The 131,655-nt window shown below is 31.7% G+C and overlaps 4 protein-coding genes across 9 annotated transcripts in view; 2 read left to right on the top strand and 2 right to left on the bottom strand.

Moving 5' to 3' along the window:
- The window catches only part of LOC111620576 (cdc42 homolog), an 8,676-nt gene extending 2,507 nt beyond the window's left edge, over positions 1-6,169 (top strand). Inside the window, exons 2-4 of the mRNA XM_023362526.1 lie at positions 1,873-2,055; positions 3,232-3,429; positions 6,086-6,169. Coding sequence (XP_023218294.1) covers positions 1,873-2,055; positions 3,232-3,429; positions 6,086-6,169 — 465 coding nt within the window. The remainder of the gene's footprint in view (positions 1-1,872; positions 2,056-3,231; positions 3,430-6,085) is intronic.
- A 3,837-nt stretch (positions 6,170-10,006) lies between these two features.
- On the top strand, positions 10,007-72,624 carry LOC111620583 (sodium/hydrogen exchanger 3-like). Of its 2 annotated transcripts, XM_023362535.1 has the most exons (13): positions 10,007-10,300; positions 12,357-12,828; positions 61,322-61,782; positions 62,734-62,990; positions 63,064-63,281; positions 63,359-63,561; positions 63,633-63,722; positions 63,797-63,870; positions 64,673-64,888; positions 64,959-65,142; positions 65,210-65,429; positions 68,273-68,455; positions 71,601-72,624. In XM_023362535.1, the coding sequence occupies exons 2-13, from the start codon at positions 12,555-12,557 to the stop codon at positions 72,035-72,037; spliced, it is 2,817 nt and encodes a 938-aa protein (XP_023218303.1). In that variant the 5' UTR covers positions 10,007-10,300; positions 12,357-12,554; the 3' UTR covers positions 72,038-72,624. The 2 variants fall into 2 exon arrangements, with proteins under 2 accessions (XP_023218303.1, XP_023218304.1); XM_023362536.1 differs by lacking the exon at positions 12,357-12,828 and having other exon boundaries at positions 10,008-10,300; positions 71,601-72,622.
- A 5,666-nt stretch (positions 72,625-78,290) lies between these two features.
- Positions 78,291-91,309, bottom strand: LOC111620573. 3 transcript variants are annotated; one of them, XM_023362520.1, is made up of 6 exons: positions 91,269-91,309; positions 87,303-87,490; positions 83,096-83,139; positions 79,103-79,435; positions 78,733-78,794; positions 78,291-78,572 (listed from the first exon to the last, which is right to left on the bottom strand). In XM_023362520.1, the coding sequence occupies exons 1-6, from the start codon at positions 91,292-91,294 to the stop codon at positions 78,398-78,400; spliced, it is 828 nt and encodes a 275-aa protein (XP_023218288.1). In that variant the 5' UTR covers positions 91,295-91,309; the 3' UTR covers positions 78,291-78,397. The 3 variants fall into 3 exon arrangements, with proteins under 3 accessions (XP_023218288.1, XP_023218290.1, XP_023218291.1); XM_023362522.1 differs by having other exon boundaries at positions 91,167-91,286; XM_023362523.1 differs by lacking the exon at positions 91,269-91,309 and adding an exon at positions 90,860-91,084.
- Positions 91,310-99,177: 7,868 nt separating this feature from the next.
- Positions 99,178-122,319, bottom strand: LOC111620581 (SCY1-like protein 2). 3 transcript variants are annotated; one of them, XM_023362531.1, is made up of 17 exons: positions 122,164-122,319; positions 117,937-118,084; positions 117,338-117,484; positions 116,086-116,301; positions 115,270-115,434; positions 115,079-115,204; positions 114,826-115,002; positions 110,796-110,918; positions 110,599-110,712; positions 109,007-109,157; positions 103,321-103,439; positions 101,558-101,661; positions 101,351-101,481; positions 101,043-101,257; positions 100,340-100,396; positions 100,103-100,255; positions 99,178-100,032 (listed from the first exon to the last, which is right to left on the bottom strand). In XM_023362531.1, the coding sequence occupies exons 1-17, from the start codon at positions 122,196-122,198 to the stop codon at positions 100,012-100,014; spliced, it is 2,202 nt and encodes a 733-aa protein (XP_023218299.1). In that variant the 5' UTR covers positions 122,199-122,319; the 3' UTR covers positions 99,178-100,011. The 3 variants fall into 3 exon arrangements, with proteins under 3 accessions (XP_023218299.1, XP_023218300.1, XP_023218301.1); XM_023362532.1 differs by having other exon boundaries at positions 109,007-109,139; XM_023362533.1 differs by having other exon boundaries at positions 109,007-109,139; positions 115,270-115,386.
- Between the last annotated feature and the right edge of the window lie 9,336 nt (positions 122,320-131,655).

Genomic DNA, 131,655 nt, shown 5'->3' with positions numbered 1-131,655 from the left:
CCCCCTATAACACTGTTGATTATTCCGTTTTATATGAATTCCATGTTGTACGAGTCACTTAGATTTTACAAATACATGTGCCGGGTTGTGAATGGCTCACGTATTTGTAAAATCTAAGTGACTCGTACAACATGGAATTCATATAAAACGGAATAATCAACAGTGTTATAGGGGGTCGACTGTATATAGTTTTGTTCAGAAAGTATACGCTTTCACATCAATTTGATGTATTGTTTTCAATTTTACCATAAATAAGTTTAAAAATGACATCAAATTGACGTAAAAATGTACACTTTCTGGGCGAAACGAACAAACCTATGTATGTACTGTACAAGACACATACTTTTCAGGGATAGCGATATACACGATACTACTTAATGTGGCCCCATTTTGAAGGTATAAAATCCGAAACAGTGTGTTCAACGGCCGGCCGTAATTGATTCTCTATCCAAACAAAAACATCTGAGACATAAAAAATAATAATACAAGTAAAATTGTTATGGATACCGCTTCGAAGCGCAATTTACTTGACAATTTTTTAACATCTCCCTGACGGTTCTCACACGCTGGCTGCAAAATTTGCAACATGTCCTAGACCTAGATAAACCACACTTTTTAACTGTCCCATAACCGAAATTTATACATATTAAGATCCGCAAAATGAGGTGGCCAGAAACTGCTGTATTCATCGTCTGATATATGGAAACGTTCTGTTTAACACAAAATGGTTGACTGAAGGAATTGTCGCTGTTGCAATTGGGGTACGAAAAAAGTGTTAAGCATCTCTCACTATCTATGGGCCATTGGGACTAGCTTCTTTGAACAAAAATGGACGAAGGATAATGTGGTTGTGAATTCACATCCAACTATAACTTTAGATGAGTGCAGTTGAAATCTACTGTAAAACATGAAATGCGACAATCATAGGTATTTACTGTTCCACAAGGCGTTTCATGTGTTTTGTCGACTCACAGGGTCTTCATGCCCGCCACATCAGAAGTGGTCAAATGGATAAAACCACTAAACAGTGGTAGTTCGTCGCAGGTTTACGCCTTGACAACTGGCTAGTCACAAGGAGTTTCTGGGGTTTTCTTCAAGTGTGTTAGACCTACATAAGGACTAGTTTCCCATAGAAAGTCCTCCCGGAGCATCCTCCCTTGGCAGCTTGTTCAAAGTTGCGTTACCTCATATCATGAATCTAATCCAGACCATGACTATGATACTTCCACTTTCATTCTGCAAAGAAAGTCAATTGAAAGATCAGTCGTCTTTTTCTGTCAGAGGTAAGCAATTGCTGCTTATGGCTGATCTTACATGGGCAATAATGCTCCAACTTTATTAGTATCTTTCACGCTGCATCATAGGATACACTTAACATTGCACATGCACTACTTGAACCTCCAACAATACTCATTGACTGTTCAACAACAGTCAATGGGTATTATCTTGATAGGGTTAAACTCCTAGACATCTAGTTTCTCGAATTCAGTGATCATTCTTCGAAGAGTTTGTGGAGTCAATGGTCCTTGACTGCGAAATTTCCGAAGCGTAACTGCAGCATTGTCATTGTTTTCATTGGGTTGCAATTTTCAAAATTTGTAAATCGTAGACCTAAAAATTCCCACTGTCGTCTGTCTGGTGTCAGGCTTTGAAATCGAACCATCTTTAGTTCGATTTAGAAAAACTGAAGAAAACCTCGAAATTCACAAAAACAATGTTGTAAACGTTGTTTTTATGAATTTCAATTTCACTAATTAATCGGCATTCAAGTCTTCTTTCACTCTTTTAAACAAAAGATGTAATTGCCAGTTTACAAATGTCTATTTTTAATTGACTTCAGCATTTTCTTAACGAATTAATTAATCTTTTCAGCCATTTGAAAACTATACAATGAAAATAATGGTCGATGGCAAGTCATTTAAGTTGGATTTATTTGACACAGATGGAAAAGAATGCTATGATATGATAAGGACCTTAAGTTATCCTGAAACAGATATTGTTTTGATCTGTTTTTCTGTTGTTTCTCCTTCATCTTTTGAAAATGTGAGAATAAAAGTAAGTATTTTTGGAATTAAACATTATCTGCCAAATGTATTTTAAAGAAATTACTAAAATTCTGTAAGGGAAATAATAAAATAATGTTTAAAAAGCTACTTTCTCGTTTTTATAGTGTTTAATTAATATTTGGATAAAAGATCGCCATATAAATATATTAAAATTATCACTCTTTATAAATGATAATTGGTAATTGAAACCCGAGATTAAAATATTTTTCCACTATAAATTCTATTTATTGTATAGCTTATTTATTATATAACATGCCAACAATATATTATATCTGGAAACGGTGTATACGAAGATCAAAATTTTACAATTGTTTTGATTCTCGTATGTGACCCAAAAAATTTTTTAAAAAAACGAAGAAAAATTTCGCGGATTTGTATGTGTGGGAATCTATTTAGTTTAATATCTCAGGATGGGGTAATGATTAAGATATGAAATTTGTTATGGTAGATTATGTATAAGGGGTATTGATGCTGTTAAACTTTGGTGGTTAAAAGTCGAGGGAATGAGGAGATAGAGGATGGTCACGTGTCATAACTCGAGTGGGGTCGGACTTAATTAATGAAGATTTTACTTGTTATTAGCATATACAATTTTGTTTCTTTTAAAAAAAGATTGTCTCTCCTCTCAAAATTAAGTCTTTTTCCATTTTATAACGCCTACCAGTGGCCCAGGGGATAAAACCACTGAACGCTTAGTTGGTCGTAGGGTTCGCGCCTCACCACCTGGATTTTTCCGGGTTTTCTTTACGTCAGTAACACCTGAATAGAGGTCAGCTTCCCATGAAGGATCTCCCGGAGGCATTCCCCCTCGGCAGTTCGCCCATGTGTCGCGTTGCCTTAATCTAATAAAACCTACCTACCCATTTTCTAATAATTAATAATATAAAAGTTATTTTTTAAATTAAATCAAATAACAGCCGGGAAAGTTACACAACTCATTGCTATATTTCTTAAAAATAATAAAATATACTGCAGCAGCCTTTATTGCACTGTTTATTAGTTTCCAAAAAACAAGAGCATATTAAAGATTACATTTATCTCACTTTATCTTCATAGCTTTATTTAATAAACAAGTAAATCATATTTTAATAAAATTTTTAAATAAAGCTACAATTATTATTATAAAATTATATGTTTACAAATAACTTATAAATTTTAATTACAGTGGCTTCCGGAAGTCACTCATCACTGTCAGAAGACACCATTCCTATTGATAGGGACAAAGATCGATCTCCGAGATGATGCTGCTACCATAGAAAAGTTAGATAAAAATAAACAGAAGCCAATAACTATTGAACAAGGAGAGAAATTAGCTGAAGAACTAAAGGCAGTGAAATATATTGAATGTTCTGCATGGACTCAGGTAATCTTGAAATTTCACAATTAATTAAAGAATTGTGTAAAACTTAGAAGCATTTTCAACTGTCTTGAAAGATAATTACAGTAATAAGATCAGGCATCAAAATGTTTATAATATTTCCTTGAATTACAATAGACCCCCCTATAACACTGTTGATAATTCCGTGTTATATGAATTCCATGTTGTACGAGTCGTTTAGATTTTACAAATACGTGTGCCTGGCTGTGAACGGCTCACGTATTTGTAAAATCTAAGTGACTCATACAACATGGAAATCATATAACACGGAATTATCAACAGTGTTATAGGGGGGTCTACTGGTATTTTAGTCTATCATCAGCACATCAAATAGAACGATACACACAAAAAAAAAAAAAAAATTTCAAATGTAAATATTCAAATTACCAATTGTATAATTTGATATTCTATTTTCGTGTATTTTTATGCTCGTTTTATTCGGACTGCTGATGCTGTATTATCAATAAAATAGTCTGAAAACATTTGTAAAATGAAAAACATTAACAAACTATGAACTATATTCACAGTTTATTAGTTAATCCCTCACTCAATTATCCTTAATGTCAGTAATCCGGCACTCTCGGAAAAGTTGGCATATTCTTGTAATAATCTGGCATGCCTCGAATCTAAATTTGTTTAACATTGTACGCTAATACAAAATGTACGCAGTGCCTGTAATATTCGAATCGTAGGTGCCGATTTAACAAACTTTTACTATAATAGAATAATTTATAATCGTTAATTTGTATATAAGTTGATAATACAATCATCTAATCAGAGGCGGCCTTAGGGGGTGGCGAGCAGGGCAATCGCCCGGGGCCTCGCTCTTGCAGGGGTCTCGCGCAACAACCCGAATAGAAAAAAGTTGATATTTAAAACTTTTTATTTTATCCTTAGCTATTAGTTATAACAATAAAATTAATTTGATTAATTCATAGTACAGTATATATTATTAATAAGTGTCTAAATAAAATTTCTCATTTAGATTTATTCAATCTCACATTCGTATAAAAAGTAAGATTAATTTAACGATATCAAAATTAATTAATTTATCAGTGAATAATAATATTTTTTGTAATTTGACTGTAAAACATATTTGAAAAATTTATTACTATTTGAATCCTGCGCCTCGCGCTTAGAAAACTCACTTGAACGCGCTGTTTTGTTACTTTCGTGATTCATGGTGTTTACGATTTATGCTCGGGTTATCCCCGTGTTTCATTTCGTTTGTCAATTCTTGTCACCTGACGCTTATTTTGCTAGCAGCTGTATGCGCTACATAATCGTTTGTATGGCACATATCTTTCAGTGGGTAAATAAACATTAAATGATATTAAGTTTTAGTGAATCTTACATTATTAACAGTACNCGTCCCTCGTGGCTTCATGACCAAACCCATTATGAGCATGGAAGAAAGCCTTGCGTGCATCACTCACGCAACGCGACACTCGAATGGTTAAGGATAAGGGATTTTTTTTGGACCTGAATGCTTAGCTGAATGTCGTTGCGTGATGCCGGTAGAAAATTTGAGTCGGGTAGTTCAAAAAAGGAAACGACCTATCAAAAGAAAGCAGGTAGAAGAAAATCTACGTGGACCTTTATATAAATATATGAAAAGTGATGGTCAAGAAATCTCTAGAAACCCTTCATTGACTGAAAGTGGCACATTACTGCACTGTAACCCTAACCTAGCTGAAATTATTCTTTCAACATCGTCATGGGTGCCGCTGCCACCTAGTAATATTAACGAGGATAATGAGTCAACATCATCATTGTCTCTTATGCCACTGCCGCTGTCAACCCTATCCAGCCAAGAATACGTATCTGAGTCTATGTCTACATTCATGACTGGCAGAATTGAAAATCTGAATCCTCAAAATGACCCAGGTTTGTGGCCATTAACAATTACTGATGTAGACCAAACTGAGATTGTATTAAAAGGTCCAATCCGGGTTAATTTTTTCCCTGCAAATGATAATGGATGGCGATTCAGCGAATATCATTACAGTAAAATATTAGCTAATGGTGAAAAACTTGACAAGTGCTGGATGATTTATTCACAAACAAAGGATGCCGTTTACTGCTTTCCGTGTCGAACGTTCGGACTAGAAAATACAAGAATTGGATCCAATGAAGGAGTGTGTGATTAAAAACACTTGGATGATTACCTAAAGTCTCATGAATCTAGCTGACTGCACAAGATTGTATGTTGAAATGGTTCATTTTAAATCCAGTGTATATTTTTTAAGGCATTTATCATCATTAATAATTTGTTGTCGTAGACCGGATGGCCTAGCGGTCAAGATGGCAGCCTACCGCTCTGGAAGACACAGGATCGAATCCGAATGGGTCAAGGATTCCTTAGGACATTTTCGGGGGGGTCCGTTCGCATATGTCGGGTCCAGTCTTTCACCACCCTGTCGCCGGATTGTGTGCCTGGCCGAACTCTAATGGGCCTGCTATACTCTTATAGCAGGACCATTAGGGTTTGCTCTCTTAGTGTCCACAGAGTGGAAAGAGTAAAAAAATAATAATAATTTGTCGTCTTTATGTTTGTTAACTTTTATAAATCTTCTAATATAATATTTTAAAACTCTAAATTTATTCATTTATAACTTTTGCATTTCTTGTCAATCATCAGAAATACCTACTTTCAATTCACATACTTTGCACAAAAGAGAAGGGCCTCGCAAAGATCTGCCGCCCGGAGCCTCGCAATGGTTAAGGCAGCCGCTGTTGATTATATAGTATTTTTCTTAAATAAGATTGAACTGGGGCCTACTGTAGACCTGTTCACGCCATATAACCCAGCAACATTAGGCATCTTTTGCCCACTCTCTCTACCTTTGCTATTATACTCTCACCTTTCGAAAAGAAAAACAGACGCAAAACTTAACGAGTGCCCGCCCGACAGTCTCGGGAATACACAAAAGAATTGTTTTGTCAGAAAAATAAAAGGCTGGAATTACAAGGAAGTATTTCAAAGTTCGGAGGAATACTATCCGATCGGTATATACCAGCTTGAGCGTCGATGTCGAAAAGTTTCGAATTGTTGCCGGAAGAGAATGGAAGACCAATCGGTATTCATTATTTTACGCCGCTTCTTGTGTTTGTTCTCTGGGGTGTTCGTTTTCCGATCACGTTTTCGTTGTCCGAACATAAAAATCTTTCGCGAAAGTGTTCGTTAACCGATCACCCACTGTATTGCACTTGTATTAATTAAATTTAAAATATTATAGTTTAATTACATTTAAAGTTCGTAAGAGTGATCAAATATAGAATAAATACGGTAATTGATTATTTCAATATAAATTTCACCTAACTAAAGATCTGTCCTTGCAAAAATCCAAAAATGTCCAGATTATCAAAGTTCTGCAATAAAAATTTCATCAATCAGCTCACATCGTCCGTCTGCAAAACCTTGACTTTATGGACTGTTCATTATTGTTGTTATTTATGTGGCAGAAAAACCTGATATCTCTTATTTAAATTTTCAAATCCAGTTAAAAGTTGTAATAACTCTATATTACTTAGTAGCAGGCTTTAAATGTAAATAACATTAAACAAACATCATAAAATTCTATTCCACGTAAATTTTGCATATAGTGAACCTTCAGTGAAATTTATTGCTAAGGTTTCTTTGAAATTCTAATTTGACATTTATTTTATAACCGATTTCAAAGAACAATATTAATTTTAAGCTGAAATTAACATGAAAATAATATTATTGAAAATGTTTTTTCGAAGTTTCAATATCTGTTAGTCTGATGGGAGAAAGAAAGAAAAAAAAAAAAACGAATTATCCTCTACATCATATAGCACGAGTTGAAGTGCAAATTAGAGAGCCTATAATAAGTGTGTGACCATATAAAGAATACTTTTGTATTGACAGTTGGTGATCACGTAACCTTAAGCTGCCATTATTCTTCCAAACGTATTAGCGAGATCAGAACGAAAGTTTCATGGATAAATTTTATCGTCTCTACGTTCGTTGTCTGCAAACAAATTAAAATTAAAAATTATGTTTAGAGAAAAAACAATGTAAAGCGGAAGGTAAAAGAACAGTTCGCTATAATTATGCAGAACAATAATGTAAATTTAAATACGGGAACGTTAGGAAATTTTTGTAAACTATATCAGGGTATTTCACCAACATTGCCTAATCGTGGTATTTGTAAATCCAGCGATTAGACTAATACCGAGATTACTGACGCGAGGATTTCACCAACAAATTTTAGCGAAGGATTAGTAAATCCCGAGATATTAAGAACAGGATTAGTGAATCCGATAATCTCGACACCAGCGTTACTAAAAAATTTTCTTACACGTTACTCGATTGGATATTTCGGAAAGACGTAATACGCGCTTAGATACAAACATNATTTCATCCGGCACCTCAGAAATGTTGACTATGAAAGGATTGCAAATCAGTTTCCGAATACCTTTGTCCTTGCAGTCAGGAAATAGTGATTAAATTCATTTTTCAAGCTTTGCAAATGGAATGTAATGTTCTTTTGTATTTGTCCTTTAATCTCGGCACACTGTCAATCAATAATTGGGTTCAATGTATCAAACGCAGAAAAATTCTCTCTTTCGACTTTGCTGATCCATAGGTCGATTTTAGCGATAAACGCACTGATTTTATCTTCAAATGCAAATTTATTGCTAGTGCCTTCCAATTTCATATTTCCTGACCACACACAATACCCCAGCCCAGTCCACTATCGGCTCTCACCTTACATATCGCGCATTGTCATCAACTCGTCGTCATTTATTTAATAATTTTGGGATAACTTCACGGACCACTTCGGGTGCTTTCAGGAACCACCAGTGATCCATGGACCACAGGTTAAGAACCACAGTACTAGTGAGATATTTTAATAACACTGAAACATATAGTGCCACCTCTAGTTAAAAATAATAATTATTTGAATCGAAATTAATTTTAATTAATTCACATAATAGGCGTATAAAAATTACTGTATACCAAGGGTTCCCAAACTTTTTTAAGCATCCACCCCCTACAACTTTGTCTTTTCTTTCTTATTTATATACTCCTCTCCACACCAGATGCACTAAAAGGGGAATGCTTCCCGGCAGGTATTCCCAGGTGTACCTTCTATTAAACTATTAAAGGGACACTTACCCCAGATTTTCAAGGTAAAAAGTTCCAATTTGAGAAATCAAGATAATTTCTAAAAAAACCAGCACGTTTCACACTAATTTTTTTTATTGTAAATAGAAAAGAAATACAATCAAACCTCAGTTTCCGAACTACTCACTTTTCGAACAAATCGATTTACAGTTTGAAAATATAAGTTAACAATCGTCCGTAAAACTACACCCGGGTCATTTATTTATTAATCAATTATCAAATCTTAGATACAGTAAATATCCCTTTATACCTGTTATAAATATTCTACTATGATTTAAAAATATCGTATTTAATTGGCAAATTTTTGTTGACACTTCTGTGTATTGTTTAACGTAATTTTAATTTGTGACATCGAGTTGTATGACTTTCCAGGAAATAAATTAAGTCGTAGAAACGGGAATCTAAAGTAATTATTTATAGTCGGTGCGATGAAAGAGTACACTTGATCAGTACCTATTTTAGGGGAGATGAGCGACAGGATGAAGGTAGTAAGAATATAGCATTCACATGATTTTTGATGAGGTAATAAGGATGTTAGCCATTAATAATATAATTTATATAAAGAAAAATATACATTTTCTACTTCACAACTGGGTGTATAAGTAGATAACATCATTCTTTATTCAGGAATACCTTACACACCCGAATAGAGTGGTGTTAAAGATGCCCAGTGTCTACTTATACACTCAGTTGTGAAGTAAAGAATAATTAAAAGAAGACACGGTTTCGGAATAAGTCAAAAATATACATTTTATTAAATCTAAAATACGGGTAGAGTATTAATAAATTAAACAGAGAATCTCTGCAAATATTCTTTTATATCCCCATGGAAAAGAATATTTGCAGAGATTCTCTGTTTGATTTACTAATACAGTACTCTACCACCCATTTGGAAGAGGATATTTTTCCGTGTATTGGACGTTGATCATTGATAGTTTTGTCACGAGTAATTTATACTCCTATTTAATTCATATAAAAAGAATCTACAACTATTAATAATTTTACTATATAACTAGTGAAGTATTTATCTTTACTTTTAAGAAGATTTATTTTTCTAAAATACAAGAAAATATGTATCTTACAAGTATAATATCTAGCCATTTATTCGTATTCTAGCGATATTAAATTCCTTATTAAATTTAAAACAGAGTCCAATGTAAAAATCTTGGACCATGTGTTTGTTGGAAGACCTACAAACACATGGTTTCCGCCATCTTTTCTTTACGATACTGACTGGTGAGATAACGCTTTGAAGGCACTTCGGTGGCATTATCCAGCATGTAATTATAATAATCTCCTGAATCCTTTCGTCATTTTTAAGTACTTTTAGCGTAAATTTATTGGGGAACTATTTATTTATTTGGCATCTAATTTGCATAGTGTGTACGTTTCGCGTGATCTGTTTGATTGTGGGAGTGAATAGTCAAACAGCTGTTGTCTGGGCGAATTTCATACGACACATTATGATGATTTCATAGTCTAATTTGATGCGAATAAAAATTGGTGGACCTGGAAAGGTTGTAGAAATCGACTAGACTGTTGTGAGCAATGTTGGATCGTAAGAGGAAGAATGTACAGTACACTGGTGTGTTAAGAATGCGAAAAATGTTTTCTACGATGGAAAAGGATGAAGTTACGAATCATCTGAACCATGTTCTTTACCGAAGAAATTGAAGATAAAGAATTAGAAATATGAGCACAGTGAGTGAAAGACTTTTTTTCTTTAAATGTCGGTGTTGTAAGTAGCTGCGCCGATCGCCATCTTGTTTGTGGATGAGGCGTTTACAAACAAGATGGCCACCGTAAGAACTACCTAAATGCAATTTTACCGAATAACCCGTGTATGAATAATAGCGTTTCTGATGGTATTATTAATACAGATAATAGTAAAAATATTTTTATGTCGACAGGGAACCTTTAAAGATAAAAGAAATGCAAAAAAATTCGGGGTTTTTTATGTATGTTTGTATGTGTGAGGAAGGGCATGATTTCGGGTACAAATCTAGGACAGAATGGCTCGAATGGGGCTTTAACAGAGCTGTAGATCATATCGATAAGAACAAAGAAGTCAAAGGAACCATGCCCTTCCGACCCTTTAAGTTTGACAGGTCCTGAGAATGTACAGTACACTGTAAGGAATTTTTTGAAATCCCCCCAGGTGAGAGGGAGAGGTTAATTAATGAAACTTTGTTAACTGCTAAATTGTAATAAATTACTTAATTAAAACGAGACGATTAGATATAAACTATTATCAATGGCATAATTGTTCGAAATTAGCAAAGCATAAAAGTTTTTAAGGTACACATTCCCGAACAATGAATGTTATTGGCATATAATTGGCATCATTAATTTCTTAGCAATAAGTTTCCAACCAAACAAAAGTTTTGAAATTTCACAAAGTGCTAATATTTTCCATTTAATTCCGCTTCAAAAAATTAAACGAAAAGTGAATTTTAATTTCTAGATTATGAGGTGTTAATGATACATTTCCCCCCTTTGCAAATATATAATTGAAATCGGCTCGATATGTCATTTAAACACGTTTAAAATATAATAAAACCAACGTAATTTCTTCACAATTTATAATTTAAGAGATTTATTTTAAAAGATTTATATTTTTATGTATTTATTATAGTATAATACACGTACTATACACGCAATACACAAGACGAAGACAAACCTCGTATAACATAAACCACACATACAACACACAAATACCCACTCACACAGCAAGAAGATAATGTAAAATTTCATTTTAAACCTTTATTTATTTTAAAATAGACTTTTTAAAATGATAAAATTACAAGTGTAGAGGTGATAAAATGAGATATTTTTAGACAAAACATCAACCCTTTATGTACTGTATTTTGACAAGTAGAACGAAAACTATTATTGTAATCATATCAATGTAAACTGTATATTGGAACATAATACTAGATACACCGAAATATATTATTATTTAATATAAAACAGGTGACGGAATTGTTAACAAAATTGTTTCTCCAGATCAAAACAGAAGAGGAAACTAATAAAAGAAGTTTTTGCTTAATTAATTCGGTTTTTAAAGGCTAAGTATCAATTCGTATATTTAGTAGGAATATCTATAAGTATACGAGTGTACTTGGCCTTCTTATAGAGCTTATTCAACCATTAAAAATGTCATGTAGAATTACGTTTTCCACTTGTCCAAAATTATCTAGTGTGAGCCACCACTACTCACAGAAGACTGTAAACAATAGCTGATCCAAAAATCTTTACGGGGGGAATCTGTAAATGGGAAACGATATGACCTTACCCGACTTTAATGGAGAAAATACTTAGAAAGGGGGTGAGTTGCATTTTGCATACCCCCTAAACATACCAATAACTATATTGGGTGTAGTGGTCTCCCCGATTAGTGAATGTCGAACAATTCAGGAGACGTCTAATTGAAAAGTGGTGTATATTTAAATAGGTATATAATTACGTCACTTCAGTCTGCAAAACACTTGTAACAGACTGTAAAACACTTGTAAAAATTGGCTTTATTTTACATTCTGTGTGTTTTTTATGCTATTAATTCTTGTCGTTTATTGAATAGAATAAGAGGAGCATAAAAAATAATGTAAAAAGTTTCCTATTTAACGCTATTGTATTCGGTAGAAAGCAGGAATGTTTATAACACTGCTTTAATTGTTTCTTGATAAATTATTTAAATAATTGGATCGTATTTTAATTCGTTTAATTCGTTATATTTATTCATTATTTGCGGGATTAGTGAGGTGAAGAACGAATGAAACACGGGGAGACGTGAAGAAAGTTTTATAACCATCGATCGTCACTCTTCTATGACGTCGCATCACCTAACCAATAAGAAGGCGGTCGTGTTTGACATCACATCCAATAGTACCAGCTGGGGTGAATGAAATAAACGTCGACAGTGTTTACGCCAGCAGAACATGAGTAAGAACCGAGGATGATGTTTCGAATGTGTTTATTCATCTGGCTGCTAACAACCGTAACCGTTAAGGGAGAGGACGAAAGAAATACGGAAAAAACGGTGACGAAAACTTCCGAAAGGCCCGTTATCAATACGATAACGTACGCGGACAATAACGAGGATAGAAAGTACGAATCTTCTGCCTCCGGTAATCAGCACCGCTTTCAAGTAACCACCGTCGACTTTCCACACGTCTCCACCCCTTTCATCATTTCCCTATGGATAGTCATTGCCGGTCTTGCCAAAATAGGTAAGCTTTTTTTGTTTTTCTCTAGACACTTCCCCCCTTGTACAGTAATTTTTCGTCACCGTCGGATCGAACGAGAGCGACGATGACCCGAAAACAATCCGCGCGACCTTGCCTTAGAAAATAAGCGTTACGAAAGAAACAAAAAAAAACCCGAGGAAAAAAATCGGTTTAGGTAGGGTTAAACAGGTTTTATTCCACTTTAAAACGGCCCGAGTTATGAGCATAACTTGTTTATACTCTAATATTATAACGATAATGGCCGTCACTTCTTATGCAGAAACGTATTATTGTATCGATCGTCTTGAGGGGGGATGTAACGTGTACTTTCGTCTCCGGTGACCATCCACGTGCGTGATGCTTCACGGTCACGCTACAGTCTTAGGTGACAGGGTGCATTAAAGTCAAAAGTCTCCAGTGTTTTACTCGAGAAATCGGAAAAGTTCCGACGTGTTTACCCTCTCGAATTAACTCGAATTACCTTCTTTTTAGAAGGAAAAATTTCTATCCTCCTACTACAATAGAAAGTGCATGCAAATTTACGTGATGACGATTTATTATTATTAGTATTTGCGCTCGTTACTATCGGTTACGCTCGACGAGATCTTCGAAAAGAAAAGTCTTCCCCCTCCCCCCTTTTTTTTTTACGTATTGAAATTATTGGAGGTAAAATTTCTACTCGAAAAGCGAGGAATTTCTAAGGGGGTGGAAGGATGTCTTCCGGTGTTTCTTCCTCTTAAGAACTTTCTAAAAGTTAAAAGTGGCTTATGTAAATTTAAACTGGGTTAGTTTCGAACGAAAATTGAGTTTCTGGAGTGTTAAAACTAGATTAATCGTTTCTATTTTTGATGTATTCCGTGCTGTAGCATGCCACATTCGATACATACAGAACTACGGGGCGCGTAAGTGGAATTATGCCACTAAAATTCGGGGGGAAAAAAAAGAATTCCCGTACGAAACAAAATAAATGACGAAAAATTATATCCCCCGCCATAACACAATTTATCAAATGGAAAAAGAAAAAAAGGCGAAACGAGTTTTTCGTGTCCTTATTTCTCGAAATATGCGAGTTAAGTAAAGCATTCGCATAGTTTAAATTGGAGTGCAAAAGGGGGGAGAAAATATAGGTGTAGTAAACTACATTGTTTATTTTGTCAACCGTCTTTAATATTGATATTTTAAAACTCGAATTGGATAATTGCTATTTCGATTTCTTTAACGTGTAATCCTGTTGCGAAAATGTCGATCGTAGTTGTTACCGTATCTAATATTATATTATTTTAATTATTCGGTTGCACGCCCGAACCAAATTAGATGCTATATCCGGATAAAAATGTCCTTTGCGCAATTAGTTTAATTGCCCAACGAAGAATTATTAAATGGCCATCGCCGTTCTAATTGTCTGAGTAGTATTTAAATTTAGTTTTTCAACCCCCCGACCTTCTCGTAACCCCGCTCTTGATCGGTAAAAGGTTATCGTCGGGCGAATTTTTTATCTTAATTTTTAGTAAACAAGCATCTTCTTTTCTTTAAAGCTTAATAAATATATAATTTAAGACGTAAAATCTATAAAATTTACATAAAAGTAACCGGTTCTTCTCGTAAGTTGAGCTTATAGTTACGTAAAACACTAGCCTAATGTTTATCGATTGTTTACGTAATTTTAATTGTTACCGAGTAACGATTGATTACGATTTATGCAATAGTTTGTCTGCTTGTTATAATTAATAGAGTTATTAGAATGAGGGAGAGACGTATACTGACTTAAAGTGCATCGGTTTCCTGTACGTTGCGGACAAAGCCTATTTATATGCATTTGTGTTCACTCGGCACGATCCGGCTGTTCAAACTTTGAAAAACGTATGTTTTATTTAATTAGTTTGTCGTATCGGCCGACGACAATAGCTTCCGTTTATCAAATCCCATCCACCTTAGGTCAAACGGTTATCTCTCGATAAATAATTCAAACGTGTCCCTAGTTAGACAGTCGATCGAACTCCTTTATTCTTCTATAGAATAAACGCTTTCGCTCCACTAATAAACCGGAACTTTTTAAACTTTCGATTGTAAAAAACCGGATTAACCTAATTTTAAATTTATGACGAGTTAGAGGGGAAAAATGGCCATTTTTCTACACTTTTAGAACCGTTTTTGTAATCAATAAGGAACGTTTTTGTGCGTAGAATCTCGAGTGTATCCTTCCTGTTTTCTTCTCCTTAAAAGTTAAAAGGCTTTAGTCAGCGTGCTATTTAAATTATTGAGTAAATAGCCAAGTTTCTTTTTACATAACCTAAATAATTTTAACGAAATAGCTGGAGAAAAAAAAGGAAAAAAAAAAAAAAACACTAGAAAGCTCATTTTCTTCCATTCCCTCCTCAACTTTGTAGGCCATAATACTGGAAGAATTAACCGTACTGTCGACTCTTTTGACAGAGAAATTACAAGAGAAGCCGAATTAGATCTACTTTTTTTACATCTTTCGAAATCAACAGTTAAATATGCTAATTGTCCGGTTACAAATTCGTAATTATCGTTTACAATTATTCATAATATGAAAAAAAAAAACAACAAAGTCGATCTCTTTACTCAATATTTTATTTTATTGATTAAACGTGAAAATTGCGTAATTTCGAAGGAAAAAAATATATATATATTTCGGTAAGTCACTCGAGCGATGCTAATTAAGCGTTGAATGACTAGAAAACGTGACATTTCGGTCGGATCGACCGCAGGAAAATAAAGGAAAATAAACATCTCCGGTCGATTGTTGTCTCGCCTCTGTCGAAAACAATAAATCAGTAAGGTGCATTAATTAATTACGTGCTTACCTTTTTAGAAATCGATGGCCTCTTCTAAACGAGTAATAAATGCCACTCTTCCAGTCCACTGTTTTAATAAATAATACCAATTTTAGTATGGAATTGTTCACGACGTCTTCGTTTTCCTGTAGAGGACGAGGGAAATTCTGTTAATTTTATCGTCTTTTCCGACCTTTTTTCTTACTAAAATCTGTTCTAAATTGTGCCTGTATGCTTTCCCTCCCTAAAAAATAAGCTGAGGGTGGCTTAGATGCTAGAAAAATCGAGTTTTTAAAGGGATAATTTTAAAAATATTGACAACTAGAAGGCAATACCTCATATTAGAGTGTGTGTGTGTGTTAGAATTGTGGTTAAGGAGGAATACGTTTGTTTAGAAATTATTGTATTGTACGCGGGTTGTGTGTGTCTAAAAGACAAGGAGGATTATATGCCGATATTAAACTGCAATTACAAAACTAGTGCCTGTGAAGAAATAAGTTGTTCTATTAACGAGGGATATAAGACGAAGCGTGTTATGCAAAGATATTTTATTTCGATGTTCTTCGGGATATAAATACAACAAAAAAATATACTTATTTCGTTTTCTTCTAACCTTCAATGAAAGGAAGTTAAAGGGGAAAAATATCCAAGAACTTTTTTTTTTTTTACTCGTTAGTGCCTATTTATTTAAGAATTTCGAAATGTAGATAATGGCAAAATATTTTTATTCACACAAATTTTCGTAAATGGTACAATTACGAGACGTATTTCACGAATAAGCCAATTATTTGATCTGTGGAAATTAACCAGTTACGTAGTTTTTACGCAGGAAATACAGAAAAAACTCCCCCAAATTTTTCTACGTGTATGGATGTTCGTGTATGGAGGGGGGACAGGATTTTGTTCACCCGATTCGAAGCTTAATAACTCCCGTGCCTTTCGTCGAAAATTTCTGAAATTTTGCAGTGTGGTTGGCGTATTAGGGGCATCGTTGCTATTAAATTTTGGTGGTTAAAGGACGAGGGGGTGGGAGATAAACAAGGAGTAACCTCTCGTATCTCGAATAGAGTCAGACTTAGTTAGCATTTGCAATTTTTCTCGTCTCTACGCTGAAAATTAAGCTTCTTTTTTTTTCATTTTATAATAATAAAATCTCATAACAGATGACGCCATATGTAATTTTTACTTTTTTGCCGGGAAAGTTATACAACTCTGCTGGATTTTTTTTTTTTTAATATTCGGATCTCAGAGATGTGGTTCTGTATTATAAAGGGTCACTTAAACGATTGTATTGAATAGCTTAAAAAGATGTAAAGATTATTTTACTGCATTCAGATTTAAATGTTATCTTCTCGATGGCTATCTTTCTCATTGTTTTCATCGTTGAACGTATTCTTCTTTCGGAAACGATACTAAAAATATTTGTTTCTACACGCTCTGATTGATAATTAGATCTGTCGACCCTCGTGACTCTCTACCACTATTAAGCACGTGAAATTGACGAAAAGTACTATTGACTCTATCTGTATCTTGCCCTATGCACTACATTTACTTAATGTCTTTCTTAAACACGAGGACTTTTCTTAAGAGGAAGTGGGACGAATGACCCAACGTTCCAGAATTGGGGACGAAGATAAGTTTATTCTTTCTTTCCACGTGGGGTTTGAAAACAAATTACTCGAATAGAAATATTAATTACGGAAAAAATCGTGACTTTTCTTTTATAATTATATGTACTGTACTTTACATCTTCGATTCTCTTGTCTCGATTGAAGGGAAAGTGGCGCAATCGTTCATTTGTGATGCACCTTACGTCCCGTCATCTTATGCATTACACAGCTTTTTTTAAATCCCTACGTTAGACCTAATTCTTGACGCTTTAATGAATTTCATAACAAATAATTTCCTCTTTAACAAAGTGAAAAGGGCAATTAAACGTGATTAATTATCCGATTTTAACGCGGTGATGGAAGAATGGGCAAATCTTTTCGTTGTGCTTCGAGTGAGGTTGCTGCTAAAAAAAACACTCGGTTTTAGATAATTCCTAAGAGAACAAAGGACCTTTTTCTATGAGAAACATTCGATTCTGTGTTCCTAAAACGAAATTACAAATGCTGTCATTTGTCACTCCTATAAAAAGTTTACTATTTGAATAGGTCTACGATCGACAGTGGTCCATTTTATCTGTTTGGCTCAGTGATTTTCTATTTTTTTTCTTTTTTGCTGCGGACTAGTGAATTTTACGTCACATACCTCAGTCTATTATAATACTATTATATACAGTATTAATTAATTAATTTTTAATAAAGAACCTTTTAATTTAGAGCCCTAACAACAAAAATTCTTACCCCCATATTTATTAATTTAGAAGTTGTTTCGTGAGAAGAGAGAGAGAGAATTTGGAAGAGCAAAATTCTTGTTTGAAAGTTTCGCAAAATAGGTTACGTTATTAATATTTAAATATTTAGGAATTAATCAATCTACTTTCGTAAGGTAAAGTCATTTCGATTTTATTAGAAATCAGAGTTAACTTTAGAGTATATTGAAGTTTATTGATAAGAAATTGACAATTGAAGTGTGTGTTAAAACAGGGCTTTATCACGTAGGGTTTGAAAAATGGTCTTATTGATCCTCCAATGATAAGATGTGTTAGTTATCCTTTACTGCCTAAGATAGAGCCTTACGTTGAGCCTCACGTTTACGTCTTCTCTGTGATAGCACCTTTATAGAGGATTCCAACATCTGTTACAAATTAAAATTACGAAAAAAACTTACAAAATATTAAAGTAGAATTTATAAAATACATCGTTTCCAAACGAATTATTTCAGTAATTTGCGCAATATAAAATTCATTTCCGAGTATTTCAACTAACGGTATTAAAAGAAATCTTTTTTTTTTTCAAAGGCTGCTTTAACTCGTGGGCATACCCTGTCACGACCGGAGGCCTCACCCTCTTAGGGCCTTACCCGTTATTAATATTTTTCTTTTATATTAATACCTGTATAATTTCTGTAAAGGAATTAGGTCGGGACCACAAATTTGCATAAAACTGCCCCGTTGTTTTCTAGTGAGATATGTAAATTATCTCGATAAACAAGAAACAAATATGTTCTTTTATAAAAAGTATAAATAGTTGTTACTATGCTGAGCCTAAAAAAGGTATGCGAGGACGAAGGCCCCCGACAGGTTGCAAGTGTGGGCCCCCTCTACGAAAGCCATCAGAATAAGCCTATACGAATACAATCGATAGAAACGTGTTTTAATTTATATTATTTATATTTATACCGAGGAAGATGCATCACGAGAGGACTTTCTATGGGAAACTGGCCCTATTAGATGTTACACGCGAAGAAAATCCGGAAAACTCCACACGTGGCCAGCCAGTTGGAAAGGTGCGAACCCGCGACTAACTACCGGTGTTCGGTGGTTTTAATCATTCGCCCACTTGTGGGTTCCATTCCGTTCTGAAGAAGGACTAACTGGAAACATTAGTTAGGCCACACTCCTTAATTATACGTAGATTAATTTCTTTTTAGTTTAAAGTGATGAAAAATTCTTTTAAAATAAAAGCAGGTGAGTACAGGAGGTACCGTACTGTGTAATGTATAAAAAGAGATGATTTGAGTATTAGAAATTACAAAAATGTAGAAGAGTTATAGTTCTGTATTCATCGTTGAAACAATTCTAAGTGTAAAACTCGTTGAAGTGACTATTAGATTTGATGTGTTTTCGTACAAAAGCCTGTTATCCTCCATACAATATTAGTACAGTTTTAAGGAAGGTAAACCTACAACACTGAACTGATTCCCGCTTTAAATGTTCTCATAATTCGTAACGGAGAAGGAAAGAAATAGCCTTTTACAATAGTTGTGAGATTGATTTCGATGGTAACTCGACAGGACCAATAAAAATTCCTCATCTGACCTTGACCCGCGTCGTGTCAGCATCGGACACGTGAACTAGAAAGTTGAAATGGGTGGAGCTCGTCCTACTTTTCTAACGCTCGTATCAGGTATTTGCGCAAACCGAACGTCGATTATGTTCAAGACAATGAAAAGGAAAATATTCAAATATTTAACATTTACATAGAGAAAGACTATGTGAAGGGTGATTATTAATTATAGAATTTCTGTTTGACACTCGCTCCATTGCTTTACTTCGTTTAAGTAAGGTTTTATTTTCTTAAATTTCTATATACAAGCAGTTATAATGTTCTAAATATAGGATGACGTATTATATAAGCTTAGTTACGTGTAATTTCATTGTTTACGAGCACACTAGAGCAATAATTCGTGTATAAACAATGCCCTTTCTTGCGAGTTATTTCCAAGAAGATCAAGAACCCTTCGGTTGGATCACGTGAGTAAGAAAAGAGCAAAATTGAAAATCCAAACTCGTTATTCTTGTCGGGAGAATCCGTTCCATCTTCTCCAAGTAAAATGAGACTAACGATATCTCCGTGAGATCTTCAGTTAACCCAATTTCCTTCCTTCACGAATAAGGACCTATGCGAAGTCCGTGGTGTGGGATGTCACTGAAATTACACGCCATGGCGGTCACGTTAATTATTCATATTCTAAATATATATATGTGGGAACGATATTCGTTGGGCCGTTACTAGAACAGAGTGCAAAATGGGTGAACGACCACGTAAGACCTCTCTCTCTCTGCAAAGTTAGAAGTTACTCGGGTCCGTGCGGTATATGCTTAACGCTAATTCGTTGCATGCCGTAACCGATGATAAACTAGCTAATTCAGTCATGAATTTGACGTCTGGTAATTGAGTAAGAGAGAGAGGATTAATTGAGGAATGATAGCGACAGCACGTTCCTTCTCTTTCATCCCTCCACGACGCCCCGGGTTAAGATTAATTCGATAGAAATAAACGTATTAACTACATCAGATGGAGTGTAGACAATTAGAGAAATGTTAAATTTTAAATCTGTAAAGTTCTGCGATAAGCTGTAAAAATTAACAAAGCGTTTCGATCGTTTATGAAATTGAAAATGACTCAGCAAATGGCGAATTAATTGCACCACAACGAACTGTGGTACATGTTTCGGTGCATAATAATCTTCGAAGGAGCTGTCAACACAGACTTTTGTTCGGTCTCTGATCATCTTCTATTGTTTATGAAATATTTACACTATAATTAACTCTAATCATGACGTAACTTACTTTAATATTACTCTTTCCTTCAGGCTAGCTGTAGAAGTTTCTCCATCCGGATTCTTCATCCTAATTGTTTTTTTTTTTTATATACTTCTTCCATTTAAAATTCCCTTAAAATATTAAAAATATACGATGAAAATTAACAGAATTTCACGAAGAATTGTACATTAAGCACTTTAAATTCTTTTAAAGTATTGGAAGTTTTGTATCGACGAGTAGAAATGCTGCATTATTTATTAACTTTTGGAATGAAATAATTGAATTATTTAGCATTTCTAAGAATTCCTTGTTCTGTTGATAATTAATTGTAACTTAAATAAATAATTTATATCGATTGGAAATTTCCTATTTTCCTTATAATTCCCTAAATGATGAATGAAGTGACTCACTGGATTTGTCTATAGAAAATCACTTTTGTCACGTTTAAAATAGTTTGTGGCATTGTATAACACCGTCATTAATTACACTATTGATTAATTTTTATGTCAGATTTTACGTAATTATGCAATTTAACCTTGTCTAGTGTATTATTTCTTACGAATTGTCTTAAGTTTCCTGGAGAAACACGTGAATATGCAAATTTAGTTTGTCACGTTTCGGTTATATTTGGGAATTCGCCCATCCTATACGTACGAAATATGTAAAAGAATTCGAGTTTAAGTGACAAGTTCAAGTTTTCTTCACGAAATGACCTTCTACGTGATGTTTTTCCTTGTTGAAGATTTCCACTTTAGTAAGAATATAATAATTTTCTCTCGCTTTTATCGAACGAGGAAAACGCTTCTGTTGTTTTTCCTTTGCATTTTTTCTTTCTTTCTTTCTTTCTTAATTAAAAATTTTAAATTATTAGTTAAATTTATTTCATTTAATTGTATGTAAAAATGAAATTGGGATTAAATTTGAAATGAGAAATTATGAAGTTTGGATGAAGTCCTTATAGAAAAAAGTCCTGCAGCGAGTTGCATAACTTTCTCGGCAAAAAAGTTAAAATTGTATACGGCGCCATCTGTTACGAGATTATATTTTAAAATCTTTTATATAATTAAAGCTTAATTTTTAGGGTGGAGGCCAGTTTACAAGAGAGACTATAAATGTTCGTAACGAGTAAAATCCGACCCCTCTCGAGATACGACACGTCACTTCCTCTATCTAACCACCCCTTCGACTTTTAACCACCAAAATTTAATAGCATCAATACATCTAATAGGCACATCTCTCTGCAAAATTTCACAGATTTTCGATTAAAGATACAGGAGTTATTAAGCTTCAAACTGTATCATCCTACGTACCGTACATACAGAAAAAGTCCCCAATATTTTTTGCATTTCTGGACGTTTCAAGGTCCCACGAGTCCAAAAAATGTAGAAATCTTAGGGGTCATTTTTTGTCCGATTACCTTACTTTACCCGTGTTTATTTAGCCTATAACTGTGGAGAAAGTAAAATCGTGAAGCAATAAAGTCGAACTATTTTGATCGTTAACGATAAGGACAAGTTGAAGAACATCCCATAAAACTATTAATAATTTCGCACGCATTATTCTAATGAAATATTCTATTTTTAGGGAAAGTTTGTTAGAAAGTTAATGAATAGTCGAGTTTACTTTTTTTTAATTCGATCGTTTAGAATTTATATATATTTTTTCGTGTTGTAATGTCCTTACCTAATTTTCCAAGAATAAACAATTACGCAAGTCTTTTGTTGTTCGATTTATACAATTCTTTTAATTAATTTTACATAATACACTTACACGGGTAATTATTTTTATTTGCGAAAAAATATGTCGATTAGAGTTAAAAAAAATTAATTTAAAATCGATTTAAGGAAGGAAAGAGCGATACGAATAGGATCAGCCGTAAGAATTATAGGACCACTGACAATTAGTTTATGGTCCCATGGTATGAAGAATTCTGGTTCAATGGTCATTTGTAGAGCTCTACAAAGTTGATTTTTGTTAAGTTATATATTTAAATATTCTATATTTCTATATGGAATAATTGAAAATATGTTTGTAATCGACCAGGCCCTTAAGTTCTATCCAGTTCGATCCTCTACAGATGCTCGTTATTATATCATAACAATGGATTGCAGAATTGATGGGACCAGGCAACTCAACACACGGGAGGATTTCCTTTGAAAATCTGGCCCCTATTTAGGTGTTTGATACGTGAAGAAAACCCGGAAACCTCCACGTGGCCAGCCTTTTGTTTAGATCCTTTTTTTTAGGTTATGAAACCGTTTAAATTTTCAAAAATGCCATCCTGATTTAAAATTTCGATTTTTCTCGGATATCCAATTAAAACCGTCGGTTCTAGTACGAAAATAGATAAAACGATTGCAATAAAATAAATGTAGACATATCGGAAAGTTCACTTTTAAGATACTTTTATTATTAATTAGATAGAAAGCAGCCGGTACAGAAATAAGAGATTAATAGAACATTAGTCTATCAGTGAGATACTCGTATTGGCAGACATCCAGAGAACACCTCTGTAAAAAGTTCAAACAATTTCGGTTCGATTTGTTAAAGAAACATCTGCCTCTACCTTTATGTGTAACTAACTTTGCATTTCTTGTATCTGAAATGATGTTTTATCTACGTTTTGGGTAGGTTTTTTAGTTAAAAACTTATGATGAAATAGCCAATGTTTTGTCTGAGTAAATGCGTTTAATATTTTATGCTGAATCAAAAAAGTTAATTGTAACATTTTTCGTAATTTGAAATTTAACGTTAGTTGATATCTATGTAAATATAAAGAGACAACTTTGCCTTATTTTGTAAAATTTTAGTTCCTTAACACTGTTTTCTTGAAAATCCGTTTCGTTCTTGTACTTTGCTGCCTCCGCTTTAACTTCTTGTACAGCACTTCTGCTGTCTCCGCTTTAACTTCTTATACTTCTGCTGCCTCCGCTTTAACTTCTTATACTTCTGCTGCCTCCGCTCTGATGATCCTACATTTTTATGTTATATTTAAAGGCTTCTGCTGCCTCCGCTTTAACTTCTTGTACAGCACTTCTGCTGCCTCCGCTTTAACTTCTTATACTTCTGCTGCCTCCGCTTTAACTTCTTGTACAGCACTTCTGCTGTCTCCGCTTTAACTTCTTATACTTCTGCTGCCTCCGCTTTAATTCTTACCCCCATATTTATTAATTTAGAAGTTGTTTCGTGAGAAGAGAGAGAGAGAATTTGGAAGAGCAAAATTCTTGTTTGAAAGTTTCGCAAAATAGGTTACGTTATTAATATTTAAATATTTAGGAATTAATCAATCTACTTTCGTAAGGTAAAGTCATTTCGATTTTATTAGAAATCAGAGTTAACTTTAGAGTATATTGAAGTTTATTGATAAGAAATTGACAATTGAAGTGTGTGTTAAAACAGGGCTTTATCACGTAGGGTTTGAAAAATGGTCTTATTGATCCTCCAATGATAAGATGTGTTAGTTATCCTTTACTGCCTAAGATAGAGCCTTACGTTGAGCCTCACGTTTACGTCTTCTCTGTGATAGCACCTTTATAGAGGATTCCAACATCTGTTACAAATTAAAATTACGAAAAAAACTTACAAAATATTAAAGTAGAATTTATAAAATACATCGTTTCCAAACGAATTATTTCAGTAATTTGCGCAATATAAAATTCATTTCCGAGTATTTCAACTAACGGTATTAAAAGAAATCTTTTTTTTTTTCAAAGGCTGCTTTAACTCGTGGGCATACCCTGTCACGACCGGAGGCCTCACCCTCTTAGGGCCTTACCCGTTATTAATATTTTTCTTTTATATTAATACCTGTATAATTTCTGTAAAGGAATTAGGTCGGGACCACAAATTTGCATAAAACTGCCCCGTTGTTTTCTAGTGAGATATGTAAATTATCTCGATAAACAAGAAACAAATATGTTCTTTTATAAAAAGTATAAATAGTTGTTACTATGCTGAGCCTAAAAAAGGTATGCGAGGACGAAGGCCCCCGACAGGTTGCAAGTGTGGGCCCCCTCTACGAAAGCCATCAGAATAAGCCTATACGAATACAATCGATAGAAACGTGTTTTAATTTATATTATTTATATTTATACCGAGGAAGATGCATCACGAGAGGACTTTCTATGGGAAACTGGCCCTATTAGATGTTACACGCGAAGAAAATCCGGAAAACTCCACACGTGGCCAGCCAGTTGGAAAGGTGCGAACCCGCGACTAACTACCGGTGTTCGGTGGTTTTAATCATTCGCCCACTTGTGGGTTCCATTCCGTTCTGAAGAAGGACTAACTGGAAACATTAGTTAGGCCACACTCCTTAATTATACGTAGATTAATTTCTTTTTAGTTTAAAGTGATGAAAAATTCTTTTAAAATAAAAGCAGGTGAGTACAGGAGGTACCGTACTGTGTAATGTATAAAAAGAGATGATTTGAGTATTAGAAATTACAAAAATGTAGAAGAGTTATAGTTCTGTATTCATCGTTGAAACAATTCTAAGTGTAAAACTCGTTGAAGTGACTATTAGATTTGATGTGTTTTCGTACAAAAGCCTGTTATCCTCCATACAATATTAGTACAGTTTTAAGGAAGGTAAACCTACAACACTGAACTGATTCCCGCTTTAAATGTTCTCATAATTCGTAACGGAGAAGGAAAGAAATAGCCTTTTACAATAGTTGTGAGATTGATTTCGATGGTAACTCGACAGGACCAATAAAAATTCCTCATCTGACCTTGACCCGCGTCGTGTCAGCATCGGACACGTGAACTAGAAAGTTGAAATGGGTGGAGCTCGTCCTACTTTTCTAACGCTCGTATCAGGTATTTGCGCAAACCGAACGTCGATTATGTTCAAGACAATGAAAAGGAAAATATTCAAATATTTAACATTTACATAGAGAAAGACTATGTGAAGGGTGATTATTAATTATAGAATTTCTGTTTGACACTCGCTCCATTGCTTTACTTCGTTTAAGTAAGGTTTTATTTTCTTAAATTTCTATATACAAGCAGTTATAATGTTCTAAATATAGGATGACGTATTATATAAGCTTAGTTACGTGTAATTTCATTGTTTACGAGCACACTAGAGCAATAATTCGTGTATAAACAATGCCCTTTCTTGCGAGTTATTTCCAAGAAGATCAAGAACCCTTCGGTTGGATCACGTGAGTAAGAAAAGAGCAAAATTGAAAATCCAAACTCGTTATTCTTGTCGGGAGAATCCGTTCCATCTTCTCCAAGTAAAATGAGACTAACGATATCTCCGTGAGATCTTCAGTTAACCCAATTTCCTTCCTTCACGAATAAGGACCTATGCGAAGTCCGTGGTGTGGGATGTCACTGAAATTACACGCCATGGCGGTCACGTTAATTATTCATATTCTAAATATATATATGTGGGAACGATATTCGTTGGGCCGTTACTAGAACAGAGTGCAAAATGGGTGAACGACCACGTAAGACCTCTCTCTCTCTGCAAAGTTAGAAGTTACTCGGGTCCGTGCGGTATATGCTTAACGCTAATTCGTTGCATGCCGTAACCGATGATAAACTAGCTAATTCAGTCATGAATTTGACGTCTGGTAATTGAGTAAGAGAGAGAGGATTAATTGAGGAATGATAGCGACAGCACGTTCCTTCTCTTTCATACCTCCACGACGCCCCGGGTTAAGATCAATTCGATAGAAATAAACGTATTAACTACATCAGATGGAGTGTAGACAATTAGAGAAATGTTAAATTGTAAATCTGTAAAGTTCTGCGATAAGCTGTAAAAATTAACAAAGCGTTTCGATCGTTTATGAAATTGAAAATGACTCAGCAAATGGCGAATTAATTGCACCACAACGAACTGTGGTACATGTTTCGGTGCATAATAATCTTCGAAGGAGCTGTCAACACAGACTTTTGTTCGGTCTCTGATCATCTTCTATTGTTTATGAAATATTTACTCTATAATTAACTCTAATCATGACGTAACTTACTTTAATATTACTCTTTCCTTCAGGCTAGCTGTAGAAGTTTCTCCATCCGGATTCTTCATCCTAATTGTTTTTTTTTTTTTTATATACTTCTTCCATTTAAAATTCCTTTAAAATATTTAAAATATACGATGAAAATTAACAGAATTTCACGAAGAATTGTACATTAAGCACTTTAAATTCTTTTAAAGTATTGGAAGTTTTGTATCGACGAGTAGAAATGCTGCATTATTTATTAACTTTTGGAATGAAATAATTGAATTATTTAGCATTTCTAAGAATTCCTTGTTCTGTTGATAATTAATTGTAACTTAAATAAATAATTTATATCGATTGGAAATTTCCTATTTTCCTTATAATTCCCTAAATGATGAATGAAGTGACTCACTGGATTTGTCTATAGAAAATCACTTTTGTCACGTTTAAAATAGTTTGTGGCATTGTATAACACCGTCATTAATTACACTATTGATTAATTTTTATGTCAGATTTTACGTAATTATGCAATTTAACCTTGTCTAGTGTATTATTTCTTACGAATTGTCTTAAGTTTCCTGGAGAAACACGTGAATATGCAAATTTAGTTTGTCACGTTTCGGTTATATTTGGGAATTCGCCCATCCTATACGTACGAAATATGTAAAAGAATTCGAGTTTAAGTGACAAGTTCAAGTTTTCTTCACGAAATGACCTTCTACGTGATGTTTTTCCTTGTTGAAGATTTCCACTTTAGTAAGAATATAATAATTTTCTCTCGCTTTTATCGAACGAGGAAAACGCTTCTGTTGTTTTTCCTTTGCATTTTTTCTTTCTTTCTTTCTTTCTTAATTAAAAATTTAAATTATTAGTTAAATTTATTTCATTTAATTGTATGTAAAAATGAAATTGGGATTAAATTGAAATGAGAAATTATGAAGTTTGGATAAAGTCCTTATAGAAAAGAAAAAAAGTCCTGCAACGAGTTGCATAACTTTCTCGGCAAAAAAGTTAAAATTGTATGCGGCGCCATCTGTTACGAGATTATATTTTAAAATCTTTTATATAATTAAAGGTTAATTTTTAGGGTGGAGGCCAGTTTACAAGAGAGACTATAAATGTTCGTAACGAGTAAAATCCGACCCCTCTCGAGATACGACACGTCACTTCCTCTATCTAACCACCCCTTCGACTTTTAACCACCAAAATTTAATAGCATCAATACATCTAATAGGCACATCTCTCTGCAAAATTTCACAGATTTTCGATTAAAGATACAGGAGTTATTAAGCTTCAAACTGTATCATCCTACGTACCGTACATACAGAAAAAGTCCCCAATATTTTTTGCATTTCTGGACGTTTCAAGGTCCCACGAGTCCAAAAAATGTAGAAATCTTAGGGGTCATTTTTTGTCCGATTACCTTACTTTACCCGTGTTTATTTAGCCTATAACTGTGGAGAAAGTAAAATCGTGAAGCAATAAAGTCGAACTATTTTGATCGTTAACGATAAGGACAAGTTGAAGAACATCCCATAAAACTATTAATAATTTCGCACGCATTATTCTAATGAAATATTCTATTTTTAGGGAAAGTTTGTTAGAAAGTTAATGAATAGTCGAGTTTTTTTTTTTTTAATTCGATCGTTTAGAATTTATATATATTTTTTCNTCATTTTCTTTCCTGATTTAATTGGCACGAGTGTTTATGTAAAATAATAATAACGATTTAAATGTAAGTTTTAACGAAAAACGACTTTAAAATTTCGTAAAATAACGATTTATTTTGCTTATTTTTACAATACTTGCGGAAAAAAAAATTAGCGATAGTCTCCGCCTCCAATCATGTGAGAAAACAAAGGTGTTGTTCTCTATAAAAGGAACCCTATTGTTTTCACAATTGTAAAAATATCCGCGTATTTATTTGTTTTTATTTCGTCTGATAAGAATAATAATTCGTGTCCTGTTAACTTAAAACGAGCTGCTGGTTTATTTTTTCTACTCACCCTGTTTACAAAATACTAACGAGCTCGATAGTTTAACGCTAAATATTACAATATATAGGCCTAAGTACAGTTTTTAACAGTTCATGTGTATTTTTAGCTATCAAATTTACGGAAATATTGTAAAAAAAAAAACATTATATTACAATAAAAACATTATTTAAGGGGTTTAAAAATTAAATTTCTTGTAAATTAATACACGGTGGCCCAAAATTTGGTTAACTATCGGTAAGGATAAATGGTAAAGGGAAAATGCCTTGTTTAAACTCAGTTACGAGTGTAGTTGGAAGTACAGAAACAAAACACGGTTAAGTGACTTTTGAGCCATCCTGTATATTTGAGATGGTGGTGTTAGCGTGTTCGTAGAGAAAATAGCTTATAATATATGTATATTTGTGTACAAGATTAGTCAGCGGTCGGTACAAGAGGAAAGGAATGTCGAGGGAGGACATCTGTGTGATCGAGATAAACAAACAATGATCGAACAGATTTTGTATACCTACTGTATACGAACCATATGAAAAAAATACAGGTATTGACTGTTTTCTAACTGTGTACTTAGTTTTGGTCCACCCTGTATATCACGTAACTTCCGCTTACATACCGTTGTGCATCGGCTCCGTCGGATAACATTTTTCCTGTTTCCAAGTTGTGGTTGGATAAAGTTTTGGTGGATCCGTCTTGAGTGTTTTCTTAGTTTCTATACAGTTCTAGTCGAATTCTTTCCTATTATCAGTCTAATTGTTTCTTTTGTCCTCTGGTTTCCACAAAAGATTCGCTCTGTCTTGGAGTACTTCTCGTAAAACTCGCCCACTCCTTAGGAACCATGACAACAGAACCCGAAATAAAGAAATTTTTTGTCGATTGATGGGGCTTTAAACTCATTGCTTCTGCAGTTAAAGATAATTTTATAAGGTTTACATTCCGAGAATAGTTCTATTCGAAATATTTAGTTTAAGGAATATCTTTTAGGAAACTTATACAGTACAAATCTCGTGTAGATATTGGCATAGGATCCTATTAGTATCCAGTTTATACCTGTACTTTCTGAAGCCCGAAAAGTATCCACCATTCAATACTGGTAGTTGGTCGCGGGTTCGCACCTCTTCTTTCCATAAAAAGTCCTCTTGGGAGGCATTCCTTCTTATCATATATTTCATATATTGCGTTGCCTCATCCCATTAAACCACATCAAACTGAGGCCCGAAAGCTAAAGGCCTTAAGGTTACGTTGCCTTAAGGTTAATCATCACTATTTAAATATAGCGTAACTTTTAAAAACATAAATTTCAAGTTTTTTAAATAAGGATACACGTGAAAGTTAACCATGCTATTACCTTTCTGTAACCGTGTGTATTAGAAAACTAGTGATTGAATAGAAGGTTCTAAAACAAAAAGCTCGCACCTTTAGTCACAAAGAATTACGATACGAGACGTAAAAGAATCGTGACGAAAGCGTGAGGTGATACAAACTTGTTTCTAACAAACTCGTACCACGTGACACCCTCTACACGTTCGTGTTATCACACCAGAATACAGATGTAGAATGCCTCTGGCACGAATCTGTATCTTGTATCTCCGTTAAGCTTTTATTAATGCAGTAAAGAGAAAATTATCGTTACAGAATAACCAGCAACGAAGGAAAAAAACCTGTTTGTTACGTCTTATCGGTTTCAGTTTTTTTTCTCGTACGTAAAGGGCAATCACTTTGCTGAAATCTGAGAGAAACAAGTAATTCCCCGAAGATAAGACTACAGAGAGAGCTCATACTTTAAATTAAATATGAATATGCCGTGCTTAATAGGTGCATTTTCCATAAGTGTATTAACATTTCGCTATATACAAGGGATAACGTTATGTTATACTCGAAACGTTTACGAAGAACTCATGCATTATTTATCACCCATCAATTTAATGGTGACAGTGATTTTCACTGGAATTGCCACTTATTAATTTGTTTAATTATTTATACGTTTGAATTATTCATTTTAAAACAAAAAAAAGAAATCAGGAAATTAAAGGAGTTAACGGTGTAATTCCTTTCTGAAAAATGTTAACTTCCTACTAAACAGTGTAACCGACAGGCCATTAAGGAGTCAATAAGAGTCGATACCTTAATGGTCTGTGGTATACTATTGTTAATTTTCTAGCAGCGATTTTTTCAGAAAATAATCTGAGACTTGGAAAAAAAAAATAAAAAATCCAGGCAACTGAATCGGGTATGATTTTTCCCAGAAGAAAATGCGAAACCAGAACGTGTCATAGAAGTTTAAATCTGTTTCGGTTGGTTAATAATCGTTTCGGTTCGGGAGTTCTGCGGCTGTGTAAACATTTCTCGAGACTACTGTCAAGAAAAATACCTAAAAACTAATCCCAGAAGTAATTTTTAAGTGTAATTCGAATTGGGCATTTCGATAGAAGAAAATATCTTTGAACGGAATCATCAGTCTTTCTGCGCTTTGAACACCACAGAAAACTGTAAGCACTATCAATATCATATAATTTAGTGGGGTTTTTTTTTTGCCATTTTTAGAAAGGCTCTTTGAAATGACATTAATTATGAAGTAAAATATAGTGCCATATGCATACACTCGTCTAAAGAATACTTGAGAACCCATCTTTTCTTTGTTTTACCTTGAGGAAAAGGGTGTTTCTCTTACAATATCTGTTTAATTTCCATATATAAGTCACTAGTTTAACAGTTAAAGATTTTAGTGAGTATTCCATTGTTTTTTTTCACTGTTTAAACACTGTAACTGTAATTTATGTTACACGGTTACGGCTAATGAAACTATGAGTAATCGACCATAATGCGTTAAAGATGGATGGGAATACTCGGATTACACTCTTCGCTCTGAGGATTTGGAATCTTCTATTATTTGAGTAAACAGAATATATATTCGATTTCCTAGTGTTAATAACTAGCAAAGAGATCGGAAAGAAAATTCGTTATGACGAAAGCTACTTAAGAAATATTGATTAGGAATTACGGCAATGGAAAATTATTTTACAAATAAATAATTAAATGGGCTATTCAGTGCGTAAAGCTGAAAATTGTTTATTTAACACTTTNCTTCTGCTGCCTCCGCTTTAACTTCTTATACTTCTGCTGCCTCCGCTTTAACTTCTTGTACAGCACTTCTGCTGCCTCTGCTTTAATTTCTCACACTATTTCGACAGTAGACGCATGTAGCCTTTGTGAATCGGATGTATACAGTACGTGCCTAGATAGTACATATTGTATGCGTACAGATAATTTGTGTGTCGATTTCGTGCAAGAATGTGTTCAATTAAGGTTTTTGCACAGTTTTTAAACAATCGTAATGCAGTAGTCGCAGTAGAAGTAGTCGTGCCCTGTAGGGTTTTCAGACTGATTAATTAAAGAGCGTGTGTAAACAAATAGGAAGCAGACAGACAGTGTGAGCTAGTACGAAGTGTACAGCAATGTCTGAGAAAATATAAAAATGTTCGTTAATCCGTCACTATTGTCTCGTGGACTTCGTGATATCTTTTATTTAATTTTATATAATACAAAGCTTTTTCCACAACATTTAGTACTGAACAATGTTCAGGATCTCATATTCCGGGTATACACAAGAGTATATTTGTGCGTATCTGAGGGTCGTTTAAAAGTGCAAGACTAGAAGATAAACCAGCAACGAGTTGCCTAATTATTCCGGAAAAAATTTAAAGTTGCGCGTGGCTCCATCTGTTATGCGATTTTAATAAAACTTTACCAAATAACATGTTCGGTACCGTGCGAATCCGGTTTACACAGGTTTTACAGTAAATATAATTAGGCCTTAGTTGGGTCTTATAATAAGGAAATTTAGAATTACTGTAGTTGATATCGAAACAATTCGTTATAGTTATTATGAGGGGAAAAACGGGAGAACTCAAGTAGTATACGTGATTCACGGCGTATAAGCATATAAAAGCTTTTATTATGAATAAATATCGTAAAATGTTTAAAGCGGATACGCCTACTAACGGATATGTGTCTTTAGACAATTATATGAAATTATGCCGACGATATCCTTTTAAAATCCACAAAGAAATGTTAATTTATTTATATTTTTCCTCGAAGTGCACACAGTAAAACCTGTTCACGGCGAACCCGAAACCTGCCAAACCGGTACTGTGCGATTCCGGCTTAAGCAGGTTTTATTGTAAATTCTAATTTTCCATTTAAACCGAAGTATAGCATGCTCGGGTGTTAAGCGTGGAAATTAACTAGAAGTTTGGTATGAACTTTGAACTTTTCTATCATTCATTCCATTATATATTAGAAAAAGAAACATATCCTGGTTATACAGTATGGCCCAAAAGTCAGAAGACTGTGTGTTAAGCCGGTTCCGAAAGTACTGTACCCGTATACCTGAATAGGGGCGCCTGTTCGGTTGTACAGGTGTACTTGTGTACCTGGTTTGAAAGATATACACTAGATTAGTTTCATCGAACTAAAATTAAAACTAAGACTTAAATATTTGAATAAGACGACAAATTAGTCTTTACAATGGTTAACTGTGTTTTGGGCCACCCTGTTGATTATTTTTTTTCATTAATTTCGAGTGTTATAAAAGTGTTATGAAGTTTACTTACGTAAGTAAACAAAGGAAAGTTTTTCTATCGAGTTTTCATCTTCGTTCAACAGAAAAGGAAGAAGTTTCCTTATTCCTTTTGCTTGTTCTAAAAAACTTGTTTTCTAGGAAATGGCAGGAAACGAGCTTCTAGAAGTTTTCGGTCGAATATCCGTAATCGATCACTCGTTCTGAATGTTTTAAAACTGATCAATCGGATCGATTTTTTTTTTTCGATCTTTCCTAATTGCTCAGCTGATAAACTTAAGAAAACAGACCCCCTATAACACTGTTGATTATTCTGTTTTATATGAATTCCATGTTGTACGAGTCACTTAGATTTAACAAATACGTGTGCCAGGCTGTAAATGGCTCACGTATTTGTAAAATCTAAGTGACTCGTACAACATGGAATTCATATAAAACAGAATAATCAACAGTGTTATAGGGGGGTCGACTTTGTATAACTTAATTCGCTCGATCGACCGATCAGTTTTTTATATAAATTCAATCGAAAAATAAATAATTGAAACGAATATTTTTCTAATGTTGGCGCTTGCTTCAAGTTTTCAATTTCTCTAAAGAAGTGGATGAATACAATGGAATTCCGACTTTTTGGTAACATCGGATAGATCGGTGTAGATCCTGCTTCTTGAAGGAGAAATTGCAGGAAAAATAGGAAGAGAAAGAACTAGGTGACGTCGAGGGAGAGAGCTCTTACATTGTTCTTTGCGACCTGTGAAAATTAAGTTGCTCTTACCAAATCATGGGCAGAATGAGCGTGCAACTGACGATTCCTCGCGTTTAGATGAGTTCTGAGGGATGCTCGCGGTTGATGCTCGATCCTCGGCCACTTAAAAAAAGGCCCCACGTGTATATTTTAACATAAAACACAACAGTTTCGTCCAGGGTTGGTGGGCAGCACGTTACTTTCGTAGCCCACGTGTTACTTAGCACATTACTTTCCTTAATACTTTGATGGAGGAGAGAAAAAATTATCGGTTTTTTTTTTATATTTTAAGACCTAAAATAAATAAATTTTTGTTTGTTAATTTCGATTTTTCATAAGAATACAAAATGTCCGCTTCACAGGATACGAATTTAATTAATATGCATTTTTGATAATGTTTTCCAATCTAATCTTTGTGTAAAAAAATTAATAACGAAGTAATTAAAATATTGCAAATTCATATTTTTAATGAAGGATGACACACGAATATGTAATTTATTAATAGTTCTGTGACACAGTTTTAAAATTTATCATTAATTTATACTATTTAAACGATAAATTATTTAAATAATTATAATCTTATGATCGATTATTGATTATTCTTTACGAGAATCGAGATTATTTTCGATTGAAAAATAGTTTAAGGGGTTTTAAAAAGGGGTTAGGTGAATTTCTGTGTAATGAAAGAAATAATACGGTTCACGTTGGATATAATTAGATAAGGATTATTATTATTATTATTATTATAGTCGACAGAGCGTTAGAATAGGCAAGAAAGAAGACAAATTATTTGTTAATTTAAACAGTTTGTAAGTTTACAAGCAATTTGTCATTGAAATTGGTTGGTTGATTGATTGACGCCCACCAGTTACCGGGTCGCGGGTTCGAGTCCCACCAACAGGCTGTCTACGTGGAGTTTTCTCGGTGTTATTCACGTTAGTAACACCTAAAGTTGTCTCGTAAAGCATTCCCCCCTTAGCAGATCGGCCACGTGTAACCAAATAAACCAAACCAATTGAGCATTTTTATGTAGCTTAAAAAATTTATATATGCATTAGAAATATTATAAGAAGATTAATTTTTTATAAACATCCTTCAATTTATATATTTTTAGCTTATTTCCATGTTATCTTCTTCTAGAATTCCTACTTAAGGCACTATCCGTGTTCTGTACCAGAGCATTCCAGGAATATTTCGTTAATTTCTGGAGGGAAGTGAATTTAAATAACGTGCACCACGAAACGATGGTATAAATTATATTAATAACACAAGAAATATTTTACAAATTCATTGTTACTTCATTTAACAAAAGTTATAGGTATTAATTAAAATTGTACCTTTTCCCCCCCTACTTTTCAACAAAAGATACAAGAGGGTTCTTTATACCTCCTTTACAACATAGAACCATACAGAATCTACACAATAAATCTTTAAATATATATATAATATAATAAAATGTATTCGTCATTTTAAATTATTAGAATTTATATTTGTTCTCTTGTAAAAGCAAAATAAATTTTTCATATTTATTCATTCACGCGAGTCACGGCTTATTTATAATCATCCTTTCAATGGCCTTCATTATTCTTCTACGGTCGACTTACTGTCAAATATAAACACTACCGTTACTCAAATTAGCTGTGGCTTGCCCCCGTGCATAATACTTTTCCTTTAAGAATAGAGTCGTGTCGATCATCTAACACCTTTCTGGGGAGGGGGAATTTTAGAATTGAAGAAATAACACGAGTTACATAGGAAGTTCGTATACATTCATAGGGGCTAAGGTTTCCATATCTGGTCTCGTCTTTCACCTATCTAACTCCATTCTCGAGATTAAGGAAAGACAGACAGACAGATTGTCTTTTTAAATTGCATCCCAATTAAGTCTAAACGACAAAAGCATCGCCTCCAACCAGCCTTAAGCACCAACCTTCGACACCAAACAGCTAATGAAAGTTTCTAATTACAAAGTTACGCTTCTGTACGGCAGTTTAACAGTGTTTTAACCGTAACTTAACTTAATTGTCGATTATTCGGAGCGGTCAACAACCATGTCACGGTCGTCCAGAAATATTTAAGTTTTCAGTGTTTATAATGACGTTTCCTGCTTCCATTTTAGTCTTAGAATCTTGGCAAATTTAAGATTGAAATTCTTTGCATATTTTTATTTAGTTAATTTTACTTGTAGATCCGGAATTAATTGAATTTCCTTATGCTGTTCATTAACTAATTGGAAAGCGTGAACGATAATGAAATGGGAGGTTATTTAAAGACTTCTATAAACAGAATTATCGGCTTTTTCAAAATGAATTGTCACACTTAATAAGTATTGACCCTATATGTGTGTCTATATATATATACACAGCGGAAATACAATGAAGTATTGGGTGTGTGTGGGGGGTATATATATAAATATACACGCACAGTATGTAAGGTACTGTTTTTCTTTGTTAATATATTAAATGTTGTTGTATCTATATGGCAACGCAGCTTACGAGGGGGTACATCTCCCCATAGGACTATCTATGAGAAACTGACCCATATTTAGATGTTACTAACGTGAAGAAAATACGGAAAACTGCACGTAGCCAGCCCTTGGACGAGGCGCGAACCCGCGACCACTGATGATCCTACATTTTTATGTTATATTTAAAGGGTTCTATACGTGTATTACACGATTTAAATATTAAAATAATTTGGAAACTAGTGAAGAAAATCTTCGTTCTCTAGTATAACAAAAACACTCGAGACAAATATTAATTTGATACTGTTTAAATAATCTTAATTCTAACCGAATTAAAACCGAATCAAACCAATAGAGCCTACATAAAATATTAAACCAGTAAGTTAAATTAAGCTAAAATATTAATATTCAAGCATTAATTAAGTTCGAAAATAATAATTCCTGTGGATGATGAATAGTCGACATTCATCATTATTCTTGTGGAATTTGAATATTTTAACGAGAAACGGACACGTGTCTTGAAGGCCGACATCTCTAACGAAGTATTGTACTTGCCGAGTGACATCTCATTCTTTCATATTATAGTTTTATTTTAAATTAGAGTTTTTAAATATATATATTTATTGCAATTATTCGCCGTTTCTTTCGAATTAACAAGGCATAGTAAATTATTCAAGTAAAGCATGGCATATAAGTCATTATCTCGAAATAAATTACAATTTTTTTCCCTTTTGCTTTTTACAGAATGAATAATGATAAAAAGTTTTTTTCCCCCCATCTTATCTTATGTGCTGATAATTAATATTCTATATTTGGTTAAATGTAACTATAAATATTTCGTGAAATTTAATGTAGAGTAGTAATTTTGCCTGTAATCGTTTGTATTCAGTAAAGTTCAAAGGTTAAATGGTTCTAGGGGGAAGCCTTTCTGTGCTCCTATTTAGGCGTTAATCTGCAGCATATTAGTTAATTACTAGTTAGGCTATGCCCAGAAAATAACGGGCAAAATACTTATTGGGCCCTATAGCAAATTATATTATATTAAAGTAAACGAAATAATATATATATATAGTATAGAGGCCCTACTTCCTCGGGGTGTATTCGCTTCTTTTGCACCTCACTGGTATAGCACACTAGGTAATTGCTGCCATCCACTAACCGATTACTAGTTAACTAGTAGGCTATTCGGTCATTCACAATTACCCCAATTACGGGAAGGTCCGACCCTGGATGGGGTCGAACGGCGTACGTGAAGTTCAGGAAACGTTGGTAGTTTAATAATAATATTTTATAATGTAAAATAATTGTTAGAGAATAAATTATTTTTTCCCCTTCAATTCTGTTCGAAATTTTTTTTTATTTTTTGTTTTGATACAGTTATTGTTTACTCACTCGGATTAACCGGAATTTGCTATACAAATATTCAATAGAACGTTTAGAAAATGCTCGGTCCACTGCCAACGAATAGACGAACATTTACGATTTATCAAAGTGAATCGGATCGTCACGCTAAATTATCGAATATATTCAAAATATTGGGAAATTCAAAATAAATAAAGTATTATTTTAACCATAGAACTTCCGCATTTACTTTAGATCCAATGTATAAGTTGGGGTCGTGCACACACCCATCGTTGGCCAAGTGGATAAAACCACTGAACACTGATAGTTGATTGCGGGATCTCACCCGGCCAAGTAGAGTTTTTCGGGTTTCCTTCACGTTTGTTACACCTAAATAGGGCCAGTTTCTTATAGAAAATATCGGAGAGGCATCCCCTCGGCAGATCGTTCACGTGTCGAAGTTGCCATAAAGAATCGAACCAAACCACTAAGGCTGGATGACCAGGAATTTTTTTCGTGGGCGGTCGATCCCGAGGTCCCCTTCCTCACCACCCGGCCGCCCTATCGTGGGTCTGGCCGAATGCACTACTATAGATGTGGAAAAAAGGCCCTCTTAGTACCTACAGAAGAAGGGGGCTCTAACAGGGCTTTTACATCGGGACAACTTTACATTATTTTTTGGATGTGATCTCTAGGGCCTCTCGGAAGTCGAGAGAGTGATGCGGGCCACTTATTTTTACGAGGCCTCAATGCGCTAACAAAGAAAGAAAAATATAATAGAATGAATTCTTTGTAAAAAAAAAATTATTTTTGGATCCAGTAATTGGGCCAAATGGCTCTGTTAACTCCTCTGTGATAGAGCTCGCCTATGTAGAATGTAATACCGAAATATCAATCTATTTATAATTATACGTAATTAAAATAGCATTTTTCTAGTTAACAATTAAGCAAATTAAGTATTTATTCCCAGAATCTTTAAAATTACAACACGGGAAAGGATTAAAATACAAAGTTAAAAACATTGTTTCCAACAATTATATAACATATAAATAGTTATTTCAGGAATTTTTTTTATAGGTGATAATTTCCCTTCTGATACAGGATACATTTTTTTTTCCTGGTCATATTTTAAGTATGTAAACTCCCATTATTCAAAATGGTAAGGACAATTCTCTTGGTATAGTGACGTGGAAAACTTCATTACATTAAATGACAAAGGAAAAACATCCGTGATCATCAGTGTCTAGTGGATAAAAACCACTGATGTCGTGGGTTCGATCCTGGCAGAATAGCTGACGTTTTCCAAGTTTTCTTCACGTTGGTAACGCCCAGTTTCTCATAGAAAGCCAACCCCCGGGAGGCATCTCTCGCGGCACATTACCGTATACAAACAGAAATGTCGGTACAGTCGACCTCCCCCTATAACACTGTTGATTTTTCCGTTTTATATGAATTCCTTGTTATACGAGTCACATTTTACAAATACGTGAGCCGTTCACAGCCCAGCTCACGTATTTGTAAAATCTAAGTGACTCCTACAACATGGAATTCATATAAGACGGAAAAATCAACAGTGTTATAGGGGGGTCGACTGTATTATTGTTTCCTCTGTACTCATTACTTTAAAGCCTTACTCGTGATATAGATTTAATTACAAGACAGGCAGAGGGCGAGTCGAAAGAGACAGTTATGACAGGAGCGTTGTACAGGAAAGAAAATAAATAAATATAACTGATTATCATTTTCTTTCCTGATTTAATTGGCACGAGTGTTTATGTAAAATAATAATAACGATTTAAATGTAAGTTTTAACGAAAAACGACTTTAAAATTTCGTAAAATAACGATTTATTTTGCTTATTTTTACAATACTTGCGGAAAAAAAAATTAGCGATAGTCTCCGCCTCCAATCATGTGAGAAAACAAAGGTGTTGTTCTCTATAAAAGGAACCCTATTGTTTTCACAATTGTAAAAATATCCGCGTATTTATTTGTTTTTATTTCGTCTGATAAGAATAATAATTCGTGTCCTGTTAACTTAAAACGAGCTGCTGGTTTTTTTTTTCTACTCACCCTGTTTACAAAATACTAACGAGCTCGATAGTTTAACGCTAAATATTACAATATATAGGCCTAAGTACAGTTTTTAACAGTTCATGTGTATTTTTAGCTATCAAATTTACGGAAATATTGTAAAAAAAAAAACATTATATTACAATAAAAACATTATTTAAGGGGTTTAAAAATTAAATTTCTTGTAAATTAATACACGGTGGCCCAAAATTTGGTTAACTATCGGTAAGGATAAATGGTAAAGGGAAAATGCCTTGTTTAAACTCAGTTACGAGTGTAGTTGGAAGTACAGAAACAAAACACGGTTAAGTGACTTTTGAGCCATCCTGTATATTTGAGATGGTGGTGTTAGCGTGTTCGTAGAGAAAATAGCTTATAATATATGTATATTTGTGTACAAGATTAGTCAGCGGTCGGTACAAGAGGAAAGGAATGTCGAGGGAGGACATCTGTGTGATCGAGATAAACAAACAATGATCGAACAGATTTTGTATACCTACTGTATACGAACCATATGAAAAAAATACAGGTATTGACTGTTTTCTAACTGTGTACTTAGTTTTGGTCCACCCTGTATATCACGTAACTTCCGCTTACATACCGTTGTGCATCGGCTCCGTCGGATAACATTTTTCCTGTTTCCAAGTTGTGGTTGGATAAAGTTTTGGTGGATCCGTCTTGAGTGTTTTCTTAGTTTCTATACAGTTCTAGTCGAATTCTTTCCTATTATCAGTCTAATTGTTTCTTTTGTCCTCTGGTTTCCACAAAAGATTCGCTCTGTCTTGGAGTACTTCTCGTAAAACTCGCCCACTCCTTAGGAACCATGACAACAGAACCCGAAATAAAGAAATTTTTTGTCGATTGATGGGGCTTTAAACTCATTGCTTCTGCAGTTAAAGATAATTTTATAAGGTTTACATTCCGAGAATAGTTCTATTCGAAATATTTAGTTTAAGGAATATCTTTTAGGAAACTTATACAGTACAAATCTCGTGTAGATATTGGCATAGGATCCTATTAGTATCCAGTTTATACCTGTACTTTCTGAAGCCCGAAAAGTATCCACCATTCAATACTGGTAGTTGGTCGCGGGTTCGCACCTCTTCTTTCCATAAAAAGTCCTCTTGGGAGGCATTCCTTCTTATCATATATTTCATATATTGCGTTGCCTCATCCCATTAAACCACATCAAACTGAGGCCCGAAAGCTAAAGGCCTTAAGGTTACGTTGCCTTAAGGTTAATCATCACTATTTAAATATAGCGTAACTTTTAAAAACATAAATTTCAAGTTTTTTAAATAAGGATACACGTGAAAGTTAACCATGCTATTACCTTTCTGTAACCGTGTGTATTAGAAAACTAGTGATTGAATAGAAGGTTCTAAAACAAAAAGCTCGCACCTTTAGTCACAAAGAATTACGATACGAGACGTAAAAGAATCGTGACGAAAGCGTGAGGTGATACAAACTTGTTTCTAACAAACTCGTACCACGTGACACCCTCTACACGTTCGTGTTATCACACCAGAATACAGATGTAGAATGCCTCTGGCACGAATCTGTATCTTGTATCTCCGTTAAGCTTTTATTAATGCAGTAAAGAGAAAATTATCGTTACAGAATAACCAGCAACGAAGGAAAAAAACCTGTTTGTTACGTCTTATCGGTTTCAGTTTTTTTTCTCGTACGTAAAGGGCAATCACTTTGCTGAAATCTGAGAGAAACAAGTAATTCCCCGAAGATAAGACTACAGAGAGAGCTCATACTTTAAATTAAATATGAATATGCCGTGCTTAATAGGTGCATTTTCCATAAGTGTATTAACATTTCGCTATATACAAGGGATAACGTTATGTTATACTCGAAACGTTTACGAAGAACTCATGCATTATTTATCACCCATCAATTTAATGGTGACAGTGATTTTCACTGGAATTGCCACTTATTAATTTGTTTAATTATTTATACGTTTGAATTATTCATTTTAAAACAAAAAAAAGAAATCAGGAAATTAAAGGAGTTAACGGTGTAATTCCTTTCTGAAAAATGTTAACTTCCTACTAAACAGTGTAACCGACAGGCCATTAAGGAGTCAATAAGAGTCGATACCTTAATGGTCTGTGGTATACTATTGTTAATTTTCTAGCAGCGATTTTTTCAGAAAATAATCTGAGACTTGGAAAAAAAAAATAAAAAATCCAGGCAACTGAATCGGGTATGATTTTTCCCAGAAGAAAATGCGAAACCAGAACGTGTCATAGAAGTTTAAATCTGTTTCGGTTGGTTAATAATCGTTTCGGTTCGGGAGTTCTGCGGCTGTGTAAACATTTCTCGAGACTACTGTCAAGAAAAATACCTAAAAACTAATCCCAGAAGTAATTTTTAAGTGTAATTCGAATTGGGCATTTCGATAGAAGAAAATATCTTTGAACGGAATCATCAGTCTTTCTGCGCTTTGAACACCACAGAAAACTGTAAGCACTATCAATATCATATAATTTAGTGGGGTTTTTTTTTTGCCATTTTTAGAAAGGCTCTTTGAAATGACATTAATTATGAAGTAAAATATAGTGCCATATGCATACACTCGTCTAAAGAATACTTGAGAACCCATCTTTTCTTTGTTTTGCCTTGAGGAAAAGGGTGTTTCTCTTACAATATCTGTTTAATTTCCATATATAAGTCACTAGTTTAACAGTTAAAGATTTTAGTGAGTATTCCATTGTTTTTTTTCACTGTTTAAACACTGTAACTGTAATTTATGTTACACGGTTACGGCTAATGAAACTATGAGTAATCGACCATAATGCGTTAAAGATGGATGGGAATACTCGGATTACACTCTTCGCTCTGAGGATTTGGAATCTTCTATTATTTGAGTAAACAGAATATATATTCGATTTCCTAGTGTTAATAACTAGCAAAGAGATCGGAAAGAAAATTCGTTATGACGAAAGCTACTTAAGAAATATTGATTAGGAATTACGGCAATGGAAAATTATTTTACAAATAAATAATTAAATGGGCTATTCAGTGCGTAAAGCTGAAAATTGTTTATTTAACACTTTTAAGAAAAAATTCGAAAATCATTGCAAATTACTGGGTCCAATTTATACGTAAAATTAAGTGGAAATAATCTTATAAACGATAGAAAATTGTAGATATGACGACAGTGTTATCAACGATGATGATGATGATGATTGAATCATTAATAAATATCAATCGTAATCCTCTTTTGTGTTTTCGCAACTGACCCTTGTTTAGTTCATCTCCATAGACTTACAAGGCTTTTTCAATTTTCACACCAGTGGTCGAGTAGATAAAACTACTAAACAGTGGTAGTTGACCCCGTGTTGGAGCCATACCAACTGGCGGGAGGAATTTTTCGGGGTTTCCTCACTGTTTTTAAGAGTTAAATAGAGACTAACTTTCCATACAGGAGTTTATTTACGTGTCTAAATAATGGCTAGTTTCATATACAAGAGTTTCTTCAAGTTTCTAGCACCTAAATAGGGGCGAGTTTGCCATAGAAAAGCCCTCGGGAGGCATCCCTCTTCGTCAGCATTGCCATAATCAAATAAATCAAATGACTATTAATATAAATTCTGTATTTTCACGTACTGGTGTTATGCACAGTTAACCATATGAATCCACAAAGAGATGGAAACGACGGTAGATTTTTTAAGCTAATATTTATTATATTAAATTTTTTCCGTTAGAAATAATTCCCTATATAATCGCGAAAATATATAAAATTTTACGCTCGAAAAATTACTTTTTATTTACCATCTTTAACTTTTAAAATGTCATAATATGCGCAAATTTTGGAGCAAAATTTCAGGAACAAAACTCATGGAGACACGTAAAATTGAGTATAGGTTATATAGGCTTATATATACAAAAGGGTTACTTTTGGCCCTCTTAATATTAAAAACTTGAGAGAGATGCACTTCCTTTCGAAACCAGGCCCTTGTCGTGCAATTTTGCTCAAGTTCTTCGGATATGTTATACGGATACAGATGTGGAACAAAAATATTTATGAGCAACGAGGCGAGGCCCCAGGCCACGGCCCGGTATGCCCTCGCTAATTTTCAAACACTCTTTACGTTATAATAATATATTTGAAATAATTACTCGAAAGTTGACTTTATTTATGAGGATTAATCATGAACGAAAACGATAGAAATAGGTCTGTTGCAGTTATTTTTAACAATTACTCTTTCTAATTACAAATACATTTTAATCAATCGACTTTACTTACAATACTTATGAAAATTAATAGAAATTTCGCATTTCGAGTAATTGTAATTACCATTATTATTATTAGATGATTGTCAGAATTTGTTTTCTATATACATAATTAATAATAATGATAACATTTCATAACTTGTAATTAATTCATAGCCTTGAAGTATTGTTTTCGTAAGCATTTCCACGCGTTATTAAATCTTTGTCATCTGTGATATTAATGAGAAGTTTCGTTAGTTTTTTTATTTATTTTCTCCACGTAAGAATTTGTGTATCGTGGATAAGAGGTTCCACTTTCTTTCTTCTATTTAAATCATGCAATACAAATCTCCAATACCGAATAGTTTGTCCCGGGTTCGCGCCTAATCAAAGGGTTGACCTCGGGAGTTTTCAGGGGTTTCTCCACGTAGAGGCCAGTCTTTAACTCCTTGTTTTATATTAATTTGTAAGCAATAACGTAACTTCTGCACGTTGCTTTACTATCATTACTCATTATTTTTCCTCACTATTCTCTTCTACGTATATATTCCATAGAACACATACAGTAAGTAAGAACCGTAATGAATAAGTGATGGAGGCACACAAAAATAATTATACTTCCGGTTGTCTTCTCATATAATATAATTACCGTGAATGGCATGTTTAAGTGATGAATGAGAGTTGAAAAATGGAATATGATATACGTGCACACGCACAAGAAAGCCTTGCGAAATCAAAGCGAATGATTAAGTTCATAGAAGTGTGAAAGATTAAATTAGAAATTTAGGAATCTTTTCAAACTCCTTATTTATTTATTCTATATTTATTTCATAATAAAACGTTCTTAGTATCGTATATTATACTGAAGGAAAAAGAAGATTGTAGTTGGTCGTGGGTTCGCATCTCGCCAACGTGGCCACGTGGAGTTTTCCGGGTTTTATCCACGTTTGTAATATACCTAAGTAGGGGCCAGTTTCCCGTGAAAGTCCTCCTGGTTCCTCGGCAGATTGCCTGTGTGTCGCGAAATAAACAAATGAAGTGGTTAAAATTTTATATTACCATATATTAATACAATATACTCTTCATTAGTGTATAATCTTGTTCGTATACGGCCACGCAACACGCGGGCAATTCTTCCCGGGAGGGCTTTCTATGATAATTGGTCCCTATTTAGATACAAACGTGAATAAAACCCAGGAATCTTCAAAAACACCCACCATCAACTACCAGTTTTCAGTGCTTTTATCCACTCGGCCACTAGTGGGCCCTACCAGTGTTCAGTGGTTCTACCCATTCCGTTAGTGAACCCTTATATTAGTGTATTAAGTGCATATACAATTAGGAATATAGAATAATTATACAATAATTTTATCCATTTATAGACATTTTGGAGGATAGATTAAAAAAAAAAAGAAAGATGCCACTCTAGTAAACAGAATATATATTCGATTTCCTAGTGTTAATAACTAGCAAAGAGATCGGAAAGAAAATTCGTTATGACGAAAGCTACTTAAGAAATATTGATTAGGAATTACGGCAATGGAAAATTATTTTACAAATAAATAATTAAATGGGCTATTCAGTGCGTAAAGCTGAAAATTGTTTATTTAACACTTTTAAGAAAAAATTCGAAAATCATTGCAAATTACTGGGTCCAATTTATACGTAAAATTAAGTGGAAATAATCTTATAAACGATAGAAAATTGTAGATATGACGACAGTGTTATCAACGATGATGATGATGATGATTGAATCATTAATAAATATCAATCGTAATCCTCTTTTGTGTTTTCGCAACTGACCCTTGTTTAGTTCATCTCCATAGACTTACAAGGCTTTTTCAATTTTCACACCAGTGGTCGAGTAGATAAAACTACTAAACAGTGGTAGTTGACCCCGTGTTGGAGCCATACCAACTGGCGGGAGGAATTTTTCGGGGTTTCCTCACTGTTTTTAAGAGTTAAATAGAGACTAACTTTCCATACAGGAGTTTATTTACGTGTCTAAATAATGGCTAGTTTCATATACAAGAGTTTCTTCAAGTTTCTAGCACCTAAATAGGGGCGAGTTTGCCATAGAAAAGCCCTCGGGAGGCATCCCTCTTCGTCAGCATTGCCATAATCAAATAAATCAAATGACTATTAATATAAATTCTGTATTTTCACGTACTGGTGTTATGCACAGTTAACCATATGAATCCACAAAGAGATGGAAACGACGGTAGATTTTTTAAGCTAATATTTATTATATTAAATTTTTTCCGTTAGAAATAATTCCCTATATAATCGCGAAAATATATAAAATTTTACGCTCGAAAAATTACTTTTTATTTACCATCTTTAACTTTTAAAATGTCATAATATGCGCAAATTTTGGAGCAAAATTTCAGGAACAAAACTCATGGAGACACGTAAAATTGAGTATAGGTTATATAGGCTTATATATACAAAAGGGTTACTTTTGGCCCTCTTAATATTAAAAACTTGAGAGAGATGCACTTCCTTTCGAAACCAGGCCCTTGTCGTGCAATTTTGCTCAAGTTCTTCGGATATGTTATACGGATACAGATGTGGAACAAAAATATTTATGAGCAACGAGGCGAGGCCCCAGGCCACGGCCCGGTATGCCCTCGCTAATTTTCAAACACTCTTTACGTTATAATAATATATTTGAAATAATTACTCGAAAGTTGACTTTATTTATGAGGATTAATCATGAACGAAAACCATAGAAATAGGTCTGTTGCAGTTATTTTTAACAATTACTCTTTCTAATTACAAATACATTTTAATCAATCGACTTTACTTACAATACTTATGAAAATTAATAGAAATTTCGCATTTCGAGTAATTGTAATTACCATTATTATTATTAGATGATTGTCAGAATTTGTTTTCTATATANGGGGGTACATCTCCCCATAGGACTATCTATGAGAAACTGACCCATATTTAGATGTTACTAACGTGAAGAAAATACGGAAAACTGCACGTAGCCAGCCCTTGGACGAGGCGCGAACCCGCGACCACTGATGATCCTACATTTTTATGTTATATTTAAAGGGTTCTATACGTGTATTACACGATTTAAATATTAAAATAATTTGGAAACTAGTGAAGAAAATCTTCGTTCTCTAGTATAACAAAAACACTCGAGACAAATATTAATTTGATACTGTTTAAATAATCTTAATTCTAACCGAATTAAAACCGAATCAAACCAATAGAGCCTACATAAAATATTAAACCAGTAAGTTAAATTAAGCTAAAATATTAATATTCAAGCATTAATTAAGTTCGAAAATAATAATTCCTGTGGATGATGAATAGTCGACATTCATCATTATTCTTGTGGAATTTGAATATTTTAACGAGAAACGGACACGTGTCTTGAAGGCCGACATCTCTAACGAAGTATTGTACTTGCCGAGTGACATCTCATTCTTTCATATTATAGTTTTATTTTAAATTAGAGTTTTTAAATATATATATTTATTGCAATTATTCGCCGTTTCTTTCGAATTAACAAGGCATAGTAAATTATTCAAGTAAAGCATGGCATATAAGTCATTATCTCGAAATAAATTACAATTTTTTTCCCTTTTGCTTTTTACAGAATGAATAATGATAAAAAGTTTTTTCCCCCCCATCTTATCTTATGTGCTGATAATTAATATTCTATATTTGGTTAAATGTAACTATAAATATTTCGTGAAATTTAATGTAGAGTAGTAATTTTGCCTGTAATCGTTTGTATTCAGTAAAGTTCAAAGGTTAAATGGTTCTAGGGGGAAGCCTTTCTGTGCTCCTATTTAGGCGTTAATCTGCAGCATATTAGTTAATTACTAGTTAGGCTATGCCCAGAAAATAACGGGCAAAATAGTTATTGGGCCCTATAGCAAATTATATTATATTAAAGTAAACGAAATAATATATATATATATATAGTATAGAGGCCCTACTTCCTCGGGGTGTATTCGCTTCTTTTGCACCTCACTGGTATAGCACACTAGGTAATTGCTGCCATCCACTAACCGATTACTAGTTAACTAGTAGGCTATTCGGTCATTCACAATTACCCCAATTACGGGAAGGTCCGACCCTGGATGGGGTCGAACGGCGTACGTGAAGTTCAGGAAACGTTGGTAGTTTAATAATAATATTTTATAATGTAAAATAATTGTTAGAGAATAAATTATTTTTTCCCCTTCAATTCTGTTCGAAATTTTTTTTTATTTTTTGTTTTGATACAGTTATTGTTTACTCACTCGGATTAACCGGAATTTGCTATACAAATATTCAATAGAACGTTTAGAAAATGCTCGGTCCACTGCCAACGAATAGACGAACATTTACGATTTATCAAAGTGAATCGGATCGTCACGCTAAATTATCGAATATATTCAAAATATTGGGAAATTCAAAATAAATAAAGTATTATTTTAACCATAGAACTTCCGCATTTACTTTAGATCCAATGTATAAGTTGGGGTCGTGCACACACCCATCGTTGGCCAAGTGGATAAAACCACTGAACACTGATAGTTGATTGCGGGATCTCACCCGGCCAAGTAGAGTTTTTCGGGTTTCCTTCACGTTTGTTACACCTAAATAGGGCCAGTTTCTTATAGAAAATATCGGAGAGGCATCCCCTCGGCAGATCGTTCACGTGTCGAAGTTGCCATAAAGAATCGAACCAAACCACTAAGGCTGGATGACCAGGAATTTTTTTCGTGGGCGGTCGATCCCGAGGTCCCCTTCCTCACCACCCGGCCGCCCTATCGTGGGTCTGGCCGAATGCACTACTATAGATGTGGAAAAAAGGCCCTCTTAGTACCTACAGAAGAAGGGGGCTCTAACAGGGCTTTTACATCGGGACAACTTTACATTATTTTTTGGATGTGATCTCTAGGGCCTCTCGGAAGTCGAGAGAGTGATGCGGGCCACTTATTTTTACGAGGCCTCAATGCGCTAACAAAGAAAGAAAAATATAATAGAATGAATTCTTTGTAAAAAAAAAATTATTTTTGGATCCAGTAATTGGGCCAAATGGCTCTGTTAACTCCTCTGTGATAGAGCTCGCCTATGTAGAATGTAATACCGAAATATCAATCTATTTATAATTATACGTAATTAAAATAGCATTTTTCTAGTTAACAATTAAGCAAATTAAGTATTTATTCCCAGAATCTTTAAAATTACAACACGGGAAAGGATTAAAATACAAAGTTAAAAACATTGTTTCCAACAATTATATAACATATAAATAGTTATTTCAGGAATTTTTTTTATAGGTGATAATTTCCCTTCTGATACAGGATACATTTTTTTTTCCTGGTCATATTTTAAGTATGTAAACTCCCATTATTCAAAATGGTAAGGACAATTCTCTTGGTATAGTGACGTGGAAAACTTCATTACATTAAATGACAAAGGAAAAACATCCGTGATCATCAGTGTCTAGTGGATAAAAACCACTGATGTCGTGGGTTCGATCCTGGCAGAATAGCTGACGTTTTCCAAGTTTTCTTCACGTTGGTAACGCCCAGTTTCTCATAGAAAGCCAACCCCCGGGAGGCATCTCTCGCGGCACATTACCGTATACAAACAGAAATGTCGGTACAGTCGACCTCCCCCTATAACACTGTTGATTTTTCCGTTTTATATGAATTCCTTGTTATACGAGTCACATTTTACAAATACGTGAGCCGTTCACAGCCCAGCTCACGTATTTGTAAAATCTAAGTGACTCCTACAACATGGAATTCATATAAGACGGAAAAATCAACAGTGTTATAGGGGGGTCGACTGTATTATTGTTTCCTCTGTACTCATTACTTTAAAGCCTTACTCGTGATATAGATTTAATTACAAGACAGGCAGAGGGCGAGTCGAAAGAGACAGTTATGACAGGAGCGTTGTACAGGAAAGAAAATAAATAAATATAACTGATTATCATTTTCTTTCCTGATTTAATTGGCACGAGTGTTTATGTAAAATAATAATAACGATTTAAATGTAAGTTTTAACGAAAAACGACTTTAAAATTTCGTAAAATAACGATTTATTTTGCTTATTTTTACAATACTTGCGGAAAAAAAAATTAGCGATAGTCTCCGCCTCCAATCATGTGAGAAAACAAAGGTGTTGTTCTCTATAAAAGGAACCCTATTGTTTTCACAATTGTAAAAATATCCGCGTATTTATTTGTTTTTATTTCGTCTGATAAGAATAATAATTCGTGTCCTGTTAACTTAAAACGAGCTGCTGGTTTTTTTTTTCTACTCACCCTGTTTACAAAATACTAACGAGCTCGATAGTTTAACGCTAAATATTACAATATATAGGCCTAAGTACAGTTTTTAACAGTTCATGTGTATTTTTAGCTATCAAATTTACGGAAATATTGTAAAAAAAAAAACATTATATTACAATAAAAACATTATTTAAGGGGTTTAAAAATTAAATTTCTTGTAAATTAATACACGGTGGCCCAAAATTTGGTTAACTATCGGTAAGGATAAATGGTAAAGGGAAAATGCCTTGTTTAAACTCAGTTACGAGTGTAGTTGGAAGTACAGAAACAAAACACGGTTAAGTGACTTTTGAGCCATCCTGTATATTTGAGATGGTGGTGTTAGCGTGTTCGTAGAGAAAATAGCTTATAATATATGTATATTTGTGTACAAGATTAGTCAGCGGTCGGTACAAGAGGAAAGGAATGTCGAGGGAGGACATCTGTGTGATCGAGATAAACAAACAATGATCGAACAGATTTTGTATACCTACTGTATACGAACCATATGAAAAAAATACAGGTATTGACTGTTTTCTAACTGTGTACTTAGTTTTGGTCCACCCTGTATATCACGTAACTTCCGCTTACATACCGTTGTGCATCGGCTCCGTCGGATAACATTTTTCCTGTTTCCAAGTTGTGGTTGGATAAAGTTTTGGTGGATCCGTCTTGAGTGTTTTCTTAGTTTCTATACAGTTCTAGTCGAATTCTTTCCTATTATCAGTCTAATTGTTTCTTTTGTCCTCTGGTTTCCACAAAAGATTCGCTCTGTCTTGGAGTACTTCTCGTAAAACTCGCCCACTCCTTAGGAACCATGACAACAGAACCCGAAATAAAGAAATTTTTTGTCGATTGATGGGGCTTTAAACTCATTGCTTCTGCAGTTAAAGATAATTTTATAAGGTTTACATTCCGAGAATAGTTCTATTCGAAATATTTAGTTTAAGGAATATCTTTTAGGAAACTTATACAGTACAAATCTCGTGTAGATATTGGCATAGGATCCTATTAGTATCCAGTTTATACCTGTACTTTCTGAAGCCCGAAAAGTATCCACCATTCAATACTGGTAGTTGGTCGCGGGTTCGCACCTCTTCTTTCCATAAAAAGTCCTCTTGGGAGGCATTCCTTCTTATCATATATTTCATATATTGCGTTGCCTCATCCCATTAAACCACATCAAACTGAGGCCCGAAAGCTAAAGGCCTTAAGGTTACGTTGCCTTAAGGTTAATCATCACTATTTAAATATAGCGTAACTTTTAAAAACATAAATTTCAAGTTTTTTAAATAAGGATACACGTGAAAGTTAACCATGCTATTACCTTTCTGTAACCGTGTGTATTAGAAAACTAGTGATTGAATAGAAGGTTCTAAAACAAAAAGCTCGCACCTTTAGTCACAAAGAATTACGATACGAGACGTAAAAGAATCGTGACGAAAGCGTGAGGTGATACAAACTTGTTTCTAACAAACTCGTACCACGTGACACCCTCTACACGTTCGTGTTATCACACCAGAATACAGATGTAGAATGCCTCTGGCACGAATCTGTATCTTGTATCTCCGTTAAGCTTTTATTAATGCAGTAAAGAGAAAATTATCGTTACAGAATAACCAGCAACGAAGGAAAAAAACCTGTTTGTTACGTCTTATCGGTTTCAGTTTTTTTTCTCGTACGTAAAGGGCAATCACTTTGCTGAAATCTGAGAGAAACAAGTAATTCCCCGAAGATAAGACTACAGAGAGAGCTCATACTTTAAATTAAATATGAATATGCCGTGCTTAATAGGTGCATTTTCCATAAGTGTATTAACATTTCGCTATATACAAGGGATAACGTTATGTTATACTCGAAACGTTTACGAAGAACTCATGCATTATTTATCACCCATCAATTTAATGGTGACAGTGATTTTCACTGGAATTGCCACTTATTAATTTGTTTAATTATTTATACGTTTGAATTATTCATTTTAAAACAAAAAAAAGAAATCAGGAAATTAAAGGAGTTAACGGTGTAATTCCTTTCTGAAAAATGTTAACTTCCTACTAAACAGTGTAACCGACAGGCCATTAAGGAGTCAATAAGAGTCGATACCTTAATGGTCTGTGGTATACTATTGTTAATTTTCTAGCAGCGATTTTTTCAGAAAATAATCTGAGACTTGGAAAAAAAAAATAAAAAATCCAGGCAACTGAATCGGGTATGATTTTTCCCAGAAGAAAATGCGAAACCAGAACGTGTCATAGAAGTTTAAATCTGTTTCGGTTGGTTAATAATCGTTTCGGTTCGGGAGTTCTGCGGCTGTGTAAACATTTCTCGAGACTACTGTCAAGAAAAATACCTAAAAACTAATCCCAGAAGTAATTTTTAAGTGTAATTCGAATTGGGCATTTCGATAGAAGAAAATATCTTTGAACGGAATCATCAGTCTTTCTGCGCTTTGAACACCACAGAAAACTGTAAGCACTATCAATATCATATAATTTAGTGGGGTTTTTTTTTTGCCATTTTTAGAAAGGCTCTTTGAAATGACATTAATTATGAAGTAAAATATAGTGCCATATGCATACACTCGTCTAAAGAATACTTGAGAACCCATCTTTTCTTTGTTTTGCCTTGAGGAAAAGGGTGTTTCTCTTACAATATCTGTTTAATTTCCATATATAAGTCACTAGTTTAACAGTTAAAGATTTTAGTGAGTATTCCATTGTTTTTTTTCACTGTTTAAACACTGTAACTGTAATTTATGTTACACGGTTACGGCTAATGAAACTATGAGTAATCGACCATAATGCGTTAAAGATGGATGGGAATACTCGGATTACACTCTTCGCTCTGAGGATTTGGAATCTTCTATTATTTGAGTAAACAGAATATATATTCGATTTCCTAGTGTTAATAACTAGCAAAGAGATCGGAAAGAAAATTCGTTATGACGAAAGCTACTTAAGAAATATTGATTAGGAATTACGGCAATGGAAAATTATTTTACAAATAAATAATTAAATGGGCTATTCAGTGCGTAAAGCTGAAAATTGTTTATTTAACACTTTTAAGAAAAAATTCGAAAATCATTGCAAATTACTGGGTCCAATTTATACGTAAAATTAAGTGGAAATAATCTTATAAACGATAGAAAATTGTAGATATGACGACAGTGTTATCAACGATGATGATGATGATGATTGAATCATTAATAAATATCAATCGTAATCCTCTTTTGTGTTTTCGCAACTGACCCTTGTTTAGTTCATCTCCATAGACTTACAAGGCTTTTTCAATTTTCACACCAGTGGTCGAGTAGATAAAACTACTAAACAGTGGTAGTTGACCCCGTGTTGGAGCCATACCAACTGGCGGGAGGAATTTTTCGGGGTTTCCTCACTGTTTTTAAGAGTTAAATAGAGACTAACTTTCCATACAGGAGTTTATTTACGTGTCTAAATAATGGCTAGTTTCATATACAAGAGTTTCTTCAAGTTTCTAGCACCTAAATAGGGGCGAGTTTGCCATAGAAAAGCCCTCGGGAGGCATCCCTCTTCGTCAGCATTGCCATAATCAAATAAATCAAATGACTATTAATATAAATTCTGTATTTTCACGTACTGGTGTTATGCACAGTTAACCATATGAATCCACAAAGAGATGGAAACGACGGTAGATTTTTTAAGCTAATATTTATTATATTAAATTTTTTCCGTTAGAAATAATTCCCTATATAATCGCGAAAATATATAAAATTTTACGCTCGAAAAATTACTTTTTATTTACCATCTTTAACTTTTAAAATGTCATAATATGCGCAAATTTTGGAGCAAAATTTCAGGAACAAAACTCATGGAGACACGTAAAATTGAGTATAGGTTATATAGGCTTATATATACAAAAGGGTTACTTTTGGCCCTCTTAATATTAAAAACTTGAGAGAGATGCACTTCCTTTCGAAACCAGGCCCTTGTCGTGCAATTTTGCTCAAGTTCTTCGGATATGTTATACGGATACAGATGTGGAACAAAAATATTTATGAGCAACGAGGCGAGGCCCCAGGCCACGGCCCGGTATGCCCTCGCTAATTTTCAAACACTCTTTACGTTATAATAATATATTTGAAATAATTACTCGAAAGTTGACTTTATTTATGAGGATTAATCATGAACGAAAACGATAGAAATAGGTCTGTTGCAGTTATTTTTAACAATTACTCTTTCTAATTACAAATACATTTTAATCAATCGACTTTACTTACAATACTTATGAAAATTAATAGAAATTTCGCATTTCGAGTAATTGTAATTACCATTATTATTATTAGATGATTGTCAGAATTTGTTTTCTATATACATAATTAATAATAATGATAACATTTCATAACTTGTAATTAATTCATAGCCTTGAAGTATTGTTTTCGTAAGCATTTCCACGCGTTATTAAATCTTTGTCATCTGTGATATTAATGAGAAGTTTCGTTAGTTTTTTTATTTATTTTCTCCACGTAAGAATTTGTGTATCGTGGATAAGAGGTTCCACTTTCTTTCTTCTATTTAAATCATGCAATACAAATCTCCAATACCGAATAGTTTGTCCCGGGTTCGCGCCTAATCAAAGGGTTGACCTCGGGAGTTTTCAGGGGTTTCTCCACGTAGAGGCCAGTCTTTAACTCCTTGTTTTATATTAATTTGTAAGCAATAACGTAACTTCTGCACGTTGCTTTACTATCATTACTCATTATTTTTCCTCACTATTCTCTTCTACGTATATATTCCATAGAACACATACAGTAAGTAAGAACCGTAATGAATAAGTGATGGAGGCACACAAAAATAATTATACTTCCGGTTGTCTTCTCATATAATATAATTACCGTGAATGGCATGTTTAAGTGATGAATGAGAGTTGAAAAATGGAATATGATATACGTGCACACGCACAAGAAAGCCTTGCGAAATCAAAGCGAATGATTAAGTTCATAGAAGTGTGAAAGATTAAATTAGAAATTTAGGAATCTTTTCAAACTCCTTATTTATTTATTCTATATTTATTTCATAATAAAACGTTCTTAGTATCGTATATTATACTGAAGGAAAAAGAAGATTGTAGTTGGTCGTGGGTTCGCATCTCGCCAACGTGGCCACGTGGAGTTTTCCGGGTTTTATCCACGTTTGTAATATACCTAAGTAGGGGCCAGTTTCCCGTGAAAGTCCTCCTGGTTCCTCGGCAGATTGCCTGTGTGTCGCGAAATAAACAAATGAAGTGGTTAAAATTTTATATTACCATATATTAATACAATATACTCTTCATTAGTGTATAATCTTGTTCGTATACGGCCACGCAACACGCGGGCAATTCTTCCCGGGAGGGCTTTCTATGATAATTGGTCCCTATTTAGATACAAACGTGAATAAAACCCAGGAATCTTCAAAAACACCCACCATCAACTACCAGTTTTCAGTGCTTTTATCCACTCGGCCACTAGTGGGCCCTACCAGTGTTCAGTGGTTCTACCCATTCCGTTAGTGAACCCTTATATTAGTGTATTAAGTGCATATACAATTAGGAATATAGAATAATTATACAATAATTTTATCCATTTATAGACATTTTGGAGGATAGATTAAAAAAAAAAAAAAAAGAAAGATGCCACTCTATTCGAACTACTCGCAGCCGATCCAAGGATTCGATCCCTGATATCTCACAATAACTACTACGTGATATGGCAATTCGTTAACTCTTAGTAGTTATAAATTTATGGTTTAATTAGAAGTGATGACAATCAAGTTTATGAATATTGAGCATTCGAATTTCCTTCAACATACTAAAGAGTAATAAAGAACAGAAACAAAGCAATACCCGGCTCTGTTATACATAACAGAAGGGGAAAATCATTTTTTCATCGATCGCCATGCTTTTGAAGATTTTTACATTTTTGGACTCGTGGGACCTTAGAACGTCAAGAAATGAGAAGAAAAAGTTGAGGGTTTTTTTCTGTATGTATGGATGTTAATGTATGTGCAAGGGCACGATTTTTTTCCCTCCTCTTTGAAGCTTAATAACTCCCCTGTTTTTTGTCAAAAGTATCTGAAATTTAGCGGGGAGGTTTGTGTGTTAGTGGTTAAAGGTCGAGAGGGTAGGGAGATACAGGGGAGTCTTGGTGGTCGTAATTAAAGTACCTTTATTAACGCTTTTTATAGGGATATTTTGAATCCAAATGCAACGAGTCTGATATGGTGACATTTTATTTCTACAAGATACTCATGCTATACAGAGAATTTAGGGATCAAGGGATAGTGTTCAATATGGTTCCGAATCTGAATATGTAAAACCGGAAGACGATGAACAATGTGTTCAGTAGCCTACTGTAATCGATCCTCTATGATACTTCTCACATGCAGTGTGGTACTATCGAAGCTCCCAAATTTGCGTCATGTAGATGCACCACACTTTTCAAGTATCCTCCACAAAACACTGCTTTTTTGGCTGCTTGCAACACCAAAAGTACCGTAGTGACTAGTTTTTGGTAATGCATTTTATGGTAACGTATTTTGCATGTTCTAAAATGTTACGTAGCAAATTTTGTTGCATTTGAACTGCTAAAATACTCCCTGTAGACAGCAAAATGGATGTTCTTTAATTACGATCACCAGGTATGTAAACATTTTACGTATCTTACCCTCCAATTTCAGAAAGTAGGTCTTCATAATATAAACAGACAGCGACTTGTGAGTTATTCTCATTATGAAGATGGAAAGAAGCAGATGTTAATCGATCCTAATCGTTAAGAAACAATTTTCCATCATCGTGTCTATTCTCATTTCCTAATTAGTAAATATATATAATAAACAAAATGACCCAAAAGTTAGTTAAACATCGTAAAGATCAAATTGCTGTTTAATTTTATTATCAAATTTTAAGGGCGATAAAGCCTAAGTGGCTTCAATAAACTTAATTACATCGGGTGTTCGCAATATATTTCTAGTTATCCAGCAAATTCTGTTAGAGGGTCCGTATTGGAAATAACACAAACTGCTCTTGCAAACAGTATCGAACGGTCACGCTATTCTGTAACTGTTTGCAAATACTTTATACATACAAGGAAGTTTACTTGTCGAGTGTTCCACTTTCTTAACTATCTATCACTATCTGCTTACATTTCGGATCTGGTTATTTGGTATTTGTTTTGTATATTACGTAAGGTAACTTATAAATCCGAATAAAGAGTGGTCTACTAGTGGTGTGCTAGTAAATACTAGTGGTCTAATACATGGTCTACTACCATGACCAACTGCCAGTGTTTACTGGTTTTATCCAGTAAACACTGGCAGTTGGTCATGGGTTCGTGCCTCACCAATGGGATGGCCAAGTAGTTTACCGGTTTTTCTTCACGTCGGTAACACCTAAACGGGCCAGTTTCCCATAAAAGATCTTCCGGGAGACATTCCACTTGACAGATTGCCCATGTGCCACGTTGCAATAACCAAATAAATCAAACTTTGAATGATCATCGTTCGAGTGTATCGATACTTTCTGATAATTAAATGGGGTTGTTATATACTAAACTATTTTCTTTTGTATTCGATGCATGATAAACGAATACGAGTCTTCATACATCACAATTGAGAAAGAAAAAGAACTAGAATTTCTCCTTTCAGAAGCTATTATGCGTTTTACAAAATATATGTCATTGATATGGGGTCAGAACGGATCGATTTACCCCGACTCCTCGATTCTTTTTTTTTTTTTTAAATTAATAAGTTCAAAAGGTCGGGTTGTGTCACACTACGATTTAGACCAGGTCAATATTATCTTACGTGATCGGTCGGACAATAGACGTAATCCACTTTTGCGCTCCAATTCCACTTTCCTGAGTAACATTCGAACTTCACCCATTTACGAGAAATGAGGAAAATACCGAAAATTCTACCTACTTTTCGAAAATGGGTGAAGTTTTATGGGTTTCGAACCCGTCAAAAAATAAAAAAAAAAACTTATCTTCAAAATTGTATACTTTACATTGAAATTCAATATATATCCAGTTACGTTTTTGCTTATTTTTCATTTGAGAAAGGAAAATCTCTTATTCCTCGTTATAGCGTTTTCATTATAACGCGATTTCACTTTAAGCGGAACCAATACCAGTCGACCCTCCTATAACACTGTTGATTATTCCGTTTTATATGAATTCCATGTTGTACGAGTCATTTAGATTTTACAAATTCGTGAGCCATTCACAGCCCGGCACACGTATTTGTAAAATCTAAGTGACTCGTACAACATGGAATTCATATAAAACGGAAAAATCAACAGTGTTATAGGGGGGGGTCAACTGTAAATTGCGTAATGCGAGCGATACTCGCAATTTTTGAGAATAAATAAATATAATTAAAGAAAAAAAACCTCTTCGTTAGGCTATTGAAAAAAGTAAAGAGTAAGACAATTATTTACAATACTTTTCTAAAATACCAATTTTATTATTGTTTATTAATAATAATAATATTAATAATTGTTATTATTATTGCATAACTAAGATAATAATAATGTTGTAATACTCATTAAAGTATATAACAAATGTAACATTTATTTCAAAATAAAATAAAAAAAGGAAAGTATTTAGGTGGAAGCTCACTTCCTTGTTTTTATATTTATTATACTATCTGCAATTGTTTCAATTAAAAACTATAATGACGATGTCAATTTGTAATACACTTACAAAATGTCAAAAATTAGACAATAGTTTTTTTGTATTTCATACAAACTCAACCCATGTACAGTAGCAGAATTTGTAATCTATTTACAGGAGTTATTAATAAATTCTGGTGTGTCTTTTGTGGAAAATTGTGTACTGTATTATGGGGATTGACATTAAACTTTGGCGGTTAATAATCGAGGGGGGGTCATCAGCCATCTCGAGTGGTGACTGTTTTGGTTAAGGAGACGTGCCACATGGGCGATCTGCCTAAGGGGATGCTTCCCGGGAGGAGTTTTATGGGAAACTGCCCCCTATTTAGGTGTTATAAACATAAAGAAAACCCGGCAAACTCAAATGGGCTGGCCCATTGGCCAAGTGCGAATCCACGACCAAGTACCAGTGTTTAATGGTTTTATCAGCCATTGTTGGGCCGAGTGGGGACGGATTTAATGAAGTTTTTATACGTTATTAGCTTATACAATTTTTATAAAATTCGTCTCTACTCTCAAAATTAAGCTTTTCTTTTTTTTTTTAACATTTTATAATAATTAATAATATAAAAAGTTTTTAAAATAAAATATAACAACANTGTCCATATCGTCGTTCTCGGACAATTGATTCGAAAGTGTACTGCATTCGAGTAAACAAATTGCGTAATATCATCAAACAGAAAAAGCCGGCCAGAATTGATAAAAAAAAAAAAAAAAAAAAAAACAGGTACACAAAACTCGTTATTACTATAAACGAAAGGCATTTTTTCCAGGCATAAAAACTGACCTGATCTTATTTAAATACCATTAATCAGATTTTATAATTTCTGTAGCAATATAATAGTCGATATTGTGAAATTTTGTAGTTTATTCGGTTAATAGGCTCTATTATAAAATCTGCCCACTTTTTAAAATTCTAAATATTTTCGACATTTCTTTCGTATTTTTTTTGATAGTATTTATTCCGATTATTCTTCTAAAATAATTAATTTCCTTAGTGTTTTGAGTAAATATTTATTGTAGGTTTATAGAAATAATAATAATAATAATAATAAAGCGTTTGTAGTTGTATAAGCATTACTTACATAACTATTTTTAAGGTGTGCGTATTATTGTGTGTGTTCAGACTATTCGCGTATATTTAAGTAGTATTTAGTTAATAATGCTGAATACTTAAACCCAAACCAAACCATACATGGTGTTATTTGGTTACAGCAATGCGACACGTGAGCGATCTCCCGGGAGGGCTTTTATGGGAAAATGGCCTCTATTTAGGTGTTACAAAAGGTGAAGAAAATCCGGAAAACTCCATTCGGCCAAGCCCGTTGGCCAAGCGCGAACCCACGACTAACTAACAGTGTTTTTATCCACTTCGTTACCGATGGGTAATACCGTGTGAGGAATTCGCTAGGGCGAAGAATCCTGATCCCTCCCTGTTTTTTGATAGAGATAATCACACAGTTACATTAAATACCGATGTAGTATTACTTTACCAGTAGCCGAGTGGATAAAACCACTGAATAAGTCGTGGGTTCGCGCCTCGCCAACTGGCCGGCCACGTGGAGTTTTCTGGGTTTTCTTCACCTTTTGGCGTAATGTCACGTTGTTAAAACCTATATACGTGTGTAATGTCGTTAAACATTATAAGCGCATATGCAAATCTCGTATTTATGCATCGCGACGAGGTTTACAATTAGATATTTATGCTCTCATTGCATGAATATGCAATATTACACGCATTACGGTGCACGAAATAGCTTATATGAAATATTGGAATTTTTCTATAATGTGTTCAGTATTTGTGAACGTAGCGCTTGATTGCACGTAGTAATCGTTCACATTTCATTTAATGCACATATTTTTAACCAAAATTAAGAAGCTTTTAGAAGAGCCCGTGGTAATTTATGAAGCTTTCTAGAAATCTGAAAAAAAGGGTCTAATGAAAGTTAAGAAGGATAGAAAGAGACCCGTAGCCGTTTTTTTACATTTCTAAAACGTTTTTATACGTTTATTTAACTCTAACGTTACTCCCTTTCATCTGACATAGACGTACCGACTCGTGTCTATTCTATCCCAGCGCGGACTATAACAGATTTTAATAATTAAAAAAGCATTTTAATCAATACGTATTGCATATTTTCATATAGTTCTTGGTTAATTTGACAGCCATTAATGATATTATTATAATTACAGGATTTCAAGTGACTCCAAAATTATCGCATCTCTGTCCAGAAAGTTGTCTTCTGATCGTAATCGGAGTAATTATCGGTCTCCTCCTATTTTACACGGGATTGACCAAAGTGGGACCCTTGACTCCGACCATCTTTTTCCTCTTCTTGCTTCCACCCATAGTTTTAGATGCGGGTTACTACATGCCGAATCGCATGTTTTTCGATAATTTGGCAACTATTTTATTATACGCCGTGATCGGAACCGTGTGGAACGCCATCACCATTGGATTCTCTCTTTGGGGACTCGGACTAACCGGCTTGTACGGTGTACAAATGCCTCTCCTGGATACTATTCTGTTCAGTTCCATTATATCGGCGGTGGATCCCGTGGCCGTTCTTGCCGTTTTCGAAGAAATTCAAGTAAACGAAGTGCTGTATATATTGGTTTTCGGGGAATCTCTTCTTAACGATGCAGTCACTGTGGTAAGTATTCATTTATTTCCTTGTAAGACCTCTTGTTTATGTATTTATATCCACGTAAAAGAAATAGCATTAAGCAGAAATTACTTGTTATACCGTAATTCATTTTTAAAGTTCTGCGCGTTATACAATAGGGGATACTGGAGGAATCCCTGATAAATTTTAGTATTTGTCACTAGACCCGTTAGAAATACTTATATCTCTTTATATTAATTGATATTCCAACCTGTTGTCTACTATATGGTTTATGAGATCAAGAAGTCTAATAACTTCTAATATAAAGCTAATATCAGCAATATTCGCCGGATACAATCTCTTATTTTTGTAACCACCAAAAAAAAAGGTTTGTAGGTAATTTGCTATTTGTATAGCAATTTGGAAACCTACAACGAATCTGATAATGATTGCATCGTCGTTGAAATTGCACGATCAATATAAGTACGATGTGTGCCAACCACTGGTATTCATTCGGTCGTGGATTCGCTCCTCGCCAACGAATTGGCCACGTGGAGTTTTTCGGATTTTCTTCATGTTAGTAACACATAAGACCCAGTTTTTCCATAGAAAGTCCTCCCGGAAGGCATTAAAAGAACTAATTTACAATCAGTGGCCGGATGCCGAGCGATTAAGGTGGGAGGCTACCGTTCGGAGGACCCGGAATCGCGTCTGGACGGATCAAAAAACCCCAGGAATTTTTCGGGGAGTGGTCCGTCTGAATTTATTGGACCTCGTTCCTCACCACCCGATCGCCCCAAAGCGGGCCTAGCTATAATGGGCGTGCTAAAAAGAAGACGTCTTAGTGCCCATAGAGTGAAAAGAATTTTTAAAAAGACTATAGAAGGAAAAAAGAGTGTAAGAAAGATAATTAATGCACTACATTTTGTAGAAATTAAAATTAATACAAGTTCAACGCTCTGTATTATAAAAATTTAATACGCCACTTTTCCTTCCCAGGTTCTGTATCACATGTGCGAAGGATACGCGGATATAGGCACGGAAAACATCCTACCTATCGATTACGTGGCCGGCGTGGCATCCTTTTTCGTCGTGGCTCTAGGAGGAACGTTCGTAGGAGTCATATGGGGCATTTTAGCCGCATTCATATCTCGTTTCACTCATCACGTTCGCATCATAGAACCTCTGTTCATCTTTGTTTTGGCCTATTTATCTTACCTAAGCGCCGAACTCTTTCGGCTTTCCGGGATACTAGCGTGAGTTTACTTTTCTAAACTTTCTATCGATTTTTTTTCGAGAAAATTCCATATCCGAGCGTATTGTTTACAGGTTAACATTCTGCGGAATGACCATGAAAAATTACGTGGAGGAAAACATATCTTACAAATCTCACGTGACGGCGAAATACGGAATGAAAATGCTGGCAAGTTCGGCAGAAACCATTATCTTCTTGTTTCTTGGTGCCTCGACGGTCAACGAGAGGCACGAATGGAACACCTGGTTCGTCATCTTCACCATCATTTTCTGTTCCGTTTACAGAGGATTGGGTGAGTGTCCATTTCCACTGGACAGATCTTCGAAACGCTTCGCGCCATTCGTTTAATCGAACGTATTGTATTTTTAGGTGTCATCATTTTTACCGGTATAGCCAATAAATTTCGTCTTCATAAAATCGACAAAGTGGAACAGTTCATAATGGCTTACGGCGGTCTTCGAGGGGCAGTGGCATTCGCTCTGGTGCTAATCATATCGGAAGAAGTCATACCCACTAAAGACATGATGGTAACTACCGTCATCGCCGTCATTTACTTCACGGTCTTCGTCCAAGTAAGTACTAATTCGCATTTGTTTCAAACACACGAAACGGTGTTTATCAATATATTTTTACTTTGTTAAAGGGAATGACCATCGGGCTTTTGGTGAAAGCGCTGAACGTGTCCAGAAGTCAAAAGATGAGATTATCTATGAACGAAAGGATACATATCAGGGTACGGACACTTTTATTCCAATCATTCGTTTGTACCCGCCATCGTTGCATTAATTCCTACTTTTTTTTCTTCAGCTGATCGACCATCTAATGGCTGGAATTGAAGATCTGACCGGACATTTCATGGGAAATCGCAAGATAAGAGACAAGTCTGTATTAATTTCTCTTGTAATTTTACATACCGAATTTAAGCTTCAGTTTTGGTACGGTGCGGAATAAATACTTCGTATTTTACTTTCCCAGCTGTTATGTATACGTAACAAGGGAAAGTATTGTGATCGTGCCAAATTTGACCATTCGAGCGTCTTTGCAAATCTCCACATTTTGAGATGCCTCTAACCCCCCCAAAAAGTCAAAAGAACGGAAAAAATTCCGTGTGTGTGTTTCGATTAACATGCGAAATTTCGCCCCCAAAAAGTCAAAAGAACGGAAAAAATTCCGTGTGTGTTTCGATTAACATGCGAAATTTCGCAGGGAGGTTTGCGTGAGGGACTATTAAATCTTGCTGTTTAAAGGTCGAGGAAGGTCTCGAGTGGGGTCGAATTTAACGAACATTTTACTGGCATTTACAATTTATTATAAAACTCGTTTCTGCCCTCAAAATTGAGCCTTTTGCCATTTTATAATAATTAGATATAAAAAGTTTTTATAGTGAAATCTCATAAATAAAATTGTGTGGCGTCATCTCTTATGATTTAAATACGTTTTTCTGAGAACTAACAGGTTCTCATATAAAGAATTCGCACTGTATTTTATGATGGTATTGTTAGATACAAATTGCAATTAGTAAGGCATTCGAACTCGCTTCCCTATTAAAAACAGTGCGATTTCCAATATTAAACTTTCATAAAAATCGAATAATAAACCCGTAAATAAAATAGTTTCGGGTATTTTATTAAAAGATACATATAATTGAAAGTTTTCTGAGAATTTTCTCTGCTCTCTTCACAGATTTCGCTACTATAACAACAGATTCATTCGTCCGTTACTAACGAGAGATTCCAAAAGTGCCGAACCGAAGATATTCGAGACTTATTCGAAATTGAATCTAGAAGACGCCATGAACATGGTACAGCAAAACGGTAACGCCATCAACTCCGCCATGAATAATTCCAATCCTTCTTTGGCCATGATCCTCAAGTACTACGAGAAAAATGCCAACAAAGGGTACGTTTATCTTAATTTTGATAAATTAAGCGAACGAAAAAACTTCGAATCTCTCTTTTATTATGCGCAGACTGGACGATTATTCTTACACCGAAGAATATTCTCCTTATAACGACTATTCCATCCCGTATAATACGAATTTCGTCAACATAGACTTAGGAGAATTGCATTATTCGCCTTCCAATAAGCATTTGGCGGATGCAGAATTGCATCACATTTTATCGGACGCCATGTTTCAACCTCCGAGAGTTACGGTAAGTTATTCGAATTCCCTTGCTTGTTAATTAATAAATTTTGAAACTGCGAAATTCCCTCCAACAGAGACGACGTTACAGTCGAAGCGACGTGGAAGAAACCAACCCGGACACTAAATTTCGTCATCAGTTAGGCATTAGGATGCCCATGAGGTATTTCGTGTCGGAAGGTAGCAAGAAGAAGAAAAAACCGAGATCGCCGCGACCCAAAGAATATTCTCAATACCCCTCTTACGGAATAAATCCGGCATTCGAATTCGACGAACCCGTCAAGAACTACAAACACGGTGAGTTTTGAGTTTATTTACGACTTCTTAAATACCGACAGAACGATATTTTGCCAATAGATTTCACTAGTGGTAAATCATGAGCGAAACATTTTTACAAATTATTTTATATTGTGAAACATACATAGATATAAATTTACATTTTACAATTAATATTATCTTTCTAGACGTTGTACCATTAGCTAAATGTAATTTGGTTATCATAACGTGGCTTAAATGGTGTGAGTTTCTTAATTCATACTGCTAAATCCTCTGTCTGCACTTGTTGCACGAATTGTTCCCATATCTCTCTTTCTGCCTGGTGGACACTAAGAGGGTCTCTCTTAGTAAGCCCATTATGGGTTCGGCCAGGCCCACGAGGTGGAGGGTAGTGAGGGACGGAGCTGACATATATTCGGACGAAACCCCCTTCATACCTTTTGACGATTCTCAGATCTAAGAAGTTGGATTTTTGGGTGACATCAGAGATGCTCGTGTGCATTTGGACATTTACGAGAAAGGAACACGCGCTGTTTGTTATAAAATTCTTGAACGACTTAGTTGCACATTTGAGTTATATCACAAGGGCAACTCCAATCTTTGAAGTAAGACAGTCATGAGACCATAAAAATCCCTTATCACGCAGAAAGCAACTATCATCAACTATTGATAGTTAGCGCCAGGCCTTATGATGATGATAACCGAGAAGCCGATCTTCTAATTCATTTTTGAATAATTTGGTGATTCTTCGTCAGGTAAAAGTTTGGGTGACCGTCAACTGGGCGACAAAATACATGTTTGGTGATTTTTCTAAAGAAAACAATTCTTTTCCATTGATCCGGTAAATTTAAATAATAATTTTTAAGAAATGAGTAAAAGTCTCAAAGAACAGTTGATGTCTACCTGCAAAATTAACAAATATACAAGGTGCCCCAAGTTAAACTTGACATTTCCCAGCTGGCTACAGCAAAAATTATTCATCAGAAAGTCATGAAAGTTTAAGAATAAGACAATGGGAATTTTTAGAGCAAAAATAGTTCAGCTTGAAGAGCTGAAATAGTGCCATATTGACCTGCAAGATCCCCAGACTTGGATTCATGAGATATTTGGTTATTGGGCTATCTCAAAGACTTGGTCTACTGTGATCCCATAGCATGTCATGTGGATAACATTCCAAGGCATACACTGCATGTAACCATTGAACACGCTGTTTTACACTTTTAGATGGTAGCAGACAATGGTGGTTATCATGTTTTTAGGTCATTAAACATTGCTTTTTCAGATTTAAAAAAATATTTATCACAGGAACTACATGATATTATAAGAAATCTGTATTTGAATAATAATTAATTAGTGAATCCTATTATTTATATTTAATTAATAAATGATTACTTGAATATATTCAACTGAAATTTAGTGCATAATTTATAATTAATATTTTATAACTTCATATTTTGATAAATAATGCTGTTTGCTGCATTTTCTGAAGTAACAGTTTTAATGAAATTGAAAAATAAAGTATTCGGTTACTAATAGAGATTTCTTTTAAATATTGTATATTGTTAGATGAAAACAAAAATCCAGTATATAAACTGTTTGCAATATGCATCATTAAAGTGGTTTAAATTACATCAAAGCATGGTTTTCCAGATCAGTACTTGTCTATAGACTGTTTGTAGTAAAGTTTTAGGTTATAATAAGTTACGTATACTATCAGAAATGTTATTAAACAATAAATGTTGTGTAATATGTTTGTGGAGTGAAAACATACTTTAACACAGTAATTGAAATTAAAACTTTCATAATAATTGAGAGTAATGTAACATAGTTATTCATTAGAATATACAATTTGTACTATGTTGCTTAATAATAGAAATATTTTATAATAAATTTTATTTGTTGGTATTGTCTACTATTTAAACTATAATTAATTTATAGAGAATTATTTGCATAATTTCCCTCATTTAGGAACTTTCTTTTCTCTTGATCTAATTTTAATTTATAAAAATGTTTGCTCTGAGTTCTTATTTGCAGTTTGTGTAATGAAAAAATGCATATGAATATTAAATATCTCCAAATTTCTTCTCGCAAAATTATTTTAAGAAATATATTTTTAATTTCAAAACTAAATAAATTTATCTTTGGACTGTGTCATTCAAACCATTGACATAGGTTTTTATTTTGAAATCTATTTAGTTAAAGCCTTTAATTATATGTCAGAGTAACCTCTGAAAATAGAATATATTTGAAATTATAAAAGGCAGTCTGTGATTCAAACTGGAAGTACACAGCATGAAATCTATACCATGTCCTTGGAAGTAAGGACACAATATGGCAGTTCCATAGGAAACATTAGTGTCCTGATCTAGAAAAAATTCCCATCTTCTCATTAACCATTTCTGACATAAACTAATTAATGATCCTACACTACATTGTTCTAAAACATTGCTTTTTCTAAAGACCATGACGCACTAGACTATTTTTGTAAGAGAAAAAGTCTCCCATAACCAATGAGCGCATAGATTTATCACCTGAGTACATCTCATTTACAATACAAAAATAAAAATGGATTCGTCACCCAGTTGTCGTGTACCCAAAAGTTTTGCATTACTGTATTAATACGATCGATTTTCCATTATATTTATTTATCGAAATATAGCACAAATCATTGCACAAAATGTAATCGTCAATGTGTATTAGCAAAATATTCGTGTGCTGTTAATTTTGCTAATGAATTTGGGAGGAACTTTAGATACAGTCCCTCATTAGTTTAGAATTTACATTCACAAGCGTAACAGACTTTTGAGCCATTCTGCATAAAGCTTAAACTACTAAAAGTGACAAGCCAATGTTTTTCTCTTCAGAAAAAGGAAGATTATCGTTACCTCTTTCGACCTATCGAGGAGATGACAAGTCAAATGATTCCGGTCCGTGGACCACGTTTAAAGCCATGAAACGTATAGAATCCAATTCGTCGTTAGATGACGGAATCATCTTTTCCGTTCCAGAACAAAAAGAGGAGGAGGAGGAAAATCAAGAGGAGAAATGTAAGTTACTAAATATCTTTTATTACATCAAACACAAACAGGCAGGCACAGCCGATCTTAAAATCTGTTTCGGACTAGTTGTGAATTTTTCTAATCCGTCAATATTGGTTAATTGTATTAGGAGAGAAAAAAATATGGAAAGGTCATCACATTTCTTTGGAATACTGTGATAATAGTATTCAAGTTTTAGAAAAGATTAAGGCAAATAATGCAATTATTTTTAACCTTTTAAATAGAGTAAATGAAAATAACCAAAGGTGGTCAGGCAATACGACCATCAAAACTTTAAGATGACATTTATGTAGACATTAAGTGGTAATATAAATTTGTTGGAAATCGTTTCAAGTTGAATCATACCATTTGTTGTTTTAGTTTCCATCTCTTTTCTTTGTAATTGATATTTATTTTGTAGCCTAATTTGATACAGGATGTACTGTATCAAAGGTTCTAAGTTTTGAAAATTACATTGTATCCTGTTCATTCGAAAATACACGTCAGAATGTTTGGGCTGTAATTTGAAAAAAATTGTAAACCTATAAATTCCCACTGTCCTTAATGTCAAGACTGGGTATGAAAAGTTTAGGGGCAGGAAACCTGATTAACTATATACAAACTTCCTCCTGAATGGAGTTACATAGATGACTGGCATGACTCTTGTTTTCAGGAGCTAGATATTCATAATTTATTAAATTAAACTAATTAAAAATTAATCCATCTCAAATTAGTAATGTGATTAAAAATTGTAGCCAGGCATTGTAACGATGTCATAATAAATAATTGCATGTACTAATTTAGATTTGTGAAACTGTTTTGAACATATCCATAGTAGGATAACTGTGGTCTTATGGGTATAGTGCTTAATCTGAACAAAGAATTATGCTTTTGGAAGGCTTATTTCAACACAAAATCTTACTAACAGTTACCAAGTAAGTCTATCTCCAGAATTTTTTTAATTGGGGATAGAGTTCATGTAAATAATTTCTGCAATTTGATTGACCTGAAATGCAACATTTCAACAAGCATAGTAGATATCATGCCAATAATGTTACAACACATGAATACATATCTGTTGGTGGAAGACAAACTCTTTCAACATTAAAATCTCAAAGCACAGCTGATTGAGTAGGGGAACTTTTGGTACATACTGTATTTGTGTTTGACGATATAATGGGAGATATACTGTAATTTTGTTTTGTACTTTTCTTCTTTATTCCTAACCTGTTTTGTGCAGATAGGAGGATCAAAACTTTTACATCTAAATTCTAAGAAATTAGTTTTGTCTCAAAGCTTAGTTAGAAAAGTCATTAGATTAAGAAATTAAGTTGGCATGGCCAAAGTGCCAAAGGTATAATCTCTCTGGAAAATTTCATAGGTAGTTTGACCCATCTCTTACAATGTAAAAGAGAGAGGGCAGAAATTGAGAGTTCTTTGCAATAGAATCAAATGTTGAAGACTAGCTTACACCATGGATAAAGATATTGTATAATCCAAGATTTTTAAATCTTGGATCCTATGTGATTTTCTATCAATTATTTTTGATAGTCACTGTAATAGAATGTAAAGGAAAAAGTGCATCATTAACTGATAATGATTGTTTAATCACTTTAGTATATACTAATTATAAAACAGGTCATATGAGAAATTTTAGAAATTATTTGTGGCATAATAAACACTAGTATTGTGTTTTATTCCAAAGACACATGACAAATTTTCCATCAAATTCCTTTATTAGTTGATACGGTACATTGTTTTGTACTCGTTTCGGGCTTTGCCCCTCTCCAGTCAACTAAAATACAATATATATACTTATTACAGTAGAGAGTTTACATAAAATAATGAGTACATAAACGATATATAGACGTACCTTTTGGTTACACTTTGTATAATTTAAAAACGTAAAATCTGCTTTAATGTTTGTATATATTATAAATTAAAAGGTTAAAAGTTCTAAAATCTTCTCTTATAAGCATATTTTGATACTACAAAACTGTAAAAAATTTTTAAACTGTTTCCTCCCCCTTTTTTACCTTCCACCCCCTTTTTCTAATGCGCTGGTGTCTTAAGTGTTGCCATGTATGACGTTCAATAGAAAAAAATATTAAGTTTTTATTTATACTGTCCTTACTTTTCATGATTTCTTTAAACTTTCTGTTGTACGTTAATTTTTCTTTATGCAGTATTTGCAGTAAAGAAAAATTAACGTACAACAGAAAGTTTAAAGAAACCATAGAAATCATGAAAAGTAAGGACAGTATAAATAAAAACTTAAGTCTTTATTTATCCGGTTTTTGTTTTTTTTAAGACTTAAGTTTTTATTTATACTGTCCTTACTTTTCATGATTTCTATGGTTTCTTTAAACTTTCTGTTGTACGTTAATTTTTCTTTACTGCAAATACTGCATAAAGAAAAATTAACGTACAACAGAAAGTTTAAAGAAATCATGAAAAGTAAGGACAGTATAAATAAAAACTTAATATTTTTTTCTATTGAACGTCATACATGGCAACACTTAAGACACCAGCGCATTAGAAAAAGGGGGTGGAAGGTAAAAAAGGGGGAGGAAACAGTTTAAAAATTTTTTACAGTTTTGTAGTATCAAAATATGCTTATAAGAGAAGATTTTAGAACTTTTAACCTTTTAATTTATAATATATACAAACATTAAAGCAGATTTTACGTTTTTAAATTATACAAAGTGTAACCAAAAGGTACGTCTATATATCGTTTATGTACTCATTATTTTATGTAAACTCTCTACTGTAATAAGTTAAATATATATATTGTATTTTAGTTGACTGAAGAGGGGCAAAGCCCGAAACGAGTAAAAAACAATGTACCGTATCAACTAATAAAGGAATTTGATGGAAAATTTGCCATGTGTCTTTGGAATAAAACACAATACTAGTGTTTATTACGCCACGGTTTCAAAAAGAAAATTTAGAAATTATATTTCAAGAAATCTAGAAATACTTATAAATTAGAAAGGAATTGTCCTTAGATTCTTGTAGATTGAATCCTGTCTCTATTGCATTTAAAATTTTTTACACACACAACTTAGCCAATAAATAATGAATTTTAACCAAACAAAAATTTGATGGAAAAAATTGTCTTAACGTACACTATAAAGATTTTCTCTCTTTTCAGCTGATTCTAGAAGTTCCTCACCCATTCCGGATGCCATGACGTTACCATGGAAGCGCGATGAAGACTGTTCTGATGGAAAGTGTGTCAGGAGGCAGCAAGAGTTTCCATCTTGGGTCCTGAATAAAGATTACATTCTCTATTCTTCTCCCACTCACACTTTTCTGGGTAATCTGGGAAAAAACCAAAAGAAATCTCCTGCCATTTTTGAAATATTCTCCAGGCACAACAAGGCTAAACTTGAAAGAATGGAATCAATACGAGAGACCGAAGACAAAGAATCTCCTGTTCAAGACAGTGACAGGGAGAGTGAGCACTCCTCAAAATCTTGCACAGAGAACCATAGGTTAGATGGTAACGAGCAGTCTGAAAGAAAAGCAGCCAATAAAGAAGTCGTTCTCGAAGTATCTAATGACGTAGACGAAGACACTAAATTATAGAATGAAAATAGACTATAAAACTTTGATATGTGCTATACTTAATAATGTACAGTGAATAATGTACTGTATAGATTTTTGAAATTAGTTTCTGCCCCATCTTTTTTGGTGGCCAATTCGTCGCAAGAGACTCTTTTGGACATTTTAAGTAGGTTTAGTGAACACAAGGATTATTGCCAAACTTTTTATCTTTTTTGTAGAGCACAAACTTGCACAAGTGTAAATCATTCTATTTATATTACAGAATATCGCGTATATTTAAGCAAGAATTTGTATCAAAATATACAGGCCTATATTTTTTGTAAATTTTAGCAGATGACGATTCTGTATAATATTTATGTGGAATTTTGGTATAAAAAAAGGAAAGTAGTGATACTCATTCATCTGGAAGGCATGTTATTACATCATCATCGCTCTCCATTATTTCTTCATCCATAACAAAAATATCATGTTAGAATTGTACTGTGTAAATCAAACAGAAATGCTGCTTTTTAAAAATGAAATGTAAATGATGGAGAAATATGTTAATAAAATTTAGAAAATCTTTCCAATTAATGACTTACTTTTTTGTGTGTGCAGACAAAAACTATATTTGGATAAACCAATGGGGTCTATCCAACTGGCATAGGAATAATGTTTCCAAGTAAAGTTACTTACATCTTACACTTTAAATCTACAATTTTCTAATACAAATGAAAGAAATTCTGATAAGAGCTACTTGACTGAAACTCATTTTCTCTCTTAGTCTGAATTTGCATCAGTCATTTTTGATGACAGCAAATCTTGTCATTGAATGCTGGAATGTAGAATGCAAATATCCCATTTATGTTCTAATTTCAATTATATAGTGAAAGGAGTATATTATGCAAAGAAAGTTTAAGTCACAATAAACACAGAACAGTATTTTTCTAGAAAGAAAAATGCTCCTATTATTAATGAGAAATACTCTATATACTCAAATCTCATTTACACAGAAATTCTTTTCTCCTGAATCATTGCATTCATTTGCTTTTATATTAATTAGTCTGTACATATCAAATTCAAGTCACCATTCTGATTAAAAGACAAAGTTCTATGAAATCATCTTAACTAAATGTGCAAATCTGCTGCCAGACATCAACTCACCACTAGTGTGGTCTCTCGACTACAAGATTTGATAAGCATGTGATTCAATATTTGGCAAAAGGTTAATCAATCAAATCAAAAAAAGGTTAAAGGTTAAAGGTGACTCACGCTGAGAACTGCATAAATATAATGAGATAATTTCTTATGAGAAAGTAGTCAAACTCCTGCATATGAAGCATATATAATGGAATATTTTCTATATCAAGTTCAGTTCAAGCAAAAACTAATGATGAATTGCTAAGAAAGTATGTACAGGAGTTAAAAGGAGTTATCCTAGACATTTAAAAATGAAGAAATTCCTGCCAGAAATGGTTTCATGCTAAAAAGACATACAAGTGTCTCAGCATGTTGAAACATCCTACCATCAGCACAATACAAAGTAGCAACTGATCACAGCAGAATTCTAGTTGCACCAAAACTAACTTTAATAAAATTCATGATATCAGTTGGGAACGAAATATTACTATCAACTAATACTAATACTAAACTTCTCTATGGGGGAACCCCTGACGGAGAGCGTCCGAAGGGGGGTCAGTCATATCGACTGGACCCAGCCCGATGACCAAGTATTTAGATCGCTTGCAGCAAGTAAAGGAGACTTTGAAACTTTAAAGAGTATAATGGATATTATACTAGGTCAACATGACGTATAGTCCAGTTCTACTGGACAGGGCCTCCCCTTACAGGGAAGGGAAGCCCTCTGCTTGTTCCCTGAGTACCTCTCTATCGCAGAGTTCTCATGTGCAGTTACAATGCACCAAAACGTATGTCCGTAACAGGGCCATGCTCGAGTAGCGATGAAGGCAAGGAAGGCAAAGACGACAAGGAAAGCGATGAAAGTCGATAGTCCTAGGACTACTCTGACCCGAGCAAGAGCCAGAGCTAGAGCCCAAGCACTTCTCTCGAGCTGGCTTTGCGTCTAAGCGCCCGGTGCCCACCGGACGATGGACCGGCCGATGATTAAGACATCGTCTCCTAGTTTCTCTGTAGTGCCATTTGGCGGAGCAGAGGCTATGACTTAGAGTTGATTAGATGAGGGGGAACCATAAACAAAAATACAAGACTAGACCAGAGACATACCACAAAGGAAACTAGGTTAACTCAGTCATCATAAAATATCTTGTAAACAATTGTATATATAGAAATATATCCAATAATGATTGATTAGATAGCTTAGAAAGTTCAAAAAATGTTAAAAATGTAATTTTGTTTCTAATTGACTGTACACTCTCTACTTGAAACATTTTTTTAATATGTATTTTGTGATGTGATAACTTTCAGATCCTTGTGTCAACTATAATAGTACATTTATCCCCTCCCATCTAAAAAGTTTGATGAAATAGTAAGAAGTAAAGTATGTATCATGTCAAATATCTATCTATAAATATTAGTATATATTGCTGGTGGTTTTAACATGCATAATGCATATTTCAGGCATTTTAATAGGGATACATACTATAATTTTAGATGCAAATAAATCCACCCCTTAATAATGATATTTTAAAGTCATACAAATTTAATAAAAAATTATGTGTGTGATAGATTAAATATCAAACCATAATTATCATTAGAGACATTTTTATCAAATAACTATTTCCATAAACTTTATCTTAAACATCAAAAAGAAAATCATCAACTAATGTAAACCAGAATATGATAATTTTGTAAATATTACTAATAATGGAAAATTACAATATGTGTTTCAATGATATAATTTACATTTGATATAATTTTACAACATTAACATTATAAACATTTAAAAATACATTACATATTTTGTTAACTACAATATGTTCAACAAAATTTTAAACTGTTTACCGTTTGGATCACTGTTTAGATATCAATATTGGAAACCTTTCACCCTCTGTACACATAAACCCATGCAGACATCGAAGAACATTCAAATAATTACTGTAATAATTTTTTAATGTCAACAAATTTCATTAAGCAAATTAATTAATTAAATACTCTGCTTACCTGTCTTTGAGATCCACTTGACACAAATGAGAAAAAACTTCATCATCAATTGATTTATATAAATTAAGAAGAAAAGACAGCCATTGAACCTCCGACAGCAAACTGTAAAATTGCCTCACTTCTTCAATGGCACCATAATCAATTATCTCTGGGATGTCTGGAACTGCAACACAAAATGAAAATCATTTTAATTTTACAAAGTTAAATTATAAAAAATGTTCAAAATTAGCATAATTTGATAGAAATGATACTTACATGAATTGTCCCAATGCCAGAGCCACTTTGGCATAAAACTGAATTCTTTAGAGTTTTCACTTTCATACAACTGACCTAAAAATATATTTTTTTCAAATATATTTGAATTTTACTAAAACAAACTATAATTATTTCTTTAACATTTAGAGTTTAATTTACAATTTTAAAATGTTTTAACACTCATCATATTGGAATTTAACTGAAAGTTAAGGATGTGTCATTTTGTAGAGTATTTATTATCTATAATGAGAAATTTCAAATTAATATTTTGAAAGTTTAATTTACTTCTGAATTAAAACCTGACTGTCATGTGGTATTCAAGTAACAAATGTATTGAATTTTAGCATGTTCTAGTGTTATTTCATTTGGTTGTCAGAATATAATGGATCTGAAGATGGAATTGTAGATTCCAACAATGCTAAACCAAAATAAATTCTTTTTGTATAACTGTGTAAACTGATGTTTTTAATTTCTGTGTGTAATAATTTGCTGTCACAAATTCTGAATGAATTTAAAAATAGTTAAGATAAAGTCTGTAGACAATAATGCAACTGTCAAACTGTTTTTTCTTATGTATTTTACTTGCACAATATTAAAAAAATCAGATATATTGGTTGATAAGCACCTGCACATATCTGTATTATATTATTACAAGTTAAATTTTTATTAAAAATAATTTATTTTCTAAACAGAAGATTATTTTTAGACTATAAATAAGTTAGTTGTTAATTAAATTATTTGATTTGAAGAGAGGTGTTTAAACCACCATCCTGGATGTTAAATTTACAATTTTTGAAATTACAAATTGTAAATTTAAGTAATTTATAAAATTCTGGAAAGATTGAAGTAGGATGGGACTTGAACCCACATCTACTTACCATGCAGATATAAGTATAAAATTAATCTGGTATTTAGATATGGTTGGCTATTAAAATTTCATTATGGTTTCTTAGTATTCTTACTTCATATACTTCCTATGTAATTGTAAAATACACAAAAAAATATATTTTTTCATGTATTTTACAATTACGTAGGAAGAATAGAAACAGTCTGACTCCATCTTTTTTATAATTATGTTAGTGTAATATCAAATCTTCAAGTAATGTACAAAGTGATAGCAAATCTTCAAGTAGTATACAAAGATATTGAATTGGCAGTACTGCAGAAGCTCTTACACAAAAAGCTACATGTCCGAAAAATACCAAGTTGATGGGTTTTGCATTTCTTGTCAGATCAGCAGGAGATTTGTGGATTGGTGCCATTACATGATCCAAAAATTTAGATCATGTATTAGGCAATAAAAGGCATGCTTGGTTGTAACATGTGGTGAAAACTGTGCAACTTCGTCACCAGAGGATGCAGTATTGCACTTAAAAACTACTGTTCAGTTGGAAATTAGACAGTTTTTGCTTTGTTCCTCTTGTCTTCACTACGTGCATGCTTCAACCTTCAAACTCAATTCCTCAACAATCCCTGAAGTAGTACCATTTGTGACAGTCACACCTTTACAGTTGTGTGTTGTTACTTTTAAGTTATAAAATAAAAACGTTTTTTATTAGTAGTGAAGTTTCCTAAAAGATCCTAAGCTAACACAGATCTAACAACATAATCAAAAAACAAAACAGTAATTAACACTCTGGGATTCCCAGATTATCCCAGAAGTATCAACTGTCAAATCAAATGGTGGCACATTCTTTGGCCAAGGCAATCCCATCAGAACTGTATGCCTATATGATTGAAAGACTGTCACTGTCAATTGGTATGTGAAATCCGTGATTTTTACGCCAATGTCAGAAAAATCTTTGTAAACAACTCCGATGGGGAAACCCCCCTTGGTGAGAAGTATATCGGAGGTCACCGATTGTTTTCACATTAAGGTGGGAAAGTTGACAGTTAGTTAATCGGAATGCACAGTAAGTGTCAACAGAAGTCGATCACGTGACTCATTTCCCACAAATAACGTATAAAAGCTCGAGTCCCCGAAAGCTCCGGGCGATCCCTCGGAAGTTATACTTGGTAGATGTGCCATATTTGTCTTCATACTCCGGACCGAAAGGACATACGACCAACCACAGCCATTTGAACTTCCATCGCCATTAATGAACATATTCAACGAATGCATATTAGACATATCCGCATAGAGGTATCTGTACTTTTTAGAGTTTTGTGAACTCTCTCAGACTAACAGGTAAAGCTATTAGAGTGTCCCTTTTGTATAGTGAATTTATTTAATCGCATTTAACCTATGTATCCTAGCTTAGTTATATAGCTTGTTTTGTTTTTAAACCTGTCTCCTGTCTCTGAAGGACACCTGCCGACTTACCGACGCACTCCCCACTCAAAATTTTTGCCCTCCTAGCCATCCAACAAGCCGAGAACGAGTTTTACCAACCTGTTGCAGAGTAAGTGGTCATTTGGGATGAGCCCAGTGGCCCACTGCTAATCTCACAGGTATGTTACCATTTGTCTACCACTAATCTTTTAGGAAATTCATCAAAAGTGGCCAAAGAATAGACTTTGTGTTCTTCTGCTTTACTACAATACTTCAGCACACAATAGCAATGAGGACAGTGGATTTCCTGGTTGAATTAAATATTCAATTTTTTTCTATAAATCCAGGTTTGGTATCTAGTGACTATTTTCTATTCTCAAAACTGCTTTGTGGATGGCATTTCCAGAATGCAGAAGAGGTAATGTCTGTCTGCAGAGAGCAGAATGAAAGCATTTTGGAAATTTAGCATTGTGATTACTTCTGTATTTGGTTTAAAAGGATTACCCACTGTGCAGACAATAGGGAGTCCTTCAAAAAATTAAAAAAAAAGTCATTATATATAAATTATATTTACACTGAATAATCTGCCATATATCTGAGTAGACAGAGATTGAAGTACATGGAAAGTTGAATGTCAGAAATAAATATTGGAAGTTGAGACAAGAAATGTCAATGATCCAGAGAGCAAAAGAAGTTTAACTAGGTGCAGTTATGAAGGGATTTGTACCATATATTTACTTGACAATGAAGTTTCTCATAGTCATAAAATAAAAGGATACATTTTCTAAAAGTTTAGTCTCAAATCTTCCAGCATAATCATTGTTTTTCTTCCAAAAACTTTGAGCTTTCGATTTTGCTTGTAAATTTAATTCTACAGCTCGTTTTAGTCTCTTGGGAATTTCTGGGATACTAAATGTAATCAAAAACATGCAAAAAATATATTTTTGTAAATTCTGTATTAATTCTGTAACAACAGCATAAATTACAATAGTTTTTATAGTATAGTTACAGTAAATGGTTTTACGACATTAATTAAAATATAAAGTATAAAAAGCATTTAAATACTCACACAATTATTTCAGATTTACTAATTTTTGCAGACTGAGAAATATTCTTGTTAATATTCGGCATCTGTTTATTTACTGTTCTTTCTGTAGTGGTACATGTTTTTGAAGACTTAAATTCAACATTACTTAAATTTTCATTAGACTTTTGCAGTTCTGTTTTCAGAACTCTTACTCCTGGGCAAAACTGTTGTTGTAATATTCTGCTTACTTTTCTGAGATAGAGTAACAGTTTGAGATTCCTTGTCACAATTCTTTGATGCACGAGTCGCAGTGAATTCTCTGTTAGATATCTGGAGTTTGTTCTGCTTAACTTGAACCATAGACTTTGTNAATTTTTGCAGACTGAGAAATATTCTTGTTAATATTCGGCATCTGTTTATTTACTGTTCTTTCTGTAGTGGTACATGTTTTTGAAGACTTAAATTCAACATTACTTAAATTTTCATTAGACTTTTGCAGTTCTGTTTTCAGTTTGACAAACTTACTCCTGGGCAAAACTGCTGTTGTAATATTCTGCTTACTTTTCTGAGATAGAGTAACAGTTTGAGATTCCTTGTCACAATTCTTTGATGCACGAGTTGCAGTGAATTCTCTGTTAGATATCTGGAGTTTGTTCTGCTTAACTTGAACCATAGACTTTGTCTGAGAACTCTTAACAGAAAAAACTTCATTCTGTTTTTTGTCATTTGTTTTGGTATTGCTACTCTATAAATTAAAAATATGACATTATAGAGAGTTTATTAATGGATTAATCTTTCTTTACTAATTACAAGTTTACATTTTATTTTCAGTATACACTAACACACTTAAATTTTAAATGTTAATTGCAAAGTACAATATAGTACAACGGTAATTGCATGCACTTATGGCCATGTACTGCATTATACACAAATATTAAAAAGGAAAAAGTAACTATGTGGCTGATACATTAAGAAATAATATTCATATACTCAGTGCATGTCACAATTTAATTTTAAAAATATTTACAAACAAATGTGTTTGGCTCTAATTGACAGCTAAATGATAATATTTTTGATTGAGAAATATGTGGCTAACAAATAAAGTAGAAGTAGAAATTGCTTACATCATACCAATGTAAATAGATATTAATATAATACTGTAAAATAACAAATTACAGATCACTACTGAAATCATATGAGAGCATCAATATAGTTTAACAATGCTAAAAGCTGATCAATATTCTCTCTTTTTTTTATTGTCCAGAAACTTTTATATTTTTTAATAATTCGTTGCAGTTCAATCTATAAAGCATGTTCCAAAGAAAGGACAGAAAACATAATCAGTAAATAAATACATCTATCAAAGAGCCATAATTGAATTCTAGCAAGATTTAATTGTAAGTAAAGTTATAAAATGGAATTTTAATGAAATTTCATTTGCAAAGTTTAATAAGTCAAATATTAATAATAAATCTGTTCCTGGTGTTTGGACTTATACCGAATAGGACGTATACCAAACCAACCTTTTCCATAAGAAGTAATGTAAAAATGATTAATCCGTTCTCATGTAAAAAAAATGGCTGGCTTTAAACACCTCGCTTTCCTGGCCAGTTTCTGCTTGATTTTTCATGAGAGCAGCATGTATTCTTTTAACTTTCTCGCAAATAATTTCTTCCGATACGCTGTCGCCGGCACACTGTTTTTCAGTTATCCAAAGCAAAAGCAATTTCTCGACACGATCTAATGTCTTCGATCTCTGTTTAGAAATTGATTTAACCCCTTTCGCAACGTTAGCAAATTTAATAATGTCTTTATTTTCCACGATTGTCGATATCGTCGTTCTCGGAATATGGAATGCAACAGTTAAATCTCGAACCCGCATGCCACCTTCATATTTCTCAACAATCTCTTTTTTCAGTTCCGTTGTGATTCTAGTCATTTTTTTATTTTTCTGTTGCCCTTTTGCAATTCATGATTAATAAAAATAATAAAATGTTACTTACAAATTAAAATCAGAAGAAATTTAACAAAGTTATAAACCTTAGCACTGCGAACGTCTATCTAGTGTAGTACACCGATAATGCTAATTGTTCATAGATGGCGCGTATAATTGAATTAAGTCGTATACCGAGCAAAATTTGTTTCGTCCAAACAGGACGTATTCCGAATTGGACGTATTCTAAAGCAGACATATACCGAGGTTCCACTGTATTTGATTTATTAAAGAGAAGACTTATTTCTTCTCTTATTAACATGTATATTAATTATATTTTTAATAACAAAACTTAAAAACTTGTTTGAGAATGCTTACCTTTAAGCAAGTGAAGCAAATTAATATTTTCTATATTGATTCTTAACAGAACAATTGTACAATGTGCATTGTTAAGGAGCATAATATTTAATAAGATTAGAAAAAAAAAAGATGAATTATCATCATCTTTTCTTCTAAGATGCTAGCGGAATGAATGCTCAACACAGACTGATGGAGCATGCGCACAATTTGGGACTTTCCCTCTCCTCGTCACTCATTATGCAAAACATTCTTTGTTAAGCAAGGCAATTTTTTACAATTTGTTTTGCTTGTTATGTGAGGTTCCACTGTATATGGTTTGTTCACTTATATGAATTTGCTAAAATTAGATATAGATATAATTAGATATGACAATAGGAATGTTTTGTTTTACAGTTTCTTGTTACAGTTAATAACACAGGCCTTAGTTGTAATTTTTCGGGCTATGAACCACTCAATTCTTGTTTATGCCCCACTATCTTCTTTTTCTATTCCCCCACCTAACATATTTCCTTTCATAATAGATTCCCTTTCAGCTGTTAAAGATTTCGGTTATCATTTTAATAGTTTGGTAAAAATAAAGCACTTCAAAATGTCAGAAAAAAGAATAAGAAAAAATTTAGAGCTCTTGATGAAATATGAATGGTGCAGTGATAACAAAATGGTAAAAGTGTATCTAGTTTATCAAAAATTTATATAGTGCCCCAAACAATCATCAATGATTTGAAATGTTTGATGGGACAAAAGAGATGATTACATTATCAAAATGACAGTCTGTGCTAAAGATGTAACTTCAGAAAGAAAAATCATAAAAGAAGCTACATACAGAAAATTGGACAAGGCCTTGTTCCAATGGTTTATTCAACAATTAAGTCAAGGATTGCCAAGGACAGGACCATTAATCAAGGAAGAAGACACTTGATTTTATTAAAATTCTAGAAAGTGACTCTGCATTCAAGACAAGCAAAGGATGGTTAAATACATTTAAATTGTAGTGTAGCATTTGACAACTACCAATAAAATAAAAAAAAACTTAGTGCTGATAGTTCTCAAGCGTACAATTTAAAGAAAAATTAAAATTAGAAATCAAAAACCACGGCATTATGCAAGATCAGATTTATAATTGTGATAAAACAGGTTGAAAAGCTCTCTCTCTCTCTCATAATGCACTTGGATCATCATCTAAAATTCAAAAAGAAAAATCATTATCGTGATTTGTGCAAATGCTTGTGGTCACTAACTAATAATGTTAAGCATCACTTACCATTATTAGTTACTAGTAAATCAAGAAAATTGAGACCTTTCAAGAATTAATAAGAATTTGCTACCATTACACTACTAAGCTCAAAAAAATGCTTGGATGAGCTGAGAGATTTTTATAGTAGTATGATAATGTTTTTATATTGTAAATGAAATCATTTTTAAATGATAAAGATTTGCCAGAAAAGGCTCTGCTATTACTAAATAATGTGTCCATACAACCTTTAGAATTTCTTGAAATTTCTGAAGAGAACATTTGTCATGTTTTCAGACACTAACATAACATCACTCTACAATCAATGGATCAGTATGTTATTGAAACAATAAAATGGCAATACTGAAAAAAGTTTATGTACTGTCTCATTCTAAAGGGTGACTGTGACTGTGACATTAAAATTTTTTGAAAGACTTAAAAGACATTAAAGACACTATTTTTAGACACTTTACAAAACTTGGCACTGTATTATTTTTCTTTGTAAGACTGCATATTAAAGACACTAACTTAAATGAAAAATGTAAAATGGAAACATCACAAACTTAGTCTTAGCAATGCCAGTAATCCTTTGTTAAAATTTCAAATGTATACTATTTAGAATACATAATCAATTATTTGTATTTTCATTTTTAAAAAATATAAGTTTTAAGTTTTTATTTAAAAAATATTCACAACTATGATAAAAATATTGTATCTATCTATGTAAACAGAAAAACTTTAATTTGAACATCTTTGAATTTATATTCAAGAAAATATTGACAGAATTATTAATATCTCAAATATAAAGAGAAGAACAAATTACATTCAATCACTAGAAATAAATGAGAATATTTAAAAAAAATCAAAAGTAATTTACATACCTTATACTTTTGTTTAACTTTCTTAGCTTTTACAAGAAGATTATCTGTAAATTAAAAATGAAAAATTTAAATAAAATGTTAAACGAAATAAAACTGAAATAAAATAATATCCAACAATTGTACATATAAAATTAAATATATATTAAATTTAAGAAAACATTTAAGAAAAATTTTTAAAGTGACCATTTTAATTATCATCAAGATTTGTGTATTGTTCTTGTTTTTTTATTCAATAAACTAAGGAAATGATATTTATATTTGACAAAAGTTATTGTAACAATAACAATACAACTGACTCTTAATAATGCAAAATAGGAGCAACAGAGAAGAATTTAATTTAATTTCAAGTTACGGAAATTACCATTACTTTAATGAGATTGTAAATATCATATCATGACATACACGATACAGTTAGATGCAAATTTTTATTTATTAGGTAATGTACATACATACAAATATCAATTCAATACAACTTTTATTGATGTTTTCACATAATGAACTGTCCTAATTCCAGCTTAAAGATAAGCAGGAATGCTTGCTTATCTTTCAGCTGGAATTAGGACAGTCCTTATTATGATCAGGTCAGTAAAGTTGTATATATATTTGTCAGCATGTTAAGAATAAATATAAGAACAAAATATTTATACTACTACAAAATGACTCTTGTTACAGAACTTCAATGCCAATAATCCATTACTTCTTCCTCAGTAATATTTTTGATGCATTCAATCACCTAGGAAGCATTGTGATTCACATGTGATGTAACCTCTAGAAAACCTTTTTAAAAATTTAAACAGTGCACACTATCTTTAAGATTTAACAGGTCAATTCACATTTAAGAATATAAACTGCTACTTTTAGGTGTGAAATGTTATTAAATGTCTTGTATTTTTTGTTGTTGCTGCTTCAGATGCAATAACATGACAAGTAATTTTGTGCTTATCTTCAAGTAAACCTAATTAAATATTTATTTCAAGTTCATTTTAATGTGATTTGTACCTGTATAAATTTTTTTAAAAAACTATAAAAAATTAAATATGAAATAAATTCACTGGAACCACAGATTTTGAGTTAGTGAGACATGCTCTAACTAACTCAAAATCCACAAAATGCATTAAGTTTATAGGAGTTATGTTTTGATGAAACCATTTTTTTTTTTTTTTTTGTTACAGTCAGCTACGACTGTATTTTATCAAAATTTAAATATACCTCATATATTTTAATTACAATTTTTCAATACTTTTTTGTCAGCCAAAAGCATCTAGTACAAAGAATTTTTGGCAGCTTCTGCAGAATTCTTTCTGAATATTTTAACAGTTTTGAAACTTCAGAGGAATGCTCAAATATTTCATAATTTTAGTTCACTGAAATTTAAATGTAAACTATTTAATAATCCAAGAGATGCATTCTGCAATGAGTCAACTACATAATATTCACATGTATCTCTCTGACCTTAAGAGATTGTATTTTACAAATAATGATTTGAGCATGTTTAAACACTGCTAGATTTTCAAGTGTGAGCTCTCTTAGCAAATCAGAATCAAATAGCTTCTCCTGATAAACAGTGACCTACAGCATCCACTATCTGGAATCCTTTGAATAAAACACTGAAACACACTCCCCAAGAAAAGTTTTTTTTTTTTGCAAGCATTTGCCGGTCTTTCTCAGAGTTTAATTCCCTATAAAATCTCAAATATGTCAAAATATACCTATATATGCCAACTTCATAGAAATTTGCAAAAAAAAAAAAAAATACAAAATCTGATACTTATTTATTACATTAGAGTTGTAAGATTTTTGTCATATGGTTTAAAAATTAAAAATCTCACTGTATTTTATGTCAATCATATAAAAAATAGAGTTGCAGATACTACCTGTATATACTGAACTATTTCAATGTTTATGTAGGTTTGAATTTATATATCTTACATTTGTTTATTTCCAGTTTGTTGTAAACAATTAATGGTTATAAATATTTGTAAATACAAATTCAGAAAAGTTTATTTCTATCTAAAACAATTTTGATTAGAAAGAAATTTAATTGACTTGACTAATTTTCAAAATCAATCACAGATATTAAGAATAAAATTTTCATACATTATTGATGAGAACACAATTATAAAGGGATTTAAAAAATGTTTTGTTACCAACAATTTAAACAGAGCAGATGATGATGTTCAAGGAGGGTGAGGACCATGTTGTCAATGAAACAGAAATGATGGTAATGAAAGCTTTGATAAATGACTTTCCAAATTCTTTCAATACAAATTGTTAATTTTTTTATGTACATAAAAGATCAACTTATATAGGTCTGAAAAAAGTTTTTCAAAAAATAAGGATGTAAAAGTTTGGGATTCAGCTTACATTTACAGGATTACAGGGATACAGGATTACATTTGAGCCAATATATTTATATTGCATTAGAAGACCTAAAAAATATGATTCTATTTCAAGGATTAGAAAATAGAGAAATCTGGGAGTGTCCTGAAAAAACAGTGATGTAAGGGCAACCTACCTAAAATCAACTTTATGCCAACATGTTTGGTTATTATATTATGTAACCTTCATCAAATAGAAAATAAAAGAATGTCGTGATCTGTATAGAAAAGAATATATAAACTGAATAAGAATTTGTCTTCACTGACACATGTAAAGTAATATGAAGAATTTTTGGTGTGTGAAGTCCAACCAATTTGCCAAGATTTTATTCATTAACTTTAATAACTTTTATTTTATAAATGAACATTGTCTTTAACTCCACTTTAGCTAGAATATCTGTCACAAAAAGGAACAATACCTGTGTGCAGACAATCATTGACAAAACATGTCAAAGACAGACCATTATTCATATGGTTTAAATAGTTCAAATGGTTCTTAAACTTCCACTGGAAGAAATAACTTAATTTCAAATTTGAATTGTAAGAAGAAAAAACTAGATGAAAGCCTTTACTACTAGATCAATATTACTACTATTATCAGTTGAAAACACCCAACAACAACAACAGTAGTAGTAGTAGTAGTAATAGTAGGATTCATTATCTATTATCATTCAACTAAGGCCAAAAAGAGACCTCTACATCACCAATATTTCTCATACCACATTTTATTTTGTAAAGGTATTATTCACTTTTATAAGCTATTTCTCTCTCTCATATGCACTCAGGAAAACGAATGTGTTTGTTTTAAAGTATAATAAATACATTAGTGGTTAAATTTTGTGTGCACATGTGCCACTCCCTGTCCTGATCAAAGTGACATTCATCTCTCACAAAGACATGTGAATTTTAAAGTGCTATCCACTTGGACCTGATCATGACCACTGGAAATCTCACAAATTCTATAATTTGAACTACAAATTTTGCTCCTATATTCAAGAGCTCATATAAAANAGAAAAACTTCATCAATTGATTTATATAAATTAAGAAGAAAACACAGCCATTGAACCTCTGACAACAAACTGTAAAATTGCCTCACTTCTTCAATGGCACCATAATCAATTATCTCTGGGATGTCTGGAAATGAATTGTCCCAATGCCAGAGCCACATTGGCATAAAACTGAATTCTTTAGAGTTTTCACTTTCATACAACTGACCTAAATCAAAATTTTCCTTTAATTCATTTCCATCTTCCCAAATTTCCATATTTTCTAAAAGTTTAGTCTCAAATCTTCCAGCATAATCATTGTTTTTCTTCCAAAAACTTTGAGCTTTCGATCTTGCTTGTAAATTTAATTCTACAGCTCGTTTTAGTCTCTTGGGAATTTCTGGGATAACAATTATTTCAGATTTACCAATTTTTGCAGACTGAGAAATATTCTTGTTAATATTCGGCATCTGTTTATTTACTGTTCTTTCTGTAGTGGTACATGTTTTTGAAGACTTAAATTCAACATTACTTAAATTTTCATTAGACTTTTGCAGTTCTGTTTTCAGAACTCTTACTCCTGGGCAAAACTGTTGTTGTAATATTCTGCTTACTTTTCTGAGATAGAGTAACAGTTTGAGATTCCTTGTCACAATTCTTTGATGCACGAGTCGCAGTGAATTCTCTGTTAGATATCTGGAGTTTGTTTTGCTTAACTTGAACCATAGACTTTGTCTGAGAACTCTTAACAGAGAAAACTTCATTCTGTTTTATGTCATTTGTTTTGGTATTGCTAATCTTATATTTTTGTTTAACTTTCTTAGCCTTTACAAGAAGATTATCAACTTTATCATCTGGAGAATATTGCTGAATGTTTTCATTCTGATTGGTAACTTGTTCCTCAGTAATTTGAATATTCTTTTTCTTAATCCACTTTTTCATTAAATTTCTGTAATCTTCACAAACATGTTCTACTTTTAATCTTTGAACATCACATTTATACTGTGTTTCATCAATCAGATAAATTATTCTATAATTACAAGAATTTCTTAATAAATTAAACCTATAATAACAAATTTAAATTTCTAGCATGCAAATTTTATTTTATTTAAATAATAATATAAAAATTAAAATGATGAATTATAGAAAGATTGAATAAGAACTAACAACACTTATGGCACCGTGTATTTTAATTCAAAATTGCTGGAAAACTCATTTTTATAATGAGTTTTCCAGGACTTCCACATTTACAAGCATTTTATTCTGTTATTATTTTGTTAATTTGATAAAAATTAGCAATTTTGAATTAAAATAATTTACAAGTCCTGAAAACTCATTATAAAAATGAGTTTTCCAGGACTTGTAAATTATTTGAATGACGTATTTTATTCTAATGTGGTCAACATTATATAAAATCTGGAATTTTTATAGTCTTTTGGATAATTATCCAAAATGAACAAAATTAATAAAAACAATATTTGAAACAGAGGGAAAAATAATTATTAAATAATTATAAAGGTAGCTCCACACATTTGATACTTGCTGAGTGCCAAATCATTGCCTTTCCCAAAGGTATTTGTCATGTGGCAAACACATATGTACATATTTTTGATCATTTACCAAGCATCAGTTCATTGTGGGAATTACAGATGTTTGTCCGAGATTTGTTTTTTCAACTCAAAACAATAACCTAAAAAGGAGTGGGAAATACAAGATATTTGTCAAGTGAAGTCACAAATAAATCATTCACACTACTCTGTATTGGCCAAATAATGTTTGCTCAGCATTTGGCGCACACTGAATATGTGGAGCCACCTTAACTTAACATTTAGCAAAGTTGTTTTAAAATAGCTGCTTTATACAATAAAGGAAAGGTATTATGGACTATAATATATAAACCATCTAAAGCAGGGGTGTCCAACCCGCGGACCAAGGCAAGTTACAATGCGGCCCAATAAACGTGTAAACAAAATCGACAACTGTTTTAATTTCATTATTATTTATTTATTTCAACTGCATAAACTCAAAAAAGAAGTTTCACAAAGCCGTAAACCTTTATTCATATTTTTGTTTTGAGTAAAAAGGAAATATTTTCAAATACTTGGAGATGAGTGAATGAGGAAGGATTACTAAATAAAACTGGAGTTGTGACTTAAAGGATTATAGACCAAAATTTGGGAAAAGGAGGGAAAGGTGAGAAAAGACAATAGATAAAAAGTAGTGAGAAAGGTTAAATAGATCTTCTGTTATGCAAATATTGACCCTTAATTTTCCAACTGTTCTCACTTCTTTACCTTTTGTCCTTTCTCTCCTTTCCCCCTCATTTGGGTCTATAATTCTTTGAATCACAACTCCAGCTTTAATTAGTATTTCTTCCAACGTTGCAAGATTTGGCTACATTGCGCTAAATGTGGCTACTTTTTTTGTTTGACGTAAAAAATATCATTTGGCGCTTCGGCTACTTTTTGGGCTACATATTATTTATAAATATATTACTTGAATAAAAATGTACTTTAAAATGGTGTTTGGTCGCTTTTTATTAGAGACCCAAATAAAACAAATATTTGTGTTTTCCAAATAAATTTTCGTTTGTCTCTTATAATAAATGAATTTTTCTATTTCTAAGTAAAAATTGAAAGTGTCTGTAGAAGTAATTTTTTAAATATCCTTTTTCGTAATAAAGTTTTAATATTTATTATTATAATCTAGACATGTTAATCCTTAAATATACATGTATATTGGGTCACAAGTATATATTATATAAACTTATGGCCCAAAACTCCTTGACTTTTTCCAATGCGGCCCAGAGAAACAAAAAGGTTGGACACCCCTGATCTAAAGGATACTGAAATTCCATTTCATTCAGCCAAGAACAAGTTAATAAACATCATTTTAAAAATTATTATTGTCATCTCAAAATATTAAACAATTTAAATTTCGCATTTATATTAATAATAAATTTAATTTTACATTTATTTAAAACAAAACAATTAAAATGGAAATGAGATTGTTTTTAGTTTGATTAGTAGAATAGTAATATTAATGATTATAAATAAAAAAGCATGAAGCAGTTAAAAGCACAGTCAAGTTAGGACTTTTATTTTAAACTGTGTATAATTATTTTGGATGGTTATCTTGTGATATTTTTAATGAACTTTTCTTAGTTCTTGATATATCTAATTGTCAAAGAAAGAAAACTAATTACTCGTACTCATTAAATAATCTTTTTTATTGTACCATATTGCACAACAAGGTGAATACTAGGGTATCCAGTGCCTATCTGCCATCTGCATCCTCTAAGCAAATTATACCTTTCTAACCTGATCTGATTACTGCATCCATTCTAGTGTTACATATATATTATAATGCCTTTTTTCACATCAGCCAAGTGTGTTCTTGACTCAACTGTCACTCAAGAAAAAAAACCAAGAAAAGACAACTGAAGACAACCAAAATAAAATGCATACTTTTTCATCATATTCTTCAAAAATATAATTCAATTGTATTTTCTTAGGAAAAAGAGAATGAATCCAAAATCCTGTGGACCTGTAATGAAAGCCTTATAGACTGCATAGCACTGGTCCTGTTTCATATTCAGTCTAACTTCAATTGTATTTGTCACTTACATATTTTCTAACCAAGAAACCTACAATACAATCTCATGTAGAAAGTGTCACCATATTGTCTAGTAAAATGTCTTTAATACAGCTATAGTCTGTATTAAAAACATTTAAATTCGCTATAACTTTGTGCATGCTTCTGCAAGAAACAGTACACTTTCTTAACAATTTTCTCCAGGACTAAATTTATAATTACTTACAGATGTTCACATTTTTATTAGAACACTTCTAAATGATAGGTAACACAAAAGGATATATTTTGTATCATATAGTGGTGATGTGGCCACTTCTTCATTTCATGCACAAAGTTACAGTGAAGTAGATCCATCTAAGTTGTCAATGCTGTTTAATCTGCAAAGCAACTCCACCAGATTTGACAGTGTATGGATATTCTTCCATGTTGCTGATTATAGAAGAGTTGAGTATTGAGTTATAACGAATGTCGAAAGGACGATCGAAGGTCTCAACAGATCCAAAAAAATACCTCCGACGAAAAACTTTCTTTGCTATACATAAATGTATAGTGGTCAGTCTTTACCTATATGCACCGTCATGGCAACAGTCACGACTGTTCACATTCCCGACGGACTTGAATTGATACATACTAATTATTGATACATGTGTTCAAGAACTACTGTGAACCAATAACTAGTGACGTTAAACAATCGGCGGCCTGCCAACAACTCCCCTCCGAGAGGAGTCTATTGGGAGCACAAACAGTCAGGACCGCCGCCACGACGGTGCACATAGGTAAAGATTAACCCGTATAGCTAACTCACCCTTAGCTAAAGTACTCAAATTAACTAGGGCCACAATCTTGGCTCCAACTAATGTTTTCTTCGTTTCCCAACATGCCAGCATTGCAGTTTCATAAGTAAAATACTACCAAGCTGTTTTACTAATGTAAAATGATACTTAACACTGAAAATATACCTTCGGTTAAATATAACCAAAGATTTATTTTCAAAGAATTTGACGTGTGCATTATGCACAATTAAATTCGTTTATTATTATTATTATTATTCAAATGTTTTAACGTGATGACGTAGTTAGGTTCATCTGATTAAAAAAAAACAATTTCCTTACATATCTCGTATGCTGAATTATAAACGAATTTAATAAAGAAAAGAAAAAAAACGTGTCCATTTTTAATATCCACGTGTTTATACTGATAAAGACAATTCTCACTTTCTCAAAGTATCCGCCAAATCCATCTTTCCATATTTCAAGTGTTGCCAACTGAGTAAAAATACTAATATTAAAAGTTTCAAATTTATAAAATATTTTTAAAAATGTAATTATTTTAATTAATTAATTTCGAATTTATTAATTTATATTAAATTAAATTATTGCTAATAGGCTAATCGTATATGTGGCTGCAAAATGTTACTTTAATTACCGGTAATTTTATTTTAAAAAGCTTTAAGGCTTAAATCTTTATTAATTTGAAATAATAATAGTGTTTTTTTTTCTTTATATGCCGACACGCTGATAATTTTATCGTCGAAAACAAAGTAAGACTTCACAAAAAGATCGGTGGAGAAGCGGCTGCTAGAAATTGCCGCCGACATACGGTAATCAAGACTTTCTATGGCCATGTCAATTTACGCAGCTGACCCGGATATAAAGGCGCACTTACAACAAACTAGAGTCCTATTAACAACACATCGCACTGACCAGTTTAGATATTTAGAAGCCTTAGAAATTTTTAAAGCAAATATAAACAGCACATGTATTAATCACAAGAAGGAACTGTTTCTATCTGCAGCTTGGCAGGTCCCGTACAAGCCTGAGCTGCAGTTTGATAGTTTTTGTGAGTCCTTTTGCGCACACCCATACTAAAGCATGGCGTTTTTATCGTTTTTCGCACTGTTAAAGCCAGAGCCAGATTTAACGGCGCGCGCGTCCTGGGTCCCGACTTTTGAAGAGCCCCGCAAAATCTCATCTTTACACTTTTTTCTAATGACACCAAGTTTGGTTTCATACGCGAAATTTTAATTACGTATAAGTTTACAATCGGCGGTAAAATTTGAATATACTGTACAGTCGTTTGCAAATGTTTAAGACCACACATAGAAAAAGCAGATCTAATGGAATTTTATTGCGGGAGCTTCTTAGTACAACGATTCTTCTTATAACATGGTTATCACGTGAAGAGGTTTTTTCATGCGACCACTCCTCTTGCCAAAATCGAGTCAACAACTGCCGAAAATCGCACATGCACGTTTATTTATACCATGTGTCTGATGCAATCAACACACGAGATGATGTAATAATCTATGCGAATGTTGAAATGTGTAAAATACTGGGAAACAACTAGTGGTCTTAAACTTTTGCAAACGACTGTAATATATGATATATTATATTCAAATTTTATTTATAAATCTAATATATATATATATATTTTAAATTTAAAAACTGTTCTGCAGTATGTATTATTCTTTCTAAATACAGCCAAACCTCGGTTTTCGAACATAATTCGTTCCTAAAAGTTGTTCGAAAACCGAAACAACTTTTCCCATAAGACACAATATAAAATGGATTAATCAGTTCCCGACTTCCAAAACAAAGCATGTTTTTTTTTTTACATTTTTAGCTGCATTTCAGGCGTAAAAATGCCTACAAATGCAATATAATATTATCTATATCTGTTCTATANAGATGCATATACTGTACCTGTATATGTCTTCGAGGCCTTACATAGTCTATACAAAGGCCTCAAAAATATTTGTTAAAAATGATTTATTCCTTTATATTATTTATATATTAAGAACAAAATCTTAATTTTAAAATTTAGGCTCGTCTTCTGAGACCCAAAATTTTGTAAATTATTTTATTTCTATTTTCATGCCTTGTATGATATAAAATTATTATACACTGTACTTTATATTTTAAACCATTAATATATTTTTCTTGATTAATTTTGACATAATTAAGAAAAAAATTAACAAAGAAAATTAAATATACTTACAGATAAACTGCTTTAAAAATATATAAATTGCATATAAAATTTTATTAAATCGTTTATAAAGGGGACAAATAAAATCATTTATATATTTTAAGTGCATTTCTAAGCATAATAATTTTGATTATAAATGATGAAAGTCCTAATATTTCATTTAAAAAACAATAGAAATCACCATTTAATTAAATTACTAAATCAAAATTTCTATAAAACTAATAGAAAAACTTCAAATAATCACAAGAAATTCATCTTCAAACTGCAAATCTAATAATAAAAAATCGAATTTTAAATTTTAAACCTTCTTATTATTTTTTTATAAATATTATATAATAACTTTTAAGTACATAAATATTATAAAATTATAAACATTAAGAATTTCTTACCAAATATTTAACTTTACAGCACTCAAAACAAACTGGAAGTAGAATGAAGGGCAGTAACCTGTTCTGCATCAGCAAGATGTGTTGATCGCTTCCTTTTCCGGTATCCCTGGGGTAAGGTCATTCATTTCTTCAATAACACAGTGAACGAGGATTAGGGAAGATAATAGTTTTTAAACTATAGAAAATAATTTAAATATTAAAAGAATTTTAATTAAACAAAGAGCGACATTTTTTAAAAAATGGATCAAAAACGTGACTTTCTCCACAAGATTCAAAGTTCAACTTTAGAACATCCGATTGAAAATTATGGAATGCTTGTGGATTTATATAATGTGGAGGGATATTAGAGAAAAGATAAGGTGATTTACAGGAAATTTCGTTTAGTTTCACTTCGTTACACATGGCACAATAAATATTATCGTATCCGATCCCACCTATGAATACCGGTGCTTGATATTCTGTACAATTCTTTTCTAGTTCGGAGTTTTGCCACGAATCATAGCAGGTTGATATCAAATACGAGCAACGTCGTAAGAGGGAATCGGGAATATGATAACTTTCGGGTACGAAGTCTAAGTGACATTTACGAAATACTTTTCTATCATTTGATAGCCACACACCCCAGCTATCAGCAGTGGGATTATATTGTAAATGATTCTGCAAATATTCTAGATTTAGGTGATTATGGGCATGTTTGAGAGGGCAGGTTACGGTTACGGTCCAAAATAAAAAGTTTTCGGTGACGTCGTTGCATACAGCGCAATAATAATTTCTGAAAGTTTCGGCATTGTCTAGGGACGTCACGGGTACTGTAGACAAAGGATCCGAAAGTTCTGAATAATTTTCACACTTTTTTCTCATAGAATCATCTTCCCAAGTAAGGAGGCAATGGGTTTTTATATAAATATTCTTGACACATAAAGTCTTATGTTTCTGAGTCGAATTGTTTGAGTAAGGAGAATCGTGGCAGCAGTCTCCATATTCCAGACATTTGGCATCGCATTTGCACAACTTTTTCTCATTTTGACAACTGTTTTCTTCCTTGCATCTTTCTTCGTTGTTTGATAGATGAATAGAGTGGACAAATATTAGAATTTGAAAGAAAATAATGATTAATAAAATTCGTATATCTCGAAAGAAAATCATGGATGCAGAGTTGTTAGGAATCTGTAAGGATAACAAAATATTAAATTGAGTTAATTCTAAATAATTAAATTAATACGTTACGGTTATTTAAGAAAATTACAGTATATTATTTTAAATCATCAGTTATAATATTCATTGAAATTAACGGGGTGAGACAAAAAAAACTGATTCAGTGATTCAGTTCGGAAAAATGGCGTCAAAAGAGGACATATTAATAGAACGTTGCACAAATGTACTAAAAAAATTGATTATGGAGCAATTTTTAGCCGAAGGGAATAGCAAATAAATTGTATATAATGTTTTAAAGAAGTATAAAATATCTGAAACGTGGGGAAAGAAGGCCAGGAAGTAGAAGAAAGCCGGTTGTTACGAATGCTAAAAACCGAAGAGCATTGCGACAAATATTTGACAACAAAGATGCAGTTAGCCAGGTAGAGGCAGCTAAAAGATTCAATTGTCATCGAACATACGTATGTGAGATACTTAAGAAAACGAACATAAAAGGAAGAAAAAGACCCAAGAATACACTGCTGAAAAATTGTCGAAATCTGAACGCAATGCAAATGGCTCATAAGAAATTTTGGACGACGAGAAAGATGTGAAATGGAGCACCTCCTGAAACGAAGTACAAGTTTAACTCCTTCTGATGCATCAACATATTATGTAGTAGTCTTAATCGTCAATGGAGTCAATAGTGAGGATTTTATTATGAAAATATCAATATTTATATACACTTATTATAAGAATATTGTTTTTAAGATGCATATATTGTACCTGTATATGTCTTCGAGGCCTTACATAGTCTATACAAAGGCCTCAAAAATATTTGTTAAAAATGATTTATTCCTTTATATTATTTATATATTAAGAACAAAATCTTAATTTTAAAATTTAGGCTCGTCTTCTGAGACCCAAAATTTTGTAAATTATTTTATTTCTATTTTCATGCCTTGTATGATATAAAATTATTATACACTGTACTTTATATTTTAAACCATTAATATATTTTTCTTGATTAATTTTGACATAATTAAGAAAAAAATTAACAAAGAAAATTAAATATACTTACAGATAAACTGCTTTAAAAATATATAAATTGCATATAAAATTTTATTAAATCGTTTATAAAGGGGACAAATAAAATCATTTATATATTTTAAGTGCATTTCTAAGCATAATAATTTTGATTATAAATGATGAAAGTCCTAATATTTCATTTAAAAAACAATAGAAATCACCATTTAATTAAATTACTAAATCAAAATTTCTATAAAACTAATAGAAAAACTTCAAATAATCACAAGAAATTCATCTTCAAACTGCAAATCTAATAATAAAAAATCGAATTTTAAATTTTAAACCTTCTTATTATTTTTTTATAAATATTATATAATAACTTTTAAGTACATAAATATTATAAAATTATAAACATTAAGAATTTCTTACCAAATATTTAACTTTACAGCACTCAAAACAAACTGGAAGTAGAATGAAGGGCAGTAACCTGTTCTGCATCAGCAAGATGTGTTGATCGCTTCCTTTTCCGGTATCCCTGGGGTAAGGTCATTCATTTCTTCAATAACACAGTGAACTTGCTAGTCTATAAACAACCTGATTGTGTTATTGTTATATATCAAAGGCTGTTTTTTTATATTATTGATCAATGATTCATATAACAGAAGGAGGAATACATTATATACGTAACGTTGACTATGTGAGAATTAATTTATTCAATTTTCCAATACTTTTAGTACTCTTTTTATAGTAATTTCTGGTGTAATATTTTAAAAATTTCAACTTAAATAAGGAGAAAGATGGATAATTATTATGACTCTCTGCAGGACATCGGTATGAGGAAGTTAAAACAATGTTTGTTCTATGAGATTTTAGGTTGTCAGAAGTTTATATACGGAGGTTAATTTTATAGAGTTATCACTCTTATATTATGAAATATTTAAATTTATTTTAGAGTAAGCCCCAACTAGTTTAAGAGCTTTAAGAGAAAGAGTCTTGGAGAACAGAGGCCATAAGGAATAAGGAAGCGCCTTGGAAAAATTAAGGCTCTACTAGTTAATCAATTTCTCAATAATTTTAATATTAAACTATAAGAATGTCGTTTACGTAATCATTAATTCATAAGGAAAATAGTATTAAAGATATCTTTTAACTAATAATTTATGAACGATTGTAAGAGATGAGGAAGAACAGAACTAAGTAATTAGGATTGAGTGTAAAATTGTAAATTGAAGTCAATTTATTTTAATTTATTATAATACAGTTTACATGGTATTAATTCCAAATTAACGTTATCAAAAGTATTAGTTTAAAAGAATTAATTGTCATCAATGATAAGAAACTGGTTAAGTAAAATATAAACCATGTTAAGCAAAATGTTTTATTGCACAAAATTCCTGTTTTACAATATAAAACTTCTGAAATTATAAAATAAAAAGGGAACTTTTATAAAAAAAATTAATTAATTAAAGTTAAAAGCACAATAATATGGTTCAAATCAAGTACAAATGTACGCGATTGAGATTGGAAGACAGCTGTATAGCATATCGATAGGAACAAAAAAGTCAATGGAACCCGTAAGGCATAGTTTTAAAAACCTATTAAATTATTTTGATACTTTCCACTCTAAGCTTAGACACTAAGAGAGCCATTTTTTTGCCAAGTTCCTAAAGGGACAACCAGGTGGTGAGGGAAGAGACTCGACATATCCTGGTTGACCACTCCGAAGAAACTCCTGGCGTTTTTAAGTGTAATTTTATTATCTACACGATGAATAATTAAATCTAAATAGAGATGAAAATTAACTAAAGCCTATTTTTATTTATATTTTAATAAACAGTGTTGCTATGAATTACATTCACGGCTGTGAACAAGTCCTGCGGTGTCATAAATTAGATGCATGTCACTTACCTTGCTACAAGCATGCAGATTTTCTATAGTTGCATTAATTTATATTATGAAGAGTTTCGGACCAAAAGCTGTAGAGATTTCATTATTTTCACCTTGAATCTGCGAGACACTATTTCCAAATAAGAGCTACAATTTTTCTGTTCTAAATATTGATATTGTTGTTAAGTAGTTACCAATTCAAGTTGTTTATTATCCTGCATCAACACAGTAATATCAATAAGTAACTGCTTATTATTATCCTTCCTTCATTTTATGAAATTAGTAGAGAGGAATGTTCAATGGAACAATGAATCTCTGTTAGTTTCTTACTAATTCCATATCGCGAGACAAAGGTGCTGTTGGGGTAAATGTAACAACTGACGTAGCTTTAGCGCCTGTTATTATCAATTAAAACAGATAAATGACCATATTTACTCGAATCTTCTTTCTCGTCTCGGTATGTGTGGATGGATCTGTGCGTGGCACGATTTTTTTACCCTCTTTAAGCTTAATAACTCCTGTGTTTTTCGTAGAAAATTTCTGAAACTTTGCAAGGAGGTTTGTGTATTAGGGGGATCGGTGCTATTAAATTTCGGTGGTTAAAGGTCTACGTGGTGTGGAGATAATGGGGGTCGTGTGTCATATCTCGGTAGGGTCGGACTTAATGGAAATTTTACTCGTTACTAGCATTTACAATGATTTTTTTTTAATAAAACCCATTCCTGCCCTTAAAATTAAGCTCTTTTGCCATTTTATAATAATTAAAAATATAAAATGTTTTTTAAAAGTAAAATATCATAACAGATGGCTCCACACACACACACACAGTTTTAAATATTGCCGGGAAAGTTGAGTAACCCATTGCTGAATTTTTTATTAATAGAAGCAATAGTTAGAGTTACGTGTAAGTAAAGTAAGCTAAAATCGCGCAGCTAATAGGGATCATCAACAACCTCAGTAGGTTTCTACAGTAATTTTAATGTCTTCTATCATTCTAAAAGACTGTGCCAATTAAAACTGTTGGATAATTAGCATAATTAATAATAAATAATGATTTCATATTGTTGTCAACAGATTTAGAATTCTAACTTTGAGCTTTGTTTGACCTTAAAGATTTGGCATGGTATCCTGGCTATTTCCAGCTAAGAAGCTTTTGTAAAATGGAAAACTCCAGACACATTGCGATGTGCTAAATTGTATAGCATACTGTGCAATTTAGCATAGCAATCTGTGGATTTAAGTATTTAACATAAAGCAATGTCCTTTATTGAGCTGCAATTGATGCCAGAATTGCTATTTTCGCTGCAATGTTCACACCTTTATTGTATTAATAGCATTAAATACTAAATTTAATCATGATACTATCTAAATATAGAAATTTGAACTAAATTTACATTGTTATTTTATGAAGTTGTACATTAAATCTTAATTATGTTTTGTTTCATCGAATGGAACCAAAATGGCGTCCTTAAGAATGTCTAATCCATTTCAATTTAGTTAATTAAAGCATGTTCTTGTAGCTTTTTATTAAGATTCTTCACTTTGTTGAATTTAGCATTCAATAATATAAAATTAAAAGAAAATTTAGCTACATTTTAAACTGTCAGACATTTTCTCAAATTTTTCAGAGGGGAAAACACACTAATGAAGTAATACAATTGCAAAAAACAGAAGAACAATATATCTTTATTTTCTCTTCCAACAATTTTACTGTCTTGCACACAACATGCATAAACTCTCTTTCAGATACATTAAATATTTGTGTAATAATCTTTAAATTCTTTTCGGTATTTACAGAATTACAAACATATTAGAATGGTTACATCACACATAGATTTCAGTTGAGAGAATTTCAAATCTACAGTTAAATAATTTGCATTTATTTTCGTTTGCTTTTGTTTTTGTTTTGATCAATTTACTTTAATTCTTTGGTGATATGTTCATGTTTAGCTTTGTACAAATGACATAGAAAATGAATAATTATTTTACGCATTTTATATACTGTATATTTATATATATATAATTTCCATTTGAAACATTTATTTAAGGTTTGAAAAATTGTTAATAATTAATGCATTCACTAAAGGGAGAAATCTCTTTGCCATTTTTGAAATTCGACAGAAACTGACATACAAATTATATATTTATATATGTATATATATACACACAATACACAAAAATAACGTACATACATACATAATTTTACATATGTTTGCATCACATCCCTATGCAGGGAGATTTGAGGTTGACTGGATTGTCAAAGAGGGATATGAGATTTACACATATACTTCAAAATCTCCGTCCTTTATGATGATTCATACGGTAAACTTGGATCACGTTTTTTGCAATTATTATTATTATTATTATTATATTTATTTATTTTCCCACAATATTCGTTTTACTTTGAATCAACTGTTTACCGTATTGCTAAACCGTTAATTCCATCAGCAGGTTGCAAAATCACGTCTCTAGTAAGTCGGTTATTTGACTTGTAAAGCATGAACTTGTGCGTACATTTGCACCATCCTCATAATTATTTTCCGAACAATTGTTGCTGTAAAATTAATTACATTTTAATTAAATAGGAAGTAAATTCTACAAAGGATTGAATGAATTTTACTTACTACACCTGATCCTATTTGCTGCAGAAAGCTAGATGCTTGATTTGCTGGACTTGTGCCACCACCAAGTCCAGCACCGCATATGGCTGCAGCAGAATAACGTCTCATACCCGATCTACCCGAACTAAAGAAGTCTACACCTAGATTAGGACTTGTCTGAAAAGAAATTTGCATTGTTTCAATCAATATTTTGTTTTTTTTCCATCTTTTGCATGAGATTCGTTATGATGATGAACTTACTTTTGTATCCTGCATTGGTTTGCTATTAGAAAATCCAGTAAAAGCGGGAAACGAAACCTGAAAATAAAGAATTGAAAGTATATATCATTAAAATAAACATTATACTGTATAATATTTTTTTAGATGTCTTCAATACAATTTGTGATGCAATCAAATAAGAACTAGCGCATCTCGCATATAATTGCATCATGTGCAAATATATTTCAAACTAATAGTGTCTTTGTTGTTTCATTAAAATACTAACATATATTTGAAAAACTAAAAGTTCTGAATAAAAAATTAAAAGTAAATTACATCATGTATTCGATATATAACGTGTACATGAAAAACGAATGGATCGTGATATCTCGTTGCATGAAAAGTGAATGGTAGTAACTAATAAAAATCACATTGCACTGCCCAAATATTGCATAATTTGCATTGAAAACTATCTCTATAAAACATTCAAATATTAATCAGGGTTTTTCATGAAGGCCCAGATTGGATTCAAATATTGATCAGGTTTTTTCATGAAGGCCCAGATAGGATTCAAATTCGGATCAGCAGAACAGTTTGAAATGTAATTTCTGATCTTTCATCTGTTTAAGTCACTTGTATTGAGAGTCACGCCTGCTTATAATGGATACAATCAACACTTATGCTGATGTCATAAGTTAGAAAATCAAACAAATCCCTTAAGTGTAAAGAAATAAAGGAATCTTACTTTTGGCGACGAAAAATGGAATCTACTATCTTGTGGTCCCACGCTGGAGTGTCGTCTTACTGGTAACATACCCGCACTAGGACCTCTTGAAAGGGTCCCTTCTGGGCTACAGGGTGCAATGAGGATTCTAGGAGGTTGGATAGTGTTATCGGAATGCCGACGACCTGGCAAATTAGCTTGAACCCGCAGTAGATTAGAATCAGGTGACGATGACGCTGAGGAAAATAAAATATATCGGATTACATTGACGTGACGAGTAGAAAACAAAAGATATTTTAATTTTAATTAAGAAAATAATTATAGTCTACCGGAACTTGCTGTTCTTCTTACAACGTCATCGACACTAATCGAAGTTCTTCGCGATTCCAGACGAAGAGATGGTGGTCTGTGAGGATAACCAGTTGATTGTTCCATGCTATATTGTAATTGCACTGGCAACCTGAGGATAGTTTCGAGTTTTATCACACAAATTATGATACAATTTACTGTATTTTCTATAAAAACTAAATAGTTACATGTCAGTGGAAGGTATAGAGAGTTTTTCTAGTTTCAACTTATTTCTTTGGCTTTTTGCAACATGTTGAAGCATTTCTTCCAATAATTCGATTAAACTAGTAAACTGCAACATATAAATTAGTTTCATTTTTAAAATTACAAAATTTTCATATATATATTTTAAAAACACAATAGTATATTTGTGAATCGAAAGATGGCGCTACAATATAAATTTTCAACTTTTCATAGAAAATAGATATTTCATTGTGTTTTCGAGATTATACTTTATAACAATTTATTTTAATCTATTATTTAAAATATTTTATATTAAAATCTAACTTATATTAATCAAAATGTGATTAAAATATTATGATCATGTTCAGTGGTGTAACCAGAAATTTTAGTCCCTTAAGTAAAATATGGTAAAGGGCCTCCTAGAATCGCCCATGTGGCAACGCAACGCATGGGCGATTCTACAGAAAGACTTCCCGGGAAGTCTTTCTGTAGAAAACTTGCCTCTATTTATGTTACAAATGTGAAGAAAACACGAAAAATTCCAGGTGGCCAGCCCATCGACTAAGTACGAACCCAGACCAACCAATGCCCAGTGGTTTTATCCAATGGGCCATTGGTGAGCCATACATTTTGTTTCATGGAGTACATTAGGTACTTAAAATAATATATGCTAATAATATATAGTTAAATTCTCATCTTTTCACTGATCAAGTTTAGTTTGAATGTTCTTTGTCACGAATATCAGCTTAATTAGGGTTGCATAATGACGTGAGACAGAAAAACGGGGAAATAAAATTACGGTGCCAAAGCCTCGAGGACCACACATTAGGAATTAGCGGGCTGAGGATTGCTCGTGACTGATTTACAGCCAATATTCTGGTTACATAATTAAATTAGCGGGTAAATAATATAGGTTATAACAACAAGTTAAAATTTCAAATTTATGATTTTTGTTAAATATATCTCGTATAAGTTGGACACACATACTGGGTGATTTTTAATTCGTGCAAAACTTGAATAACTTTTCAACCAAATGAGATAGAAATAAAATTCATAAAGTACTATGTAATACAATGTTGAATTATTTGTAAAGAAGTTTAAATGTTGTTGGGTATAAATCTTGCATAAAGTGTTTAAAAGCTTTTACAGCATGTTTGAGAAGCGTGTAATTGGATTAGATTACGAAAAATATGCCGGTGGTGTCGTTAAATAACTACCTTATAGCCCCGACTTAAATCCATATGATTTATTTTTATGGGGCTATCTTAAAGATAGGAGCATTGTGATATTCTGAAGAGTTGATAGACACGATAAAAAAGTAATAATGATGATTCCAAGAAAGACCTTTATTACCGTTATTGAATGTTTCAAAAATCGGTTAAAAACTATTATTGCGAGCGAAGGTAGTCATTTTGAAAACCTAATTTATTAAATGGAAATAAATTCTGTATAATATGCTTTTTGAATTTTCATTTTATAAAATTTTTCTTATATAATTAAATAAATTTTCATCTTTATACTGTTCTGTAGAAACAATGACCAAACCAGGCTCTGAGCACTGTTAAAGCGTAAGGTCCCCTTTATGTCATGAGTCCTTACGCGTCGCTTAACAGAGCATAATAGTAGTCACGCCACTGATCGTATTTCATTAGCAAGATTTAAATTCATAAATATTAACTTCAATTATTAAATTGGCAAACTGAAGCTTATAGAAAAAGGTTAATATAACTGATCATACTTGGTGCAATTATCATCAAAGGAATCTTACCTGATCAAGTTTTAAAACAGGACTTACTACTACTGGAATTAAGGCAGGCATCACTTTAGTTGCCAGAAGATTTACTGTCAAACCGTACCTTTTATCACCGAGCATATGCTTGTAAATTCCTAAATAAAATTTTTTAAAAAGATTTATTTTAATCTTATATAAAATTCATACCTCACAGTGTTAATAAATAGAATATTATAAAAATAATTAAAAACAATTCTTCAAATAAGATACAATTCTGAGAACACAACATTCGTATAAATAAGTTTTTTAAACATAAAAACGGATCTTTGCAATATTCTATGATATAATGCAGAAATTATAGTCGACTACTCTATAAATATAAAAACTGAACTATGTATTTATCTCTTTGCAAAAGGTTATTGAATGGTTTAAAAATTATTATAGATTAAAAATTAAATACATTACACAGTGAACCGAATTACGTAATGGTGATTATAATCTTACTAAATATTATAATATTATTATGTATGTTCCTTATAATTATACTAAATATACATCATAATGAATACAGAGGATTATTAAACTGATAATATGATATTTATTATACAATATAATCATATGCCATGATAGATTATTCTATAAGCAAATTAAGTCTTTGTTTGGATTGGATTAGATTGAAGGCATGCGGCAATGAAACAAACGATCTGCCAGAGGTATGCCTCCAGGAAAGCCCACCAGTGGCCGAGTGGATAAAACAACTATAACTAAACACTTGTAGTTAATAGATTCGCACCTCGCTAACGGGATAACCATGTGGAGTTTTCCATGTTCTCTTCACGTTAGTAACACCTAAATAGGGGCCAGTTTCCTTTACAGACCTCCCGAGAGGCATTCCCACTTGGAAGATCGCCCATGCGTCGCTTTATCGTAACCAAATAAATAAATCAAACCTCCTGGAAAGACTTTACGGTGAAACTGGACCTACATAGGTGTTATACAGGTGAAGAAAATCCAGAAAATTCAACACGACCAGCTTACTGTCGGGCATGCTATGTCTAATTAATTGGTCTCCTCTAATGTGGGTTTGAAAACAATTCCGCTTAGTGCTCTAAGAAGGTAAATAACGGAAAACTAGAAAACGTTAAATAGTTTTGTTCTTTAGTTTTGTAAAGGCTTATTCAAAATGATTTCTAATACAAAAGAAAAAAGCCTCAACGAGTAACTTAACTTTCTCGGCAACAACATCTAAAATTTCTGCTATAATATTTTATTTAAAAACCTTTTTATATTATTAATTANGCGTTAAATCATTTTAATTCTACTCGAACAAAACTTTCCACTATTTTGATCTAATTTATTATTTTTAAATAGAATATTATAAAAATAATTAAAAACAATTCTTCAAATAAGATACAATTCTGAGAACACAACATTCGTATAAATAAGTTTTTTAAACATAAAAACGGATCTTTGCAATATTCTATGATATAATGCAGAAATTATAGTCGACTCCTCTATAACACTGTTGATAATTTCGTTTTATATGAATTCCATGTTGTACGAATCACTTAGATTTTACAAATACGTGTGCCGGGCTGTGAACGGCTCACGTATTTGTAAAATCTAAGTGACTCGTACAACACGGAATTCAAATAAAACGGAATTATCAACCGTGTTATAGGGGGGTCGACTGTATACAGTATTAATAAGTTTCAACGATATTATTGGTTTAAAAAAATGGTTGTCTGAATGATGATTGGTGGAGAAAGCAGAAAAATCAATTTTAAATCGTATTTAAAATTTAAAATATAAAATATCGTTATTTTAAATTTTAAATTTTATTAATTATTTTTAAGACTTATAAAATAGTGTATATAAAATAATCTTTCTTTTAAATTCTTTATATTATTATCTTATATTAATTTCTGAATCCATATATGTTCATAAAAACCCATCTCTAATTTTATTTCTTCTTTGAAATTCCAGAAATCTTAATATTTATTTACATGCAATATTCTTTGAAAATATAATTTAATATTAATGTAAATCGTAAAGATTTGGCAAAAGATACATTATGATTTCATAGCAATAACATGGTATCGTATGAGAACTTATATCAGTATAATGTATTTTCAATGGATTCGATGCTGTGGAATTATGATAAAGTAAGAAGATTTTTCGTTAATAAATTGTAATTAAAAAGGATTATTTTATTTTTAGAATGAGCAATTGAAAACTTTGACGCCAAATTGACGTAAAAGTATGCCTCACCTCACATAAAAACCTAAAAGAAATACAGTATACAGTATATTACATTACAGTTTAGTACAAATTTAATATTAGAAATTAATTTTTGGAATGACTACAGTCAAACCTCGGTTTTAGAACGACTCAGTTTTCGAACAAATCGGTTCACAAACAGAATTTCCAACTCATAATTACATCGGTTACCGAACCTATTCGGCAAGAGCCCGCCATAGATTAGAGAGAGACAGAGGATCAACTTCCTCTACTTCCTTCTTTATGTTAAATGGTAAGAAAGTCGATGACCCGTCCAATCAACGATAAGACTACCGATTCAGAAGTTAGTGGCGCTGAGATTCGCTTGACGTCATTAGACATCACGACACGAATCATCGATGACCTGCTATTTTAAAATACAGTATAACTAACTTGTAAGACATGGACTCAAATTACAATAAAGCTTTGGCTAAACTATTTTCCTTTAATTATATCTGTGTGTTCTTTCCTTTATACAAAAAATAATTATATTTTGAAGTACACGTTCTCTTTATATATATATATATATATATATATTACTTTATATGGAAAAGCCTATCAATCATTTGCTTTAGAAAAATGATGATGTAAAAAATAACTTGCACAATCTATCATTATTTAAATAATAAATAATGATAAAGTAGGGAGAATTTTTTTAGATATTTTTGTTCTTTTGATAGTTGGAAGCGGTGTTGGAACTCATCTGTTCCAATGTCGCTGCTTCCACAAGCAATTTTCAATGTTTAAATAAGTCATAAAAAAATACTTCTTGTATTTTTAGATAGAGTATAATGAAATTTATAAGTTCCTAGGTTAAAACAATTTTTTTTTAATTTTAATTTTAATATTTGCTTAATTTCACAGTGTAAGCGTATTTACAAATTGATTTTGAAAAGTTTGCGCTCTTTTGCTTTAATATGTGAAATTTATTTCATAAAAACTAAATTATTATTATAATTACGGGGTTTTAGTGTTTATTTATTATAAAATAAATGATAAGAGATAAAAATAATTCTTACTAATTATTGTCTTTCCTCAAAAGAACGTGTAATAAATAGCTGCTAATTTATAATATATTAATTCGTATCAGAAAGTTAAATTTTATTTTGAGTCAATCTCACATTTGTGATATATTTTAAATAATTTTGTAAATTTATTAAAATTTTTTTAAATTAAAGATCCATTTTATATTTATTTTCAATTATTATTTTATTGTATTAGAGTATAAAACAGACTTAAGTTAGTGTAATTGAAGAAGAATAAAAAGGAAGAAAGAAAGATGAAGTAGAAGATATGGGCAGGAGAAAAAAGATGAGGAAGAGAATGGAGAACAGGAAGAACAGGAGTGAAGGAGAGAGAAGAGGATTGGATTGATGGTATAAGTCCACACAACACATGGGGCGATCTGCCAAAAGGGATGGTGTCTTCCGGGAGAACATTATATGGGAAACTGGCCCTTAGTTAAGTGTTAGAAAATATCTGAAAACTCCACGCGATCAGTTCGCTGAGAGAGAGAAGAAGGAGGAAGAGAAAAGAAATGTAAAAAAAAAAAAAAAAAAAAAAAAAAACAGAAAGAGGGAAAAAGGAAAAGGGAAAGGAAAAGAATAAGAAGTAGTATAGAAGTTCCAGAATTATTCTAAGAAATACTTTAAATTGTTTAAAGAAATGTGATCATAGAATAATTCTGGACATAATTCTGGACATTCTGTGGTCATAGAATAATTATATATATATATATAAAAGATAGTCAATTGAATCAAAGAAAGAGAAATAAAAATAGATACATGAAGATTTTTAGTAATTATCAAAAACAATTTCCTACCCTTTAACAACAACGAAAAAAAAAACAATGAACTCTAGTTAATGAAATGATTATATGTCAGTGACAAGAGTCGAGTCTATCAAAACTCTGAAGTATTCTTTTTATGTGAACGTTCCAATTTTCTGTTCGACATTCCCACTTTACCACTACAGATAATGACAAATCGAAATATTTTCTGAAGTAATCGAAATCAGAACTATTGACTTAATAAGAAAATAAAAATAATAATTTATTGTAATATTTTATCATCATCAGCATTTATCTTAAAGAAGAATTATATTATAACAATACCGCTAAAATTCTTTGACATCTTTACTTCATGTAATGTTAATAATTTATAATAAATATATAAATTTTTTATGCGATTTCAAAATAAAAGAAGGATATTTATAACATATAAATAACGTTTCTTGAAATCAGACAAAAATAATTTCGAGAAAATTTTAATTTTTTAGAAATATAACTATAGAACACCACTCAATATATAAATTCTAGTTTAAAGAATAGTTCAGAAGTTAGGTATTTGTATTCAGAACCTGAAATTACGTAAATAAGAGCATGGTACCGATGTGTCACGTGGTAAAAACTTGTTCGGCAACCCATCCATTGAACAAGTTCATATCATGTGACATACTCAACATGTTTGTATTGCTACTCGCGTACTCGAGACTAGGCATTGAAAACTGTAGTTTTCAACCTCTTTCTTTGAACCGAAATCTTCAAAAAAAAAGATCACGAAGAAACTATATTTGATCTTTACTCGAATCATTATGATGAATAAATTCTAATAATTTAATATATAGATAAAGTCATTGGTTCCCTTCCCAACAACAAACAAACACATTTTTTCTGTAGAACTTTGATTTCTTCCACTAGCAAGATATTAAACCTATGTATCAACTTTACTTCAATCCTTTATTTAAATAATTAATGTACATCCTGCAAGAAAAGTCTTTAAATATGAAGAATAAATATACAAGAAGAGCCATTAATCAATGGCATATTGTTATTTTTTCTTGGAGTGGATTAAAAAAAATTACAATTTTTATATGAAATATTTATAATAAAGCGTAAAAGATAATATTTATCTTCGTATCAGAAATAAATGTATATATAATAAGATAAGAACTAGGAGAAAGTGAAACGAGTGCCATGGATCCTCGCGAGTTAAACATGCGATAAAATTAATTACTACATTCATAACAATTACAGATAATTATTTTAATTTATAAATACTAAAAGTATATTTTTTTCTATAATTAAATTATATAAAATTTATATAATACATATAAATAACAGCTATCTTAATGAATACTTTATATCTTCGTAACCAGAGCCAGATTTAAACTTGTGTCCTTAAGTTATAATATATAAGAGGTCTTTCCCTTCTACCATATAAAAATGAACTTAGAAACGTGAAGTTCTAAACTATAACTTGCCAGTTAACAATGTTTAAATCCAGCCCTGATCATAAATTTTATGAAATTTTAGCAACTATATGAAAGTTTCTAGCGGTAAAAATCTGTAATTTAATATTTTAAAAAAATTTAATATTCAAAAATAAAAAAGAAAAATAAACATTTTAAACTTAGAAAAATCGATCAAGAACAAGTTACTTACTTACAACTGGTACAAGAATAATTGGATCTTGTAACTTTGCTTTACCTAACATCGGTAATACTTCGTCCAAGATGTCAGTTTTTTCCAGTTTATCGATAATCTTTTCAACACACGTAAGAGCATTGGCCTGCACCTGAATAATGCAATCTTCCTGAAGTTGTGTCGATAAGGAGAAGATAAACAAGGAAGAAAGGAAATTTAATGTGTGTGCACAAGCAAAATTTAGCGGTGCAAAAAAGATTCAGCGAAGAATAACATGCTTTTTTTTATTATAAAAATAAGATGCAAAAGTTAGTTTTTTTTTTCTTTTCCTTAAGAGAAGATTGGATAAGCAACAGACAGTTTCAGAATTGATAAATAACAAGTCTGATAAGTATCTTAAGAGGTTGCGATAAGGTAAAATGTGCTATAAATTGACATAAAATCATGCAAAAGAGTTTTCTACAATAAATTTAAATGTATTCGGTGAATTATAGCATTTCTGTTCGTTTAGTTGGTATTATGCACAATTTATGTCAATTTTGTCGTTTATATCAATTTGACATTCTTTTTTAACACTTGATCGTTATAAAATTGAAACGTCGACGTTAAATTGGCATAAAAGTATGCACAATAGGCACAACAGCAATCAAACTAACAGACGTAGCTATTGAGTCTACGCTTCATCAAATGACCAATTAGGTTTCTTATTTGTTGCATGTCTGAAGCCGGATTAGTCATTTCAAAAAACGTAAACATTACTTACTTAAAATACTTTTTCTTTTATTTTGATAAGAATTAATATTATATAAACGTTTGAAACAGTTTTAATACAATTTTTTTTATTAATAATCGCGAAAATTAATATTAAATATACGGGGTGAACCAAAAGTAGGTTGACAGTAGGTGAAATAGGGTTTATGTTAAGATGTATATTTAACTTATTTATATAATTATGATTGAAAAATTACATCTGAGATGCATTTCAAGAAATTAATACACAAAGATATTTATGCAAAAATGTTTGTCGAAGAGTGAAACGGTGAAATGTAGACTTCAAAGTGGTGTGATGGATAGCAGTTTGAGTACTTGCGTTAATAAAATTGTATTGTATTGTATTAATAAATATAATTGTATATGTAATCTCAGCAAATGTTATCATTTACTGTCCACCTATTTTTGTTTCAACCTGTATGTTTAAGGAATTATTTGATAGCGAATAACTTTCAGTGGCGATTTTAGGTTGTGCGAGGCAACGAAAAAGTAAGGATTTACGAAATTCTTTTATATAACATAATATAATTTATAAATCTCATATCATACAATACTTGATACTTTACTACATGACCTAGGATTCTGGTTACTAACTCACTAAATCTAGTAGTATCGAGTATATTTGTGAGTGTCTAAGGCCTCTAAAAGCCCGAGGCCCCGAGCAAAGATCTAGATTGTTTATACCTAAAACTGCCACTGACATCTTTATACAAACAAATTTTATTTTTCAAATTTAATCAATTTTAGAATTGAATCTCGAAAAAAATCTTTAAAAAAACAGATTAAATTATTGAATTTTCTCGTTATTTAGCACTTCTTTGTTTTTAAAAAAAAATTACCTTAACTCCCGAATTATTTTCAAATACTTGCTTGGTCCTGGGCAGCACCATTTTTCTAACAGCTGTTTCTTCTAAGTAATCAGCAATTTGAGCTACTGCGTGCAATGCAGCACACTAAAAAAATTAACAGAAAATTAAAGAAAAAAAAATTTAAAAGAATTCTCCAACTAATTTAATTTTCAAAACTTTTTACTTACTTGAATTTGAGGCGTTGTCGAATCAAATGCATTATAAAGCATTGGCAATACTTCAGCTTTTATATCACTTTTCGGTGTTTTACTCATAATAATGTCGAGATTTTCTAATAAAGTTACGGTTGCCTGCGATTTAAATAATATAATTTAATTAAAATTTAATTATATTAGTGTTAAAAGTTACAATTATTTTAAGAATTTTATTATTCTCTTAATGGTTGGTTGCCATCATCGGCTCGTAGAGACTGCAAGAATTTTTGTGAATTGTTAAATATTTCGTGTCGAGAACTTTCTAAATTAAAATATGGTTTCATTTATTCACGTTTTATTATCTATATATTTAAATTATTTAACTGTAACGAAGATAAAAACTTATTTGACGATTCTTTTCGAAGTAAATTTGAATATGATGAAGATAAATTGATGGTTTCTGAATTAAAAATATTAATTTAATAATGATAAATTCATCATCATCATTGGTCTAATGACTTATTCGCATCATTACGCATTCATAAAACAGCATTGATTATCGTTAATTAATTCCTTTCGTCATCATTCCATTCATTATTAATAGTCAAATGATATAACCCATAGAATTTATTAAAAATCAAATGATCCTTATGGAAAATGTAATTTAGAAATCGACATTCCCGCAATTAACGCCTTGTATTTTTATACAGAAGACGTTAAATATAGGAATTTAAAACCAATATTTTTCTTGAATTATTTCTTAATTTTAAATATTTTTAAAGGACTTTATAATTGAATAAATGTATTTAAGCTTATAAAATTTGCAAAGAATTGTTTATAATCGAAAAGTAAAAGAAAAAAAATGCAGAAAAGATAAGTGAATAGAAAGAGAAAAGCTGTGTGAAGACACAAAGATGCCACGTGAAGTGTATGACACAAATGTAACCACAATGCAAAGAGGAGAAGAGAAACCGCAGTGTGAAGAAGACAAGAAAGACAAACGAAAAAAGAAAAAGGCAATAAGACAAAAGAAGAAACGACAATAAACACAATTAAAGAGGACTAAAACTGACAAGTGATGAGAAATGTCATGAATAGTCAGGCGATTTGAAAAGGAAAGCCACATAAAACGAATCACAAAGAGAAAAAATAATGGAATCGGTTGAAAAAGAGAGGAAGATTATGAAAATAAACACACAAAAAAGAAATGGCAAAATTTATATAATATATATAAATTAATTATAATTAGCACACTAGTGATTGTTTAGTTGTTGACTCACTATAAGTTGGCACCTGCAGACTATACGAAAAGGGCACAAGCTATACAAAAGAGCATATACATTATGTAAGAAGCTTCAAATTATAATTCAACGTTGGTCAAGTTTTGGTCAACATACGACGAAGTTGCATCAGACAATGATAAAAATAGGCCTACTTTTCGTAAACATGGATTATACAAAATATCTATGGCCTGCTTAAGCTTGTTGGATTAGTGGGATAACAAAATATGGGATATCTGTCTAGGAGAAGAGCCTCCAGGAGGGGGACTTTCTAAGTGAAACTGGCCTCTATTTAGGTGTTAGACACACGAAGAAAACCCAGAAAATTCCACGATAATACAGCTATTGGTGAGGGTGACCTGCTTAATCAGACTTATACACAATTTGGCCCGTCAATCGAAAAGTTTAAGCGTTATTGGTTCATACAAAGACATTAAAGACACAGAGCAAAATGTTCTTAAAATTATAAATATATATGAAAGTGTATACACATAAATGTATGTCTTAAAAAATTATTACATGTCTACCTATTCTTACCGATTTTATTGGTAAAAATATTCAAATTACCTGCATATTTACTAAAGCATTTTTTAATTGAACCGGTTTACCAATAATGCAATAAATCCCTATCCAGTAAACGAGCAACTACTGTATGCCTTTTAATCTTTTCCACGTTACAAAAGAACTAGAATTAAAAATTATTTCCACATTTCACATAAGATTATCCTTTAAATTAAATAAAGTAATCAGTAGAAGCCCTTCTCCTCTATTAAATACTAAATTTTAATGCTTGAGGCCTTAGCTGTAATCTCGTGGAGTAAGGCCTTAAACTGTAGCTCCTATCATTATATTTGCATAATAAATTCGAAATCCAATTAAAAAAGAGAAAGCAAAACTTTGATACCTCTTAAGTAAACTAATTTCCAAGAGATAATTTACAAAAGAAGGTATTAAATTCATTAATAACATCACTTACTTGAAAATTATTAATCTAATTAATCTTAAGCAACACAAAAATCAAAGCAGAACATCAAGAAAATCTTCCTCATCTAGTTATCAATCCCGATTTTCCAAAAGAAAAAGAAACTAAAGGCAAGAATGAGTAATTAAATCAGCTTAATTAAATATCATAAGAGGAATTAATTTTCATTAATTAATAATAATAATAATTCTTATTCCATTTAACAAAATCTTTTCTAAATTAAATAAAAATTAGAAATATTTAAAAGCTTGTTTTTCTTGTTAATCTCTTCACTTCTAGAACGTGTTCTACATCATTAAAATCGTTCATCAAAATATCCCTTTACAGACGTTTACCTTTAATCGCTTTAAAGTAAAATATTAATTAAAATAAATCCTCTTTAAATAACAAAATTACACGATCAATTACTTGTAAATTAGAATTTCATATTTATCTAAAAACATACAAAAGTAATGGAAAGTCTTGGGCATATGGGCATGAAACCTAAACAAACTTCATAATTTTTTCAGTTATTTTTGAGGGAAAATGACGTTATTTCTACTTAAACAATTTTTTTGAAGGAATTAAATTAAAAAATTATTTATTTTTTATGATTGAAGATAGAAACTTTTACAAAATTTTAATTTTTGGTTGAAGTATTCTGTCTGTCCTTCAAAAACAATACAAAAAAACTTCAAAATCTAATAAAAATTAAAATAATTTTTTTAGTTTCTAGGAGGAAAATATGTTGTTTTCCATTTAAAAATGTATTTTTTAAAGTAATTATATCAAAAAAATATACAGTTCTTGAATATAATTACTTCAAAGAACCTTAACACAATTTTTTTTTGTTTCTTTTGTAAAGTAAATAAGTTATTTGCCATTGAAAAAAATATACATGTTTTAATAGAAAACACCTAAAAAATAATCAATATAAAATGAAAAATTGGAATATTTTTAGAAGGAATTTAAAAAAATATTTTTTTCAAATATATCAATTAAAATTTTTTAAAATATAATTCCTAAAAGAAAATCTATTCTTAATGTCAACAATACATGTTTACTTAAAGCAATACAGAGAGACTACTTTACCAACAAGATATCTTATATCAACAAATAAATACTTTCTTAGATATTTTTAACACAGATATAATTGAGTTAAACTGAACAACAAACCTACATCATGAGATAGTAATTCAGAATTTATCTTTAGTAATGAATCATTAGAAATATTCTGGAATTCTGTGTTCCAGAATTATCAGAAACCTTCAAAAACTTGTTACTTATTATTTATTTTAAGTTTCTGATTATTCAGTCAAGAATAATTGAAGTTAAATGTTACAGAATTTAATAACTTATTTAATAAAATAAAACATTTATAAAGAAAATTAGGGTAGATTTTTTTTATATGTGGCATTAAGTAAATTGTCTTTTCTAATAAAATCCTTTTTTTTTTTTTGTTTTCGATTAAGGACTTGTGTACATTGAGTGAAGGGTGTGGATGACATTAACAATAAATTATAAACTTTGTAGTGGGAAGACATTTAGAAAAGAGAGTGTAACTTTTTTAGAATGCCTTTATCTATCATACCATCACCATAAAGCGATTATTTAGGAGGTTCCTAAGGGCGTTGTCAACTTTATAGACCCAACATGATGTTTTTTATGGAGAAGATAAATGGCATTTTTAACAATATTCCAAGAAAAATATGACACGTGAATACAGTTATATTATTATTGATGATCTTTTCATTGCAATTGAGGGATGAATTGTTTTGAGTTGAAAGTTTGTAGAATTTTTCTATATATATAAAAGACTGACCTGTACTGATTTTGGCATACCGAAAACACTTCTAAATACAGGAAGAATTAAGCTCTGATATTCTTCTGGTGTGCTTTCTTCAATCATGAATAATAAAGGCTGAAGAGCGGCTGCCAATACTTCAGGTGATTGTAATTCAGCCTTCAAAGATGGAAGAACATGTTGATACCAAAGTTTCTGCTCCAAAAATACGATTTTGTAAGATAAATTTATAATAAATTGCTTAAATTGATGAAAATTTACTGTTACTTACCCTAGGAATTGTTGGTAGAGCACCTTTTAAACTATGATAAAAATGAGATTTGTGTGTGGAATCCTTCATCTGTATAACATCTAAATATTGAAGAGCATGTACAGCTGGATCCATAAAGTATTTGATCTAAAAATTTTAATATTTTTAGTCTAATTTTATGAAAATTTATGGATTAAATCATAAATGCATACCATTGAGAAATTCTGTGCATTTGGCCTCTTCCATGGCTCCATTTGTAGTAATCCTTGAAGTGGTTCTTGCAGATGATGAGGAATTCTATCCAACAAGTCATGCAAAGTGTGCTCTAGCTGATAAAGATCACACAGACTAAGGCCTTCTCCTGATAGCCACAAATACTGGAAGGAAGAAAATTGTAGGAACTCCTACCTAACTAGGGATATCCCTCGATCCCTGATCTAATTTATCCTCATTCATTTACTAAATATTACTATTAACTAATTAATTATTATAACATACGCTTATTATATTAAAAATTTAAATTTTGTTCCCCTAGCCTAAATATTAAAAAATATCTTCCTTCTGTATTTTATAAATGTCTTTTAAATAAATCTTAAGAAGTTTTGCAAGAGAAGAAATTAAGCAAAATAATTAAAATAAATGTAGGATGTCCTCCGTGAATTATATAAAATATAAAGTAGAAGAGATCTTAACAACGATTGGCTGAAAGTATGGTTGTTTGGAAGATAACTGTATTAAAATATGACTATCTCAGTCAGGATTGGTGAGATCAGGACGTAAATTTCATTTAAACCAATCATCGTAAAGTTTTTAAAGCTTGATATCATATATATATCGCAGAGGACCACCTGTATTTATGAAATATTTTATGTTTAATTTAATTTTTACTAATTATTTATATTAAGCCCTATATAAATTTCCTAATTTTTCTTCCAGAAAGTAATATAAATTTAAAACATTCCTCTTTTTCCAGATATTTTTTTTAAAAATTAATTAATTATTTAATTAAATTATAATTAATTACCCACCATATCTAATTGTTTATTATAATTTGTTGAACTTAAATTCGCTTCGATTAATGATCTTCCATTATTAAATATGGCACATATTAATAGTCCTAAAGAGAACATATCACTTAAAGGTGAGCAGGTCGATGTCGCTTGTACCTCAGGTGCTGTAAAATCTATATCAGGCTGGCCCATTTTCGGTAACTTAGAAGTAAACGGCTGACAAGGCACGGGACTCTGAAACATAAGGTGAAATTCATCCCTTGAGAGTAGTAACATTAACAATAATTGAAACGTTATTTACGGTGCTACAATTAAAGTGTAACTGTATATAAAATTATAACTATATGAAATAAATTGTTCATGAATAGGTTAATTCTGTGAGGAAATTAAGCTTAAAAATGCCTTAAAACTGAAAAAAATGGCGATTTTAAAGCACGTATATGTCTATTCGATTTGGTTGGATAATGCAAATTTTTACGTAAATTTGACGTCATTCTTTAAAACTTTCATTGTAAAACTGTTCCGACGACATCAATTTGACGTAAAAATAAAGTCAATACTTCTGAAAGTTACAAATTTTTAAATTTAAATCGTTAAAGACACGCCCACATTTTAATTTCAACAATCTGCATTATTAAAATTACATCTTAAACATATCACAGAGGACCACCTATATTAATAAATACATTTCTATTTAATTTTGCCTATTCCATAACTCTCCAAATTCATCATATTCATTAACAATGCATTTTATTTACATATAAAGTAAACTACTGATGAATACGTTAACTCCATATGGTAATTAAGCTTAATTAAAATTAGTTATGAAAACTAAATGTTAGAAAACTGCAAATTTTTGAAATTTAAATTGATTAAGATCCGCCTTGTTAATTATGATATCAACTAATTTCAAATAGAAATTAAAAAGTAAACGTGTCTTTTAGTCGTTAAAATTATATCTTAAACATATTGCAGAGACCCACTTCTGTTAATAAATGTATATAACTGTAATTTCGCCCATTCTACAACTCCCAAACTCACCATATCCATTAGCAGTTAACTATATATGTATATATAAACATCTTTATCATGCAAATTGCAATATAATAACCATCTGATTAATGATAAATCTCGAGAAAGTTTTATCTGTTATATGTTTATCTATTAACCACTTAAAGCATTAGTGAAATTAATAATAATAATAATATCTCGCGAAGAGCATAATTAAGTTATTAAATGCAAATAAAGATATTTGAAGAAAATTAATTACCATTAAGTCCGATTCATTGCATTTTTCAGCAAACTCTAATCCTGATAATTTCCAAGTGCCTCGCCTGTTGATGATCACAGATTGTGGACATAAATTCCGATGAATTAATTTACAGGAATAATGAAGAAAGGATAACGCTTCAGTTAACTGTAAAATGTAAGAAAAAATAATACAAAATCGATATTTCATCAAAAAAAAAATATATATATATTACAATTATTCTCTTGTTATATAAACCTCATAGCAAATTATGATCAGTATTTATTCATTGATTTTCCTAAGGCTTTATCTAAAATATAAATTGGGAAAGTAAATAAATAAACAAGACAATTGACTCGTTCGATCTAAACAAATCTAATTAGGAAGCATTTCTTTCTTCTTCTTGGATTTATTATTTTAACAATTGAGCAACCACTAAATAGGAATTTAAATCATCGAAAAAGGCTTAGTTTTTCCTTATTTTAACACAATTTTTGAATAAAGACGTATCAAACTTTATGCTTTTTAATGAGTAGGCTTTAAACGGTAATAAATTTTTGTCAATTTTAAACAGATATCCATTAGACAACACTTATAAATAAGGAACGTAAAGAGGATACCTGAAGGAGGCCATATTTAATCTCTATGTCTAAGAAGGTGTAATCTCTAACGGACGATGGGAGATTTTGTGGTAATCTTTCTTCCAAACATCCCAGGATGTTGGCTAAACTTCCCAATACAGGTTCAGTGGCGAATGCTAGAGTTTCACTAAAAAATAAAAGGACTAAAAATATATTTAACCTCTCTTTGTTTTTCTTAATCTTCTTAATATAATAACTAGTTTTAACTGGAATTTGTTACTCTGTATACACAATTCTTTCGATAGATTTTTAAATATAAACCTTTAAAAGATATATATATTTTTTAATAAATAGAAAAGATATAAATAGAGTAATTTAGAATTGTTTTAAGTTTAAAAATAATTATTTTGTTGTAAGTAGCAATGAATTAGGATGTAGTAGCATACTTTTTAAAATTTATCTTTTTGGATTTCTTCACCTGTACAGATTAATCAATTTTATACGAAGCAGTTCACAATTTTATTACTTTTACAAGAAACTGAATTATATACATACAAGAAACAACAAATTGTACAAGAAACAGAGCTGTTTCTTATACAATTCATTTATTATTTCGTCTATCTGTAAGCCTACAACCTTCTTGTACTGTACAAATTGTTTCTTGTATGTGTACAATCTCTTCTTTGTACAAGTCCTTGTTTTTGTTTCTTGTACCAACATATAATTACGAAATAAATCGAAAAAAATTCATAATAAATTTTAATATTTAGCAAAAAAAAACTTTATTAATTTTATCATATTTTCGACATAAATTACACTAAATTAAGGAATTTTTCATGCATTTTTGCGATAATTTAAACGCTTAAAATCGTGCTTTAAACGGTTCAAAAACGTAGAAAGAAGTAACATTTTCAAAACAAATTTAATTAAATAAGCTTTAAAAAATAGATTAAGAATATTTTAATTGTGAATTAACTTATAAATTGAATTAACTCATGCAATTTAACTAAACATCATTAAATTACTTTCATATATAAAAGCGTGCTAATTTGTTAAAATTCGAATTCAAATATTCAATTAATAAACTACAAAACCAGACAAATTTTATAAGAGAATTAAAAAGCCAACAAATTATTTATAAGTCATTGTAACTAAAATGCATCGTGTTATTGAAAATATGTCAATTTATTATTATTCGAACGTGATTGGTTGATTTAAAATTTTTTAAAATTCAAATTAACGGATCATTTGTAAGAAAAATTCAATTTACGACGGATAAATTCAGAAATTTTAAGATTAAAAATAGAAGATTATTTGTAATATGATCCGCAATCTTTATTAAACCATTATATTTTCTGAAATAATTATAAAAATCTTGTTATTCAAACTATCCTTAACAGATAAAGATTCGTTAAATTATAAAAATAAAAGTTAAAGTAATAATGATAAATTTTATCCAATTTAGATTAAAAATTTGGCCAAAAAATTGGATATTTCTTGTGCAGAAAGACAGATGGTGCTACCAGTACTGACTCTGATGGTTTTAAATTCTACAATGCTCCAGGCACAAACACGTACTTGTGATGACTTCTTTATTATACTATATAACCCATATCATACAATACTTAGGGTCATATGAGGTCTACTACAGCCAGTATTCCGAAGCACGTATTTGCACTAAAAGCGCGACACTCTACGTAAGCGTGAATTCACAATGCCTCTTTTATATAAGTGCAAAGCTGATATTACATAATACTTGATGTTGTACAATTTAGGACCTAGCTAATACTGGATTTTTAGTATTGCACGAAGATCGATTACCGATAAACTTATGTCTACGCCTCTAAAAGCGCGAAGACCTAGATAAGTATATGGGGAAGTAAGCCCATAAATGGCGTATCTTAAAACAAGCGATATCATGCAAACAAATGTAATTTCGAAAAAGATTTATATTATATACACAAACGAATATATGCCACATTGAATAATACTTTTCTGATTAGGCTTTTGTGTAAAGAAATGATGATAAAAAGTAAATCTCAATGTGTCATTATGCCAGCATAATTGTGGGAAAAGCGACATATGCCACTATACATAAGCGAAGCTCTACTCATTGTATAGATCACAAATGTTTTGGAATGGCAAAAAAGTTCATCACATTCCGTATGACTACATTTCTTACATTTTGTACACTTAATCCAAGTCTCCTTCGAACGAGATTGAAGATACAACTCATTGCAATGAGTTATATCTTCAATCTCGTTGGTTACTTCCATCTTTGGATTTCTGTAGGCCTTAGATCTTAATTTAAAAAGTAAAACATTTTATAAAGTTCATTTGTAAATGTTTGTTTCTTGTCCTCATATTTTTACCCTGTACTCTTCTTCGCAGAGTAGGTTGTGGAAAGTGTTTGCATCTACCAATCGATTTCGTTATTCTTTATAATTGAAATTGATCGTTTCATTGATTCACTAATAAGTTGGTCGCGGGTTCGTGCCTTACCAACAAAGTGGCCGCGTGTGTTTCGAGTTTCTTTGGCCTAAATACGGGCTAACTTCCCGTAGAAAGTCTCCCGGAGAGTTCTCCCCGGAAGACTGCTCACTGCTCATATGTTGCGTTGACTATCCCACTAATCCTGCAATTCTTCTTATTGATTTCGAAGACCAATTCTGCATACGGCTCTTTCTTTTGTAATTGTAAAGAAAAAAACAGTCTACATTAGGGTATAGTCTGGAGATGCATAAATACGTTTAAGGGCAATTTGCCTTTTACTGTACTGTCATTTTGCCTGCAGAGAGTAGTTTATAAAAAGTTGGCAACACTAGCCAAACATCTAATGCGACACGATTTTTCTCTTTACTACTCTGTGTAAACAGGCAGCGCCTTTCTGAACAGTAGAGACAAACAATTAATTAAATATGTTATGTATTTTTATGCTGTACTTAATTAAGTCTTTAAAAGCTGTATATATACTATCTCTTATAAATTACATTAGAGCTATACATGATATTTATGATCCTATTATCGAATTTTAAATACAGGCTCTAGATCAGGGAAGGATTTGCACATAAGCTAAGCAAGTTGCAGCATAGTGCATCGCGTTATGAATCTATAACTATGGACTTCACATTTTTACATGTTTCATTATTTGGTAGATGGAAAGGGCTTGTCATATTTTATAATTTAAGGCTACAAGTCTAAGTCGAGCCCTGCTCTAGATAATAACAATCGAATCTGTGCCTATCTAAGATCCGTAAAAACACTAGGTTCCTAAACAAAACTTTAAACTTTTATAAAAAAAACATTTTGTAATTTAATAGTTTTTAGCCAATCAAAATTAAGAATATATTATTAAATAAACGAGATAAAAACTTCAAAGATGATGAACGAGTAAGACGTGATGATGGAGATTCTTGAAAGATAAAGAACCCAATATATATATATATATATATATATTATATCATAAAAATAATAACCGAATTATTTGCTTAATTGCTGTAGAAGATAACAATTTTTATGATTAGACTCATAAAATTGTCGTTAATTTTTCAAATAGTCGATTTAATGAGCTCATAAAGATATGAAACTATCGTTAACGATTGTAAAAATCAGTTAAAGTTATATATTAATAATAAAAGTAATGCTATTTTTCAATATATTTGATTAATTATGAATGAATAGCTTTGACATTCATAAATAAGAGTTGAAACTTATGCAGCAATTTTTGCTTCATTTATCAAGAGATAACAATTTACAAAATGTATAGGTTTTTTTTAAGGTTACTCTCTAAAATTTTCTTCTTGTATACTTATAATATTAAAAAAATAAGTAAAATTAAGTAAATATTAAAGACAATATCATAAATTAAGTTTAATTAAATTAATTATTACATAATAATTTCTGCTTTAAACGAGAAATTAAGCTCACGTAAAGCAAAAACAACCGTTTGGATTCAAAATGGCTTATTATAATCTCGAAAATTTAAACTTTTAACCAAACACTATCGCTGAATTCATAAAATTTTACAAAGTACAATCAGACAGAAGGACAGACAAAGCAAAATAATCAAATTATTATTAAAAGAAGACAGTTTAATTCGATTTTAACTTTGACATTCAGCTCTTCAGAACGAATATCAAAGTTCACGAAGAAGATAAGATTTAATGTTATTTACGTAATATATATCAATTAATTTTAATTATTTATATAAATATGATTTAAAACAGATTAAAATTACTTTAAAAAAAATAATATTAAAAATCTTACCTGGATTCTTCGATTGGGTGATAAAGCGTTAACATCTTGGGATGTTTGAAACGATCTAACTGCCTTACACTAAATCTTAATATTTCTGTTATTGTTTCTTTTCTTTTTGGTTTATGAAGTTTATCAGCTAATCTCTTTTCGAAAAAGAAAACAGAAGCTTCCTATAAATAAATAAATAAATTATAAAATTATAATTCATTTTGTCTCAATCTCTTACGATATATGAGGTTAAATCAATAAATTATATACAGCTATAAACATATAAACGGGGACAGAGAGGTGAGATGAAACCCCTGTCAGTCACATGTAAAGGCCTCCACCCCAATGGCGCGTTATATCGCCATTGGGATGGTAATTCGCCATTGCTCCACTCCTCTTCTAAAGCAACGAATAAAACAAATAAAGGCAGATTTCCCCCACTTATCAAAAGAAATGGAGATTTATTTTTATTTTATTCTTTTTTAATTTAACACTTAAATATTCGATTCTTCATTGTCCTGGACCCGAACTAAATGGTTTCTTCTGTCTAAATCTGGTGGCTAAGTGATTCTACAGGCCCTTCTCCATCTATAGTATCTGGACTTATAGGTTATACATCATATGCAAGGCCTCTCATAGGTAAAGAGAAAGTACTTTCATTGACTTTATGAGGCCCCAGTGTATTAAATCGAAAAAAACATTACAGAATTGCGCTATATTTTATAGATAATAAAATTTGATAGAGTATACATAAGTATATATCTATAAATGATTCTGTTGGACCCTACTGTCGGCTCCTCTCTATCCGGATCTAAAGGTTGGATAGAGGGCCAACAGAGCCATTTGGTTCGGCCCTAGATACTCAGAAGGGTCCAAAATTTCCTTTAGTATAGAGGTAACATATTATTAAATTATCTACTCCCTACGCATAATTAAAAGATTATTAATTTATCTTATTACAATAGGAAATAAAAATATCTTTGTTTATCGATACATTTATAACTAATTTAATTAACTTTAAAGGATTAATAATAATAATATTTGTTACATCACAGAGGAATATTATAAATAGAACTAATTTAAATAAAATTTATAATTCTTTTCTTTAAAAATTGTTGAATTTTGATACTTTTAAAAGATTTCTAATGACTTTTGGCGACTATTTAAAAAAAATACAGTTTATAATTGAATTATAAAACAAAAAATAAAATATTCTTATTACTTTGTGTATTATAATGTTAAATTACTGGCGTATTGGAGAGCCTCGCGTCGGATCGCGTCATGTCGCGTCACGTGTAAACTTTTAACGTTCTATTTACTTGTTTATTTTTCAAATAAAATCAAACTTTAAGCGTTAGAATGTTTTAATAGAAACAAAAATGATTATTAAATTTTCATTCATTATGTTGTTGATATTTAATTTATACTTAATTATATTGGTTGTGCGGCGAGAGCGCGTACGTCGCGTCGCGAGCATTTAAATTCATATTTATTTGTTTAAATTTATATATATTTATTTTCTTTTAGAAAATACTTCAATAAGTTAATTTATGGAGTTTATGAATAAATACTAAGAGAAATATTTTAAATTTTAAACTAATTTTAGATACGCGTGGAGAGACGAAAAGCGACGCGACCTTCTCGAGTCACTTCACATTACTTATAAAGTTCGGTCAACTTCTACAGACTTTGAAAAAAAATTAAAGCTTATATAGTTAATTATTACTTAATTTGAAGGCGTTTTAACTTAATTAAACACTTTTTAAATTTAAAATTACATTTTAAAAGTAAAAAAAGTCACAGTGAAAGTTAATCTGTGCGCTCGACTTAGCAACATTTTCCTTTAAAAAATACGCAATTAAACTAATTAAAATTAATTTAAAAACATACAGATTTATTCAGAAATATATTTAAGAAATTAATGCATAAAATATCATTTAATAATTTTAAAAAAACACTGTTTTTTAAGCTTAAGATATTCATAAAAGTTGTTTTTTTTCTAAACAAAATAAATAAATAATTTTATAAAAATAATTTTAAATAATTCAACTATTAATTATTTTATATAAATAATCTATTATAAAAGTTTATACTTATATAAAAACCTTTAAAAAACTTAATATTTTATCTCATAATCAACACAAAACTAAGGAGTAAGAAACCAGTCGAGTACCCCCCACTTATTAGCATCTCGACACTTGAATACGAGTAGATGTAGAGTCGATATTAATTCATTTTTTAAAATAAAAATGTCGCTGAATTAAATTATTTTTTACTAATTCTTTAAGTCACATTTTCTTTCTTTTTCTTTTTTCTTTCCCATCTTCTTCTTTTCTAGTCGACTATCCTAAGAGTTTTAGAAGTAATTGTTTGGGTCAACGAAGCCAGTGCAAAATGTTCTTGTGTCTCTGATGAAGTCTTTATCTCACTGTAATTGGCAACATGTAGTCTTCTACTCTCCCTCTGTTGCTATAGTAACAATCTACCTTCACTTCGTAAACAGGTATTAACGCAAAATGTTCTTATAGGAAGAAAACGAGAGAAAAATGGGAAATGATTTTTTGTAACACTTTCATAAACACAAATTTAAATTGTTTAAAGAGAGAGGTAGGGGAGGAATAAATATCCTATTTTTTTCTGCTGTTTAATGCTTAATTTAACATAATAATATCCAAGTATTTACTGAAACTCTTTTACAACAAAGGATATTAATATTTTAAAACGTGGACACAAAAATACAGCTTTTTAATGATGTTAATTAAAATGAAATTATTTAAATAGTTTTTATGGTATAATTTAACACAAATAAGTAAATTTTTAATGAGGAGAAGACATTCGTGTGATGAAAGATGCTATTTTATAGATGAAAGGATAAGATGGAAACTTTGTATTGATGGCATTTAGAGCGAAAAATTAAAATTATAATTAATTTTAATGCAATTTTTATTGCTTAAAACCGCATAATTATTAGTGGAAAGGGATGGAGGAAAAGAGAGAACGATAGATAAAATACATTGTATAGGACGTTGATGACTAATGAATTACCTTCTGACAGTTAATTCCCTCTCTACACAAATCGAATAGCAAGTACCAATGACAAATACTAACTCAAGCTATATAAATATAATGAGATTAGAAACCATCAATACACTAATTGATGGTTTCTGTGGTGAATTAAATAAATAATTCTTCCGCATCCTCTCAAAAAAAAACCAATAATTCTAAGTTAAAATATGAGTAAATATTGCGTAATTTTTAGTGTATTTTTAATTTCAAATTAGATTTTCTCGTTGTACTCGATATATAAAAAGGAAACTAACTTACACTCCAAAGATGTAATGTGATTTGTGGCTTTTTAATGTCGATCTCAATGCTCTCTCCCTATTCAAAAAATAGTAATTCTAACTAAAATAAATGATAAAAGCGTAAAGAAAATCATTAAAAATAGATTTCTAATCTTAAAATATTTAATTTTATGGCCAATTTTATATAGTGCTCATCTAAATTCGTTCCGTTCCGAGGATATAAAGGCTATTCTGCTTAATAAAAGACATTAATTTAAGGCAANTTCCTCTTTTTCCAGATATTTTTTTTAAAAATTAATTAATTATTTAATTAAATTATAATTAATTACCCACCATATCTAATTGTTTATTATAATTTGTTGAACTTAAATTCGCTTCGATTAATGATCTTCCATTATTAAATATGGCACATATTAATAGTCCTAAAGAGAACATATCACTTAAAGGTGAGCAGGTCGATGTCGCTTGTACCTCAGGTGCTGTAAAATCTATATCAGGCTGGCCCATTTTCGGTAACTTAGAAGTAAACGGCTGACAAGGCACGGGACTCTGAAACATAAGGTGAAATTCATCCCTTGAGAGTAGTAACATTAACAATAATTGAAACGTTATTTACGGTGCTACAATTAAAGTGTAACTGTATATAAAATTATAACTATATGAAATAAATTGTTCATGAATAGGTTAATTCTGTGAGGAAATTAAGCTTAAAAATGCCTTAAAACTGAAAAAAATGGCGATTTTAAAGCACGTATATGTCTATTCGATTTGGTTGGATAATGCAAATTTTTACGTAAATTTGACGTCATTCTTTAAAACTTTCATTGTAAAACTGTTCCGACGACATCAATTTGACGTAAAAATAAAGTCAATACTTCTGAAAGTTACAAATTTTTAAATTTAAATCGTTAAAGACACGCCCACATTTTAATTTCAACAATCTGCATTATTAAAATTACATCTTAAACATATCACAGAGGACCACCTATATTAATAAATACATTTCTATTTAATTTTGCCTATTCCATAACTCTCCAAATTCATCATATTCATTAACAATGCATTTTATTTACATATAAAGTAAACTACTGATGAATACGTTAACTCCATATGGTAATTAAGCTTAATTAAAATTAGTTATGAAAACTAAATGTTAGAAAACTGCAAATTTTTGAAATTTAAATTGATTAAGATCCGCCTTGTTAATTATGATATCAACTAATTTCAAATAGAAATTAAAAAGTAAACGTGTCTTTTAGTCGTTAAAATTATATCTTAAACATATTGCAGAGACCCACTTCTGTTAATAAATGTATATAACTGTAATTTCGCCCATTCTACAACTCCCAAACTCACCATATCCATTAGCAGTTAACTATATATGTATATATAAACATCTTTATCATGCAAATTGCAATATAATAATCATCTGATTAATGATAAATCTCGAGAAAGTTTTATCTGTTATATGTTTATCTATTAACCACTTAAAGCATTAGTGAAATTAATAATAATAATAATATCTCGCGAAGAGCATAATTAAGTTATTAAATGCAAATAAAGATATTTGAAGAAAATTAATTACCATTAAGTCCGATTCATTGCATTTTTCAGCAAACTCTAATCCTGATAATTTCCAAGTGCCTCGCCTGTTGATGATCACAGATTGTGGACATAAATTCCGATGAATTAATTTACAGGAATAATGAAGAAAGGATAACGCTTCAGTTAACTGTAAAATGTAAGAAAAAATAATACAAAATCGATATTTCATCAAAAAAAAAATATATATATATTACAATTATTCTCTTGTTATATAAACCTCATAGCAAATTATGATCAGTATTTATTCATTGATTTTCCTAAGGCTTTATCTAAAATATAAATTGGGAAAGTAAATAAATAAACAAGACAATTGACTCGTTCGATCTAAACAAATCTAATTAGGAAGCATTTCTTTCTTCTTCTTGGATTTATTATTTTAACAATTGAGCAACCACTAAATAGGAATTTAAATCATCGAAAAAGGCTTAGTTTTTCCTTATTTTAACACAATTTTTGAATAAAGACGTATCAAACTTTATGCTTTCTAATGAGTAGGCTTTAAACGGTAATAAATTTTTGTCAATTTTAAACAGATATCCATTAGACAACACTTATAAATAAGGAACGTAAAGAGGATACCTGAAGGAGGCCATATTTAATCTCTATGTCTAAGAAGGTGTAATCTCTAACGGACGATGGGAGATTTTGTGGTAATCTTTCTTCCAAACATCCCAGGATGTTGGCTAAACTTCCCAATACAGGTTCAGTGGCGAATGCTAGAGTTTCACTAAAAAATAAAAGGACTAAAAATATATTTAACCTCTCTTTGTTTTTCTTAATCTTCTTAATATAATAACTAGTTTTAACTGGAATTTGTTACTCTGTATACACAATTCTTTCGATAGATTTTTAAATATAAACCTTTAAAAGATATATATATTTTTTAATAAATAGAAAAGATATAAATAGAGTAATTTAGAATTGTTTTAAGTTTAAAAATAATTATTTTGTTGTAAGTAGCAATGAATTAGGATGTAGTAGCATACTTTTTAAAATTTATCTTTTTGGATTTCTTCACCTGTACAGATTAATCAATTTTATACGAAGCAGTTCACAATTTTATTACTTTTACAAGAAACTGAATTATATACATACAAGAAACAACAAATTGTACAAGAAACAGAGCTGTTTCTTATACAATTCATTTATTATTTCGTCTATCTGTAAGCCTACAACCTTCTTGTACTGTACAAATTGTTTCTTGTATGTGTACAATCTCTTCTTTGTACAAGTCCTTGTTTTTGTTTCTTGTACCAACATATAATTACGAAATAAATCGAAAAAAATTCATAATAAATTTTAATATTTAGCAAAAAAAAACTTTATTAATTTTATCATATTTTCGACATAAATTACACTAAATTAAGGAATTTTTCATGCATTTTTGCGATAATTTAAACGCTTAAAATCGTGCTTTAAACGGTTCAAAAACGTAGAAAGAAGTAACATTTTCAAAACAAATTTAATTAAATAAGCTTTAAAAAATAGATTAAGAATATTTTAATTGTGAATTAACTTATAAATTGAATTAACTCATGCAATTTAACTAAACATCATTAAATTACTTTCATATATAAAAGCGTGCTAATTTGTTAAAATTCGAATTCAAATATTCAATTAATAAACTACAAAACCAGACAAATTTTATAAGAGAATTAAAAAGCCAACAAATTATTTATAAGTCATTGTAACTAAAATGCATCGTGTTATTGAAAATATGTCAATTTATTATTATTCGAACGTGATTGGTTGATTTAAAATTTTTTAAAATTCAAATTAACGGATCATTTGTAAGAAAAATTCAATTTACGACGGATAAATTCAGAAATTTTAAGATTAAAAATAGAAGATTATTTGTAATATGATCCGCAATCTTTATTAAACCATTATATTTTCTGAAATAATTATAAAAATCTTGTTATTCAAACTATCCTTAACAGATAAAGATTCGTTAAATTATAAAAATAAAAGTTAAAGTAATAATGATAAATTTTATCCAATTTAGATTAAAAATTTGGCCAAAAAATTGGATATTTCTTGTGCAGAAAGACAGATGGTGCTACCAGTACTGACTCTGATGGTTTTAAATTCTACAATGCTCCAGGCACAAACACGTACTTGTGATGACTTCTTTATTATACTATATAACCCATATCATACAATACTTAGGGTCATATGAGGTCTACTACAGCCAGTATTCCGAAGCACGTATTTGCACTAAAAGCGCGACACTCTACGTAAGCGTGAATTCACAATGCCTCTTTTATATAAGTGCAAAGCTGATATTACATAATACTTGATGTTGTACAATTTAGGACCTAGCTAATACTGGATTTTTAGTATTGCACGAAGATCGATTACCGATAAACTTATGTCTACGCCTCTAAAAGCGCGAAGACCTAGATAAGTATATGGGGAAGTAAGCCCATAAATGGCGTATCTTAAAACAAGCGATATCATGCAAACAAATGTAATTTCGAAAAAGATTTATATTATATACACAAACGAATATATGCCACATTGAATAATACTTTTCTGATTAGGCTTTTGTGTAAAGAAATGATGATAAAAAGTAAATCTCAATGTGTCATTATGCCAGCATAATTGTGGGAAAAGCGACATATGCCACTATACATAAGCGAAGCTCTACTCATTGTATAGATCACAAATGTTTTGGAATGGCAAAAAAGTTCATCACATTCCGTATGACTACATTTCTTACATTTTGTACACTTAATCCAAGTCTCCTTCGAACGAGATTGAAGATACAACTCATTGCAATGAGTTATATCTTCAATCTCGTTGGTTACTTCCATCTTTGGATTTCTGTAGGCCTTAGATCTTAATTTAAAAAGTAAAACATTTTATAAAGTTCATTTGTAAATGTTTGTTTCTTGTCCTCATATTTTTACCCTGTACTCTTCTTCGCAGAGTAGGTTGTGGAAAGTGTTTGCATCTACCAATCGATTTCGTTATTCTTTATAATTGAAATTGATCGTTTCATTGATTCACTAATAAGTTGGTCGCGGGTTCGTGCCTTACCAACAAAGTGGCCGCGTGTGTTTCGAGTTTCTTTGGCCTAAATACGGGCTAACTTCCCGTAGAAAGTCTCCCGGAGAGTTCTCCCCGGAAGACTGCTCACTGCTCATATGTTGCGTTGACTATCCCACTAATCCTGCAATTCTTCTTATTGATTTCGAAGACCAATTCTGCATACGGCTCTTTCTTTTGTAATTGTAAAGAAAAAAACAGTCTACATTAGGGTATAGTCTGGAGATGCATAAATACGTTTAAGGGCAATTTGCCTTTTACTGTACTGTCATTTTGCCTGCAGAGAGTAGTTTATAAAAAGTTGGCAACACTAGCCAAACATCTAATGCGACACGATTTTTCTCTTTACTACTCTGTGTAAACAGGCAGCGCCTTTCTGAACAGTAGAGACAAACAATTAATTAAATATGTTATGTATTTTTATGCTGTACTTAATTAAGTCTTTAAAAGCTGTATATATACTATCTCTTATAAATTACATTAGAGCTATACATGATATTTATGATCCTATTATCGAATTTTAAATACAGGCTCTAGATCAGGGAAGGATTTGCACATAAGCTAAGCAAGTTGCAGCATAGTGCATCGCGTTATGAATCTATAACTATGGACTTCACATTTTTACATGTTTCATTATTTGGTAGATGGAAAGGGCTTGTCATATTTTATAATTTAAGGCTACAAGTCTAAGTCGAGCCCTGCTCTAGATAATAACAATCGAATCTGTGCCTATCTAAGATCCGTAAAAACACTAGGTTCCTAAACAAAACTTTAAACTTTTATAAAAAAAACATTTTGTAATTTAATAGTTTTTAGCCAATCAAAATTAAGAATATATTATTAAATAAACGAGATAAAAACTTCAAAGATGATGAACGAGTAAGACGTGATGATGGAGATTCTTGAAAGATAAAGAACCCAATATATATATATATATATATATATTATATCATAAAAATAATAACCGAATTATTTGCTTAATTGCTGTAGAAGATAACAATTTTTATGATTAGACTCATAAAATTGTCGTTAATTTTTCAAATAGTCGATTTAATGAGCTCATAAAGATATGAAACTATCGTTAACGATTGTAAAAATCAGTTAAAGTTATATATTAATAATAAAAGTAATGCTATTTTTCAATATATTTGATTAATTATGAATGAATAGCTTTGACATTCATAAATAAGAGTTGAAACTTATGCAGCAATTTTTGCTTCATTTATCAAGAGATAACAATTTACAAAATGTATAGGTTTTTTTTAAGGTTACTCTCTAAAATTTTCTTCTTGTATACTTATAATATTAAAAAAATAAGTAAAATTAAGTAAATATTAAAGACAATATCATAAATTAAGTTTAATTAAATTAATTATTACATAATAATTTCTGCTTTAAACGAGAAATTAAGCTCACGTAAAGCAAAAACAACCGTTTGGATTCAAAATGGCTTATTATAATCTCGAAAATTTAAACTTTTAACCAAACACTATCGCTGAATTCATAAAATTTTACAAAGTACAATCAGACAGAAGGACAGACAAAGCAAAAT

This window comes from Centruroides sculpturatus, unplaced genomic scaffold (assembly GCF_000671375.1).
Source record: "Centruroides sculpturatus isolate CEXI.00-Female unplaced genomic scaffold, Cexi_2.0 scaffold321, whole genome shotgun sequence".
In the NCBI taxonomy this organism is placed as follows: domain Eukaryota; kingdom Metazoa; phylum Arthropoda; class Arachnida; order Scorpiones; family Buthidae; genus Centruroides; species Centruroides sculpturatus.
Note: the sequence above shows the minus strand (reverse complement) of the source record. Positions and strands in the feature narration are given on the sequence as shown.

Bases quoted from the DNA above. Each gene is read 5' to 3' on its own strand.
- LOC111620581 (XM_023362531.1), bottom strand. From the start codon at position 122,198: ATGTTAACGCTTTATCACCCAATCGAAGAATCCAG. The intron at 101,662-103,320 runs GTAAGATTCCTT...TATATGTTGCAG, and splicing joins CTGTTTTAAAACTTGATCAG to TTTACTAGTTTAATCGAATT. The intron at 100,397-101,042 runs GTAAGATTCCTT...CTTTATTTTCAG, and splicing joins TCCATTTTTCGTCGCCAAAA to GTTTCGTTTCCCGCTTTTAC.
- LOC111620573 (XM_023362520.1), bottom strand. From the start codon at position 91,294: ATGGATTTGGCGGATACTTTGAGAAA. The intron at 79,436-83,095 runs GTATGTAAATTA...TTTAATTTATAG, and splicing joins AAGTTAAACAAAAGTATAAG to AGTAGCAATACCAAAACAAA. The intron at 78,795-79,102 runs ATGCCGAATATT...GTAAATAAACAG, and splicing joins AAAGAACAGTAAATAAACAG to ATGCCGAATATTAACAAGAA.
- LOC111620583 (XM_023362535.1), top strand. From the start codon at position 12,555: ATGATGTTTCGAATGTGTTTATTCATCTGGCTGCTAACAACCGTAACC. The intron at 64,889-64,958 runs GTACGTTTATCT...TATTATGCGCAG, and splicing joins GAGAAAAATGCCAACAAAGG to ACTGGACGATTATTCTTACA. The intron at 65,430-68,272 runs GTGAGTTTTGAG...TTTTCTCTTCAG, and splicing joins CGTCAAGAACTACAAACACG to AAAAAGGAAGATTATCGTTA.